Source organism: Pongo abelii, chromosome 13 (assembly GCF_028885655.2).
Source record: "Pongo abelii isolate AG06213 chromosome 13, NHGRI_mPonAbe1-v2.0_pri, whole genome shotgun sequence".
Lineage (NCBI taxonomy): Eukaryota > Metazoa > Chordata > Mammalia > Primates > Hominidae > Pongo > Pongo abelii.
The window spans coordinates 36,203,459-36,347,637 of record NC_071998.2 but is presented as its reverse complement, the minus strand read 5'-3'; the positions used below and the strand labels follow the sequence as shown (position 1 = coordinate 36,347,637).

Here is a 144,179-nt window from a genome sequence, read left to right as displayed (position 1 = left end):
TTCAGAGTTTAGTTAGCCACCCCCACATGTAGGAAGAAATCCAAGGTTTATATATTTAACATTCTATAAAAGATCTATGTATAAATATTAAATTCCTTAGCATAATTTGAAAAAGTTCAGATTGAGAAAATTTGAATGCAAAGTAGTTTGAATTATACAGCAAAAAGAATATACCCTATGTGACATATATTTTCTAAGAGGTATGAACAATTTATATATTTTATGTAATAATAATTGAAACAAACAAAAAACCTAATGGATTTACATAGCTAGATTCTATCTTAAGAATTACCAAAAGAACATAGAATATTAATCTGTTCATGACATAGGAGAGTAGTCAATGTTTATATGTGGTGCTTTAAAAAATATGTAATATATGTTCTGTATCTATATAAATTATTGATAAGAGAAAGATACTGAAAAATGGTCCCATACCAACAATTCCTATCAGACCAATCTTACTTCATCATATAATGAATGTTACAGGGGATGGAAGGAAACAAAAATATTAAAAATGAATGTTTGAATTCTGTCCTGATCAGTATTAATATGCCAGGAATATATTTTAGAAACCCAACAGTACTAGGGGAAATGATAATGAATGTGAAGCCCTGATAATCAATATATTATGATGAAATACTATTTACAGTTTTGTTTCATTTTTTCTAAAAATATTCAAATCCAATCTACGCTGAGTAAAGAGTTTGGCATCTGTCTTATTTATAGATCTACCCTGGATGTGTATGTGTGACACAATACAAATTTCTCACCTTTTCTGCCCCTAAACTTGTTTATCCTCCTATGTTCCCTGTGTCCTTGATGGTTCGCCCTAGCTACTAGGCACCAAAACAAAATCTGGGAAGCATGCTAGACCTCACCCCTGTCATCTAGGCAATCTCTGGATTCAGCCAATTGTAATTCCTAAATATTGCTCAAGTCCAAATTTTGTCATATAGATCTACCTCCTAGCCCTTGATATCACTCAGCTGAATTATTGCAATATTCCCCTAACTGGACTCTCTGCATTGAATCCTCACTTTTCCTTTAAATTATCATTCACCCTTCCACCAGACAGATCAATCTAAAACACAGTTCAGACCAGGTCACACTCTGTCTAAACCCCTTGATCATCATTCCTGCTTCTTTCAGTATATAGTTTTTATTCTTTCTTTGTAAAATTATAACGGAATTTCAAATGTTATGATTGTGGAGACTTCCAGTATGACAATAACTGAATATCTTGTATCCAACAAACCCATCCTCAGAAAACAATTATAAATTGTGTACAAAGTATTTTAAAAACAAAAATTTAAAGGCACTAAAGAGTGATCAAAAGCAGACAGAAACTAGTGGTGAATTAATCCTTGAAATTAGAGAGTCACATGAGTTTTACAGTTTTTCCCCAGAGGCCCTCTCTGATCCCCGCAATATTTAGAATATAGAACTAAAACAAAATAAAACTTGCCTTCTTATTGAAGTCAAATTAGAAATTTCCTTTTCAGGAAATGGAATCACAGAAGGGGAAGATGGAGTCACAGAAGGGGAAGCCTCAAAAGTTGCATAATAATATCTCCTAAAATCCTTGGCTGACTGCTTGTGCATGGGGGCAACTCCAAGGAAGCCGGGAGGAAAACCACAGCTAAAACATTGAAAGGATGAAAAATCGATCATATATTTCAGCTGCTACCTACTGCAGAGAAACAGTTTAGAGTTCAAGTTCAACCAAATTAGAGGGGCTTAGAAAACACTGTGAGTTTTCCACTGAAATTCCAAAAAGGTTACACATATAAAGTAAAGACCACATTCCAGGACTAAGGGATTATTTGCTCTTCAACTTGAGACAAAACTAAAACAGGCTTAACTTAGCAAATTATAAAACCAAACCCCACGAGTTCAAAATTATCTGCCTATAATTTAGCTATCTGCTAGAATAAAACTACCTCTATTTAGTGTGAGAGTTAGCAAACTAAAACCTATGTCCTATTTCTGTATGACCCTCAAGATAAGGAAGATTTTTACATTCTGAAAGGGTGGAGGAGGAGGAAGTAAGGAGAGGAGGAAAGAGAAGAGGAAGAAGAAAAGAAAGAGGAAGGGCTGGGGAAGAAGAAAAGGAAGAGGAAGGGAAAGGGAAGAAATACCAATAACCAAAGGTTGCCTACAAGGCCTAAAATATTTACCATATATCCCTTTATAGAAAAAGTTTTCCAATACACCCTTTAAAGAAATATAGTATAATCCAGAATCTCTACAATGTATTATCTGTGACATCCCAAATGCCATTAAAAACTATTGGTAATGTAAAGAAACAAGTAAATGTGTCCAAAAAATGATAAAATTGGTTAACAGAAATAGGTCTACAATGCTGGTCCATAAAAGAACCTTAAAATAATCACGACAATTATTTCAAATATGGTTTCAGCTGATGAAAAGGGGAGAAATTCTGGGAGAGATTTGTAAACTGAAAAGAACAACAAAAACAAATGAAAATTCTAGAACTAAAACAATTTAACATCTGAAATTTAAAAATCATTTAATAAGATTATCAGTGGATTCGATACAATAGAAATAATGGATTAATGAGTGTGAAGACTACTTAATAAAAAACATCCAAACTTAAACAAAGAGAGAGAAAAAAGTTTGAAAAAATCTAACAAAGCTTCAAGGATCTGTGGGACAGTACCAGTCTAATGTGTATAATTAATGTTTCAGCAAAGAAGAAAGACAATGCGTTTCAATATGTGTATATCTGTATCTGTACACACATATTAGCTGAAAAATGTTCAAATTTGACTAAAAACTATGGATCAAATTTTTTAATTTGATCCAAAGGCTCAGGAAGCTCAGTGCATTTCAAACAGGATGAATACTAATGTGATATTGTGAGATGGCTTTAGGGAGGTTCAGGAAACCTTTGGAGTTGGAGGCTTACTTCACAGAGCCTGCTATAGCTCTACAAAGAGCACTTTCTTTTCCACGAGGACAAAGGTCTTCATTCCTGGTTAAGTAGTTGGAAAGTAAAAAAGAAACTTTACCCTCAGATGCTAAATTGGTATACATTTATCATTTATTGAGTTTCCACTATGTGCTAGGCCGTTCTGGGTGCTTTAGCATGTTATGTCATTTAATCCTTACAATCTTGTGTATAATTTTATAGATAAAGAACCTAAGGCTCACAGAGGTATGCAACTTGTGCCAGGTCACAAGTCATAATTTTTAGAAGAAATTTAAATACAATTAATCTATAAATGAAACCTGTACTCTTTCCACCACTTTTCCCTTAGACCCCACAGCATATACAAATATATGCACAATGGTTATAACTATTTGCTAAACTAATAACTGTCTTTGTTTTGTGCTACCATAAGAGCAGACCAGAGACTGGGTAATATATTAAATAAAAAGAAACATTTCTCACAGTTCTGAAGGCTGGGAAGTCTAATGGCAAGGGGTTGGCATCTTGAAAGGGCCTTCTTGCTGTGTCACCCCATGGCAGAAGGTGAGAGGACAAGAGAGGATGAGAGACAGAGCAAGGGAAGGGGAATAAACTCCCCCTTTTATAATGAACCCTCTCCCAAAATAACAGCATAAATCTGTTCATGAGGGCAGAGGCCTCATGGCCTAATCACTTGTCATTAGGACCCACTTCCCAACACTGTTGCATTGGAAATTAACTTTACAGCACATGCTTTTTGGGGGATACATTCAAACCACAGCATTTAGCCCCTGGCCCTTAAAATTCATGTTCTTCTCACATGCAAAATATGTTTATTCCATCCCAATAACCTCAAAGTCTTAATGCGCTCTAGCATCAACTCAGAAAAAGTCCAGAGCCTAAATCAGGTATAGGTGAGACTCAAGGCACAATTCATCCTGAGGCAAATTCCTCTACTGCTGGGAGCCTGTGAAATAAAAATAAACTATATAATTGCAAAACATAATGGTGAGATAGGCATAGGATAGCCATTTCATTACAAAAGGAAGAAGTAGGCAAGAAGAAATGAGAAACTGATCCCAGGTAAGTAAAAAAATCCAACAAGGTAAGCAATGTTAAATCTTAAAGCAGTAGAATCATCTTTTTTGACTCAATGTCCTTTCTTTGTGCACACTGGGATAGGAGTTGGGCTTCCAAGGCCTTGGGAAGTCCCACCCCTATGACTATGCTGGGGACAGCCCACACAGCAGCTTTTGCATGTTGGATTCTCCTGTCTGCAGCCCTCCCAGGCTGGTGTTCCATGATGGTGGCTCTACAGTTGTGGAGTCTCAACAGCAACCTGACTTCTGTGGCTCCAGGAGGTATTGTCCTAGTGGAACTTTCTGTAGTGGCTCTGCCTCATGACAAGTCTCTGTCTGAGCACCAAGGCTGTCTGAGAAATCTTTTTAAATCTAGGTGAAAGAAGCCATGACTCCGCAGCTCTTGTATTTCATGAGCCTTCAGAATTAGCCCCATCTAGATGCTGTCAAAGTTTATGACTTACCCCTTCCAGAGTAGTGACCCAAGCTGGATTGAGGCTGGCTTGAATTATAGCTGGGGTGGTCAAGGAATGCTGCACCAGAATGGGGAGAGCAGAAATTTGAAGTGGCACAGGGCAGCAGATGCTGAGTTCCTGCAGGCAACTCTCTCTGGAAGCCTTGGTCAAGATACAGGGTGATCCCACCAGGATGCTTTCTTAGCCCAGCATCTGGCTTATTTGCTCTATGGTTCAGTATTGAACCTGTACTTTAGTTTCCTATTGTGTATTCTGTTTACCCAGTTGGGTCTGGGGTTGCCTTTGGCTGGATCCCAGCCATCAAGATACGTTTTACTGTGAGTGGAGTCTACCTTCTTTATCTACTGGGAGAGGCCCTGATGTAAAGCAAGCAGGCCACTTGGAAGTACATTAATCACTTGGGAAATTTCTCTGTCTCCTGTGGCTATCAAACACCAACTTAGATTGAGTACCATTTTATTTCTTGATCCTTTTGGGCACTGAAAAATGTACAACTATTTGTTTCTAGATGACTGTCCTATCAATGAAGGCCACATTTTGCAAATCATAGCATTTCCCAATTACCTGATCCCATCCTTTATGCACTAGGCATATATTGAGATTTGCAAATGCCTAGCAGCAGAGTCTTAGTAAGATTTTGGAGTTTTCAAAATCCAATATCCTTGAATATTTATCTAAGTGTGAAGGGTGGTAGTATTTGTGATTGGTGAGCATTCAATCTGCTGTAACACACCCGAAACTCTGGCTTTACAAAGCAACAATAATATTAACTAACACTTACTGAACACTTGCTGTAGCCAGTTTTATATATGCATTATCTCATTTTTAATTTTTATAACAACCACACAAGGAGAGTGTAGTAGTCAGAATAATGGCCGCCAAAAGATGCCCAAATCCTAAACCCCAAACCTGTGAATATGTTACGTTACATGGCAAAGGAGAATTAGGGATCAGGGTAACAGGGTAACAGATGGAGGTAAGAATGCTAATCAGTTGATCTTAAAATGGCGAGATTATCCTGGATTATGTGGATGGACCCAATATAATCACAAGAGTTCTTAAATGTGGAAGAGAGAGGCAGAATAGTCAGTGTCATAGTAATACAATGTGAGAAGGACTCGGCTGGCTATTGCTAACTTTGAAGATAGAAGGAAGCCACAAGCTGAAGAATTAGGCAGCCTCCAGAAGCTGGAAAAGGCAAGGAAACAGATTTTCCTCTGGACTCTCCAGAAGGAAGAGAGTCCAGCCAATACCTTGATTTTAGTCCACTTAGACCCACATCAGGTTTCTGACATGCAAAATTGAAAGATAAATGTGTGTTGTTTCAAGCCACTCAGTTTATGATCCTCTGTTACGGCAGTAGTAGGTAACTAATACAAGCAAGTACTATGATAGTCCTGAATATTAGATATAAAATTTTGAGCCCTAGATGGAGTTAATTACCTCAATAAACAAATACTTTGTTTTAAGGCAGTCTCATAGTTTGGACTAGGAAGAAGGCAATCTGACAAAGTTCCTGTTTTTCTTTTTAAGATGAAATTATTATTTCTTCTACCCCCATCTTTCCAAATGGATGTATAGCACTGGTTGACTGCATATATTGCCATATAGCATATGACCTTAAAATCTAAAAACTTGACCTGCTTATAATAAAGGAATTTTTCTGCAAAATATTCCTTATTTCACAACCATGGGATAAATATCACATATGATGTGGTTTGGATCTGTGTCCTTACCCATATCTCATGTCGAATTGTAATCCCCAATGTTGGAGGAGGGGCCTGGTGAGAGGTGATTTGATCGTGGGGTTGATCCTTCATGAATAGTTTAGCACCTTGGGTGCTGTTCTTGTGAGTGAGTACTTGTGAGATCTGGTTGTTTAAAAGTGTGTTGGCAGGCCGAGCGTGGTGGCTCACGCCTGTAATCCCAGCACTTTGGGAGGCTGAGGCAGGTGGGTCACTCGAGGTCAGGAGTTCAAGAATGTTGAAACTCCATCTCTACTACAAACACAAAAATTAGCCAGGCACAGTGACACACGCTTGAACCCAGGAGGCAGAGGTTGCCGTGTGCCGAGATTGTGCCACTGCACTCCAGCCTAGGCAACAGAGCAAGATTCCATTTCAAAAAAGAAAAATTTAAAAAATTAAAAAAAATAAAAGTGTGTTGGCTGGGCAAGGTGGCTCACGCCTGAAATCCCAGCACTTTGGGAGGCCATGGTTGGGGGATCAATTGAGAGTAGGAGTTCGAGATTATCCCAGCCAACATGGTGAAACCCCGTCTCTACTAAAAATACAAAAATTAGCCAGGCACGGTGGTGCTCACCTGTAATTCCAGCTACTCAGGAGGCTGAGACAGGAGAATCGCTTGAACCCAGGAGGTGGAGGCTGCAGTGAGCCGAGATTGCACCACTGCACTCCAGCCTGGGCAACAGAGTGAGACTCCATCCTCCCACCCCCAAAAAAGTGTGTAGTACTTACCCCCTCTCTCTCTTCCTCCTGCTCCGGCCATGTAAGACGTGCCTGCTTCCCCTTCACCTTATATCATGATTATTTCCAGAGACCCCCCCAGAAGCCAAGCAGAAGCCACTGTGTTTCCTGTGCAACCTGCAGAACCATGAGCTAATTAAACTGCTTTTCTTTATAAGTTGCCCAGTCTCAGGTATTTCTTTATAGCAGTGCAAGAATGGATTAATACCATGTAGCTCAAGTGGCCAAAAAAAAAATCCCCAAAATTCTAGTACAATTTTCCATGTAAGAAGTCCAAAAACTAAAGGAGTCCACAAAAGAGAGTTAGCCAAGTGACGAAGTCCATCAGAAAATGGTTTATGTCTATCAGAAAATAACTTGAAACCGGAAATAAAATATGGATGTTTTTGAGCTAAAGTGCTGTTTTCTGATGTGTACTGTATAAATTAGGTACTTATATCTCTTCAAGTAAACTACTTCGTATTAGTGTCTTTGGCATCATATAGCAGAGCTTTAGTGCTGATGCCAGATTCCTTAGGGGTGACAGACACATCACACTAGCATATTTCATGATAAGCCCCATGTGTGTTTTTATTAAATATTACAGTAAAACCTCACCTGCATATTTTTAAATAAGTTATTTCTGTGATAAATCCTTCACCAGGCAATGATCTAGACTGAGACTAAAATTGCCTCAAGCACTTTCATTTTTAGTGCTTTGTTCCAGTGACTTTAATCTCTAGCTTACTTCATAAGCAAAGTATATACTGATAAATCCAATGAAGCCTAAGCCCTATTTGGCTGAATACACTATTCTATAGGGAAATGAAATGAAGTCAACTACTTACACAAAAACTATGTTTAGCAATTTACTAATCTTATTTGTAAGGCAGCAGAGCCGAGAGCCAAGGCAACCATTGCCTTAATCCTTTCTTCCTTAACTTATTTCTACTGACAGGCAGCTTTTGGTTGTCTCCTAGGGCTAAGCTTAAGAGTCTGGCTGGGAAAGAGCTCTCACACTGGCAGGGCTCCCCTCCACTCCTTACTCTGAAGCTGCCCCAGTCCAGCAAATAAGCATTCAGAAACAGTCCTCTCATATGTGCTCAGGCCATCTATTCAAATCTCTTAGTCACAGCCCTTCATTGCATTCCTGTCTTGGATGACTCAGAAATAATAAAAGTATTTTTCTTCTTATATGTCTCCAGTAATTTTATGTGGACATCATGGCTATATAAGTTGCCTAGAACCACAATATTGCTGCATAACAAATGATCCCCCAAACTCAGCATCTTACAACAACATTTATTCTTACACTTGTGGATCTGTAACTGATATGGTTTGGCTAATTGAGGCTCTCTTTCAAGCTGTGGGTTGACTGGCCTTGGCTCTTGACTGCAGGTTCACTTCAGGTCTGTTCCAAGTTTTTTGTTCTGGGGCTAGACTGATGGGGAACCTGCTATCCAGGGCAAGTGCTTCTCATGGTGGAATGCTTCAGCCCAGGAGGGCAAGCAGAACCATTCAAGCACATTTCTAGTCTCTGTTTCACTAACATCCTAGTAGTCAAAGCAAGTTATATGTTTAAGCCCAAAGTCAAAGAGTAGGAAAAATACACTTCACTCACATGAGAGCAAGGCGAGAGAGGGAATAAGAAAAACCTGTCATGGGACAATGAAGAATTCAGACCAAACAGTCAATCTACAGTGGCCCCTATCATAGAATAGATTAAGCTTCTTAGTGAACCAATTCCTGGAAGAAGTGAGGTAAAGGAGAATGAAGAAAGAAACTACAGTTGGAAGAGCTATGAGTTCCCAGCAATAAATCAGATTAGGCAGTTCCAAATTTAGATCGCATTAGATGGTTTTATTTGCTAGCACTTTTAATTCTTGCATTTTTAGCATAATTATAATACATCTGCACCTCCTCCAATAGTTATTCTCCTCATTTCCCACCTTTGTATATATTCTGCTACTAGTGCTGAAGAATATATAAATTATGCTAGGTATAGAGTTTGAAAGACCTAAATTTTAATCACAGATCTATAATGTACTTGCTAAGTAACCCTGAGCAAGTCCTTCAAGGTTTCGTGGCCTGTTTCCTCACCTTTAAATTGTGACAATGTCTGCGCTGCAGAATTCTTGCAAATATTAGATATTACACATGTAATACTGCTGGCACATAATAGGAGTCTGAAAACAATGGAAACTGATTTTCTTCTAAGCCCTTAGTCTTTCCCCTTCTCCCTGTCCTTTCACCCAGCATCCCACCCTAGAAATGTTTCTGTTTGCCTATTTAGAACAGTCAGTAGGCATCAATGGCATTTTGGGGCCATGACATTGGGGACTTTCTCATTGGTTGGCAAGTCCCTGACTTTGTCCTCATTCTTCTTCTTCAACTCAGTATTCTGTGCTATAGCATAAAGGAAATTGAAGTAAGAAATTTTGAGCATGTCAGTGTCTAATTGTACAATCAGTTTCCAACTAGGCTACAAAGAAAGAGATTTCACCCCCTGCCAGAGTGCTTTAGGTCAATAGGGTTGAGAAGCTTTAAATATTCCTCTCTAAGGAAAGATCCCTTGAGTCTCTACATCTCACCTCAGACTGGATGTTACCCCACTTCAATGTCTTCATATGGATTATAATTATAATTTTCTGATAAATTGTGTAATTATTGACTAGCATACAGTCTATTTCAAAAAGGTAGGAGTTATTTCTCTTTTTCACCACTGGAATCTTAGCAGTTGGCACAGCAGATGCTCTATAAATATCTGTCAAATAAATGAACAAAAGAATTATGGCTGAGCCTGGATTTTAGAGAAACTGAAAGCCTTCCTAATTAAATACAAACTGAGCCCATTACTTTTACTTCTCAACTCAAAATTTATGTTTATTATGCTCTTACACATCATCTTTAGGCTGTTCTTCCACATAATTGTCAGTCCTCAGCCTTAATATTTGAATTCTAATAAACTACTCTTAGAGACTTACTGTGTAACAGCTGACTTTTCTACTTTACATGCATGCAGTATTTAGAGGTTAAAGAGGAGGTCATTATAATCTAACCAGAATATGTTTGAATTTATAAAATGAATGATAATGTTACAATGAAGCTCTCATCACTCCACAGTTTGACTTTTAAACAATAGGACTTTAACTTTTTAATTCTCATAAATTGATATAATTGCACTTAGACTTATTTATCTTCATTGTAGTTTCTTTAGAACAAAAGCAAATGTTTGGCAATTATTTAAAGGAATCATCATAAAACACTCTTCAGAATTTGAACTGAAGTAGTAGCTCAAGTGTTGCCAAATAATTCACTAAACTATGAAATTATGTGTGTGTGTAGAAATAATATATACAATCCATTCTAATCTGTTACTTGATATAAATATATAATGCATAACCATATATAATAATATAATACTTTGTATATAGTTGTATATAAAATGCACATATAATGCAAGAATATAAATTAGTTTTAAACAATGCATAAAATTTTAGCATGCTCTTTTTATGGAAAGTTTCTAAATAACATAATTTTTATTCTAATTAAATTAATTTGAAATTATTTATAAAACTATATGGAAGAAGTAAAATCACCTACAATGGGATGTTCCTACAATCCTCATTGGTAGCATCCAGGAAAAAAGAAGCCCTTTTAACTTTTAGGTTTTTTTTTCTTTGTGAAACTATATATACAAAGAGAAAAAACTAATAAAACTAAAGTCATACTGCATAAACAATTGTGCTCTCTGATTTTTTCACTCAAAATACACACTATATAGTAAGCATATCTTTCAAAAGTCTTTAATTCATCATTTTACTGGCTATATAGCATCTCATTCTATGTATTTACCCAGTCCTCTTATATTGGACATTCAAGATAATTTAAGTTTTCTAATATTATAAATAAGACAGTAATGATAGTCATTTGCTAGGTATTCCATCATATCCAAAAGCAAGCTTCAGCCTAACTAGGTAATAATGCATGTTTTGGCCAGTTTCAAATCCGGTGGATAATCAAACCATAATAAATTGGTTGTTCTTTGGCCAGGTACCCATGCCTGATTGAACCAATCAGGGCCAACAAACCCTGGGTAGAATGTTCACAGGATAGAAAATAGTGTTAATCAAAGTGTTGTACCTGGAGTGGCATTCAAAATTAGGCAAGATGGTTTTAGGTGGCACATGAACACATGAATAGTTTCATGTTTGTTTTCAATGAATAATGAGGTAACATCAATAAGGTAATCTCTTTTCATGAATATTAACATCAGTTTTAGTGACAACATTTTATTAATTCATTGAACAAATGCTTACTGAGGATCTCTCAGGTAAGCATTGGGGATGCTACTATAAGCAAGACGTAAAATTTCTAACCTCAGGAGGCTTACATTCTAGCAAGAGAAACAAATAATGAAGTAAACAAATAAATATTTAAGTTCAAGTACCCATGAATAATATGGAGGAAATATCAGAAAGTAACAGAATATAAAATGTGCAGCCTTAGCTTCACTTTAGATAAGGGAGATCTCAGAATTGGAAGGTATCTCGTCTATGAAATAAGGGAATAAGCTGTATAAGGATCAAGTACAAAGACCCAAAAGATAGAGCAAGCTTGGTGCACTCCAGGAAGCAAATTCAGACAGCTTGGAGTAAGGGAGGGCTGGTAAAGATGACATCAGAAAGGTGGGTCAGGGGCCAGATCACAAACAGCCTTGTGAGCATTAGTAAGGACTTACCATGTTCTCAGTGTAACAGCAAACTATGGGATGGTTTAAGCCAGGTTAATTGACCAAATTTATATTTTGAAAACAATCTGCTGCTGTGTGAAGAATTGATTGAAAGCATGCAAGAACAGAAATAGGAAGACACGTTAGGAGATTAACACAACACTCAGATACAATAATAGTGTGGACCAAAACGGTAGAGGTGGAGACAGTGAGAATTCTCAAATTCAAGGCACTTTTTAAAGTAGAGGTGACAAGACTTGTTGATGATAGATATGCCAAGTGTGAGCCAGGCACCATGGCTCTTGCCTATGATCCCAGCACTTAATGAAGGCTGAGGCAGGAAGATCGCTTGAGCCCAGGAGTTCAAGATCAGCCCAGGCAACATAGCAAGACACCCCATATCTACAAAAAAAATAGAAAAAAAATAACCAGGTGTGGTGGTGCATACCTGTAGTTTCAACTACTTGGGAGTCTGAGGTGGGAGGATTGCTTGAGCCCGGGAAGATTAAGCTGTGGTGGGCCATTACCATGCCACTGCACTCCTGACTGGGTGATAGAGTAAGAGCCTTAAGAAAAAAAAGAAGGAAAGAAAGAAAGAAAGAGAGAGAGAGAGAGAGGAAGGAAGGAAAGAAGGAAGGAAGGAAGGAAGGAAGGAAGGAAGCAAGGAAGGAAGGAAGGAAAAGAGAAGGAAAAAAGAAAGAAAAAAGTCAAATCTGAGAAAATAAAAAGGATAGTGCCTAGATATTTGATTGTGCAATTTAGGGGATGGATATGCCAAGAGGAATCCATATAAACAGCAGATGTGAGAAGAAAAAAAAATTTGGTTTTAACATGTTATGCTTATTAGATACACAAATGAATGTACCTACTAGGCAATTGGATATTTAAACCTAGAGCTTAGGAGAAAGGATGGAGGGGGATTATCATCAGCATGAAGATGCTATGTGAGGCCATGTGCCTGGATGAAATGGTCTAGGGAGTCAGGCTGCAGGAGCTGTTTATCATCTGTGATCAAAGAGAAGATGGAGCACTTGGGTGTGGAGCAAGGAGGTTGGTAGATTTGGTAAAGGGAAAAGGAAGTAGTTCTCTTCTGCTTACTTCTATTTTCTTATGAAATAAAAATCTAGGTTATCAGCTGAGAGTGAAGACAAGGAGGGAATGTTGGAGGTTTAAAAAGGGGGAAAGATATCAAACAGATGTCTGGACAAAGAACTGACCAGAGAATTCTACTATAAAAAATTTCCTGAAGTGCTGAGGACCCACCAGAGATTTGTAGCCAAAATGTAAAGTAAATGTGTGTGTTGTTCTCTCATCCCATTTAGCTGCCTGAATGCAGATATAGATTAAGCAGAGTTAAATATAACCAGGGTTTGGGTTTTGCTAGGCAAATATAATGGGCAGAGAGAAGGACAAAAGAGTTGAGGATACATGCAGAAGAGTTGTAGTGACAAACCATGGAATCTAAGATGAGTAGGGAAAAGTAAAGACAAGCGAGGGAGATGATTAGGACAAAGACTGGGAGTGGGTCCGTGGATTACTGGAATGATGTTGTACTTAAGTGAGGAGTCAGAAAGAGATGCTGTGAATATCAGAAAGTGGAATGATGAAAAACTAGATATTGGAGGCTACTTATAATGACAAACTCTAGGGTATGACTAGGGTGAACATGATGGGGTTGGGGAAAGAAAGAGATGTTGGAGTCAGAAGGTCAAATAATTGAAAAGGCTTACTGAGAAACTGATCTAAGTAAGTAGTGCTGAACCCTGCTGCATATTCAGATCATAGGAGTCGTGGGGGTTTTTTGTTTGTTTGTTTTGTTTTTAAAGCAAAACAAAATCTAGTGTCTAAATCCTACCTTGACTAAATTAAATCAGTACCTCTTTGGCTTGGGGGAGGAACTGAACACAGGTAGGATTTTTAAAACATCATGAGGTAATAAAAATGTGCAGCCAAATTTGAAAAATAATGACATACGTAAATGTTGAAGTCATTAAATATGATGACAGGAGTCATGGTAGAAGCAAATGCAATGAGCCAGCAGCTGAAATCTTCCATCGTAAAGTGGAATGGCTTGGAAAATAGGAGATGAAGGGTTTTTGAAAGACGAAAAACAATGAGAAATAAGGAGCATTCCTATATCCACCTCCAGGACCTGGAAGCATAGGGTGTGGGAGCAAAAACCACCACCCCCTGCAAAGGCTGAAGTTAAACAGGATATGGGTTGGGTTGGGTGGTGAGCCAGGGCTTAGAGCAAGAAGGTGAAGGTGTTGTTTGAAGAAGAGTTGGAAAATAAAAGAGACTGTGCTTTCCAAGCCCTGAATTCTAGCAGCTGCATTGGAAGGGATCGCAGTTTTGGAAGGAATGGGAGATTGAGTCGGATCAAGGGATATACAGAAACATATGGAGGAGAGTTCCTGTGATGACCTGGAATGCTTGGACTTCTATGGTGGCTGAGGCCAAAGGGAGTATGAAACATAATGATTAGTTCCATAGCCTCTGAAGGAAAGGTGGAAAATTAATTCTAAGTATATCTTCCTTCTTGGGATAGTATCCTTGGGCGGTATGTGATGATGAAGCAGGTTGAGGAGCTAGGTGCTTGAGGTGGTGGGCAAGGAGCCTGGGAGGTTCTGAAGCACTTTTAAGTCAAGCTGGGGGCAGTGTCAAAAGGGAGATAGGATAATAGCCCCTCTACTGTTAACTGTGAACTGTGAGTCTCCTTTAAAATCTTTGACACAAGCAGTGAAATGGTCTGGTTCTTAAGATTTACTAAACTATGTTGCAATCAATTTTCTGTATCTGTCTGCACTAGGCTTTAAATTGCCCCAGCAGAAATCTTTTCTTATTTGTCTTTTCATTTTCAGCGTCTAGATAAAGAAACATTTGAGGTACTGAAGTTAACTGCTTAAAGAACCAAAGACAAGGTTTTGTTGTGCTAAAGTGAAGTAACCAAATAAGGCAACATTTTTTGTTAGCATTTCTGGATTGTAATTTTACCAGGCCGGAAGTGTTACTAAATGCACTCATATTTTTAACCACAAACAAGACTTTCCTTTTTTACTAGTTCAAAGGATTAAAATAGTTTCTGCCAGGAATTGATGCAATAATATATGTGTTTAAGTGTTACATTAAGAAATCAATATTTCTAGCTTGCACTAAGCACATTAAGCATCCCTTAACTTAAAAGTATGAACAGTGTGTTTGCTTGAGGTTAATTTCGTGAAAAGAAAAGATAAATTAGATCAGCTAACCTAAGGAGACAATGAGATGCCAGCATTGTCTTTAGTTCTAAACTCTGCTCTATTTGGGGCATAGATTTTTTTTTCCCTTTCTCAGAGCTTGTTGTTTGGATCAGGGAGATCTAATGCAATGTGGAAAGTAAAGAGACCCTCTCTTCAAAAAATCTGCCTTCTGCTCTCAGCTTCTATAGTGAGTAAATCCTGTTGTATTTCTTATAATTATTATCTCATAAAACCAAATACCAGATGTTCAATGTGATGGTTTGCAACAATGCTTTTTTTTCAATCATTCTCATGTGGCATATCACAATAAACTGCAAAGTTAAGAATTTATTTATAAGAAAAAATAGAAGAACAAGATACTTTTATCTGGATGAAACCAGATATAATAAAAAAGATTCAAAGAAAAATTTTCAAATATGTAAAAATTCGAAAAATCACAATTATGTAAATCAAAAAACTACAATGGAAGGGAAAATCATTTTCATCAGATGTAAAAAAAATGGTTCATATCTAAATTTAAGTGTATAAGAAAATAATTCTGCCCAAGCAAGGTGGCTCACACCTTAATCTCCACACTTTGGGAAGCCAACCTGGGAGGATTGCTTGGTCCCAGGAGTTCAAGACCAGCCTTGGCAATGTAGGGAGACCCCATCTCTACAGAAAATTAAAAAATTAGCTAGGTGTGGGTGCACATGCCTGCAATCTCAGCTTCTTGGAGGCTGAGGTGGGTGGATCGCCTGAACCCAGGAGATCAAGGCTGCAGTGATTCATGATTGCACCACTGCATTTCAGCCCGGATGACAGGGTGAGACTCTGTCTCAATAAAAAAGAAAAGAAAAGAATTTCAAGAGTTTAGTGGTCAAATGATATGAACAAGACTTCACACAAGAAGAGATATAAACATTTGTTTATATCTATCAAATAATAATACAAATTCTAGTGAGGACATGCTGTAAAATATTCACATAATACTTATGATATTGTAACTTAGGGCAACCATTTTAGAAAGTTTTATTGAAATGTCATTCTTCTAAAAGTTCACATTTTATCTTTGGCAATTATATTCCTTAAGCAAAAAACAATAGAATTAATATAAATTTTCCAACGTGTTCATTGTGACATTACTTTACAGTTATGAAATATAATTATATTTTGCCTCACTTAAAAACAAGGGTAAATCTGAGTGCTATCTTGCATATATAATAAAATAAAAATAGGAACAACCTGTACATATTACAACAAAAGTATCATTATAATACTATAAAAGGTATGTGGCATTCTTGCACTATTGCAGGAAATGATGCAACAACTTCATGGAGCTATTAAAAGTAACACATAAAGTCTATATAGCCACATCAAAAAGATATTTATGCAGAAAAAAGAAAAAATAAGTTTAAAATTGTATGCATACTGAGATTACCCCCATAAACACATATAGAATTTGGATTAAGATTAAAAGGAGCTACTTTCCTTGGCGATCATCAAAAAGTCAGGAAACAACAGGTGCTGGAGAGGATGTGGAGAAATAGGAACACTTTTACACTGTTGGTGGGACTGTAAACTAGTTCAACCATTGTGGAAGACAGTGTGGCGATTCCTCAAGGATCTAGAACTAGAAATATTATTTGACCCAGTCATCCCATTACTGGGTAAATACCTAAAGGATTATAAATCATGCTGCTATAAAGACACATGCACACTTATGTTTACTGTGGCACTATTCACAATAGCAAAGACTTGGAACCAACCCAAATGTCCATCAATGACAGACTGGATTAAGAAAATATGGCACATATACACCATGGAATACTATGCAGCCATAAAAAAAGGATGAGTTCATGTCCTTTGTTGGGACATGGATGAAGCTGGAAACCATCATTCTCAGCAAACCATCACAAGGAGAAAAAACCAAACACCGCATGTTCTCACTCATAGGTGGGAACTGAACAATGAGAACACTTGGACACAGGAAGGGGAACATCACACACCAGGGCCTGTCATGGGGTAGGGGGAGAGGGGAGGGATAGCATTAGGACATATACCTAATCCAAATGACGAGTTAATGGGTGCAGCACACCAACATGACACATGTATACATATGTAACAAACCTGCACGTTGTGCACATGTACCCTAGAACTATATTCATTTCAAAATTGATAATAGTAGTAGCTAATATTTACTAAGCACTTACCATGTGTCAAGCACTGTTCTAAGTACTTTGTATATTTAATCTAATATAATCCTGAAACAACCTCATTCGTTAGCTACTATTAATATCTCTATTTTATAGGTGAGGAAACTGAAGTGCAAAGAAGCTTAAGTTTTTTCAAGTTCACTCAGCTACAAAAGGGAATAGGTGGAATTCAAACCTATGCGATGTGACCTCATGAAAATAGAACTACAGATTATTTTTCTTTTTCATGCTGTCCTATATTATGATTGAAATATTGCTCAAATTATTTTTAAAAGAAGGAATTTTCTGTAATGTTTTCCACTCCAAGAAAGCTAAATGTGTAGAAAACATATCTCTGTAGTGCTTTACCAAATTCTGTGGTGATTTCTTTAACTCTTTGAGGATTACTTAGTTTAAAAAGAACCTGGGAAAACAAGAATCAGCACTCCACATCCTAGTATCATTCCTAATAAACCAGTTTCAGCTATAACTTGATTAAAGAGAGTTAATGCCACCAGCTTCCAGGAACTATCAGCTCTACCGTGCCTGTTGGAACAAAGATTATTATCATATGTTCTCACTTACCTGGTGAACACACAGTACTCTACTGTAGGTGAACACTCCTACACTAAAGAAACAACTACAATCAAATTATAGAAAATCATACTTTTCTTAATTGCAGAGGCATAGGTTAGAAAAAAATGTGTAACAACCTTTTTTTTTTTTACCTTTTCACAAATAAAATCCTGCAGAGAATTCTCTAACTTGAACATTGTTAACAGATGACATACCAATCTCTTTTGCTTTCACTCAAGAACAAAGGTAAATCTGAGTGTCATCGTGTGTATACACACTCAGTTTAGATTCCTTTTAGAGAAATAATATACTGGTTTGTCTTGCATAGCTTGGGGCCACTGGATTGTGGTGACATTTTCAGTAAACCCCGAATACTGATTAATCTCTCCAAACTAGTCCTCTTATCTAGCTCGTTCCTAAGAATCAATATTCTTTAAAAAAATTTTCCAATATATAAATATTTAAATATTTTAGGGGCTTTTCCTATAAGTCTTCAGCAATAATGAAAGAGACCTGAGACAGAAGAAAACAACAAATACACAAAAAATAATTTCCACCTATGACAACTCCATTGATTTATCTTTGGAATAGAAACTGCTTTCACTCTCTTTGGAATGTGCTGATTTTTTTTTTCCTAGATTGTATCTCAGTGACCTGGGTTGTGTACAAGATATTCAGCAAGTTGTTCAGTAGGCAGAAGGAAGTCACTAATTTATCCCCTCTACCTACTGCCAAGCAAATTCACTTAGGGGTGAGGCTTCAGAAATGCTTTCTTCATGACTGACCAGCAGTTAGATGACATGTCTTCTGGGACAGAATGACGGTGTTAGCAGTCAGAGTCAGGGCTAAACTTTGTTAGTGCTTCTCACCTTTGCATAAGTCATTTCACCCAACAGTCTTGCTTTCACTTACTGTCCAGGTGAAGAGAAGGGCAATGATTAAAACCTACTCCATGGCATATTTGTAAAACATTTTGAATTTCTCCTAATGGGATTTTTTTTTTCTACAAAGTGCAAAACACTAGATTACATTGACCATCTTTAATGCTATGCTGAGACAAATTATGCAGATATAATTTAATAAAGGAATAATTTTAATATATTAAAAGGCATTTCTATGTTGAAGGAGAAAATTTATGTATTTTATATGTGACATATTTTATTTGATAATATATATAATATACATCTGCTAGTTGAGATTTCTCTTTTAAAAAAACAGTGTTACAAATTTATTTTTAAGAAAGTGGGTCTACATGGAAATGGCATAAAGAAAGATTTCATTGGGACACAGGCTGTTTTTGTAAATAAAGTATGATTCAGCATCAGATTTATAACAATTTAAACAAAAATTTAGGAAAGATTTCACAGGCCTCCAGCTGAAAGTTCTTTTTTTTAATTTCCAGTCAGCGTTTTTGGTTTTCCTTAAAGTGATCATGATTTGAAATGACTAGGAAGTACCTGCTGCCTTGCGTAGGAATATAAATTTACTTCCTTAAACCTATAGAGGGTTTGCTAGGATTTAATTTCTATGTAAGGCAGAGGTTAGAATATATTCACCTCTAATCGGTCTGTCTGGCTGTAAGATCCCTTTTCAGGAATTGTTTCTAGGACACACACACAAAAAATAGGTGGGGAAAACTACATTCTCATTTATTTCTTCCCTAACACTGGTTGTTTAAACCCACCCACAAATCAGAATTAAGTGCTTCTTCTCTGGGCCATAAACCTACCACTTTGCTCCTTAAATACACTCTCATGTCACTCTGCTTTGAATTAAAATTATTTGTTTTCAGGTTGATTTCCTCCAGTAGAGTATAAGCTCCTTAGCGGCCAAAATCTGTGTCTTATTCATTCAAGTGGACCCTACAGCTAGGGTGTCGTATAGTTTACTGTCCAATCTTGGACAACAGCTACAAGTGTACCTCTGGTCTCACACAGACTTGGTCCAGACTTGATTCTGATCTCATCTGTACAATGGGCATAATATGAGCAGACATCTCATATTACTTTGAGAAATAAATAAAATAATTCATAAAATATACTTAGCTCTGTATCATGCCATTATATGTAGCAAGAATTTGGGGAGGAAAAGCTTGTTGAATCCTTCAGTTGAATCAAACCTCTTGCTTTTCTTCCAATTTTTAAGCTTTTCTTTCAACTCTTATTTCCCCTCTTATCCGAGCTTCAGGTAACTTCTTTTTCTTTCTGTTTTTCTCTGGAATTGCTCTTAGGGCCTTGTGAGTTTTGTCTTTCTGTTTTCTTTTTTTTCTTTTCTTTTGGCAGGAGGAGAGGGATATCTTTCAATTCATTCATTCAATGAGCATCTGTAGAGGACTTCTTGTATGCTCAAGGTGGTAATGGAAATGTGCCAAAAAGCCTTTTTTTTTTTTTTTACTTTATTTCTTACTGTACCTCCATCTTTACCAATCTCTAATTTTTCCAATTCCTTCTCTAAGTATCTTGTTTTGAAGTCTGTATTTCCCATGTATGATAGCCTGGAATTTATACAACTCTGACTCCCTTGAGTTGAATTCTTATGTTCTTGTTTGGAAATGGCCCCCAGATTGGCACAGCACCAGTAAGAGTGGGATGCCAGCTTAATCAGCTATGCATTTATCTGTGTGATCTGCACCCACAGTCATGAACAGCTGAGCCAACCAAATGTATATAATGTCATCCCTTCATAATTATTCTCTAATCATGACCTGGTCCTCTCCAGTCTTATCACCTTGGTGTGTCTGAGGATAAGTGAAGATCTACTTGGGGTTAGAACTTGGTTTGGCTCACTTGCCCAAAACTCTAACAAAGTTACAGAGATACCAGTATCAGCTTTCCCATTGTTATCTACCACTAGTGATAGTATGTGCAGGTACTATTAACTAGCAACTGATGGTCAAGTTAAAATAATAATGTCCACTTCAATCAAATCATCGGCTGAAGCAATGAATTCACCTTCGAAGGACTAAGATAATGTATGTGATCCCCTTACCATCCCTTTTCCCATCTTACACAGACTAGAAAACCTGTTGTGCTTGTTTTTAATAAGGCATCAAAAACCATAAACTTTTCTTTTCCTTTTCACTGGACATCTGTGGACCTAATATAGGTATTCTGTAGAACACACACATGCCAGAGAATGCAGTGAGAGAAAAGCAATATGATGTTAGCCCAACCCACAAATTGGTGTGGGAGCCTTTGGAAAAAGTATAGCCTGTCACTTTCAGTTATCGAACTAAGAGACCATAACAAACATCTGAGCAGCTTTGAGTTTTCTGTTTTTGAACAAGACATTTCAGAGAGGTTGTGCAAAGTATATACTAAAATGCATGTATTTTAACTTGTCTAACATAATCTTGTGACTATTTTGGTGTAAAACACTCTTAGACTACTTGGGATTTTCTAAGAGTTGAACTTCGGAATTTTTAGAACATGGCTTAAAATTCAAAACTCAAAACTATAAATGGAGATTGTGACATAAGGGATTAAAAAGGGTGAGAATCATTCTGAAATGTTTATAGTCATACCATCATGATTCTAGATTTCAGGAACAGCACCTCATTTTTACCAAATAATAGATAAATATGAAGCCTCACCTGCACCACAGACCTGCCCCGTATAGTCAGCTGGCCAGTTGACTATGGGGTACACCTGATTAAAGGTTCCAATTTTCTGCCTCCAGTCTACCTTCAGACTTAAGACTGCAACATCATGCCTGGTGTCATTTCCCTCACTCTGCCTCTCATATCATAGTTTCTCACACCCCTTTTTATTTAGCGATGTGATAGAGAAGGAAGACAAAGAACAATTGTTGGTGACTTGTAATATATCAGAAATTGTTACATGTTTTATTCTGTTAAATCCTGGGGCAATGATGCTGCTGCTGCTGATGATGATGATGATGGTTTTATAGATAAATATAAGGCTTAGACAGTTTGCAGACCTTGATAAAATGGAATCACCAATGAGTTTTGAAGGGTGAAAACTTGCACAAAGTCACACAGCCAAAACCGGTACTCTTGTCTCTACAACTCAGTGCCTTTCCACCATACTAAGTTGCTTCCCAGGGTGTCTGTCTGCATCTGTACTCTTCCTTCAATTTACAACAGCAAAAGACCCACGAAAAGCAGAGAATAATTGACAAAGAACTTTGCACATAGCAGGTGTTCCACGTTTGTTCGATGAATGTCAGATATAACTTGCAAGATAAAATTTGGTTTCTCAGAGATGGGCATAGCTCAGTAGCACGGTCTTCCTCTCCTCTCCAGCCTATATCATGCAGACCAGTCTGGGCCCCAACGTGGTCATTAATTTTATGTGTCATCTTGGCTAGGCTATGGCACCCAGTACTCTGGTCAAACACCAGTCTAGACGTTGTTGCAAAGGTTCTTTTTAGATGTGATTAACATTTACATCAGTAGATTGAATAAAGCAGATTACCATCTATTACATAAGTGGGCCTCATCCAATCAAATGAACGCTTAAGAAAAAAGACTGAGGTCTCCTAAGAAAGCAGGAATTCTGCCACCAGACTGTCTTCAGACTCAAGACTGCAGCATCAACTCTTCCCGGAATCTCCAGACTGTCAATCTGCCCCACAAATTTCAGACTTAGCCCCTACAAATATATAGATATAGATATATACATGCATATGTATATAAGTACATGTGTGTGACATACACTTACACACATACACGTGTGTGTATATGTGACATACACTTGACACATGCACACACACACATCCTACTGGTTCTGTTTTTCTGGAGAATCCTAATATAATTGGCATAACTTTCCCGCTAAAAGCCAACCAGTGTTTTTACAGAAGGCCAGAGAATGAGTATAGGATTAGTTCATCCCCCTTCTCATAATTAACTTCCCTGTCCCCTTACTCCATGGATGGAAAGGAAGTGGTGTGAAATGCTTCCTGAGGATGGGCATCATTCTGCATTCTGATGCAAGCATAGCTGCTTCTGCTGCCTTTGCTAACTTCACAGGGGCCTGACCCAAAAACCAAAAAGGCCATGGGTTTATTTTATCTATCACTTCAATTTAAGTTATGTGCCTTTCTTCCTGAAAGTCACGGAGTATCTGGAGATGAGAGGCTGTCTCTATTACAAAAAGCAGGTTTTAGATAGCAAAACCCACTCTTCCATAAATTCTTTGTTGCCTCTTAGTAACTATTGCTTTGTACCAGTTCCTCCCCTATTGAAATGTAGGTATGCATTCCCTTCAGCCCTTTTCCAGGTATGTTAAGATTGGATTATATTTCATTATCAGTTCCAAGAGGACTATCTGTTGATCCTTAAAGGAGCTGCCAAAGAAGGATGGGCTTTCCTCTTAAAATTTTAGAACTTCTGCTTACTCTTAAAAATAAAAATAATACAGGATTGACTAGAAGATAGATCACTCTTCCATAATAAGATTAAATATTCCAATTTTCAAAGAATAGATTATATTTTCTAATGAAATTTAATAGTAAAATCCAGTGATACTCAATTGCCCTCGTATGTGTCCAGTCATTGCTCATGATAGAACGTTTTTTTGATTTTTTTATTTGTTTATTTTTATTTTTATTTTTTATTTTATTATTATACTTTAAGTTTTAGAGTACATGTGCACAACGTGCAGGTTAGTTACTTATGTATACATGTACCATGCTGGTGTGCTGCACCCATTAAGTCGTCATTTAGCATTAGGTATATCTCCTAAAGCTATCCCTCTACCCTCCCTCCACCCCACAACAGTCCCCAGAGTGTGATGTTCCTCTTCCTGTGTCCATGTGTTCTCATTGTTCAATTCCCACCTATGAGTGAGAGTATGCGGTGTTTGGTTTTTTGTTCTTGCGATAGTTTACTGAGAATGATGATTTCCAATTTCATCCATGTCCCTACAAAGGACATGAACTCATCATTTTACATGGCTGTATAGCATTCCATGGTGTATATCTGCCACATTTTCTTAATCCACTCCATCATTGATGGACATTTGGGTTGGTTCCAAGTCTTTGCTATTGTGAATAGTACCGCAATAAACATACGTGTGCATGTGTCTTTACAGCAGCATGATTTATAGTCCTTTGGGTATATACCTAGTAATGGGATGGCTGGGTCAAATGGTATTTCTAGTTCTAGATCCCTAAGGAATCGCCACACTGTCTTCCACAATGGTTGAACTAGTTTACAGTCCCACCAACAGTGTAAAAGTGTTCCTATTTCTCCACATCCTCTCTAGCACCTGTTGTTTCCTGGCTTTTTAATGATTGCCATTCTAACTGGTGTGAGATGGTATCTCATTGTGGTTTTGATTTGCATTTCTCTGATGGCCAGTGATGATGAGCATTTTTTCATGTGTTTTTTGGCTGCATAAATGTCTTCTTTTGAGAAGTGTCTGTTCATGTCCTTTGCCCACTTTTTGATGGGGTTGTTTTTTTTTTCTTGTAAATTTGTTTGAGTTCATTGTAGATTCTGGATATTAGCCCTTTGTCAGATGAGTAGGTTGCAAAAATTTTCTCCCATTCTGTAGGTTGCCTGTTCACTCTGATGGTAGTTTCTTTTGCTGTGCAGAAGCTCTTTAGTTTAATGAGATCCCATTTGTCAATTTTGGCTTTTGTTGCCATTGCTTTTGGTGTTTTAGACATGAAGTCCTTGCCCATGCCTATGTCCTGAATGGTAATGCCTAGGTTTTCTTCTAGGGTTTTTATGGTTTTAGGTCTAACGTTTAAGTCTTTAATCCATCTTGAATTAATTTTTATATAAGGTGTAAGGAAGGGTCCAGTTTCAGCTTTCTACATATGGCTAGCCAGTTTTCCCAGCACCATTTATTAAATAGGGAATCCTTTCCCCATTGCTTGTTTTTCTCAGGTTTGTCAAAGATCAGATAGTTGTAGATATGCAGCATTATTTCTGAGGGCTCTGTTCTGTTCCATTGATCTATATCTCTGCTTTGGTATCAGTACCATGCTGTTTTGGTTACTGTACCCTTGTAGTATAGTTTGAAGTCTGAACTTTAAAGTAGTTTTTTCCAATTCTGTGAAGAAAGTCATTGGTAGCTTGATGGGGATGGCATTGAATCTATAATTTACCTTGGGCAGTATGGCCATTTTCATGATATTGAATTCTTCCTACCCATGAGCATGGAATGCTCTTCCATTTGTTTGTATCCTCTTTTATTTCATTGAGCAGTGGTTTGTAGTTCTCCTTGAAGAGGTCCTTCACATCCCTTGTAAGTTGGATTCCTAGGTATTTTATTCTCTTTGAAGAAATTGTGAATGGGAGTTCACTCATGATTTGGCTCTCTGTCTGTTATTGGTGTATAAGAATGCTTGTGATTTTTGTACATTGATTTTATATCCTGAGACTTTGCTGAAGTTGCTTATCAGCTTAAGGAGATTTCGGGCTGAGACAATGGGGTTTTCTAGATATACAATCATGTCATCTACAAACAGGGACAATTTGACTTCCTCTTTTCCTCATTGAATACCCTTGATTTCCTTCTCCTGCCTGATTACCCTGGCCAGAACTTCCAACACTATGTTGAATAGGAGTGGTGAGAGAGGGCATCCCTGTCTTGTGCCAGTTTTCAAAAGGAATGCTTCCAGTTTTTGCCCATTCAGTATGATATTGGCTGTGGGTTTGTCATAGATAGCTCTTATTATTTTGAGATACGTCCCATCAATACCTAATTTATTGAGAGTTTTTAGCATGAAGCGTTGTTGAATTTTGTCAAAGGCTTTTTCTGCATCTATTGAGATAATCATGTGGTTTTTGTCTTTGGTTCTGTTTATATGCTGGATTACATTTATTGATTTGCATATATTGAACCAGCCTTGCATCCCAGGGATGAAGCCCACTTGATCATGGTGGATAAGCTTTTTGCTGTGCTGCTGGATTTGGTTTGCCAGTATTTTATTGAGGATTTTTGCATCAATGTTCATCAAGGATATTGGTCTAAAATTCTCTTTTTTGGTTGTGTCTCTGCCCGGGTTTGGTATCAGGATGATGCTGGCCTCATAAAATGAGTTAGGGAGGATTCCCTCTTTTTCTGTTGATTGGAATAGTTTCAGAAGGAATGGTACCAGTTCCTCCTTTTACCTCTGGTAGAATTCGGCTGTGAATCCATCTGGTCCTGAACTCTTTTTGGTTGGTAAGCTATTGATTATTGCCACAATTTCAGAGCCTGTTATTGGTCTACTCAGAGATTCAGCTTTTTCCTGGTTTAGTCTTGGGAGGGTGTATGTGTCGAGGAATTTATCCATTTCTTCTAGATTTTCTAGTTTATTTGCGTAGAGGTGTTTGTAGTATTCTGTGATGGTAGTTTGTACTTCTGTGGGATCAGTGGTGATATCCTCTTTATCATATTTTATTGCATCTATTTGATTCTTCCCTCTTTTCTTCTTTATTAGTCTTGCTAGCGGTCTATCAATTTTGTTGATCCTTTCAAAAAACCAGCTCCTGGATTTATTAATTTTTTGAAGGGTTTTTTGTGTCTCTATTTCCTTCAGTTCTGCTCTGATCTTAGTTATTTCTTGCCTTCTGCTAGCTTTTGAATGTGTTTGCTCTTTCTTTTCTAGTTCTTTTAATTGTGATGTTAGGGTGTCAATTTTGGATCTTTCCTGCTTTCTCTTGTGGGCATTTAGTGCTATAAATTTCCCTCTACACACTGCTTTGAATGTGTCCCAGAGATTCTGGTATGTTGTGTCTTTGTTCTCGCTGGTTTCAAAGAACATCTTTATTTCTGCCTTCATTTTGTTATGTACCCAGTAGTCATTCAGGAGCAGTTTGTTCAGTTTCCATGTAGTTGAGCGGTTTTGAGTAGGTTTCTTAATCCTGAGTTCTAGTCTGATTGCACTGTGGTCTGAGAGACAGTTTGTTATAATTTCTGTTCTTTTACATTTGCTGAGGAGAGCTTTACTTCCAACTATGTGGTCAATTTTGGAATAGGTGTGGTGTGGTGCTGAAAAGAATGTGTATTCTCTTGATTTGGGGTGGAGAGTTCTGTAGATGTCTATTAGGTCTGCTTGGTGCAGAGCTGAGTTCAATTCCTGGGTATCCTTGTTAACTTTCTGTCTCGTTGATCTGTCTAATGTTGACAGTGGGGTGTTAAAATCTCCCATTATTATTGTGTGGGAGTCTAAGTCTCTTTGTAGGTCACTCAGGACTTGCTTTATGAATCTGGGTGCTCCTGTATTGGGTGCATATATATTTAGGATAGTTAGCTCTTCTTGTGGAATTGATCCCTTTACCATTACGTAATGGCCTTCTTTGTCTCTTTTGATCTTTGTTGGTTTAAAGTCTGTTTTATCAGAGACTAGGATTGCAACCCCTGCCTTGTTTTGTTTTCCATTTGCTTGGTAGATCTTCCTCCATCCTTTTATTTTGAGCCTATGTGTGTCTCTGCACGTGAGATGGGTTTCCTGAATACAGCACACTGATGGGTCTTGACTCTTTATCCAATTTGCCCATCTGTGTCTTTTAATTGGAGCATTTAGTCCATGTACATTTAAAGTTAATATTGTTATGTGTGAATTTGATCCTGTCATTATGATGTTAGCTTGTTATTTTGCTCGTTAGTTGATGCAGTTTCTTCCTAGCCTTGATGGTCTTTACAATTTGGCATGATTTTGCAGTGGCTGGTACTGGTTGTGCCTTTCCATGTTTAGTGCTTCCTTCAGGAGCTCTTTTAGGGCAGGCGTGGTGGTGACAAAATCTCTCAGCATTTGCTTGTTTGTAAAGGATTTTATTTCTCCTTCACTTATGAAGCTTAGTTTGGCTGGATATGAAATTCTGGGTTGAAAATTCTTTTCTTTAAGAATGTTGAATATTGGCCCCCACTCTCTTCTGGCTTGTAGGGTTTCTGCTGAGAGATCCACTGTTAGTGTGATGGGCTTCCCTTTGTGGGTAACCTGACCTTTCTCTCTGGCTGCCCTTAACATTTTTTCCTTCATTTCAACTTTGATGAATCTGACAATTATGTGTCTTGGAGTTGCTCTTCTCGAAGAGTATCTTTGTGGTGTTCTCTGTATTTCCTGAATGTGAATGTTGGCCTGCCTTGCTAGATTGGGGAAGTTCTCCTGGATAATATCCTGCAGAGTGTTTTCCAACTTGGTTCCATTCTCCCGATCACTTTCAGGTACACCAATCAGACGCAGATTTGGTCTTTTCACATAGTCTCATATTTCTTGGAGTCTTTATTCATTTCTTTTTATTCTTTTTTCTCTAAACTTCCCTTCTAGCTTCATTTCATTCATTTCATCTTCCATCACTGATACCCTTTCTTCCAGTTGATCGCATCGGCTCCTGAGGCTTCTGCATTCTTCACGTGGTTCTCGAGCCTTGGGTTTCAGCTCCATCAGGTTCTTTAAGCACTTCTCTGTATTGGTTATTCTACTTATACATTCATTTAAATTTTTTCAAAGTTTTCAACTTCTTTGCCTTTGGTTTGAATTTCCTCCTGTAGCTCAGAGTAGTTTGATCGTCTGAAGGCTTCTTCTCTCAACTCGTCAAAGTCATTCTCCTTCCAACTTTGTTCTGTTGCTGGTGAGGAGCTGCATTCCTTTGGAGGAGGAGAGGCGCTCTGCTTCCTAGAGTTTTTCTGCTGTGTTTTATCCCCATCTTTGTGGTTTTATCTACTTTTGGTCTTTGATGATGGTGATGTACAGATGGGTTTTTGGTGTGGATGTCCTTTCTGTTTGTTAGTTTTCCTTCTAACAGACAGGACCCTTAGCTGCAGGTCTGTTGGAGTTTGCTAGAGGTCCACTCCAGACCGTTTGCCTGGGTACCAGCAGCGGTGGCTGCAGAACCGCGGATTTTCGTGAACTGCGAATGCTGCTATCTGATCGTTCCTCTGGAAGTTTTGTCTAAGAGGAGTACCCAGCCGTGTGAGGTGCCAGTCTGCCCCTACTGGGGGGTGCCTCCCAGTTAGGCTGCTCAGGGGTCAGGGGTCAGGGACCCACTTGAGGAAGCAGTCTGCCCGTTCTCAGATCTCCAGCTGCATGCTGGGAGAACCACTGCTCTCTTCAAAGCTCAGATGGAAATGCAGAAATCACCCGTCTTCTGCGTCGCTTACTCTGGGAGCTGTAGACCAGAGCTGTTCCTATTTGGCCATCTTGGCTCGCCTCAGAACTTTGTTAAAAGATGAAAACAATTTACCATCTTGTCCTTCAATCCCTCCTCCAGTAGAACCTCCTGCTTAAAACATTTCAATGCTCTGCATGCCCTGTAGAATAATATCAGAAGTCTTTAGGGTGCTATGTAAAGGTCAGAAACACCAATGCTCATGGGATTAGAGGCAAGGCTGGGACTGAATGTGAGAGGAAGAGGCCAGGGACAAACTGGTCAGTGCACATGTCATCCACTGATACTGTGTTGGAATTAGAGAATGATATTGCAAGACACTCCAAATTTTCTAGAAAGCTTGGAAATCCCTATTTTTTCATGTAGAGGTTTCTAAGTTGTAAATGTTGACAGCTTATTTTTAAAAAATACTAGGCATGCATGGTGGCACATGTCTGTAATTCCAGCTACCTGGGAGGTTGACATAGGAAGATTCCTAGAGGCCAGGAGTTTGAGGCCCCCCTGGGTAATACAGTGAGACCTTGTCTCTAATAAATAAATAAATAATGAATGAATGAATGAGCGAAACAAACCTCATCTAATTTCCAAATTAACCCCTGGATTCCTGTTTCCAATGCTGGACTCTGACCTATGTCCACCCGAAAGGCTTCATCTCTCACTCTGCCCCCTTATACTCACACCCTGTGCTCTGACCACATTCCAAGAATGGCAGCTCTTTGAATGTACCACACTGGTTCCTACTTTGGTGCCCTTCAACACATATTGCCCAGGTCTGCCTTCACCACATGTCCAAAAGCCCTTCCTTGTTCCCTTTTCTTGCCTGCAAATACATATTGCACAGTTCATTCAGCTCAAGGGCCTTTCTTCAAGGCATCCCTCACCCCTACCCAGGCCAAACTCACCATACCCTCCCTTGTCACTCCCTATCCCAAAACTCTATATAACCTCCTTATTATAATATTTTGCTCTTATTTATTTTCTTGACTCCTAAAAGACTAAGTTCCCCAAAGGCAGAGACAGTATCTTTTCAATCTGTGTATTCTCAACACCTCATGCAGTAGCTAGTATACCATCATCATGAATGACTAAATGAATGAATGAATCATCATCATAATTAACACATTCGGTACTTACCATGTTCCAAGTGCTTTACAAGTATTAACTTGAACTCTCACACAAACCCTGGATAATCACCCTAATTTTACAGATGAAGAAACTGAAGCCGAGTGTCATAAGCTTCAACACCAAATAGTGTAGAGTCAGAGAGTATGGGTCTAGACCTTGCTTCTCTATCATGTTTTCTCCCATATGGCACAGTGGTTTTTTTGTTTTGTTTTGTTTTGTTTTTGTGTGTGTGTGTGTGTGGAAATAAAATTAAACCTAAGGGTCATTTCCTAGTAGTTGATCACTTCAGTATTTCCAATCTCTTACTTATGTATCTTTCAGTTGCTAATAAAACAGAAGGCTCAGAGATAGTTTTGCCAAGAAGAATTTTATTAAAATACTGGTGCTTAAAGACTCTAATCCCACCCAGCCCTCCTGTATTCATCTGGTCTTGATTCAGCCTTGGTGAAAACAGAGTGCAGTCTGACCTAGCGATAACCCCATTAGGCAGTTTCTTTTGATGCAAACAGCAATTTAAGCAAATATGCCCTTTTGTTTTCTCTAGAGCTCTTTGTTATCCTAGTAATATCCAAGCTGAGCTTCATGTGGGAAATCAAAGAGCCAAAGACGGGGACTTTTCATTATACACAGAAATCCGACGGAATGCTTTTTATTCCCATTCAAGCAGTTACTACTTATCTGCATGACTAAGGCATGGAAGATCCAAAAAGAAAACTAAGTGCTAGTCTGGCCTCTGCTCCTTCACCCAGATGGAAGTTTCACAAGCATGTTTAAGGTTTCGGGTCAAGTGCTGTCACTCTCAAAAACCAGTGGGTCTGCATTTTCGTTTGCACTACAAGTACTCTAACTACAGACATTGTTCCGGTTTTTATCTGATTATAAGTATCCAACTAAAGTAGTTAAATGTTTAGAAAAGGTAAATAACTGATAGTACATAAGAGAACCTGAAGTACTCTGTTGACACTTAAATTATATAGCCAAGGACAATGGAGGAAATCATTTAGTGCTATTAATCAGTAATCTAACAGTATTGTGTCTGTGTGCAACTGTCTTTCTTTTGGCTAATATCTGTAAATTAATTGGTCATTGAAAAATCTGATAAAGGAATATTCTAAAAGTACACAGTGAAATCCATATTATTTCTCTCAATTACAGCTCACCTTTTCTCAGTCTTAAATTTGACATTTAAAAACATTTTAGTTATTTGTTTCAAAATGAAAAATATACCTCTGGTTAAAATTCTACCTTTTAAAAATTAAGGTATTTGAGACCTACAGGGCTTAATCCTCTACTTAATATTTATTTTACTTTAGTAGTTTTTCTACAGAAAGTTTGTGAAAGATTTCATCCCCTATATATAAGTTTGTTTATCCTCCAAAATCTGGTCCTACACTGTACTCCTTGACCCGTGAGGTCAAGTGGTGCCATCTGCTGGTCAAAAGAAGTGGTGTCATCTGCTGGTCATTGGTATATAACTATATAAGAAAAACCACATGCACTGTTACAGAAGCAACTTAACTGCAGTAGAGTACACTTACCACTTTAGAATTAACCTTTAAGTTATAACTTCTCTCTTCCTCTTCCCCCTTTCTCTCTAGCACTTTCTCTTATGAAGCCAATATGACTCAGGTTTTAGACTATTTTAAACGGCAGTTTTGAGAAAAAAAAAAAAAAGCAAACTTTTGATGCCCCCTGGTGTTCACGTTCCTTAGCATTTCTGAACTTTCTCTTTTGCTAAAACTAAAACCATAATAATGTGTTTTTCATTCATTCATTCATTTAGTCATTCACTTATTCATTCATCTAATGAATATAACTATATCATGAACCTATGAATTATGCTCTATTTGAGATAACTGGATACCAAATTGTGACCAACGTGACAAGGAAAGAAAAGTGAAGAATCTCAAGACCAAATTCAATTGAAATCTGTTTTGAAGTGTCCTTCGAGTTTCTCAGTTCAGTTGTAGCAAATTTGTGATGGTTGGCCTTATAAGTAACCTGAGGAAGAGAGGAAAAGAGGGTAGAAGTTGAAGGGAAGAGAGGGGAGGAAGGAGAGGATGGGCTGGATCAGTGAACATGATATAATCCATTCATGACACACAGAACAGACAACTTGTTGCTTCCTCTTTAAGTGCATTATAAACATAACACTTTTTTTTTTTTTTTCTGAGACGGAGTTTCGCTCTTGTTGCCCAGGCTGGAATGCAATGGCCCAATCTCGGCTCACTGCAACCTCCGCCTCCCGTGTTCAAGCGATTCTCCTGCCTCAGCCTCCCAGGTAGCTGGGATTACGGGCATGCGCCACCATGCCCAGCTAATTTTTGTATTTTTTAGTAGAGACGGGGTTTCTCCATGTTGGTCAGGCTGGTCTCGAACTCCCAACCTCAGGTGATGCGCCCGCCTCGGCCTCCCAAAGTGCTGGGATTACAGGCGGAAGCCACCGTGCCCAGCCAACACTTTTAAATAAAGAGATAAATGAGGTTGATGGGAATATATTACTTTATGAGCAAGATTTGTGTCTAATGCTTTAACTTAATTGTGGCAATTATTGTGAGATGGTCTAGGATAAAACTGTGTATCTGGTACGTGACTTTTGGGGAGCTCTAGGAAGCCCTCAGCAACATCATATATCCCTTTACACACCTCTACTCCAGAGATATTTTCACAGTTGGATAAGAAGCTTCTTAGATGATCACCAATACTCCATGCCTACTCATCAATCTAGCCACTTGAAACAATCACCAGTACAACAGGACTGCCATATCTCCATGATATGAAGAGCTCCTCCACGTGCCAGGAAGGTGGTGCACCCCAGCTGTATGGGAACAGAAGCTCCTGTGCTCAGGACCCTTCTAAACTTCACTTTATGTATCTCTTCATCTGGATGTTTATTCGTATCCTTTCAAATACCCTTCGTAATAAATCAGTAAACGTGCTTCCCTGAGTTCTGTGAGCCACTCTAGCAAATTAATCGAACCCAAAGGCAGGGGCGGTGGTTCATGGAAACCCCAACTTGAAGCCAGTCAGTCCGAAGTTCCAGAAGCCTGGACTTGCAACCGGGGGGAAGGAGGGGATGGTCTTGTGGGAGTAAGCTCCTAACCTGTGGGATCTGATGCTATATCTGGGTAGATAGTTGGAATTAAATTAGAGGACACCCAGCTGGGTCCTCCTGCAGAATTGACTGCTTGCTTGCTGGAGGGGGAAAATAAACACATATTTTTGGATCACAGAAGTCTCCTGTGTTGATTGTTATGGTGTGAGAGCACAGGAAAAATGGTTTGAGAGTTTTTCCCAAACAACATGATATACATGTACCAAAATATCACTGTATCCCACAATACATACAATTATTTTGTGCCAACTAACAATAAAAGGAAAAACAACAATTTGAAAATCCTAGCATGGTACTGGCATAAAAACAGACATATAGAACAGTGGAACCCAACAGAAATTTCAGAAATAAACTCCTATTTGTGGTCAATTTAGTTTTGACAAAGATGTCAAGAACACACAGTGAGTATAATGACAGTCTCTTCAATAAGCGGTGTTGGAAAAACTGGATATCCACCCACAGAAGAATGAAATTAGACCCTCATCTCACTCCATATACAAAAATCAACTCAAAATAGATTACAGATTTAAATGTAAAGCCCAAAACTGTAAAATTTCTAAAAGAAAACATAGAAGAAAAGCCCTTTGACACTGGTCTGGACAGTGGTTTCTTGGATACAACCTGAAAAGCATAGGCAATAAAAGAAAAAATAGACAAATGGGACTGTATCAAACAGAAAAAGCTTCTGGACAGCAAAGGAAATAATACAGTAAAGAAACAACCCATGAATTCAGATAAAATATTTGCAAATCTTACTTCTGATAAGGGTCTAATATCCAAAATATATAAGGAACTAAAACAATTCAGTAGCAAGAAAACAAATAACCTGATTTAAAAAATGGGCAAAGGACCAAAGTAGACATTTCTCAAAAGAAGACAAATGGCCAACAGATACATGAAGAACTATTCAACATCATCAATCATCAGGGAAATGCAAATTAAAATCACAATGAGATATCAAGTCATTTCTATTAGAATGGCTATTATCAAAAAGATGAAAGAGAACAAGTGTTGGAGGGGGATGCGGAGAAAAGTGAACCCTTGTACACAGTTGGTAGGAAGGTAAATTAGTACAATCACTTCAGAAAACAGTACAAAGTCTCCTTAAACAAATAAAAATACAATTACCATGATCCAGCAAATCCACTTCTGGACATATATCCAAAGAAAATGAAATGAGTATGTCAAGGAGATACGTGCACTTTCATGTTTATTGAAGCATTGTTCACAATAGCCAAGACATGAAAGCAACCTAAGTGTCCATTATGAATGAATGGATAAAGATGAAACACAATTGAATATTATTCAACCTTTAGAAAAAGAAGGAAATTCTGCCCTTTGTGACAATGAGGATGAACCGGGAGAAAATTATGCTAAGTAGAATAGGCCAGGCAGAGGAACACAAATACTGTACTGCATGATCTTACTTATATATGGAATCTAAAAAAGTCAAACTCATAGAGGTAGAGAGTAGAATGGTGCCTACCAGAGGCTGGAGATTTGGAGGTGGGGATTATTTGAATGCGGAAAGGGAAGATGTTGATCAAAAGGCACAAAGTTTCAGTTAGACAGAAGGAATAAGTCTGTGATCTATTGCACAGCATGGTGACTATAATTAAGAATAATGTTTTATATATTTCAAAATTACTAAAAGAGTAGATTTGAAATGTTCTTACATAAAGAAATGCTAAGTATCTGAGGTAGAAAATATGTCAGTTTGATTTAATTATTCTATAAAGTGCATATATGTTCATATATAACATCTCCTGAATATATACAATTCAGGATATATATACATGTATCTCCTGAATATATACAATTATTGTCAATTAACAATAAAATTAAGAAAAATATAGCAAGCAAAAAAGACTCCTCTTCCACTTTCCCTCAGTACTTTACATTTCCCACTGCATTCTTACGAAGTGCTAGTTTAGTAATTAGTAAGCCTCTTTACCACTGCACCCTCATTTTAAGTCACCGTTTCCATCTATTTTCCTTTACTGAAATCTGCCTATCCTTTTACTCTACAGCTTTCTCTTAAGGAGGTTGATATTCTTCCATTCCCTACATACTAGGGGACTGTGATGAAGGGTAGCAATCTCCTGGTTTCTCATTGCCAACTCCCGGTTGGTTTGCTTCCATGGCCTCTAGAAAAACTAATACTCTTAGAAGGTGGTCTCTTCCATCCAGCTCTACCATCCTCTGATCATCCCTGTGGCTTTGATTTACCAGCCACTCCAACAGCTGGACCTTGTATCATGGTCTTCGTGTTACCCCAAGTCCTATCTGCCACAGTTCTAGGAGACGCAATATGAATGTAGACAATACACACACAGAGATTTAAAAAAACAAACAAACCACCTTCCCCCTTTCCCCCATCTGACTAATTCAGTTGCTCACTTCTTGGATCTTGCCATAACCTTTAGAACTTACTACTCTTCTAAAACCTTGAGCTCTGATATCTCCCTCCAGGACCTCCTCTCCTTCCCTCTTTCACATTCCCTCACCCTACCCTCATGGCTATTAGATTCCTTTAAGCCCTCCAGTCCCTTGATCCTCCACCCCCTTGATCCTCCACCTTCCCCCATCATCCAGGTCCTTCATGGCTTCATTGTTCCCCACAGGGCTGGCTTTCTTTGATTGATAAGATAAACTCATACTCCCCAACATCCTCAATTCCTTGAGGTCCTATCTGATCAGACAAGGGTGAGGGGCTGTCAGAAAAAGTTACACGCCCTTGCATATTGATACCATTTCTGATTCATGGTCTCTAATCTGACATGGTCAAATCTTTGTCATCTTTTCTCAAACTCATTATGCAACCCTTATCTCTTACTTTATTAAGAAAATTATACCATCAAGAGTCGTCTTTCTTAGGTTCACAGCACCTACTCTTAAATTATCTAGAGGCCCCATTCTTACCTCCTTTCTTCCAGCCCCATGTCTCCATTCTAATAGAGGACTATGATTTCTGTCAGAGCTTCTGATCCCATTCCTCTGGGATCTTGGGCCATTAGCCATACCTCTCTTAGTGTCTTCCACTTTTTCTTCTTTGTCAACTTCTTTTCACCTGCTTACAAACATGCTCAAAACTCTCTCATTAGTAAAAGAAAAAAAAAAATACCCCATTGACTACCTATCCTCTGCTGTTCTTCTCCCAGTATGTCCTCCCTTTTCATCCAGACTTTATGAAGTACAGGTTTGTTGTTTCTTTTCCTCATCCACAGGCTGTTCACACTCTCTCCAATTTGCCAGAGTTTTGTTCTTGAGGCAATAGTCCATGTGAGTTTTGTATTGGGTATTTGAAAAAAAAAATTCCAGGGTAAAATAAGGATGAGAGCTCTGTGTGTGAAGAAGTATTTAAAAGCTATTTGGGTTTTAAATTGTATTAAAAGTCAGAAAATTTAAAAACAAGTCTTCCTTAAGCATTTCTGTTCAACTTACGAATCTTGTTATACTGTTTACAAGTTGAGTATAATGAGAAATATCACCTTTACTTTTTTATTGGTTACTGTATTAGCTATTTTTGGATTAACATTTCTAAATTGAACAGAATAATTTTCCTCAGTACTTTAATTATATTCGATTAAATATTTTAAACAGTTTTTCAAAAATTTGACATTAATTTTTAAGCATTTCAAATATCTGACAGGACGAATTTACAATACCTATAAACAAAATGTTTCCAAGAACTCAGATAATGCTTGAAATAAAATTATTTATACTCAGGAAATATAACAAATCAAAGTACCTTATATAATCTGATAATATACAGAAACTTAGTCAAATTATTTTTGCCTTTTAGCTTAAAATCAAACTTAAAATCAATTGCACATTCAATTGGAATTATGAGGATAACCTCTGAAATTCTATGTATTTTATATACTGTATAAAGTTTTAAATAAGAAACAGAGTTTTTCTTTAAATTTAGCACAAATGCTATGTTTGCTTTATTTCAACATTTCTATATTTAATTCAAAACCATCCCATGGTGGAAAGGCACTTACCTAGAGTGAGCAAAAAATATATCTTCTAAACTGGGACACATTTGAGAGGGAAAAGGGGAACACTAAAAATAATGAAAACTTGTTAATTGATCTACAGTAGGTATAAACCAGGACTATCCCAGCCAAACCAGGCTGATGGTCACTCTTTCCTGGTCCAAGTGTAGGGAATCATTTACAATTTGGATGAGCAGAGCTTTGTGGGTCAAGCGTTTATGCTCACAATACGGCTACATAGGTCAGAGATGTGAGTGAGACCAGAAATAGGTCCTGAGAGTGATCTGCTTCCTCAGTGATTCCATCTGTCTTGCAGGGGGACCTCTGAGGTTTTTTACAACTGTTTCATCAACCAGGGACTTCAAGTTTACACCATCAAAGTGATTTTGTGATTAATTCTTTCTCACTTTCTTTATTGCCTGATTTGGGTAGATAGAAGTCACCACCACCATCATCATGGGTTGCTTTTAATGTTTCCAAGAGGTCACAACTCTAAAGTCACAGGGATGATCAGAGGATGGTAGAGCCAGATGGAAGAGACCACCTTCTACTAGCAAAGTCATTTTAATGGCATCTCATTGTCTTTGGCATTTCCTTCATACTATTTTTCTGGCTCTGAAACAAATTTTTGTTTTTGCTCAGGATAAAGGCCATTAACAACTTCTTAATCAAATCTAATCAAATTTATTTTTTCTTAGTATTAATGGACCACATGATTCATTATCTAAATGACTATCTCCTGCACTTCAATTTCCTTAATACCCAAGTTCCCCACTAACAACACATACACACACCTCACCTCTCTAATTTCTTAGCTCATCCCTTAAGACTCACTTTCTCCAGGAACACTCTAAAAGGTGCCCAGCTCTGTGTTTTCACAGTATCCAACCTTACCCTTATCACATTGTTTTATAATATTTGACTTCTCTTTCTGACTCTTCTCACCAGATCAGGAGTTTCTTAAGGGCTCAGAGAGTATACAGATCATACATCTTTCTCTCTTAGCACTAAGTTTAAGGACTAGCACATGATGGTGTAGAGAAACTTTCCTGTTGGAGACAAGGCATACAAATTTATTTCACGTGAACACATAGGAGCCTTCAGAATGAAGACCAAAGATCCAGGGAAAATTTTCTATTTTTATGATTAGCTTTGTTAACTCAAAATATCTGAAACAGGTCTCAGTCAATTTCAAAAGATAATTTTGCCCAAGGTTAAGGATGCACCGGTGACACAGCCTCAGGTCCATGATCGGCCTTCCACTGCATACACAATTTAGTCTGGTTCAGTGAATCTGCATTTTTACATAAACAATAGGGCAGAGAAAGCAATCAGATATGCATTTGTCTCAGGTGAGCCTCAGAGGGATGACTTTGAGTTCTGTCTGTCTTTTGTCCACAAGGAATTTCCTTGGGCAAATTGTGAGGGAGGTATGTAGCTTCTTATATTTGTAGCGATCTTATCCAGGAATAAAATGGGAAGCAGGTTTGCCTAACATAGTTCCTGGCTTGACTTTTCCCTTGGCTTAGTCATTTTTCCCTTGGCTTAATGATTTATATTCCACAGGTTCAAAAAAGTATGGACAGCCATGTAGAAATATGATTGGACAAAAAGGGCATGACATACTGCTAACAGACTGAGTGGGGAAACCCAGCAAACTGTCTAGATTCTTCTTGGCCTCTCTGTGTAGGATTCCTTCCTTATGGGTATGAGTCAGGTTTCTCTCTGGAATGGGGGTCTTATAACCCACAGTCAAACAAGATAGGTCAGATAATTTCTTCATGGCCATATTTGCATATCTTTTGGTTCTTACCTTCTACACAGAAAGGCAGAGGGAAAGTTAGAGAAATATGTTTAGGTTTTATGGCTGGCTTTAGGGAAAAGGTCTTCTGGTTTCTATTATCCACCTTAGGGAAGAAGGATTCTAGTTTCTATAGTAGCATCGGGGGATAATGGGCATGAAAGACAGGCAGGAGAAGGTCAGACAAAAACTTTTGCTTTGGAGGCTGCTTCTGAGGCCTTCATTTTTGGGGTGTTGTTTTCTGAATCTCAACCGTGGAAAAAATAATAATTAATCAAGAGTTTAGACTTTACAATTAGGACAGATTCAGGACTGAATCTCAAATACTTTCATTATATAAATTTGAGAAGACTTCTTAAATGCTCTGAGCCTCATGTTCCTCATGCAATGATAGTGATAATAACACCGACACTTGTCCTTTCTCAAACATCACATCCTACCTAGAATTTAATTATCTCAATTTAAGGCTTAATACCTGTAAAATTCATAAACCCCTGGGTGAGGTAACATTTTAAGCTGATTTTGGCAACTTAACAGGTTTGATAGGTTTGATTGACATTTTGATGGGCTAGAGAGAGGGAAGTCCTGAAGATTCCAAACAGACAAGGAAGCTTTGGGGAGAGGCAAATAAGCAGAAAAGATGAAGTTATAGCAATTCAACTTCTCTGTCTCTCCTCCTCTGTAAAATGGAAACTATAATAGCAACCACATTAATGGCTGTGAGGATTAAATGAAGAATATGTGGCTCTTAATAAATATTAGCTGTTTTGTTGCTGCTCTTGAAGATGCTCAGAAGACAAATATGACGACTGTGTTCCCAATTTGTTTTTAGGATTGTATGTACAGACAGCACATGGATTTGGCAGAGAAGAAAAGCAATGCTTTTAGACTTATTTCCTGCCTTAAGTTTTTAAAGTGGAATAAAGAGCAGTGGGTCACATAAGAGCTCATTATATGGGTCTTTCATCATAGCCTAGATCCTGACATGCTAAGGAGAGATTATGTTGCATCTGTGATATTAAAATACATCTGAGTATCTATTACTTTTTGGCCCTTTTCTATACAAAGCACAGAAGCTGAGAATCATGTCTCTTTAGAGCAAGATTGAACATACTTTCTCTTTCACTGAGGAAGGTATAGGGCTCAGGGCTTAATCTTACACTTTGCTTATCCTATAACAGAAATAATAATACCTATTATTATTTATAACAGATATGTGAAGATCCTGGGATTCCAGGGTAGATGGCTATTCTGTTAACCTGAATATGCTTTTAATGTGCAGCATTAATCTAAGAAAAGTGAAAAACGGGGAGATTTTACTTCAAAAAATCCAAATTATATGCAACTTGAGTCATCTTCAGTACAGTTTCAGAAATGATAGGGGAGATACAATTTGAAGTGAACTTTGAAGACAAGACAAGGTGACTTGCAATGAAGTCTATTTCTAGGGTAAAGGGGACTTCGAATAGAAGTAACGAATAAAGAAAACTGAAGGAGAACTTGATTCTATTGCAACAAGAAACATATGGCTAATTCCAACTATCTGGAGCATACCAACTTTAAAGCAGACTGTCAAAACTGACCCTACTTATCTCATTTTAAAGCATGGGGTTCTTTCCTCAACCAAAACACAGATGCCAGGTTACACTTTATAACTGGACTCTCCACTTTCATTAAAGGTCATTATAAGGAATTGCCACCTAAAATGTGATGTAAATATTTTTTGAGAAACCTAGTATATCACTTGCAATTCCCTCTATAAAGTACCTGCAATAAATTCATTTTTAATATTAGATTTCAGTAATATTTTCTTCACTTGTGACATACTACTTATTTTGTTTTATCACTATGATAATGGGAGAATGGAACACTTCTCTTTGTTTTTTGTTCTTATTTCCTTAAAGTTTTAGAGTAATAGTCACATACTAACCTATAAGAAATTTAGAAAGGTTCAATTAGTTAGGCTTTCTATGACAAAAATATCTAAGTCTCTAGTTACTAAAATGTTAATGTTTATGTGGTATCATGGTCTATACTGCAGAGTCAGGGTAAAGACACATAGCTGTATTTTTTAGATCAATAATTTGTTCAGTTATTTACAATCAAGAGTGTTAAGAGAACTTGGATTGCAGACAAATCTCTTATACACTTACCCAATTATATTCAATGTTTTTTCAGACGTTTACCTAAGGACTGGCCTGGTACATACTTGCATATATTTTGCTTCTTAATAAACACTAGCCACTATTTTCTTTTCAGTACATTTTTTTTCCTTCTTGGGCAGGGTAAAGAGAAGTTGATTATTCTGATAATTGCCTGTGGAGAAGTTTCTTTGGACACAATTTTATTAAAGGCATTGAGTCTCTCTGAGGTTAACTTTTTTCTTCCCAATGACCACACTGTGCACAATGATGATGTTGTGGATTTTGAACCTGAATTTATACCAGTTCAGACATCTTTGGCTTCTTCATGCTGGCATAGGCTTGCCCGGCTGAGAATCTGAAGATGCAATAATTTTTAAAATGTATTACTGTCATTATTACAATTAGTTTACTTATTGTTCCCCCAGATACTTTTTCAACAATGTTCTGCTAAATCTAGAGTGGCTGCTTGCTAATAGAACTTTAGGTTTTTCACAAAGCTTCCAATGTGGGACTCTAATCCATTGTCAAAAGTAGTGGCCAAAATGTCCCTACTCATTGTGGCTGTGATACAGGTGTATTGTAAAAAGATCTGATTCACACACAATTGGGGATCTCTAAGTACACCTCCATGTTATTTAGAATTTTTGTTTTGGCCCAAATATCTACAAGGTAGTGGGGAGTTATGTGAGTTTCTTAGGCCATGACAACTTGCCAGCTTTAATACCTTCAGATGAGGATGGGTTACCAGCCAGCTTGGGCCCATTTTGTAGTACCCATCCAGGACAGACATACTGGTCAGGGGCGGAAATATAACAATTCAGTGGGAAAGCTGATATGGTTGGCTGAGGTGATACATTTCATGCATTTGTGTGAATACTTCCTCCTGAATATTTGATGATTCTGGAATGGTTTGGAGACGACTTCAAAAATAACATGTTTAGTAAAAGGGAACTGGAGGACACTGAAGAACCACTGCTCAAGACCCAACATAGTCAGCTACTGGTGATAACCATTTCAGTACTTTGTTGGCTAGGACCTAGAAGTTGGGAAGACATTTATGAGAGATTATCAAAAACGGGAGAAGTTGTTGAAACCTTTATACTGTTTCATAATCAGAATTGTTGTAAGGTGACCTAGTTCTTGATAATTATCTTTAGAAAAGCAAGGGTACAGGTTAACAGAGGGGGATTTATAGGATAAGAACAGAACGGCAGGGCAAAATCTATGTTCATAGACTGACTCTCCTTGTCTTGTTGACACTGTAATCAAAAAGGGAGACCACTGAAAATTTCTGCGTATTGAAAATTATTGAAAATTTTGTCTTCCTTTTATTTTAGGGCTTGCTAAGAAAAAACATGACCCAAAACTTGGAAATAAGGCAAAAATATTACTGCCTACCTTTTCAAAGATACTGCACTAAAGAAAGCACTGTCCCACAAGCTTACCCAAGGGTTATCCAAGTCTGGGTAGCAAGGGGTCATTTGATTCAGGCACTACCCTGAGCGGAAAACAATGGCCCAAGACCTTGGCCAAACCCAGCTCTCCACCTGTTTTTGTACAGCTTTGAACTGAGAATGTTTTTTTATAATCTTAAGTGGTTGAGAAAATATCAAAAGTAGAATAGTATTTTGTCACATGTAAGTTTATATGAAATTCAAACTTTAGAAGAATTTCCTCTTCACAGACATCACATCTTCAAGAGCAAATGCTTGAGCCCTTACATGCAAGTTATAGTAGAAAAGTCCAGAAGTCCAGCCTGGTCCTCCCCAAGTTTCCAACTCCTGTGCCTAGGGGTATTTTATGCTTACAGGATCTAACTTGGTTACAGCGTCTAACTTTTAGCAGAGAGGCAGTGCTGAGTAGAAACTGGACTTGTTAATCATATCAAGTCACTTAAGTTGGCTAGGATCCCCTACTTAGGTAGCGGCCATAAAGCCTAGGGCATCCCTGTGCCATCAATGGTTCACTTCTGAGTGGTGGGCTTCCTGCTCCTCAATAGAGCAATCGGCAGAAAGGCCCCTAGAAAGCTACATTGTCTTCATCCACGAAGGACTCTCTGTCTCCTGTACCTCAAAGGAGCACTCAGATTCTACTTTCATTCCTCTTTGCCATTGCATTTTATAACTTAAAAGAAATAGATGATTGTAACAGAAGAAAGAAAACTTTACATTGTGAGAAAATTTAGACCTAAAGCATATAGTAATGAGAGGACGAAAGTCTATACTGTTTAAGTAAATAGGTTCTATGAGCAGCATCCAGGCTAACATCATACAGTGGTATTTTGAATTAAATTGTACTTGTGTTTTGTTTCCGTATTTTGCCGCTGTAAGGAAAGAGGAAAGCATCCCCTTTCTCGGCCCTCCTCCCACCTCCAGGCTAATTTGCAGCATTTCTACATCTCAGAGTCCACCCTTAAGATCCTTGCCACCCATTATTTTGTTTCAGAACGCTTAATCCATCAAGGAAGGTTAAATTGGATTATCCCAGTAGGGAAGGGATGGGGGCTTTGAGCATGAGGGATTATCCCTGTAAAGGGCTAGTGGTGGGTGGGTGTGTGTGTGTGTGTGTGTGTGTGTGTGTGTGTGTGTGTGTGTGTGTGTGCGCGTCCTGCTAGTGTTGAATGATGGAGACCTGAGTCTGGATTCTGAATCCAGGTGTATTCGATGCCGCTCCGGCGTAGAATGGGTTAAAGATGCCCCCAGCCAGGTAGAGCCAGACTGGGAGTTGCGCAAGGTCTCCATCCCTTAAAAGCGGCCCCTCAAATTGAAGATGAGTAAATCATAGTTCGTAAATCAGAAAGATTATCCAGTAGTACGTTACTGTTTATTTCCCTTTCGTCATCCCTGAAGTCTTGGGTCAAGTCCATCCCAGCTCTGTCCTCCAGGAATCAAGGGAAATACGCAAACCCGCGGTGGGTTCGCAGCCGCAGGAAGGACAAACCATGCCCCCCCACGCGGCGGCCGCCCGGCGTTAGCTGCCTAAGAGAATCTCAGTGGCCGGCCAGTTCCCGCCTTGGTGAGGATTCTCCCTCCCGCGAGAACTTCTGGAATGCCGCCGGGCCAGATTTTGCAGCTGAGGCCTCCGACGCCACTAATATTGGGCCAAGCGGGAAGTGCTGCTCTTCCTTATAGGGTTTTAGCGAAAGTTAAGTAAGCCAATTAAAGTGCAAAACACACAGTCTGGAACAATACAGCGCTCTATAAATGGTCTCCATTATTATCATTATCCGTTAGTTATAACTGGAGATGAAAAAAAAAACGACAAAAACCTGGAGAACCGGAAAGGTCTGCAAAAGGGGCGGAACGCGGGAACTTCGATTTGGGGAAGGGGTGGCGGGGGAGATCCCACACAAGTAGCCAATCCAGCTGTCCCGGGGAGGAAGAGGAGGAGTCAAGGCCCGCCCCGGGTCTCCGCACTGCTCACTCCCGCGCAGTGAGGTTGGCACAGCCTGTGGCTGGCTTGGTTCCCTTAGTCCCGAGCGCTCGCCCACTGCAGCTTCCTTTACCGTGCAGACATGGCCTCTGGCACCACCACCACCGCCGTGAAGGTGAGATGAGCCCTCCCAGCCGCAGCGGTTCGCCCTGCCGGATGCCTTCTCGCCCCCGCCCCGGGGGACCGAGCCTCCGGGGCCATGCGCCCGGCCCGTGCGCCCCTGCAGCCGCGGGGAGGGACTGGGGCGCGGCACTCGGGACTCACTTCCCGCGCGAGGAGAGGGTACGCTTGCAAATGATCCCCCTGCCGCACGCCAACACACACACAACACCTTTTGGCGTATCTGCACCCGCACCCCGTAGGGCGTAGGCACCCCTTTAGAGAGAGGGATCATGGATGGGAGAGGCTGCGCCCATGCCGCCACCATTCCTGAGAACCACTCTTCTCCCAAGAAAGACACCCGGCTGGAGTCAGCAGGTGTCCGGGCGCCTGCAGCTTCTGTGACCGTCTCCTGGTGCCTTGCGGGACTCCAGCTTCCGCTCTCTGACTCTGCTTGCTGCCTGCGGCCCACGTGGGAGAACTGGTTACTTGCTCTTTTGTATGCTTCCGGCTTCTTTTTCCTCCAAACTTAGGCCTTCTCACTGCTGAAGTTTTCCCCAGCAGCGTAATACTGTAAGGATTCTGAGACTTTCTTCGAAAACGAGTACAGGCGTCCGTTTTTAGGGCTGCACTGTTTGGAGGCCTCTGGCTTGAAACTGCTTTGTTTTGCAGCCTTGCAATTTCCTTGTGCCCTAGGCCCTGAGAGGCGTTGATACAATGGATCACTGTGCCGTGGGAAGCTTTGTGCTGAGGAGGGCACGAGTTCTGAGAGTAGCAGCTGACTTCCCTGGGGTTTTAAACACTTATCTCCTGGTTAGTATTCCGAGAGAGAATTACAGCACATAAAGAAAAATTGATGATAAAACTTAAGACCTCTTCTAGGCAGTTTATTACTGGCTAAGAACGCAGTTAACTTGTTTGATTTTTAGAAATTTTTGGCCTATGGAATAGGAAGGTCTGCGATCTTCTCCAAAGTATCTCGATTCCCTACACTCGACTGCAGTTTTCCCGGGAGAAGGCGAATCTCTGCGGTCAGTGTACAATCAGCCAGATTAGTTTATTAAGCCCTTCCAGGTTTAAATGAGCCACTTAGAATGAGAGGAATGGTGAAGGGTGTTGCATCCAGACTTACATATGAAACTTATTTTGTCGTTTTGAAAAGAATCTTGCATCCAGCAAATATTTATAGAAGGCCTCTCTCCCCTGCCTTCATTGTTTGGTGGAAACAAGGCAGAAATGGTTTTCATGAAACTCCTGTGAAGTATGACTTCTCTTAGGTGCTCATCTATAAACTGAGAATTTTACTGCAGAATTTGCTAGGAGGGCTAGAATTATATTGTCTATGTTGCACATGGTAGAAGCTTATTAAGTGGTAGTGCTTATAAGTGGGGGAACTGAGATTAATTTTGAATGATTTTTTCCCCAACAATTATGAAGTTATTGTGTTAGGTATCATTAGGCCACAACTTTTCATCTTATCCTTGCAGGAATACACTTCAAGTGCCATTAAAAACGGAGAAAGGGTGTTTAAAACAGTCTTACTTTAATCTGGTTAGCATTCTCCCTGCCACACCGTTTCTCTTCAAATTAATGCAGTGCATTTAAGTGCAGAATGGGCAATGTGATTCTCAGAGACCTGATGTAAATATTGAATAATGTGTATTTTTGGTCTTGGCAAGCTTCTGGATATAAAATTAAGAGGTACATGTGGTGCTAGGAGTGCCTGCTGATTTCTCTTTTAGTTTAGAACAGATGACAGCTTTGCTGTAGAGATTCCATGATGCCAGCACCGTATTCCCCAGACTTCTAAGGCAACACTCTGTATAGAAAATGTGAGGTGCCAGTGTCCACAGCAAAATAGGTTAATAAAAACCACGTCCTATTCCCAAATTATAGAATGATGGGGCTGGAGTGTTCCTTCAAGACCATCCGTATAGCCACACAAATCCCTTTTGCGGGTGTAAAGTTGAGGCCCAGAAAGGTCAGCTAAGGTGTCCAGAATTACACAGCTGGACCTAGATAATGACAGAATTGGGCCTAGAGCCTGGCATTCCACCAACTAGATGTGAGGCATTTCTGAAATCTGAAGTGTGGTCTCTCTGCCCTGTTTTCTTGTGACTTGATAGAATGTCCATTTTGAAGAGGGAGGCAGAGTGCATGCAGAAAGCAGGCTGCCTCCAGTGCCCGCTGGACACCACCCAGGTATAGGTATAGGAGGCACATGTGTGTCTGAACTCCACTGATGTCACTGGCAGGTCCTTTGAGAGGTTGCTGGATTTAAATACAGTAACATGTAACACACTCAGCCCAGTTCTAGGTACTCGTTTAATGTCAGCCCAAGTACCTCTCTTCTTAAAATAGAGATATGAACAGGGGGTGGATCTTAAATTCATTCTCAATTTTAGAGGTGCAGTTAACTCATGCAAGTGAAAGATTCCACTGAGTTTTGGATTGGCAGTATAATATTTGGCATATCTTTCAAATCTAGCCATCTACTGGTGAAATCCTGTTCAAAAATATTTATTGAGTACCTGCTAGACACTGGGGATGCAGCTTTGAGTAAGCGAGGCCTTTATTTATTTTCTTCAAGTTTATATTCTAGTCAGGGTGGGAAACCAACTGACATGAAAGTGAAACAGCAATAAGATTCCATTGGGTGAGGGGTGTCAGAAAAGACTCCTAGGGAGGTGGATTTTAAGCTGTGCAGTAGTCTGCCTCCAAAATCTGTATGTTGAAACCTAATCGCCAATGTGATGGTATTAGAAGATGGGGCCTTTGGGCGTGATTGGGTCATAAAGGTGGAGCCCTCATGAATGGAAGCAGTGCCCTTACAAAAGAGGCCCCAGAGAGCTGCCTTATTCCCTCTAAGTGAGAGGACACCATCTATGAGCCAAAATGTGGGCCTTCCTCAGACATTGAATCTGCTGTGAACTTGAACTTGCCAAGTCTCCAGACTATGAGAAATTTCTGCTGTTTATAAGCCACCCAGTCCTAAGATACTTTGTTATAGCAGCCTGAATGGACTTAAGCTGATAGTGAAAATAAGGATAAAGATCCAAGTGAAGACCTGAGGAGAGAGATGGGGGTAGCAGAGCGAAAACCAAGATGTCGCAGAAGTGAGCTCAGTGTAGTAGGAATGGAAATCACGGATGCACAGTGAGAATTGGGTGGACGCAGCTCATAAGGCCATCCTTGTAGACCGTGATCAAGAATTTTGATTTTAAATGTTTTGGAAACTGTTGAGGGGTTAAGAGTGGGAGGTAGCATTTGATTTACATTTCAAAATGATTACCCTGGCTGTTGTGTACAGGATAGCCTGTGGGCAGGGGAAGAGCTAAGAGATCAGGCCAGAAGTCTTGGTGCTGGGGCTGAAGTCTAGGGTGGGAGCCATGGAGGTGGTGAGGAATAATCAGATTGGGGATAGAATTTGCAGGTAGAACAGAGAGATGGGTAAGATGTGGGGAGTGCAGGAAGAAGAACAGGATGATTTCTGCTTTTGACCTGGAAAACCAAAAAGATGATGATACTGGTGGATCATTTCAAAGTGGGCGATAAGGGTCCACGAGTGACTCCTTGGAGCCAAGGAGGGTGAATGTAGGATTCCTTCCACCCAGATACTGCTGGTTAGGGGGCCAGAGGCTGGGATGCTGAGGGGCCTCTTTGCTGTAGGAGCAGAGTGGGTGGCAGGTTGAGGGAGGGAGGAAGCCACCTGGAGTGAGAGTAATTCAAACAGTCTTTTTTGTAGTTCACTGCAGTGAGAGATGGTCCAGGCAGGGAGTGAGGATATTACCTGGGGGGTAGCCATGGAGAGAGGCAGCAGGAGCCAGAGGCTATGGGATTAACACTGCCATTGTCTGAGAGGACCTCGGGGTGACATTGTCCTCCAGCATCAGCCAAGGGCAGGTGGTATTCCTGACAGAGGGCCAGACCAGTCTTTGGCACCCAGATAGAGGACATTCTGGAGGCCTCCTGCAGAGTACCATGGCTCCCCTGGGCAGCCTCCCAGCTTTCATTCTGGGAGATTAAAAATAAGACTTGGCCAGGCGCAGTGGCTCATGCCTGTAATCCCAACACTTTGGGAGGCCCAGCTGGGCAGATTACCTGAGCTCAGAAGTTCAAGACCAGCCTGGGCAACATGGTGAAACCCCATCTCTACAAAAAATACAAAAATTAGCCAGGCACAGTGCTGCACGCATGTAATCCCAGCTACTCAGGAGGCCAAGGTAGGCGAATCCCTTGAGCCCAGGAGGCAGAGGTTGCAGTGAGCAGAGACTGCGCCATTGCACTCCAGCCTGGGCGACAGAGTAAGATCCTGTCTCAAAATAATAATAATAGTAATAATAACAACAACTTGTTAATCATGGTTGCTGTGACAAGGAGGGGATATGGTCCCATTGTAGGTTGGTAGTGAGTTACAAACATAATGATATTAAGGGAGATGGACAAGTCATGGTTTGTAGACTGTGAAATATGGGCCTTTACACTCTGCTTTGCTTTCTCGAGTGTGGCCCTCAAGGGCCTTCAGCCTGAAAGTCCTTGTGTGGCTATCTGAAACTGAGGACAACCCGCAAGCCCCAGTTGAAAATCAAATGACCAACAAGCCTTCATTTTTTTTGCCTAGGGAAACGAGTGCATTTTAGGCAGGACAATTATTTCTTTTGTAGGACTGTCCCAAGCATTGCAGGACATGGAGTACAACCCTTAACCCCCTCCGCAGAAATGCCAGTAGCACTCCCCCTAGTCATGACAGCCAGAAATAGCCCTGTTTCCAGACACTCCCAGGAGAGCTGTTTGACATTTAGTTGAGGACCCCAAGGCTAAATCCCAAAAAAGACTACCTGCTGAAGAGAGGTAGGAGCAGCCAGGTTTTGTACTGCTCAGCAGAGTAAAAGGAGGAAATAAGGGCTTTTTTTGTTGCTTTGAGGAAGTTTATTTTGATTTTTTATTTTTGCCGGGAGTGGTAGGGTATACAGAAACAGTGACTGATAGTAATACATTATTTCACTTTATTCTCTTGATAATTGTATGGATTAGTAAAAATCTTACCCTTATAGGTACAGTTGAGGAAGCAGTTAAGGAAAATGTTTGTATGCAGTGGATTCTGGATCCTTACCTGTGGTTGTAGTCACGGCATTCCAGCCTGTGCCTCAAAAGCATCTAAAGCAGTGGTCCTCAAAGCATGTCATGCATTCATGTCACCTGGTCATTTGCTAGAAATGCAAGTTCATAGGCCCCACCCCAGTCCCAGTGAATCAGAAACTCTGGGGCTGGGGCCCAGCAATCTAGGTGTTGACGAGCCTTAGAATATTCAGATGTCCACTGAAGTTTGACAGCCACTGACCTAGAGAGCTTTGGAAAGGGTGGCCATCTACATTTTTAACAAGTTCTTCCCTTAGTGTAATAGTTTCCTGTTGCTGCTATAACAATTTTCACAGATGGAGTGGCTTAAGACAACACACATGAGGCCGAGCATGGTGGCTCATGCCTGTAATCATAGCACTTTGGGAGGCTGAGGTGGGTAGATTGCTTGAGCTCAGGCGTTCAAGACCAGCCTGGGCAGCATGGTGAAACCCATCTCTGCAAAAAATGCAAAAAAATTAGCCAGGTGTGGTGGTGCACACTTGTAGTTCAGCTCCTTGGGGGCTGAGGCAGGAGGGTCACTTGAACCCAGGAGGTTGAGGCTGCAGTGAGCTGAGATTTCACCACTGCACTCCAGCAGCCTGGGTGACAAAGTGAGACTCTGTTTCCAAAAAAAAAAAAAAAACACACACACACACAAACGTAATCTCTTACAGTTCTGGAGTCCACAAATCCAAAATGAGTCTTACAGGGCTAAAATTAACATGTGTATCAGGCTGGTTCGTCTTAGAAAAACCATTTCCTTGCCTTTTTCAGTCTTCTGAACCTGTAGAACCATGAGCTAAATAAGCCTCTTTTCTTTATGAATTACCCTGTCTCAGGTATTCTGTTATAGCAGCAGAAAACAGACTAAGAAAACTGTTGTGCTTATAAGAGATTGGGACACAGACACATACAGAGGGAGGACCATGTGAAGACACATGGAGAACGTTGCCATCTACAAGCCAAGGAGACTGACCTTAGAAGAAATCAATCCCAATCTCACCTTAATGTTGGACTTCTAGCCTCCAGAACTGTGAGGAGATAAGTTTCTGTTGCTTATGGGGAAAACCCATTTCCTTGCCTTTTTCAGCTTCTGGAGGCACCAGCACTTCTTGGCTCATGGCCCCACATCATGTCCCCTTTTCTCTCCCTCTGCTTGTATCATTATATCACTTTCTTCCTCATTTGACCTTGCCTTCTTGTGATTTCATTTAGGTCCCACCCAGATAATCTAGGATAATCTCCCCATCTGAAGATCCTGGATTTAATCATATTTGAGGTAACATTCCCAGGTTCTGGGAATTAGGATGTAGCTAGGATCTCTTTGGGACAGGGGCATTGTTCAGCTTGCCACATTCAGCCCATGTTTTAAAAATTTATGGTCTAGGGGCCGGGCGCGGTGGCTCATGCCTGTAATCCCAGCACTTTGGGAGGCCGAGGCAGGCGGATCACAAGATCAGAAGATCGAGACCATCCTGGCTAACACGGTGAAACCCCGTCTCTACTAAAAATACAAAAAATTAGCCGGGCATGGTGGCAGGCTCCTGTAGTCCCAGCTACTTGGGAGACTAAGGCAGGAGAATGGTGTGAACCTGGGAGGCGGAGCTTGCAGTGAGCCGAGATCGCACCACTGCACTCCAGTCTGGGCGACAGAGTGAGACTGTCTCAAAAAAAAAAAGAAATTTATGGTCTAGGCCCTAGAGCAGGTTGCTTAGTTCTGAGGGCACTTTAGAACCACCTGCGGAGCTTTAAAAACAAACTACGCCTTGCCCAACTAATCAGAATCCCTGGGGCCTGGGCTCTGGTATTGAAAGCTGGAGAGGGGGAATGTCCTAGTATCCAGCAGCTGGCTCGGGAGGGTGGGTGGGTCCCACTGTTGCTCCACAAGCATAGGAGAGCTCTAACAAAGTATGCATTAGGGAAAACCCTCCTCTAAAAATATCTGGCCATTTCAGCAGGTGAAGTGTGTCTTTAAGAGGGTGTCTGCCCTTTAGACTGGTATCCGTACTTTGCAAGGGGCGTTTGGTCAAATAAAAACCATGGATGTTTTGAGCGCTTGCATCATCCAAGCTTCTCTGACTAAAATATAGAGTCACTGTATGAGTTCGCTAGGACTGCTATAACAAAGCACTACAGACTGGGTAGCTTATGCAACAGAAGCATTGTCTCCTTACAGCGCTGGAGGTTAGAAGTCGAGGATCAAGGCGAGATCAAGGTGGATTTCTTGTAAGGTCAGTCTTGGCTTGTAGATGGCAATGTTCTGCATTTGTCTTCACAGGGTCTTCCCTCTGTATGTGGTTACATCCCAGTCTCTTATAAGGACAACAGTTTTCTTAGTCTGTTTTCTGTTGCTGTAACACAATACCTGAGACAGGGTAATTTATAAAGAGAAGAGGTTTATTTAAAAGAAATGAAAGGGAGACGAGGGAGATAGGAAAAGGAAACAAAAAAGAGAGAGACAAACTTTGCTTCATAACAACCCACTCTCACTGGAACTAGTCCAACCCAATGAGAGCAAGAACACCCTCCCCTGGGACTGCATTAATCCCTTAATGGGGGTGGAGTATTACCATGACTCATGACTCAAACTCCTCTTAAAGGTACTACCTCCCAGCATCACTATATTTGGGGACCAAGCCTCAACATGAGTTTTGAAGATGACCACATTCAAACCATAACATGAGGTATACTGCATTAGGGCCCATCCCGGTGACCTCATTTGATCTGAATTACCTCTTTAAAAACGGCAAATACAGTCACATTCTGAGGTACTGAGAGTTGGAACTTCAACATATGAACTTAGGGGAGACACAATTCCATCCATAACCATTACCTACAAGGGTGGCCTACAGAGGGGGTGTCTTGTCAGAGATGGAGCCCCCAGCTATCCCTGTGGACCCTATTGCAGGTTTTTAACAGTCTTCACAGCCTGAGACAGTTGGTTGCTCCCTCCCATACAGCTAGGCTTCCAGGATTTTGCAAGGCCCTGACAGGCTTCAAAGCCATGTCAGCCTAATAATGAAGGCTTCCATCTGCTGTGCTTGCCAAAATTGTTATGGCAACCAGAGCTAAAAGACTGCAATGCTCAGATCGGGCTGTGCCAGCTCCACCTCTGGCTCGCTTACCTTATGAGCTTGAGGCACTCAGAGGCAGCCCATCTCCCTGGCATGAGCTAGTCTCAACCGCTTGGGGTCATGGTATTTTGAGAATGCCATTATAGAGTGCTGGGTTCCTTACGGCAGTACACCCAGGCCTCAAAGTGATGGTGAATGGTTTCTGGGACAAAGAAGGGTTGGTAAAATCTCTTGTAGCTAGGTACTAGTGGAAATAGACAGAGTAGGGGCTAGTATGCACCCTTTCCACATTGCTAGAAGTAACTGTTCTGACCAAGTGAGCTGGTATTTGGATAAATGCTTTCACAGTCTCAGAGAAGTCAGACCCTTGGATTCCTTTGCTCTTGAACAAAAAAAAATTTTTTTTTCACTATGAAAATGCTTTCTTTGGGGTGTCTTTAGAACATGTGATGTCAAGACACAACAGCAAGTGCACATACAGTAAGACATGGCTGTCATAGAACAGATTGTGTGTGAATAAATGGTTCACACCACTTCCACCCTTTACACAGTAACAGAAGGCTCTAGGCCACCTACCTCCTCCTTGGCTCACTCAAACTCTTCTTCCTCCTCAGCTGTGGCCTCCTGCTACTGCTGGTACTCAGACACCAGGTCGTTCATGTTGCTCTCAGCCTCGGTGAATTCCATCTCGTCCATGCCCTCACCCGTGTACCAGTACAGGAAAGCTTTGCACCGAAATACACCTGTGAACTGCTCTGAGATGCACTTGATCAGATCCTAGATAGCAGTGTTGTTGCCAGTGAAGGTGACCGGACATCTTTAGCCCCCAGGGTGGGAAGTCACACACAGCTGTTTCTATATCTTGGGGGATCCAACCAACAAAGTAGCTGCTGTTCATGTTTTGGGCATTAAGCATTTGCCTGTCCACCTCCTTCATGGACATGTGGCCCCTGAACATGGCAGCTACCTTTAGGTAGCAGCCATGGCAGAGGTTGCAGGCAGCCATCATATTCTTGGCATCAAACAACTGCCAAGTGGGCTCACGCATCATGAGGGCCCAGTACTGCTGGTTGTCCCGGCTGGTCAGCAGGGGGAAGCCATACATGAAGTGCAGGTGGGGGAATAGGACCATGTTCACGGCCAGCTTCTGCAAGTCAGCATTGAGTTGGCCAGGGAAGTGCAGACAGATGGTGACCCCACTCATGGTTGCAGACACCAGGTGGTTCAAGTAACTGTAGATAGGTGTGGGCAGCTTTAGGATTCTGAAGCAGATGTCACAGAGAGCTGTATTTATTATCAGTGCAGAAGGTCTAGTTTTGAGAAGTTTGGTTTGATGGTCAGTCAGTGGAAAAGTGTGGCATGAGCCACTAGCTTTTAAAATCTGTCAAGGACCTTGATTGACTCCCTATTTCAGAACTCTATCTTGTGTAATAAAGAAGTCCTGGCTGGGCAGAAATTCCATCTCAGGTCTTGAACACATTTCCTACACAGTCTAGAATTAACTGGACTGAGGACTGACGCTTCCCGTCCAGGAGGCCTGGCAAGGTCTGGTCATTGTTTCCTGAGGGTGGATGAGGTCATTGAGAAAGAGTTTTCCTCCCCTTTGAGATGATTCACTCAGATACCTGGAGTCACTGTTTCTGTGCTTGTTCTGTGACCTTCGTCATGAACTTGACCTCTCTGAGCATGTTGCCTCATAACATGGAGACAAAAAAACTTTTCTAATAAGGTGTAATGTTATGAAGGACTCCAGGGGATATTGGGAGAGGGCACATCATAGTGGTTAAGCCTGAAAGACCTAGATTTCTATCCCAGCTTTGCTCCTTATGATTTGCCCTTGGACGAGGTTTTTAATTTTTGTGCTTCTCTTTCTTCGTTTGCAAAACGGGTAACATTCTATAGGGCCCATCTTATGGTCCTGATGAAATAAGGTAAGGCCACTGAAGCACTTAGCACAGTGCCTTTAACATGTAAGTCCACAGACACAGTTGCTTTATTACTAAGGCAGTCCTGAGTTGACACAAACTTAGAGACTCAAAGGAATGTGGATAGAATTGGGCCATCAGTGCTTGGGTACTTCATCCCAGTTGTACTTTGCTGTGGAGCCAGCAGGTGGCGACATTGGCCACATCTTGGCCCTGCTGGCCTCCATCTTAGAAGTCCAGTTTCCTGGGATGGCGGGACTCAGTTGCTACACATGTCCCTGTATCCCTTGCACAATGTGGGTTTCCGTAAACAACTGGACCTAGTTAAGTGACTGGATGGGCTTGCCTGCAGATCATTCTAGAGCAGTAGCCACTCTTGCTTTCATGTCCAGGGCTACTACATGTTCCTTGCTGAGGGCTGAGTTGCCAGCTACCCAGTGCAGAGTCATTATGCAGCCAGGTGGTGCAGAGTGAAGCTTGGAGTTGCTGAGAGTGAGCTCAGGGGCTCTGAATTTCAGCGGGACACCTGGTTAGCACTTCTCAACAACTGCTACAATGCTGGGCAAGTTCACCTAAACTCAGAGGGTGGCTCCAAACAAAGCCCAACTCGATTTGTGTATTTGATCCCAAGCATCCAGTGTTGAATCCAGAATCTGAGATGCCATGGCTCAGGGAACACACAGAAACAGCCAGGTCAAAGTGGTGATAAGTTAAAAAGCTAGTAGCTGAATCCCCAGGTAGTTGGCTGAGAGTAATTTCAGAGTCAGCAGTTCATATCTGTGACCCAGGTGAGGACATGGGCTGGATGGTTTCTTAGCCTCCAGCTAAGACTGACTTGTGGTGCTTCAGAGGTCCACGGAATGAAGGATAAGATGGAGAAGCCAGGCTAAGGAAGGATTGGGATTTCCTAAAACAGTATGAATTTTTGTTATTTTCTATTGAAGTGCCGTTATTTAAATGTATTGACTTAAGTGAACACCTCTGTTGATTTGAAAGCTATAATACTGGTTACTCTTTAACAATAATGTTAAGTTCGTTGACATAAAGTATGTTAACCTGCGGTGGTTTTAATACTATACCTCCACAAGATGGCGCCAACATCAAAGCCTGGCTTCGCCACTTAAGGAAATTGTGGTGGACAGTCACAAATTATGTAACCATGTCATGGGAAACAGGCGGAGTTCTTCAGTAAAAACCTCACTTTCCTTATGTATGCAAATTCATATTTATATATTGTAAATATACACATAGCATACTCATATAAGAAATTGTCCTTATTTTCTTGTTAATTGTCCTTATTTTCTTATTTGTTTTTTGTTGTTGTTGCTTTTGTTTTTTTGTGTTTTATTTTTTTCAGGAAACTGAGCCAGAAAGGTAACCATTTTTTTACGTGTTGATAGGACTCAGCTTGTGTAACCTGACCTGAAAATTATTTAATTCAGTGTTCACTGAATTCTTAACTCTGGAATTTTTTTCTTGAGGCCTACTTTATTTTATTTAGTTACCCTTGTGACAATAGATTTAAAGCTTTTCATTGAAAAACAACAATGCTCAGGTCACTTCGCATTAATTAGGTTTCTAATAAAGTTAGCCTGGCACTGTTTACTCTCTCCTTTAGGAAGTACCAGCCCAAGGAAATTTCCCTAATGATGTGTTACTTATTTTTAGTTTTAACAGTTTAGTTAATATTTATTTATTTTTGTAATTGTTCTTGTTTGTCTTTCTTAATCATCAAATTAGATCAACTGTCAGAGGGTAGTGCTAGGTTTCTTTAACTCAGACAAGGACTTTCAAGATAATCTCTGAAAAATGCAATACAATGCATGAACTTAAAAAAAACTTATAACTACCTTTTGAATTACTTACTTATATTTGCATAAATGTATTTACTGAGTAATATACATGAGTATGCTATATGTATATTTGCAATATATAAATATGAATTTGCATACATATATGAATGATTGTTTTCATAAATGTATATGCGGGTAACTTTTCATGCAATTTCAGTCTCCTCTGTCTGCATTCTCTCCTAGCTCTGTGATTCTAATGGCGTGGGAAAGATAGTCTCTCATTTCTTTATCAAATTGAACAGTGAGGAGAAATCAATACCAAATGGAATACTTAATATTTTATATCCCAGCAGTCTTCTGAACATTCTTTACTCTGTAGTCCATTTGACAGAGAAACAAAATTGATCAGAAGGTACTTTCCACTACCATATTTGCCTACTTTTAGGTTTGATTTTCTAACTTGAGTTGGTTAAAGTGCCTCTCTATGCTGACTTGTAATTCAGACAGTCAGAAGTAAATGTGATGTAGTCCAAAAAGGTGCCTTATGTTTTGGTTATTTATAGAATATAGAAGGCCTTCAAGTGTTTGTTGATTTTTATGGAAGGCTTTGAAATATTTGTTGATTGATATTCAGTAATTTTCAGATTTCAAAAAAATAACTAGGGCTTGGCAGGAATGGAGAAGAGCATATGAATAAATGAATTTGCTTAGAATTTTATTTCTAATAAAAATTACCAAATACAATAATCTTCTCTGTCTTTTTCTCTCTTAGATTGGAATAATTGGTGGAACAGGCCTGGATGATCCAGAAATTTTAGAAGGAAGAACTGAAAAATATGTGGATACTCCATTTGGCAAGGTTAATATCCAACTTGTGGAGACATGTTAGTTTTTTCATTTCTCCTTGCTGGCTTGATTTTTGAATTAAAAAAAAAAAAAAAAGAATTGCTTTTGTTTTGGCAGCCCAGGGCTGTCTGCTCCCAGCAGAGAGGGCCAGAAGTTCTGCTTCTGGGTTCCATCAGCTGAGAAGGTGTCTGATGGGTGCCTCAGACTTTGATGTTTTGAGAAAATGGCTACTGAGTATGTGAGCCACTACTCATTCTGTTGCTGGAAATCAGATACTCATTTCAGACCACAGACTCATTTCAGACTGTACTTTTCAACTCTACATTCAAATCTTCTAATTTGTGGCCAATAGGTCACACCACACTAATTAGGGGACAGGCTGATGACTAATAGGATGAATTATTGTTACGAAGTGGCATTTGAGTGGAAAGAATTGTTTTGGGGAATGAGAACATACCTGATGTTAGTTGAATGTGTAACTGAGCTAGAAATAAAACGCTCCTCCTTTTATAGGAGAGGTTGCTTGTTCTCCAAGCCCATGTCACTCAGCCTAGGCCAGGGTGAGGGTGTCTGCATTCTCCTAATTCCATATTGCTACGTCCTCTGGTCCTTCTGTAAGATCTCTCTATCTGGCTGTCCCAACCAAACCCTCCTTTTCAGCTAAATTCTTAGGTTGACCTTGTGTGCTCCCAGTCCTGCAGTCATCCTGGTTCATTTTCTTAAACCCCTCGGTTCTAAGGATCTTTCCAGCCTTTGTTACCTCAAGTCATTTCCATGATCATCTTAGACCTGGTTAACACAAGCAGACATTTCCAGTGCTGAATTCTTAATGTCATGACAGTGGCTTCTTATCCTTTCTGCCTTTCACCTTCACACCTGTTCTCAAACCTGCCCAATAACCTTGACACATCTAAATTTGACCAGTCTACCATCAGAGTTCCCTGGGGTACTCGTTACAAATAGATCTGACTAAATGGTACCTACACAGGTGCCCATGGTAACCTTGAGTCCTGTGAATCTATGCCTGCAGAGGATGAATAAGTAATTGATTAAATGATTATATTGATAATCAGATCTTGCCTCTTCTCTAAGTTGTATCCTCAGACTCTTCAGATTCCATGAGTCCTGTTGTGGTTGAACAATTTTAATTTACATACCTGTTTTTAAATCACTGAGTTAAATGTCATTTTTTCATTGCATGCAGCCATCTGATGCCTTAATTTTGGGGAAGATAAAAAATGTTGATTGCGTCCTTCTTGCAAGGTATGGTATTTTAAGCTTTTTGGATGTTACTACTAAAGGATAATTTAAATTTAACTTAAATTCTGGAAAGAGTAAAGATACAGGTATGAGCTTTTATATGTTGGCAGAATCAGAACATCTTAGTAACCTTTATTTACAATGTTTCATTTTTGGTTAAGTTATATTGACTTAGGAGATCAAAGATCTCATGCTCTTGCCCCTTAGATTGGGAAAGTAGATCAGATGACTAAAATCAAAGCTCTGGTTTTAGTTCTAACTGCAAGAAGAAATGTTTTGTTCAATTTTTTCCCCCTTCTTATAAAGATAAAGAAAAACAATGCATCATTAATGACCTCTTGCAAGTAGTAGTTATATGTCTGTGGGAAGTGGGCTTAGGGCTTCTGAAGTGGGTTACTTGTGTCTGTGCTGTTGTTTCCTTAAGGAGGCTGGTGCTGCTCCATATTACAGAGGAGGCCAAGTCATTTTTATCCCATTGTTAGAAGTTAGACAAGATACATGTATGAGTTCTCTACTGTTGTGTAACAAATTACCACAAATTTAGCAGCTTAAAAGAGCACACATCATCTCCCAGTTCCTGTTGGTCAGAAGTCTGGCACAGCTTAGCCAGTCGTCTGCTTGGGGTTGCACAAGGCCTTACAAGGCATATTCAGGGACTGAGTCCCCATCTGGAGCTTGAGGTCCTTGTTCAAGCTCGTGTGGTTGTAGGAGAATTCACTCCCTAGAAGTTACAGGGCGGAGGCCTTTGGCTCCTAGAGGTGGTTCATATTCCCTGCCGTGTGGCCTGCTCCACAGGCTGTTGTTCACTTGACTGCAGCTTGCTTCTTGCTATTAGGATATGGCAAAGGTGCTAGAAGTCACCTCCATGGTTAAGCTGTACCTTGCAAGCATGCAGGAGGCCGGCAGGAGAATCTCTCGTGCATGCTTGCAAGGTAGAGCCTAATCGTGGGAGTGACTTATAGCACGTTTACCATTTTTCTATTGGCTGGATGCAAGTCCCAGGTTCACTGACACTTTATACAGAGCATGACAGTGGGGTCCACACTAGGGTCTGTCTGCCACTCTACATTTTTGAAACAGAAGTGGCTTCTCCGAATCCAGTGAACCTAAATTTTAGTTGCTCACTGGAGTGGGTTCTAGGAGACCCCCTGTGTTAGTCTGTGGTCATTGCTAGAGAATCACTTAATTTTTTCTAGACTCTAGGAGAAAACAATTGGTGGTGTACTCGTCACGAGTTAACAGTTTCTTCTCTCCTTCTATAGGCATGGAAGGCAGCACACCATCATGCCTTCAAAGGTCAACTACCAGGCGAACATCTGGGCTTTGAAGGAAGAGGGCTGTACACATGTCATAGTGACCACAGCTTGTGGCTCCTTGAGGGAGGAGATTCAGCCTGGCGATATTGTCATTGTTGATCAGTTCATTGACAGGTAAGCAGTCATACAAAATGCTTTAGGCTAATGTAGCCGGTCATTTTCAGCTCAAATGGACGATGCGTGGGAACCGGCAGGGAAACTGGGAGGGCAGGGCCACAGACTTGCTTGCCTTTTTTTTTTTTTTTCTTTTCTTTTTTTTTTTTTGAGACGGAACCTCACTCTGTCTCCTGGGCTGGAGTGCAGTGACATGAACTCAGCTCACTGAAACCTCCGCCTCCCAGGTTCAAGCAATTCTTTTGTCTTAGCCTCCCGGGTAGCCGGGACTGCAGGCACATGCCACAATGCTCAGCTAATTTTTGTATTTTTAGTAGAGATGGAGTTTCATCATATTGGGCAGGCTGGTCTTGAATCAGGAGATCAGCCGACTTGGCCTCCCAAAGTGCAAAGTGCTGGGATTACAGGCGTGAGCCACCGCACCCAGCCTGTGTTAAGCTTTTCATTGTGAGTTTTTGTTTTTTAATTTTAATTGACAAATGATAAATGTATATATGAGGTATAACATTATATTTTGATATATGTATGCATTGTACAATGATTAGCAAAGCTAATTAACATATTACCCCACATATCATCTTTAGTGGTGGGAACATTTGATTTTTACTTTAACAATTTTGAAATACATAATACATTGTCATTAGCGATAATCACCATGCAGTATAATCTCAAAAACTTATTCCTCCTGTCTAACTGAAATTTTGTGCTTTGATCAATGTCTCCCCAAACCCCAGCCCCTGGTAACCTTTCTACTCTTTACTTCTATGAGTTTGACTTAGTTAGATTCCACATATAGGTGAGATCATGCAGTATTTGTCTTTCTGTGGCTGGTTTATTTCACTTAACATAATGTCCTCCAGGTTCACCCATGTTGTGGCAATTGACAGAGTTGCATTCTCTTTTAAGGCTAAATGGTATTCCGTTGTGTATATGTACCACATTTTCTTTTTTTTTTTTTTTTTTTATTATTATACTTTTAAGTTCTAGGGTACATGTGCACAACGTGCAGCTTTGTTACATATGTGTACATGTGCCATGTTGGTGTGCTGCACCCATTAACTCGTCATTTACATTGGGTATATCTCTTGATGCTTTCCCTCCCCACTCCCCCAACCCCACAAGAGGCCCTGGTGTGTGATGTTCCCCTTCCTGTGTCCAAGTGTTCTCATTGTTCAGTTCCCACCTATGAGTGAGAACGTGCGGTGTTTGGTTTTTTGTCCTTGCGATAGTTTGCTGAGAATGATGGTTTCCAGCTTCATCCATGTGCCTACAAAGGACATGAACTCATCCTTTTTTATGGCTGCATAGTATTCCATGGTGCATATGTGCAACATTTTCTTAATCCACTCTGTCGTTGATGGACATTTCGGTTGGTTCCAAGTCTTTTCTATTGTGAATAGTGCCGCAATAAACATACGTGTGTATGTGCCTTTATAGCAGCATGATTTATAATCCTTTGGATATATACCCAGTAATGGGATGGCGGGGTCAAATGGTATTTCTAATTCTAGATCCTTGAGAAATCGCCACACTGTCTTCCACAATGGTTGAACTAGTTCACAGTCCCACCAACAGTGTAAAAGTGTTCCTGTTTCTCCACATCCTCTCCAGCACCTGTTGTTTCCTGACTTTTTAATGATCACCATTCTAACTGGTGGGAGATGATATCTCATTGTGGTTTTGATTTGCATTTCTCTGATGGCCAGTGATGATGAGCATTTTTTCACGTGTCTTTTGGCTGCATAAATGTCTTCTTTTGAGAAGTGTCTGTTCATATCCTTTGCCCACTTTTTGGTGGGGTTGTTTGATTTTTTTCTTGTAAATTTGTTTGAGTTCATTGTAGATTCTGGATATTAGCCCTTTGTCAGATGAGTAGATTGCAAAAATTTTCTCCCATTTTGTAGGTTGCCTGTTCACTCTGATGGTAGTTTCTTTTGCTGTGCAGAAGCTCTTGAGTTTCATTAGATCCCATTTGTCAATTTTGGCTTTTGTTGCCATTGCTTTTGATGTTTTAGACATGAAGTCCTTGCCCGTGCCTATGTTCTGAATGGTATTGCCTAGGTTTTCTTCTAGGGTTTTTATGGTTTTAGGTCTACCATTTAAGTCTTTAATCCATCTTGAATTAATTTTTGTATAAGGTGTAAGGAAAGGATCCAGTTTCAGCTTTCTACACATGGCTAGCCAGTTTTCCCAGCACCATTTATTAAATAGGGAATCCTTTCCCCATTGCTTGTTTTTGTCAGGTTTGTCAAAGATCAGATGCTTGTAGATGTGTGGTAGTATTTCTGAGGGCTCTGTTCTGTTTCATTGGTCTATATCTGTTTTGGTACCAGTACCATGCTGTTTTGGTTACTGTAGCCTTGTAGTATAGTTTGAAGTCAGGTAGCGTGATGCCTCCAGCTGTGTTCTTTTGGCTTAGGATTGATTTGGCAATGTGGGCTCTTTTTTGGTTCCATATGGACTTTAAAGTAGTTTTTTCCAATTCTGTGAAGAAAGTCATTGGTAGCTTGATGGGGATGGCATTGAATCTATAAATTACCTTGGGCAATATGGCCATTTTCACGATATTGATTCTTCCTATCCATGAGCATGGAATGTTCTTCCATTTGTTTGTATCCTCTTTTATTTCGTTGAGCAGTGGTTTGTAGTTCTCCTTGAAGAGATCCTTCACATCCCTTGTAAGTTGCATTCCTAGGTATTTTATTCTCTTTGAAGCAATTGTGAATGGGAGTTCACTCATGATTTGGCTCTCTGTTTGTCTGTTATTGGTGTATAAGAATGCTTGTGATTTTTGCATGTTGATTTTGTATCCTGAGACTTTGCTGAAGTTGCTTTTCATCTTAAGGAGATTTTGGGCTGAGACGATGGGGTTTTCTAAATATACAATCATGTCATCTGCAAACAGGGACAATTTGACTTCCTCTTTTCCTCATTGAATACCCTTTATATCTTTCTCCTGCCTGATTGCCCTGGCCAGAACTTCCAACACTATGTTAAATAGGAGTGGTGAGAGAGGGCATCCCTGTCTTGTGCCAGTTTTCAAAGGGAATGCTTCCAGTTTTTGCCCATTCAGTATGATATTGGCTGTGGTTTTGTCATAAATAGCTCTTATTATTTTGAGATACATCCCATCAGTACCTAATTTATTGAGAGTTTTTAGCATGAAGCATTGTTGAATTTTGTCAAAGGCCTATTCTGCATCTGTTGAGATAATCATGTGGTTTTTGTCTTTGGTTCTGTTTGTATGTTGGATTACGTTTATTGATTTGTGTATGTTGAACCAGCTTTGCATCCCAGGGACGAAGCCCACTTCATCATGATGGATAAGCTTTTTGATGTGCTGCTGGATTCGGTTTGCCAGTATTTTATTGAGGATTTTTGCATCGATGTTCATCAGGGATATTGGTCTAAAATTCTCTTTTTTTTGTTGTGTCTCTGCCACGCTTTGGTATCAGGATGATGTTGGCATCATAAAATGTGTTAGGGAGGATTCCCTCTTTTTTTATTGATTGAAATAGTTTCAGAAGGAATGGTACCAGCTCCTCCTTGTACCTCTGGTAGAATTCGGCTGTGAATCCATCTGGTCCTGGGCTTTTTTTGGTTGGTAGCCTGTTAATTATTGCCTCAACTTCAGAAACTGTTATTGGTCTATTCAGGGATTCAACTTCTTCCTGGTTTAGTCTTGGGAGGGTGCATGTGTCCAGGAATTTATCCATTTCTTCTAGATTTTCTAGTTTATTTGCATAGAGGTGTTTATAGTGTTCTCTGATGGTAGTTTGTATTTCTGTGGGATCGGTGGTGATATCCCCTTTATCATTTTTTATTGCATCTATTTGATTCTTCCCTCTTTTCTTCTTTATTAGTCTTGCTAGTGGTCTATCAATTTTGTTGATCCTTTCAAAAAACCAACTCCTGGATTCATTGATTTTTTGATGGGTTTTTTGTGTCTCTATCTTCTTTAGTTCTTCTCTGATCTTAGTTATTTCTTGCCTTCTGCTAGCTTTTGAACGTTTGCTCTTGCTTCTCTAGTTCTTTTAATTGTGATGTTAGGGTGTCAATTTTAGATCTTTCCTGCTTTCTCTTGTGGGCATTTAGCGCTATAAATTTCCCTCTACACACTGCTTTAAATGTGTCACAGAGATTCTCGTATGTTGTGTCTTTGTTCTCGTTGATTTCAAAGAACATCTTTATTTCTGCCTTCATTTCGTTATGTACCCAGTAGTCATTCAGGAGCAGGGTGTTCAGTTTCCATGTAGTTGAGCAGTTTTGAGTGAGTTTCTTAATCCTGAGTTCTAGTTTGATTGCACTGTGGTCTGAGAGACAGTTTGTTATAATTTCTGTTCTTTTACATTTGCTGAGGAGAGCTTTACTTCCAACTATGTGGTCAATTTTGGAATAAGTGTGATGTGGTGCTGAGAAGAATGTATATTCTGTTGATTTGGGGTGGAGAGTTCTGTAGATGTCTATTAGGTCCACTTGGTGCAGAGCTGAGTTCAATTCCTGGATATCCTTGTTAACTTTCTGTGTCATTGATCTGTCTAATGTTGACAGTGGGGTGTTAAAGTCTCCCATTATTATTGTGTGGGAGTGTAAGTCTCTTTGTAGATCTCTAAGGACTTGCTTTATGAATCTGGGCTCCTGTGTTGGGTGCATATATATTTAAGATAGTTAGCTCTTCTTGTTGAATTGATCCCTTTACCATTATGTAATGGCCTTCTTTGTCTCTTTTGATCTTTGTTGGTTTAAAGTCTGTTTTATGAGAGACTAGGATTGCAACCCCTGCCTTTTTTTGTTTTCCATTTGCTTGGTAGATCTTCCTCAATCCCTTTATTTTGAGCTTATGTGTGTCTCTGCACGTGAGTTGGGTCTCCTGAATACAGCACACTGATGGGTCTTGACTCTTTATCCAATTTACCAGTCTGTGTCTTTTAATTGGAGCATTTAGCCCATTTACATTTAAGGTTAATATTGTTATGTGTGAATTTGATTCTGTCATTATGATGTTAGCTAGTTATTTTGGTCGTTAGTTGATGCAGTTTCTTCCTAGCATCGATGGTCTTTACATTTTGGCATGTTTTTGCAGAGGCTGGTACCAGTTGTTCTTTCCATGTTTAGTGCTTCCTTCAGGAGCTCGTTTAGTGCTTCCTTCAGGAGCTCGTTTAGTGCTTCCTTCAGGAGCTCTTTTAGGGCAGTCCTGGTGGTGACAGAATCTCTCAGCATTTGCTTGTCTGTAAAGGATTTTATTTCTCCTTCTCTTATGAAGCTTAGTTTGGCTGGATATGAAATTCTGGGTTGAAAATTCTTTTCTTTAAGAATGTTGACTATTGGCCCCCACTCTCTTCTGGCTTGTAGAGTTTCTGCCGAGAGATCTGGTGTTAGTGTGATGGGCTTCCCTTTGTGGGTAACCCGACCTTTCTCTCTGGCTGCCCTTAACATTTTTTCCTTCATTTCAACTTTGGTGAATCTGACAATTATGTGTATTGGAGTTGCTCTTCTTGAGGAGTATCTTTGTGGCATTCTCTGTATTTCCTGAATTTGAATGTTGGCCTGCCTTGCGAGGTTGGGGAAGTTCTCCTGGATAATATCCTGCAGAATGTTTTCCAACTTGGTTCCATTCTCCCCATCACTTTCCGGTACACCAATCAGATGTAGATTTGGTCTTTTCACATAGTCCCATATTTCTTGGAGGCTTTGTTCATTTCTTTTTACTCTTTTTTCTCTAAACTTCTCGCTTCATTTCATTCATTTGATCTTCAATCACTGATACCCTTTCTTCCAGTTGATGGAATCGGCTACTGAGGCTTGTGCATTCGTCACGTAGTTTTCGTGCCATGGTTTTCAGCTCCATCAGGTCATTTAAGGACTTCTCTACACTGGTTATTCTAGTTAGCCATTTGCCTAATCTTTTTTCAAGGTTTTTAGCTACTTTGCGTTGGGTTCAAACTTCCTCCTTTAGCTCAGAGAAGTTTGATTGTCTGAAGCCTTTTCTTGACTCGTCAAAGTCATTCTCCATTCAGCTTCGTTCCATTGCTGGCGAGGAGCTGTGTTCCGTTGGAGGGGGAGAGATGCTCTGATTTTTAGAATTTTCAGCTTTTCTGCTCTATTTTTTCCTCATCTTTGTGGTTTTATCTACCTTTGGTCTTTGATGATGGTGACATACAGATGGGGTTTTGGTGTGGATGTCCTTTCTGTTTGTTAGTTTTCCTTCTAACAGTCAGGACCCTCAGCTGCAGGTCTGTTGGAGTTTGCTGGAGGTCCACTCCAGACCTTGTTTGCCTGGGTATCAGCAGCGGAGGCTGCAAAACGGCGAATGTTGCTGAACAGCAAATGTTCCGGCCTGATCGTTCCTCTGGAAGCTTCATCTCAGAGAGGTACCCGGCCGTGTGAGGTGTCAGTCTGCCCGTACTGGGGAGTGCCTCACAGTTAGGCTACTCGGGGGTCAGGGACCTACCTGAGGAGGCAGTCTGTCCATTCTCAGATCTCAAACTCCGTGCTGGGAGAACCACTGCTCTCTTCAAAGCTGTCAGACAGGGACATTTAAGTCTGCAGAGGTTTCTGCTGCCTTTTGTTCGGCCATGCCCTACCCCCAGAGGTAGAGTCTACATAAGCAGGCAGGCCTCCTTGAGCTGTGGTGGGCTCCACCCAGTTCGAGCTTCCCGGCCACTTTGTTTACCTACTCAAGCCTCAGCAATGGCGGGCACCCATCCCCCAGCCTCGCTGCCACCTTGCAGTTCGATCTCAGGCTGCTGTGCTAGCAATAAGCGATGCTCTGTGGGCATGGGACCCTCCGAGCTACGCACGGGATATAATCTCCTGGTGTGCCGTTTGCTAAGACCACTGGAAAAGCGTAGTATTAGGGTGGGAGTGACCCGATTTTCCAGGTGCCGTCTGTCACCCCTTCCCTTTGCTAGGAAAGGGAATTCCCTGACCCCTTACGCTTCCCAGGTGAGGCGATGCCTCGCCCTGCTTCGGCTCACACTCGATGGGCTGCACCCACTGTCTGGCACCCACTGTCCGACAAGCCCCAGTGAGATGAACCCGGTACCTCAGTTGGAAATGCAGAAATACCTGTCTTCTGCATTGCTCATGCTGGGAGCTGTAGACTGGAGCTGTTCCTATTAGGCCATCTTGGAACCGCCTCTACCACATTTTCTTTATCTGTTCATCTGTTGATGGACGTTTATGTTGCTTCCATATCTTGGCTATTGTGAATAATGCTACAGGGACCATGGAAGTGCTGATGTCTTTTTTGACATAAAATTTCATTTCCTTATACACTCTGAGTTGGGATTCTTGGATCATGTGGTAGTTGATATTTTCAGTTTTGGGGGGAGTTTTAGTAATGGCTGTATTAATTTATATTCCTACCAGCAGTATACAAGGGTTCTGTTTTTGTCACATCCTCATCAACACTTACTTTGTTTTGTCATTTTGATAATGGCCATTGTGGCCTGGCACAGTGGTTCACGCCTGTAATCCTAGCACTTTGAGAGGTGGAAGCAAGAGGATTGCTTGAGCCCGGAAGTTTGAGACCAGCTTGGGCAACATAGTGGGACCTTGTCTCTATAAAAAATAAAACAAAAATTAGCCAGGTATGTTGGTATACACCCGTTGTCCCAGATGCTTAGGAGACTGAGGTGGGAGAATCGCTTGAGCCTGGGAGGTCAAGGCTAGAATGATTCATGAATGCACCACTGCACTCCAGCCTGGGTGACAGGAAAAAAGCCATTCAGGTGTGAGGTGATATCTTATTGTGGTTTTTATTTGCATTTTCCTGATGATTAGTGATGTTGAGCATTTTTCATACAGCTGTTGTCCGTTTATGTGTCTTCTTTTGAGGAATGTCTATTCAAGTCCTTTGCCTATTTTTTTAATCAGGTTGTGTTTTTGGAACTTTCTTTCATTTAGTTTCCTTACGTATTTTGGGTATTAACCCCTTATCGGAGGTATGGTTTGTAAACATTTTTTTTCATATCTATAGGCTGTCTCTTTATATTATGGGAATTTTTAAACATATACACAAAAGAATAATAATCAGGGACTCTTTAAGTTCCTAATTCCTAGCTTCAAGAGAACATTTTCTTTTTTTTTTTTTTAAAAAGAGCATAAATTAGTATTTCCTTAGTATTAGATATCTAGAAAGTTCTCTGTATTGTCTCATGAACTTTTTTTTAATAGTTGATTTATTCAAATAAGGGTCCACTCATTACACACATAAGCTTAATAAGCCTTCTAGTCTGGAAGATTCCACCTTCTTTTTTCCTTTTCCTTTTACTGCCCATCCACATTCTGGATGTTACTAATTGTATCAAGTGTCATTTAGTGTCTTCTCCTGGCCCCTGTGTTTGCTATAAACTGGATTTAGTTCTGGTGGCCTGATCAGAACCAGGTTTGAATTCTTGGCAAGGATCCTTCCTTCTGCATCCTGTCAGAAGGCATGTGATGTCCAGTTGTCTCTTCATAATGCGATCAATCAGGTGCCAGAGGTGCTAGGGTTTTGTTTATTATTATTATTATTATTATTATTATTATTATTTAACTGCACAAGTAATATATATTGTTCCTTTACCCCCCAAAAAAACAACAATAATAGACTGCGAAGTTTTTGGACCTTTTCTGCATTTAGAAGTAGTTGAAATCACAAGGGAAAGTGGTGGTCTCTAGGTCAGGGATCCCCCACCCCTGTGGCTTGTTAGGAACCGGGCTGCACAGAAGAAGGTGAGCCGTGGGGCGAGAGTGAGCATTACCGCCTGAGCTCCCCATCCTGTCAGATCAGCAGCAGCATTAGAGTCTCATAGGAGCAGGAACCCAATTGTGAACTACACATGCAAGGGATCTATGTTGTGCACTCCTTATGAAAATCTAACTAATGCCTGATGATATGAGGTGGAAGAGTTTCATCCTGAAACCATCCCCCCGACCCTCTCTGTGGAAAAATTGTCCTCCATGAAATCAGTCCCTGGTGACAAAAAGATTAGGGGCCGCTGTACTAGGGCCACCCCCTCCCCTATTCCTGGTAGAAATAATTGCCTCTTAGAATGCTCTGGGTGAAGACTGGAGCCTCCTGGGCTGGATGGAGAGTGGGGAGTAGCGCAGAGTTAAATCATTTGGGGATCCTTCCACAGTCCCCCGTCCAGTCACCCTGGCTACCACCTCAGTCCATGCTGCTCCTCCCATCACTTATCTCTGAGCTTACTGCACTCACAGCCCTCTCCTAGAGCTTCTGCTATGGGAGAGAGGGTTGTCCAGTCCAGGCCACTGTGGCTTCTGCCTTTCAGGGATTCATTATAATTTCCATTCCATCAGAAGCATTCTTGGTTGTTTCCTGATGGAATGAAACTGTTTTGAAATTGCCCATTCTATAGGTTAGAAATGGTTGAATATCAGCAGTTTCATGTTGTTCAACCTAATAAATAATGGGGTTAGACTAAAATGGTTACATGTTTCTCACCCTGAGTTATGTCCTTATCATGTATTTATACCTGACATTATATATTTGTGACCTGTTTCCCTCTAGAATATAAGCCATGTGAGATCAAAGGCACTGTCTGCCCTGTTTGTACCATATCACCAACACCCACAACAGTTCCTGGCCCATCTTTGCTCTGTCAGTATTTTTTGAGGGCTTGAACATAGTCATTTGAATAGAGAGATAGCCTGGAGTTTGTGTTTTGGAGACATCTTGATCAAATTCTCAATGGCTGTCAATGTCCATGTGTTTGGAGATAATAGTTTAAGAAAATGATTATAATATGATTGCTAAATAGAGCTGAATACAAAACTCCATATTCAGGATGATCCAGATTTATAAAGTATTACAGATGATACTGTAAAGTCTGAATTGGGCACTGAGCCTTGAGTTAATTTGTTACTTAAACGGTATAACTATATGCTGTTGCATTTCCCAGATCTTTTATTCACATGTCTTAAATGTAGATGTTTCACTTACTGGCTCTTTCAAGAAAGCAGTTGGGTCAGAAGATGGAGACTAGAAAGAGAACAGGTATTGCCATCAGATCTGGTTTCATTCTATCTTAGCCAGGTAACCTTAAGATCTTCTACTATTTTTCTGTTTATGAGACATATGGATAACCTGCCTTCTTAATGTTTCCTTAGAAGTTCAAAGTCTCTAACAAGTGCCTTTTGTGGGATCTTGCATGTGTTAACCTTCTCAATAACTGAATGCCATTATTGAGAGTACGGGCATACTGGCTGGAGGGTCCACTAGTTGACACTACTTTACAACAACAGGAGGAAAGAATCTATTAAAAGAAGGATCCCTGGCAGGGTGCAGTGGCTCACGCCTGTAATCCCAACATTTTGGGAGGCTGAGGCAGGCGGATCACCTGAGGTCAGAAGTTCGAGACCAGCCTGGTCAACATGGTGAAACCCCATCTTTACTAAAAATACAAAAAAAAAGTAGCCAGGTGTGGTGAGCACCTATAATCCCAGCTACTCGGAAAGCTGAGGCAGAAGAATTGCTTGAACCCAAGAGGCAGAGGTTACAGTGAGCCGAGATTGCTCCATTGCACTCCAGCCTAGGCAACAAGAGTGAAACTCCATCTCAAAAAAAAAGAAGGATCCCTAAGAGAATATAATTTAGTGTGAAATCTCAATTTTTACATTGATTACTTATTTGCGGTGATAACGTTTTGAATATATTAGGTTAGACAAGATTTTAAAGTTAATTTTACCTGTTTCTCTTTTACTTTTTCAGTGACCACTAGAAATTTTAAAATTACGTAGGTGGCTAACATCATATTGCTGTTGGATGCATCTTTTAAGTGCTGCTGCCTTTGATTGAGCTGAGTGGGTTCCAATTAACCAGGCTTGAGCACATGTATCATTCATTACGTGTTTGAACATCTCATAGCAGAAGATGCCTTGTGGTTTGAGCATGTATGTCATTCATTATGTGTTTGAACATCTCATAGCAGAAGATGCCTTGTGGTTTGAGCATGTATGTCATTCATTATGTGTTTGAACATCTCATAGCAGAAGATGCCTTGTGGTTAATGCCCTGTGTGTGTTTTACTGATAGCACATTTCTTAGTAAAGTGAATCTTGGTGTGTTGAGACAGGCACCTCCTACCTCCACTTGTTGATGGCATCAGATACAAATAGGCTGTGCCATTTTTAGCCTGGAGTTTCCCAGAGTCATACCCACAGCCTCAACTTGTTTAACAGAATTGTAACATCCTGTAAAGCCACCCCGTGGATTATAGAATTCCAGAGCAGCTGGGGCAGGAGCATTGAATCAGGAGGTTTCATCTTGACTCTGTTTGGCCCTGTGCAAATCACTTTACCCACTGCATGTTGGTTCTTTCTTCCAAATGGAGGGCTGAATTGCACCATCTCTCTCTCTCATTCTTTTGTTTTTGTTGTTGTTGTTGTTGTTGTTGTTTGAGATAGTCCCACTCTGTTGCCCAGGCTAGACTGCAGTAATGGAATCTCAGCTCACTGCAAGTGTGAGCCACTGTGCCTGGCCAGGCTCCTTTTCCCTACACTGCCCGTGTATTCTCTCCAGGGACTTATCTAGAACCACACACATTGGCCTATTGCCGTAACTTTGTCAGCACGTTGTCTCAGAAAAAAAAAAAAAAAAAAATCCTCATCCTAAAGTGTTCTTCAAAGGCTAGCGAGATTGTTTAATAATACGGCTATTCTTATTTTATAGATGGCCAAGCTAAAGCACATCACTTTCTTTTCCTTCAGTGCCAGCATGAGCAGGGCGGGGGACCAGCCTCAGATTTAAGAAAGACATGTGGCTGATTTTTAGGGTTGTTTTTAGAAACATTAGATTTCTGCTCTAATAATGAAATATACTGTAGAAGGACTCTGACAGTGTTGGAAGCTCTTTTAAGAAAAATGTCATCCTTTTCCGAAAATCTTTTTTTTTCTTCTCTCTCTCATGCTGCATTACAGCTGATGAAGTTAGAAAGCCTGGGCATAAGAAAAGGGGATCCCTGGGTGTGACTGCCCTGGAAAAAGAGGTAGAGAGTGCAGTGGGTTCAAGTATGTTTGGGTATGTGCAGTCAGTCTTTGTGTCTTTCTCATTCAAGTAAATTCCATAGCAATTAAAGTGAAAATAATCATCTTTCATTTGTGAGTACAGCATCCATGGAAAGCAACATATATCTCGGTCTAGAACTTAAATTCCAGAAGAATGTATTATATTTTTCATTTTCCAATTTTGGTTGCACATGGACGAGTTTCCTGATGCTTCCTTGCCATAGGCCCTGGGCTCTGTGTGCAGTGTTCTTCCCAAACCAAAAATTAAAAATAGGAAAATCAGAATCTGTATCGAGAACTTTGTCTAGGAGGCTTGTCTGCAGTAGGTTTCTTCAGTGCCTATGCCTTCTGCTGGATTGTGTTTGATTAATCCGTTTCTTTTAACTTGTACAAGGTCCCCATTGTTAGAGCCACAAGTCATTTGGCCACTGAGGGTAAAAGATGGTTAGGAGTGGGATTTGTTCCACTTCTTTGCAGCGATTAAACAGTCTGTTTGAACTGGGGAAAGTATTTGACCTTTGATCTATCCTAAAAGAAAGTCATCAGACTATTTATACATTAAAAGGCTCTCATAAGATATGTACTCCCAGATTCATAATTTTGGAACTTCTCTCCTGTGGTACACACCCTTGTATGTATGCACACCTGGCTCTCACTGAGTCACTTATGGGAAACTGAAGCAAGATGTTCTATTAATAGGGGAAAAAAGACCTCATAAAAGAGTCAAAGTAAATGAGACTCAGAGAAATGTAGAAGCATGACTATGCATCACTGGGCCTTTGCTTAGTTTTTATTCATCAGCCATGGAGAAGAAAGGCATGACTCTTTCCTGCCTCCCACACCCACCGGACTTCTAAAGCTCGACTTCGATGATGCATTATAAAGTGGTGTACAGGATTGGTTTTTAATGAGATTTTTGCCATTGGAGCAAAGCAAGACTGTTTCCCTGCCAGCTGCTTTATTCAAGTCATGAGGCATTTTGTTGTCTCCTCCTGTACTTGTGGTACATGGGCCCTCCATTTTCTAGCCCAGTTCTTGTTAGATACCTTTGCACATTCATTTGTATGTATGGGAGAACTGATGATATGGCCTTTCTTTCACCCCCAACTACTAACTGTCCATGCCGTTAAAGATACATGGACAGGGGATTCCAGCAGTTTCTACAGTTGCTCTTCTTTCTCTTTACCATTAATCCTGATGATTGTAGGAAATCAGTACACCATATTTATTATGCAAATCTAAGAAAAACAGCTAGATCTATAAACTATTTGAACAGATGTCCACATTGTATTTTTTTGTTGTTTTTTTAGATAGGATCTTTCTCTGTTGCCCGGGGTAGAGTGCAGTGGCCTGATCGCGGCTCACTGCAGCCTCTACCCCCTGGGCTTAAGCAATCCTCAGCCCCTCTAGTAGCTAGGATTACAGGAATTTGCCACTGTGCTTGGTAATTTTTTTTTTTTTAAAGGAGGTGGGGTCTCACTATGTTGCCCAGGCTGGTTTCAAACTCCTGGCCTCAAGCAGTCTTCCTGCTTTGGCCTCCCCAAAGTGCTGGGATTATAGGCATGAGCCACTGCACCCAGCTACATATTTTTTAAAAAAGGATCAGATGAGTGGGACTTGCTCAACTGCTATCACTGTCAGAAATATCTCAAGGTGAAACTTGCAAACATATCAGTAAGGAGAAGGATGAGATTTCTTGTTTAATAGTCTTCTTCATCAGGAATGTTTTGCAGATATTGATTTTTTTTTACAATGAAAAAAATATGACCAAAAACTGAATATTAAAGGAAGCAGAGTGTGATTCCCGGTGCTAAGCAGTTTCTGTAAAATGTGGCTAATAACATTGGCCTGTTGTGCCTAAGGCCTGTGTTTGGGTTCTGCCTTCTCAAAGAATGCAGTGAAAGAATCCCAGCTTAGAAGTGAGGACGTCCAGAATTCTTTCCTGGCTGTGCCATGAAATTCCTTTGTCACTTAGTGTCCTCATCTGCTAAATGAGGGTGTTGAACTGATTCCTAAAAGTTCTGGTATCCTCCCCTCTTCAGATTATTTCTTCAACTTATTTTCTTGGTAGAACTGGGAGAGGTTCGACTTTGCTTTTGTCACGCATTCTTACTCATCAGGAAAGTCCCGCTGTAAACACAGTGCTGAGGGATCAGTTATGTCAGTCTGTTTCCTTCTCCCAGAGACCAGCCCTGCCTTGGGCTTCCCCTAGAACTTTATGTCATAGGATAAAGGCCCACGTCTGGGCCCTGTGGTTGGGAGTATGCTCTGATGTCAAGTATTTGATCATTCTCTTTCTGCCTCTTGATGACTAGAAAGCGTTTTATGGTAAAGAGTTATGCAAGAAGCCTTTGTTTAGCTCTTTCTCCCATTCCTGTCAACAGCTATTTTTAACCCTTACTGTTCTTACCGCTTCTTACTCATTTCCCTCACTCTTTAGCTGAGAATGTCACCTCCACCTTTATAGAGAAGACAGAAACTTAAGCATAAACTCATCACTTTCCTTCACCTTCCCTTTCCCCAGTTATTTGCGTCCCCGTTCTTTGTCATCCTCTTGTCTGTAGCTGTCCTTGAAGTGGTGTCCACTATTCCCCTGGATGAGGATCATTCTTACGTTCTGTTCCATAACCTAGTTGTGTTATTAACTTCCCATCATACATCCTTTTATTAAAAATCCTACACTACCAATTTTTGAGTTCCTATTAGGTGTCACAATCAGTTAATCCCACTTATGGCATACAGCAGTCATTATTCCAGTTTATAGTTGAAGAAACTTAGGCCCTTACTATGTTTCTGACACTGCTTATTATCGCAGCTCTAGAAGACATCTTCTATCTACCTCATCCTTCCCTTTTACAAAAGGTGAGAAAACTGAGGCCCAAAGAGGTTGTTGTCACCACCTGTGTAGAGCGAGGATTTTTATTTTTGTGCTATTGTTTAGCATGATCTCATGAAATATAATAGAAAATAAGGGGAAACTATGGTACCTGTTTATTGAGCAGCCTTGCTTGACTGGGATATAAACATCCATTGGTTTTCCTCCTTTTTTATGTCACCATAAGCACTCAGGGGCACTCTTGATACCAGAACAGTGGGAGGATCTTAGTGATATTGGTCCAAATTCATAAGTTTTCACTTCTCTTTTTTTGAGACAAGATCTCACTCTGTGGCCCAAGCTGGAGTACAGTGGCGCCACAGCTCACTGCAGGCTTGACCTCCCAGGCTCGGGTGATCTTGCCACCTCAGCCCCCCAAGTAGCTGGGACTACAGGTGTGTGACACCACACCCAGCTAATTTTTTGTATGTTTTTGTAGAGACAGGGTTTCACTATGTTGCCTAGGCTGATCTTGAACATCTGAACTCAAGGGTTCCACCCACCTTGGCCTCCTAAAGTGCTGGGATTACATGTGTGAGCCTCACTTCCTTCTGGTTATTAAGACAGAATTGTTCCACTTCTTAGTCTGATGTTTCTGTCAGAATTTTTTCTCGTAACTGCCTATTCATGCTGCTGTTTGATTCTTGGGATATATTTTAAATGATGGGTAGATTCACTTCCCCTAAACCGTCCTCCTTATGAGCAGCCGTTATTCTGCTCTGCCAGTAAATTAATTGACTCACGATTCTGCATGTTGGGGCTTGTTGTGGATACAGACCATATTCTGAAATGTCCTCAGAGGTCGATGATTGTGTTTGCTTCTGCCAGGGGATGGGTGTTTGCCCTCAGCTTGTTTGTAACACCACATTTCCTCAAAGGAAACGTATTAACTAACAGCTATCTTTCAAGCCAATGTAAGAGTCTTGATTCAAGAAACAACCTACCAGTCAGTCTATTTCTAGGCTTTTCTCCCTCTCTTTGAAAGTGCCAGTGTTCTCTCTTTCACTCTCTTGAACTCATTTTTCTTGCCAGCACACATCATTTTGTCTCCTTTACTTTTCCACAGGCTGTTTTTTTTTTTCATTTGTCTACTAGCTTTTCTTATCACATATCCCTGCTTGACAACCTTAAGCAATTTGTTGGATACCCTTGATTTGAGGCCCATCAATATGTCATACTTTGGGATTGGCAGAAGAAATGTTTAGAAGCATATTTTCCATAAATGATAGTGACAAGTGCCAAGCACTTGCTTCATGTTGTCTCATTCAGTTTTCACGGGGACTTTATAAGGTAAGTGGGATTACTCCCATTTAAGGAAACTGATATAACTGAGGTGCAGAGAGACGAGAGTGACTTTCCCAGAGGCACACAGCTAGTGAGTGGTAAAGCCAGTAGATAAGTCAGTCCCTGAAATCCATGTTTTCCAGTAGGATCCCAAGCTAATGGGGAGATAAAAATTAGTACCCTTGCCTAGCTAGAGGGCTTTACTGGTTAAAGCAAGAGGAAGAAGCAGACCTTATCTTTTAGTTCTGTAAGTTAGGAGTGTATCGTGGGTCTCATTGAAACTAGAAAAATTGTCAGCACGGCTGCATTCCTTTCTGGAGGCTTAGGGTAGAATCCCTTTCCCTGCCTTTTGCCACTCACATTCCTTGGCTTATGGCCCTCATCCATCTTCAGAGCCAGCAATGGCAATGGAGTCCTCACCTCTTATCATGCTGACATTGACTCTTCTGCCTCTGTCTTCCACATGTGAGGACTCATGTGAAGACATGCCACACACCTAGTTAATCCAGAATAACCTTTCTATTTTAAAGTCAGCTTGTTAGCAACCTTAATTCCATTTGCTCTCTTAGTTCCCCTTTGCCATCTAAAGTAATATATTCATAGGTTCTAAGGGTTAGCATGTGGACATCTTTGGAGGGGCCATTATTTGAAATCTAAAATGGAGATGTTATTGCATCGTAGTCTATTGGGAGGTAGCCACTGGAGGTTTTTGCAGCCTTGTTTTTATATTTAAGCAAGGGTGTATATGTGTGTCTTAGTCTGTTCAGGTTGATATAACGGAATACCATAGACTGGGTAGCTTCTAAGCAACAGAAATTTCTCACAGTCCTGGAGGCTGGGAAGTCCAAAAAAAAGTTGCCAGCAGATTTGGTGTCTGGTGAGGACCTACTTTCTCACAGGTAGCACCTTCTCATTGTGTCCTTACATGGTGGTAGAAGGGCGACCTAGCTCTCTGGGGTCTCTTTTATAAGGGGTCTGATCCCAATCATGAGAGATCTGCCTAATCACCTCCAAAAAGCTCCATCTCCTAATACCATCACATCTTATGAGTTTGGATTTCAACACAGGAATTTTGGGAGGACACAAAACTTCAGACCATAGCAGTAGGGATGTTGCTAATACCTCATGAAGAAAGAACTTGAAGAAGCTGAGTAATTTGCCCAAGACCACACAAAAATTCATTCGAATCCAGGGACAAAACTATATTTCCTGTGTTTTCTCTATGTCACTCAGAAAATTCAGCATGAGGGAGAAATATGATTCTTAATATAGAAGAGCTGTTTTGGCTAGAACTTGGAAGTGAACAGGCAGGCTTAATTGGGCAACAGTCCCCACTTTGTGGGGTGTGATCGGCAGGCTTATTCCTTCTTGCTAAGTTATAAAACTTGTGATTTATCTGATAGAGACCTTCAGAAGGAGGACTGGTGCTATTAAAATTATATACATTTCATTCTAGAATTTCTTTTGAGGGCATCATCCACTCCCCTCAGCTGTGATTGTAAACCCCATTGCTCTTGGTCAGAATTTCATTCAGCATTAACAATGAACATCCTGTTATGCTGTGCAGGTGTGTTGCTGTTTATAGGAATTTAAGTTTAGATCATTAAACGTTTCAATACTGAATATATTGACAGTTAAGTTGATGACACAGAAAACTACAAATAGCCTGGCAAACTATAAGAGGTGTTTCTCATCTGCACCTTCCCTTCTAGTATCTTGATAGTGTAGCCCAAAAATGGTTTTAAGCCCTTGCTTCTTCCCCAGGGCTACCCTCTTTGCTTGCACCTTAAAAGGTTGAGTGTTGTGAGGCCCCATCTGGTGCTGACTCCAATTCTGTCTCTAGCCCAGACCCACACTTGTGAGCTGCTATGAGTTATCTGGACATCTTGGTTGACTTAATCTTCCTAACATCCTTGTAAATAGGTGGATGAATACTATGTTTTATGATTGCAAAATGAAGAATCGAAAAGATATGGCAATTTGGTTTAAGTCCACATAGCTAGTAGTTAGGGAGCTTTGTTGAGAAAGAAAAATGCACGAGAGGAAATTAAGACTGTAGTTAATAATTATCAGGTGCATATTAACGTTGCATGAAGCTTAACATAAATACATGTTATTCTTAAGGTTAAAAAGTTCAAAACAAAGGCGGGGGTTCCAAGGTAAATGGGTGGGGATAGACAGGAGATGGGCAGAGGTAGATGAGATGCGGGTGTTATGGTGTGGAAGTCAGTTGGAGTGTAGCCATTGGAGGCTTTTGTGGCCCTGTTTTCATATCATAGTTATAAGTGGGATGTTGCTAATGCTTGACTCATCAAAGGCTGAAACAAAGCCAGAGCTGAAGTTGAGTACGTGTCACCGTTTTATTGGTTAATCTTTCAAAAAGAGAAAAGCCTCTGTTTATACAGGCTGAAACAGTCATTTGACCTGTTCTTCAACTCCATCTGGAATTGCTTTGGGGTTAACTTAGCATTTCCCCTAAAGCACATATGACAGTGGGTTGGGAGGAGCTCGGATGGGGTTTTCATTCCTCCAGAGCGCTGAGGCCTTATTTCTGAGTGAGGTGGCCTTGGTGCCAGCTAATGCCACCGTTTAGTGTGCGATGGACTAGAAGTAACAGGTTAATTTTGGCCAGTAGACTTGCCAGCTGTGTAAACGGAACCAGTGAAACTATTTCTCAGTGCTGCCTCCCACCCCTGGAAGAGGACATCATGTTATCTACCTGCCCCTGTTGGCTTCTCTTGACCCATCTCTCCCATGCTGTCCCCTCCTCCCTGTGTTACTCATCAGTTCAAATTTAGAATAATTGAATGCACAGAGAAAGTGGCTTGTTCTGAAAACTTCTGACAAGAAATTTCCAGGTGACTTGGTGCTAGATTAATTTTAGCCTCTCTTATGGATTCAAAACTGTTTTGTCAGAAGACTTGAACTAAGACACTTTAGAATTAATTACAGCTGGGAAAAAGAACAATCTAAATGAGGCAGCAAAGATTCCTAAATATGGAGCAAGACAAGTGGCTCTTTATTTCAGTGGGTCACTGGCATGAAAAAATATAGTTGGGGTTACAGGCAGGAATTACTTAGAGACATGGGAATTAAATGCAAGGTAAGTACCTTGTTTGGACCCTGAAACTAACAAAGCAACTGTTTAAAAACAAATTTTTTTAAGACATTGGGGAAATTTGCATCTGCTCTGAGTCAAAGCCTGGGATTTGTGTCTGTGAAAAAGCTAATAGAGGAAGCAAGTTGGACAAAATTTAAGAAATTGTTGAATCTGGGTGATGTGTATATGGTGTTAAGTATATGATTTTCCACATCTGTGATGATGAAACATTTTTGTATTGACTTATTAAGTGTTTTACCTGGCCTTTCTGAGCCCACAGTTGAGTTGCACCTGCAATCCAAAGTGGTTACCCCGTCACAGCTGCCAGACCACAGACACTTTAATTCTTGTTGTGCGGTGTGTTGCTGCCAGCCCAGAGCCAAAAAAGCTGAATACCACCCTGAAGCTTTTATAAACAATTGTCTTTAGCTTATCCAGAGGAATTGAGCCTGGAGTAAAGACCAAAATATTGACCTAGATAAAGTTGACTCACCAGCCCTCGGAGGATGGAAAGATGGCCTTAAAATAAAACAAAAACCTTTTTTGCTTTATTTTGTAGGACCACTATGAGACCTCAGTCCTTCTATGATGGAAGTCATTCTTGTGCCAGAGGAGTGTGCCATATTCCAATGGCTGAGCCGTTTTGCCCCAAAACCAGAGAGGTGTGTAGTCTTTTTGGAAGGTGTACCAGAATAAATCATGTGGGCTTGGGGTGGCATCTGGCATTTGGTTAATTGGCAGAGCAAGTGGCCCCATACCCTCACTCAAGTTTGCTTTATATTATGCAAAGTTTTATGAAGAGTTATTTCCTCTTGCTAATAATTTCCTGTTCCTCTGTTACTCTCATTCATTTTAAGCTGAACCACTCAAAGTTGCAACCTATCTTTTTAATAAGCTTTGATTTTGCTATCTAGATAAAATGATTTAACATAGAATATCACATTACTCAAGAGTATGCAGTGTGGAGCCAGATTACTTAGGATCAAATCTCTGCTCTTCGACAAAGTATCTGTGTCCAAGAGGACAAATTATTTGACATCTGTGGGTTTCAGTTATCTTATTTCTAAAATGAAGATAATTATAGCATGTACCTTATAAGACTGTGTGAGGGATGAGAGAGTTAATACTTAATGAAGTCTCTGAACCATGCCTGTCAGTTATGGAACATCCAATGGCTGGTAAGTGCTTTTATGAATTAAATTACTATTATTGATCTTCTAAAAATGGTCAGATTGGCAGCTGTTGCCTTTGACCTGAGTTTGGCCATTACTGCCCAGCCTTCTGTCTACCATTATAGCCAAATCACAGAACTATGGGGACAGCCCCACAAGGGCCAGTGGTGGTATAAGGTGTGGAATCAGTTTTAGTTCCCAAGGAACAAAAATGGCTACCATGACTAAGAAGCCTATGGCTTGGTCCACATGTGCTACTTCTCTTATAATCCCAGGTTTGAAAGTCAGGTGCAACTCAAAAGATCAGAAGTATTGTTAGAGATTAACTGCTTCATAAAATCTCCCTTATGAGTTAACTTAGAGAATATGAATACCTAAACACATTAGTCATTCAGATAATATTAACACCTGCATATAGAGAGTAGATGATTTCTTTTAGCATTTATGTTTTATCCTACATAATCACAGAAAACCCATTTCCTTATAGTTAACAGCAAGGGCACCTAAACTGAGGACACAGGGATGGGAGAAATATTTCTAGTCTCAAACAAGAATTTGGAATCTAAAACCGAGTACCGAGGGAAGCCATTTCAGAGATAACCACTGTGCATTGATTTTCTCTGACTTCTAGGAAAGTACGTTTTTTACTTGTTTAAAAAAAAAAGTGGCAGGTGAAGTTTGTATATGTATATATAGCATGTTTCTGGATAGTTATCCACAGAATGTATCAGAATGCTGCTAGTCTTCCTCTGAAGCACAGATCTGTCCACATAATAAATTTGCTATCCTGGGGGAAATGAAGTATGGATAAAATTCTTGTCCACTTCAAAATGGGGGCAGCTTGGGAAGAAATAGTCTAAGGAGAGAATATGCATGCTCGTATGAATCTGAGGTCAGTTCTCAGGCAAAATACAGTGACTTGGGGAACTAGGAGTAGAGGTAGGTGGGGGAAGCACAACGGAGCTGTATAGAGCACATGTAAATGTGGGTTTGTGGTGATAATTTCCAGTAATCCAAGTTAGCCTCCCTTGAAGCCAGATTAATTCAGCTAAAGGACCCTACATAAAGACTGAGAGAATACTGGGAAAGGCAATTTAAGAAAATGGCAAAATAAGCATTCAGAAAGAAATTTTTAAATATTGTCCAAAAACATGAAGAGTAAATAGTGCTGCCACTTGGTAATTTTCACTTTTAACATCCACATGATCTTTCATGTACTGATGGAATAGGACTGTCATGATGAATTGTCAAGTGGCAAGCAAGATACTCAGTGGTTGTACCATATTCTACCATTTATGTTAAAGTATGTATATATACAAAGAAGTAAGTATGTAAATATTTATATGCAAATAAAATATTTTTGGAAAGTTAACAAAAAAAGCTGGTAACAGGAAACGGGGAAGATGGCAGATAAGAGACAGGGCTGGCCGCCACGGTGGCTCACACCTGTAATACCAGCACTTTGGGAGGCCAAGGCAGGCAGATCATGAGGTCAGGAGATCAAGAACATCCTGGCTAACATGGTGAAACCCTGTCTCTACTAAAAATACGAAAAATTAGCCAGGCATGGTGGCAGGCGCCTGTAGTCCCAGCTACTTGGGAGGCTGAGGCAGGAGAATCGCTTGAACCCGGGAGGCAGAGGTTGCAGTGAGCTAAGATCGTGCCACTGCACTCTAGCCTGGGTGACAGAGACTCCGTGTCCAAAAAAAAAAAAAAAAAAGTAAAGACAAGACAGGGCTGATGTGCAGCTTCCACAAGGACAGACAGAATAGCATATAGAGACACTATGATCTTTTGTTCCAAGAACCACTGTAGGAACTTACCGGGAAAACCAAGAGAATTCAAAGATCCTTTGAAAGAAGTGGCACACCACTGCAAATGCTGCAAAACAGGCAAAAAACTGAGTTCCCAAAGTGTGAGTCGGGGAGAACCTACCTCTGAATACACATCCCCACTGGGGAAATCTAAAAATCCAGATCATGGAGGAAGAATTTAACCTTACCTAGAGATGAAACGGATTTAGGGGGTTACGTGAAATATGAAAGTAGAAGTAGCAACAGGAAGTGCTTTGGATGTACTCCCGGTCTCCAGCCTGAGTCCAGTGAAGCTAGCCCTGACTATATCTCACAGTGGCCCTCAGGAAAGGCAGCCAGTGGAATTGGAGTGTGACGGCAGGGCGAAGGAAGCTCCCAAATGAAATCGGTAGTGGTTTCAGCTGGTCACAAATTTTCTCAGGCAGAGTCTAAGGGACTAGTGGGAGCCACAGCAGATAGAAGTGAGTCCAGGAGCTGCTGCTGATGGAGTGGGCAGATGGGAAGGGGTGAGGTCCAGAGGCCATGCTTGCTTTCCCAGTGGGGTAGCTCACAGCCTGGGGCAAGGTCTGAGCAGGGCACTGCAGGAGTGAGACTAGCCTCACCAACTGCATAGTAGCTGGATGAGGCCTCTTGCTGCTGGCTATCCCCCACTACCCTGGTGAAGTCTATGATACAACAAAGGCAGTCAAGATCTCCTCTGGAACATAAACCCAGTGGCCTGACAAACCACCAGCATCCCCCAATTTCCCACAGTGGCTGCAGCAAGCCCTGCCCAAGAAGAGTCTGAGCCCAGAACCACCTAACCCTGCCCCCACCTGATGGTATTTCCCTACCCACCCTGGTAGCCAAACACAAAATATTTATTGCCCTGCCTATTGCCTGAGAAACCAAAATAGTTACCTTGGGCATCTTAGGGCAAGCTTAGAGCCCCCTGCTACTTCTGCAGCTGGTGCTCTCTTGAAAGCTCCACCTCCTTGCTGGAGGCCAGTCAACTGAGGCCATTACAGCAACTCATAAAACAATAACCCTGATCCCAGGACGGAAAAGACAACACGTAATTTCACTGCCTGCAACATCCTGGCTAACCAGAGATCCTGAATATGTCCACATGACAACTTCACTGCTAGTATAAGCAGCATTCAAGAGAGCCAGCACACTAAACATATCTACAACCAATGACTCTTGCAGAGTTTACTTCACTTCCCTGCCACATCTACCAGAGCAGGTGCTAGTAGCCACAGCTTGGAGACCTGAAGATGGATCACATTGCAGTACTCATTGCAGACATCCCCCAGCACCAGCCCAGAGCCTTGTGGCCTCAATGGGTGGCTAGACCTAGAAGAGCAATAACAGTCACTGCTGTCCAGCTCTCAGGAAGCCCCATCCCTAGGGGAAAGGGGAGAGCACCACATCAAGGGATCACCCCATGAGACAAGAAAATCTGAACAGCAGGCCTTGAGTTTCAACCTCTGCACTAAAATAGTCTACCAAAATGACAAGGAACCAGAAAAGCAATTCTGGTAATATGACAAAATGGGGTTCTGTAACACCCCCAAAAGATCACACCAGCTCCCTAGCAATGGATCCAAACCAAGAAAAAATCTCTGAATTGCCAGATAAGGAATTCAGAAGATTGGTTATTAAGCAACTCAAGGAAGTAGCAGAGAAAGGTAAAAACCAGCATAAAGAAATTTTAAAAAACAATACAGGATATGGATGAAAACTTCTTCAGAGAAATATCATAAAGAAAAAATAAGTCACAGCTTCAGGTAATGAAAGACACACTTAGAGAAATACAAAATGTAGTGGAAAGCTTCAACAATAGACTAGAACAAGTAGAAGAAAGAACTTCAGAGCTTGAAGACAAGGCTCTTGAATTAACTGAATCAGACAAAGAAAAAGAATTTTAAAATGAAATTTTAAAGGAAATGTGGGTTTTTGTTAAATGGCCAAACCTAAGAATAATTGGTGTTCCTGCAGAAGAAGAGAAATCTGAAAGTTTGGAAAACTTATTTGAGGAAAACTTTGCTGGCCTTGCTAAAGATCTAGACATCCAAATACAAGAAGCTCAAAGAACACCTGGGAAATTTATTGCAAAAAGATGATCAGCTAGGCACATATTTATCAGGCTATCTAAAGTCAAGATGAAAGAATCTTAAGAGCTGTGAGACAAAAATATCAGATAACCTATAAAGGAAAACCTATCAGATTAATAGCAGACTTCTCAGCAGAAATCTTGCAAGCCAGAAGCCAGAAGGGATTGAAGTTCCATTTTTAACCTTTTGAAACAAAATTATTCTCAGCCAAGAATTTTGTATCCAGTGAAACTAAGCTTCATAATTGAAGGAGAGATAGTCTTTTTCAGACAAACAAATGCTGAGAGAATTTGCCACTATTGAGCCAGCACTATAAGAAATGCTTGAAGGAGTTCTAAATCTTGAAACAAAACCTCAAAATACACCAAAATAGAACCTCATTAAAGTGTAAATCTCATAAGACCTATAAAACAATAATACAATGGTGAAAGAACAATGTCTTTAGGCAAAAACTAGCATGATGAATAGAACAGTACCTCACATCCCAATACTGATGTTGAATGTAAATGACCTAAATGCTCCACTTAAGAGAAGATACGCAATGGCAGAATGGGTAAAAATCTACCAACTAAGTATCTGCAGTCTTCAGGAGAATCACCTAGCACACATGAACTCACATAAATGTAAGGTAAAAGGGTGGAAAAAGATATTCCATGCAAATGGAAACCAAAAGCAATTAGGAGGAGCTAGTTTTATATCAGAAAAGAACAGACTTTAAAGCAACAACAGTTAAAGCAAAGAGGGACATTATATAATGATAAAAGGAGTAGTCCAACAGGAAAGTATCACAGTTCTAAATATATATGCACTTAACACTTGAGCTCCCAAATATATCAAACAATTACTAATAGGCCTAAGAAATGACATAGATGGTAACACAATAATAGTGGAGGACTTAAGTACTCCACTGACAGCACTAGACAGGTCATCAAGACAGAAAGTCAACAAGGAAACAACGGACTTAAACTATAACCTAGAACAAATGGACTTAACATATATATATGGAACGGTCTACCCAACAACTGCAGAATATGTATTCTTTTCATCAGCACATGGAACATTCTCCAAAATAGAACATATGCCACAAAACAAGTCTCAACAAATTTGAAAATCAAAATTATATCAAGTACTCTCTCAGATCACAGTGGAATAAAATTGGAAATTAACTCCCAAGAGGAATCCTCAAAACTATACAAATACTTGGAAATTAAATAATCTGCTCCTGAATGATCTTTAGGTCAACAGTAAAGTCAAGATGGAAATTAAAATATTCTTTGAGCTGAATGATTATAGTGACACAACTTATCAAAGCCTCTGGGATACAGAAAAAGTGGTGCTAATGGGAAAGTTCATAGCATTAAATTCCTACATCAAAAAGTCTGAAGGAGGACAAATCAACAATCTAAGGTCACACTTCAAGGAACTAGAAAAACAAGAACAAAGCAAACCCAAACCTAGCAGAATAAAAGAAACAGCAGAGATCAGAGCAGAACTAAATGAAATTGAAACAAAAAAATACAAAAGATAAATGAAACAAAAATATTTGAAAATTTAAAATTGATAGACCATTAGTGAAATTAACCAAGAAGAGACAAGATCCAAATAAGCTCAATGAGAAATGAAACAGGAGATATTACAACCAATACCACAGAATACAAAAGACTATTCAGGGCTACTGTGAACACCTTTATGCACACAAACTAGAAAATCTAGAGGAGATGAGTAAATTCTTAGAAGTATACAACCCTCCCCAATTAAATCAGGAAGAAACGGAAACCCTAAACAGACCAATAACAAGTAGGAAGATTGAAACAGTAATTTTAAAAAATTGCCAAGAAAGAAAATATCCAAGACCAGAGGGATTCACAGCTGAATTCTATCAGACATTCAAAGAAGTGGTACCAATCTTACTGAAACTATTCCAAAAGACAGAGAAAGCAGGAATCCTTCCTAATTCATTCTGTGAAGCCAGTATCCCCCTAATTACAAAATCAGAAAAGAACATAATAAAAAAAGACAACTACAGACCAATATCCCTGATGTACATAGATGCAAAAATCCTCAAGAAATTACTAGGTAACCAAATCCAACAGCATATGAAAAAGATAATACACCATGATCAAGTGGGTTTCATACCAGCGATGAAGGGATGGTTTAACATAGGCAAGTCAATAAATGTGATACATCACATAAACAGAATTTAAAACAAAAATCATATGGTCATCTCAATAGATGCAGAAAAAGCATTTGACACAATCCTGCATCTAGTTATAATTAAAACCCTCAGCAAAATTGGCACAGAAGGGACATACCTCAAGGTAATAATAGCCATCTATGGGCCGGGCACGGTGGCTCACACCTGTAATCCCAGCACTTTGGGAGGCCAAGGCGGGCGGATCACAAGGTCAGGAGATCAAGACCATCCTGGCTAACACGGTGAAACCCCATCTCTACTAAAAATACAAAAAATTAGCCTGGCGTGGTAGCGGGTGCCTGTAGTCCCAGCTACTCGGGAGACCGAGGCAGGAGAATGGTGTGAACCCGGGAGGTGGAGCTTGCAGTGAGCCGAGATCACACCACTGCACTCCAGCCTGGGCAACAGAGCGAGACTCTGTCTCAAAAAAAAAAAAAAAAAAAAAAAAAAGCCATCTATGAGAAACCCACAGCCAGTGTTATATTGAACAGGGAAAAGTTGAAAGCATTCCCTCTGAGCACTGAAACGACAAGATTCCCACTTTCACCACTTCTGTTCAACATAGTACAGGAAGTCCTAGCCAGAGCAATCAGACAAGAGAAAGAAATAAAGGGTAAAAAATCAGTAAAGAGGAAGTCAAACTGTTGCTGTTCACCAATGATATGGTCATACACCTGGAAAACCCTAAAGACTCATCCAAAAAGCTCGTAGATAAATGAATTCAGCAAAGTTTCAAGATACAAATTCAATATACTCAAATCAATAGCACTTTTATACACCAACAGCAACCAAGCTGAGAATCAAATCAAGAACTCAACCTGCTTTACAACAGTTGCAGGAAAAAAAAAGTAAAATGCCTAACCAAGGACATGAAAGATCTCTACAAGGAGAACTACAGAACACTGCTGAAAGAAATTATAGATAATACAAAAAAATGGAAATATACCATGCTCATGGATGGGTAGAATTAATATTGTAAGAATTCTTACAAAAGCAATCTGCCAAAAAGCAATCCACAAATTCAATGCAGTTTCCTTCAGAGTACCACCATCATTCTTCACAGAAATATAAAAATATTATATTTCTGCCAAAAGCAATCCACAAATTCGATGCAGTTTCCTTCAGAGTACCACCATCATTCTTCACAGAAACATTAAAAAAAAAAAAAAAATCCTAAAATTTATATGAGACCAAAAAGCCCATATAGCCAAAGCAAGACTAAGCAAAAAGAACAGTCTGGAGGTATCACATTACCTGATATCAAACTATACTACAAGGCTACAGTTATCAAAACAGCATGGTACTGGTATAAAAATAGGCATGTAGACCAGTGGAACAGAGTAGAGTATCCAGAAATAAAGCCAAATATTTACAGCCAACTAATCTTTGTAAAAGCAAAACAAAAGCATACACTGGGGAAAGGACACCCTATTTAACAAATGATGCAGGATAATTGGCAAGCCAGATGTAGAAGAATGAAACTGGATCTTCATCTCTCTTATATAAAAATCAATGCAAGATGCATCAAAGACTTAAATCTAAGACCTGAAACCATAAAAATTCTAGAAGATAACATCGGAAAAACCTATCTAGGCCTTGGCTTAGGCAAAGAGTTCATGATCAACAACCTAAAAGCAAATGCAACAAAAACTAAGACAAATAGATGCAGCTTAATTCATCTAAAATGCTTCAGCACAACAACAAAAAATAATAATCAGTGGAATAAACTGACCATCCACAGAAAAGGAGAAAATATTCGCAAACTATGCATTCAATAGAGGACCAATATCCAGAATCTACAGGGAACTGAAACAAATCAGCAAGAAAAAAAAAAAATTAAAAAGTCGCTAAGTACATGAATAGACAGTTTTCAAAACACATGGCCAACAAACATGAAAAAATGCTCAAAATCACTAGTCCAGGAAATGCAAATTAAAACCACAATGCGATACCACCTTACTCCTGCAAGAATAGCCATAATTTAAAAATCAAAAAATAATAAATGTTGGTGTAGATGTGGTGTAAAGGGAACACTTTTACACTGCCAGTGTGAATGTAAACTAGTACAATGGAAAGCCATATAGAGATTCCTTAAAGAACTAAAAGTAGAACTACCATGTGTGATCCAGCAATCCCACTCCCGTGCATCTACCCAGAGGAAAATAAGTCATTATATGAAAAAGACACTTGCACATGCATGTTTGTAGCAGCACAACTTGCAATTGTAAAAACTATGGAACCAACCTAAATGCCCGTTGACCAATGAGTGAATAAAGAAAATGTGGCACATATACAGCATGGGTGTGATGGTTAATACTGAGTGTAAACTTGATTGGATTGAAGGATACAGAGTATTGATCCTGGGTGTGTCTGTGAGGGTGTTGCCAAAGGAGATTAACATTGAGTCAGTGGGCTGGGAAAGGCAGACCCACCCTTAATGTGGGTGGGCACAGTCTAATTAGCTGCCAGCATGGCTAGAATATAAGCAGGCAGAAAAATGTGAAAAGAGAGACTGGCCTAGCCTCCCAGCCTACATCTTTCTCCTGTGCTGGGTACTTCCTGCCCTCAAACATCAGTCTGCAAGTTCTTCATTTTTGGAACTCTGACTGGCTCTCCTTGCTCCTCAGCCTGCAGACAGCCTATTGTGGGACCTTGTGATCATGTGAGTTAATACTTAATAAACTCCCCTTTATCTGTCTGTCCCATTAGTTCTATCCCTCTAGAGAACCCTGACTAATACAGATTTTGGTACCAGGAGTGGTTCTAGAGGAACAGAATATTAAGGATAGAGTTCTTTTATTGGTATGAGGTTTCTGGAGTTGACTGCTTAATATGATTAGACCCAAAGATGCTAAGGACTCTACTTCTAATAATATGGAGAACACTAATAGTCCTTGGCATAAACTGTTTAGAGAGTTATGCAAAATAAATATATTTGAGACTCCTGATTCATTACTCGTGAGAGGCAAGGACTCTACATAATACCTTTGACCATATGTGGAATCACCCTTAGTGACTCTGTACATAATACCTTTGACCATATATGGAGAACCAGGGAACATAATGAAGCTGGTTGGTTGCTCCTAAGTTCAGTGGACAAAATGATGAAAGAAAATAATGAACTCAGGGATTCTATTTCCCACCTCCAGAAGCAGATACTGAGCCTCAAATCTGCTAAGATTGCTCTGAATGAGAGTCTTATCTCCTGTAGAGAAAGAGCTGAAATTGTGGAAAAACAGAAACAAGCTCTTATCATGTGAGTGGCTGACCTGCAATGAAAGGTACATGCACAGCCTCGCCAGATGTCTACTGTTAAAGTGAGAGCATTGATTGAAAATGAATGGGACCCTGCAACTTGGAACTGGGATGTGTGGGACGACCCTGGTGAAGCTGGGGACACTGAGTTTGAAAACTCTGATGAACCTTATTTACCAGAAGAAACAGCTTTCCCATCCCCAGAAGTGGCAGCATCCCCTCCCTGACCTATGCTGCCATCAGCCTTTTCACCTTTGTCTGAGGAGATAAACCCTGTGCGGCCTGAGGCAACAGTGATGGCCTCCCCTGAGGCAGTTGCCAGGCAAGATAATGTTGATTCTTCTCAGGAGCCACCCCTAAGACCCTCATTTGCTTCTAGACCTATAACTGGACTGAAGTCCCAGCTGGCCCCTAGAGGTGAGGTTGAGATTGTGACCCCTGAGGTGGTGTGCTACACTCAAAAAGAACCACTTGAGTTTTCTGATTTATATAAACAGAAATCTGGAGAACAGGCATGGGAATGGATACTAAGGGTGTGGGATAATGGTGGAAGGAAAATGGAGTTGGATCAGTCTGAATTTATTGATTTGGGCCCACTAAGTAGGGATTCTGCATTTAATGTTGCAGCTCTGGGAGTTAAAAAAGGTTCTAATTATTTACTTGCTTGGTTAGCTGAAATATGGATTAAAAGGTGGCCCACTGTGAACAAACTGGAAATGCCTGATCTCCCTTGGTTTAATTTAGAGGAGGGGATCCAAAGGCTTATGGAAATTTGGATGGTGGAGTGGATTAGTCACTTTAGACCTATTCATCCCTGCTGGTCCAAAAAATATGCCCTTGACCAATGCCTTACAAAACAGATTTGTGAGGGCAGCACTGGGATCTTTGAAGAGCCCCTGTACTTGCTCTTCTCTGTATGTCAGATCTAACTGTGGGAACCGCAGTCACTCAACTACAAAACTTAAATACAGTAGGAATAATTGGATTCCAAGGCAGCAGGGGCCATGGTGGCACTCAACTGTCAAAGGCAAGGTGGGCATAGCTACCATAATGGGCAGCAGAGGCAAAGCGGCAATCAGAATAGTCTGACTCATGTAAAGCTCTGGCATTGGCTAATTAATTACAGCATTCTTAGAAGTAAAATTCATAGGAAGCCTTTTGCATTCCTACTTAATTTATATAAGCAGAAACTTCTAGGTCCAGTGGACAAAAAACTAATTTGAATTATAAAAACAGAGAATCACAGCCCCTCAACCAATTTTCAGACTTGAGCTAGTTTACAGACCCAGAACCCCTTGAATGAAGGGGAGGCCAGGTCCCCTTGAGGAAGGACCCCACTATATTACCAACAATTTAAGCTGTGAATCTTTCTCCCGTCCTTCCCCAAGGAGACCTCCGACCTTTTACCAGGGTAACTGTGCACTGGGGAAAGGGAAATAATCAGACATTTCAGGGACTACTGGACACTGGCTCTGAGCTGACGTTGATTCCAGGGAAGCCAAAATGTCATGTGGTCCTCCAGTTAAAGTAGGGGCTTATGGAAGTCAGGTAATTAATGGAGTTTTAGCTCAGGTCTGACTTGCAGTGGGTCTTATGGGTGCCTGGACTCATCCTGTGGTCATTTCCCCAGTGCCAGAATGCATAACTGGCATAGACATACTTAGCAGCTGGCAGAACCCCCACACTGGCTCCCTGACTGGTAAAGTGACAGCTATTACGGTGGGAAAGGCCAGATGGAAGCCATTCGAGCTGCCTCTACCTAGAAAAATAGTAAAGCAAAAACAATACCACATCCCTGGAGGGATTGCAGAGATTAGTACCACCATTAAAGACTTGAAAGACGCAGGGATGGTGATTCCTACCACATCCCCATTTATCTCTCCCATTTGGCCCATACAGAAGACAGATAGGTCTTGGGGAGAATGACAGTGGATTACAATAAGCTTAACCAAGTGGTGACTCCAATTGCAGCTGTTGTACCAGATATGGTTTCATTGCTTGAGCAAATTAACCCATCTCCTGGTACCTGGTATGCAGCCATTGACTTGGAAAATGCCTTTTTCTCCATTCCTGTCCATAAGGCCCACCAGAAGCAATTTGCCTTCAGCTGGCAAGGCCAGCAGTATACCTTGACTGTCCTACCTCAGGGGTTTATCAACTCTCCAGTTTTGTGTCACTGTTATTCAGAGAGACCTTGATCGCTTTTTGCTCCCACAAGATATCACAATGGTACATTACACTGATGACAGTATGCTGTTTGGATCCAGTGAGCAAGAAGTGGCAAACACACCGGACTTATTGGTGAGGCATTTGCATGCCAGAGGATGGGAAATAAATCTGACTAAAATTCAGGGACCTTCTACCTCAGTAAAATTTCTAGGGGGTCCAGTGGTGTGGGGCCTGTCGAGATACTCCTTCTAAGGTGAAGGATAAGTTGCTGCTTTTCTCCTCTCCTACAACCAAGAAAGAGGCACAATGCCTAGTGAGCCTATTTGGATTTTGGAGGCAACACATTCTTCATTTGAGTGTGTTACTCCGGCCCATCTATTGAGTGACCCAAAAGGGTGCCAATTTTGAGTGGGTCCAGAACAGGAGAAGGCTCTGCAACAGTTCCAGGCTGCTGTGCAAACTGCTGTGCCATTTGGGCCATATGACCCAGCAAATCCAATGGTCCTTGAGGTGTCAGTGGCAGATAAGGATGCTGTTTGGAGCCTTTGGCAGGCCCCCATAGGTGAATTACAGTGGAGCCCTCTAGGATTTTGGAGCAAGGTCCTGCCATCTTCTGCAGACAACTACTCTCCTTTTGAGAGACTGCCCTTGGCCTGTTATTGGACTTTGGTGGAAAGTGAGCTTTTGACTATGGGTCATCAAGTCACCATGCGACCTGAACTGCCTATCATGAACTGGGGGCTTTCTGACTCATCTAGCCATAAAGTGGGTTGTGCACAGCAGCATTCAGTTGTCAAATAGAAATGGTATATATATGACTGGGCTTAAGCAGGTCCTGAAGGCACTTTGCTATGACCGTGCATGTCCTCCATCCTTGCCACCTGGACAGTTTGGGCTCCTCCTACCTTTAAGTCAACAGGCTAATAAGGGAGTTACAGTGCTGGCTGGGGTGATTGACCCAGACTATCAAGGTGAAATCAGTATACTGCTCCACAATGGAGCTAAAGAAGAGTACACATGGAATACAGGAGATCCATTAGGGTGTCTCTTAGTATTACCATGCCCTATAATTAAGGCCATTGGGAAACTACAACAGCCCAATCCAGGCAGGACTGCAAATGACCCAGACTCTTCAGGAATGAAGATTTCAGTCACTCCACAAGGAAAAAAACCACAACCTACTGAGGTGCTGGCTAAAGGCAAAGGGAATACAGAATGGGTAGTAGAAGAAGGTAGTCATCGATACCAGCTACAACCATATGACCAGCTACAGAAATGAGGACTGTAATTGTCATGAGTATTTCCTCTTCCTTTTGTTAAAAACATGTTTGTGCATATATACAGTTGTACTAAGAAAATATCTTCATTTTATTTTCTTTCTCCTTTATCATATGACATGAGATTTATTGACTTCACATCAACATTTAAGTATTGCTAACTTTATGTAGTAGTATTTGGGTTGGTGTTTGGTGCATTTCCAGTTGCACAAAGGATAGCTGTATTAGGTGTAATTATGACCTTATTATTGTCTTTATTTGAAGATTATGTATGATCTCAGGAGATGTGTATGGATTCATGTGGACTTGTGATGGTTAATACTGAGTGTCAGCTTGATTGGATTGAAGGATACAAAGTATTGATCCTGGGTGTGTCTGTGAGGGTGTTGCCAAAGGAGATTAACATTTGAGTCAGTGGGCTGGGAAAGGCTGACCTAGCCTTAATCTGGGTGGGCACAATCTAATCAGCTGCTAGCATGGCTAGGATATAAGCAGGCAGAAAATTGTTAAAAGAGAGACTAGCCTAGTCCCCCAGCCTACATCTTTCTCCCATGCTGGATGCTTCCTGCCCTCTAACGTCAAACTCCAAGTTCTTCAGTTTTGGAACTTGGACTGTCTCTCCTTGCTCCTCAGCCTGCAGATGGCCCATTGTGGGACCTTGTGATCGTGTGAGTTAATACTTAATAAACTCCCCTTTATTAGTTATGTCCCTCTAGAGAACTCTGACTAATACAATGGAATACTACTTAGCCATAAAAAAGAACAAAATGATGGCATTTGCAGCAACCTGGATGGAGTTAGAGACCATTATTCTCAGTGAAGTAACTCGGGAATGGAAAACTAAATATCGTTATGTCCTCATTTGTAAGTGGGAGCTAAGCTATGGGGATGCAAAGCTAAGCTATGGGGATGCATAAGAATGATATAATGGGGCCGGGCGCGGTGGCTCATGCCTGTAATCCCAGCACTTTGGGAGGCCGAGGTGGGTGGATCATGAGGTCAGGAGTTCAAGACCAGCCTGGCCAAGATGGTGAAAGGGGTCTCTACTAAAATACAAAGAAAAAAATTAGCTGGCCGTGGTGGCGGGTGCCTGTAATCCCAGCTAATCGGGAGGCTGAGGCAGAGAACTGCGTGAACCCCTGAGGCGGAGGTTGCAGTGATCCAAGATCGCGCTAATGCACTCCAGTGTGGGCGACAGAGTGAGACTCCATCTCAAAAAAAAAAAAAAAATGATATAATGGACTTTGGGGCCTCGGGGGGAAGTGGGAGAGGAGGATCAGGGATAAAAGACTATACATTGGGTACAGTATACATTTCTTGGGTGACGGGTGCATCAAAATCCCAGAAATCACTACTAAAGAACTTATATACATCATAATAAACTACCTGCTCCCCAAAAACTATTGAAATGAAAAAAAAAGCCTGGTAATAATGGTTTCCCTTGGGAAGGGACAGTGGTTTTCCTTGTACTATTTAAATTTTGTACCATGTACAAATATGTGTTCCAAAAGCAGTGTTACTTCTATTCATTTTAGGAGTTAATATGTAAGTCCTGATATTAAATTTGTTTAGGCTGGTGATCTAATATTGCTAGTTCCTTGGTGAGGGTTGTGGTAGTTTCACTACCACATCGGTCTGTTCAGTAGTTCAGTGATTACACGAGGTAAGAAAATGAAATCATCTTAACCTCAGACCTGGACCTTGACCCTGTATTTGATATTTTTTGCTGCCTTAAGATAGTATTAGCTGTTCTTGAAGGAGTGCAAAATGCTGGTTCAGGTGGCTGACATATATTCATAGCCTCCATTTCTTCCTCCTCTTTATAAGCATGGTACCTATCTCCCAAAGTGCCAGAGTGACAGTGAGGACTTGTCAAGAGCCATTCATCTCTAGAAGCACTGTGAACTTTAGCCAAGCATACAGTTCAGTTATTCAAGATCTTTAAAGACATTATTGAACCAGCAGGAGTGGGCTTGTTATGTCTTAACTTTGGGGGGGGAAAGGAGGTGGGGTAGAGATTTAGGATTTTGCATTTATAACATATACTTTTTAGGGAAAAGTGTTAATTAAGCATAATTTTATTTTCAGCATTTATAAGATAAACAAGATGTACCATCAACTGTTCATTGTCCATAGCTTGCTAAATTTTGAGTTGCCAAGACTCTTGTGAAAATTCGTTTCCCATTGCAGTGGCATAGTGTAAGTTATTTTTTAAGGAAATAGGTTAATTTGTTTATGTGATGAACACATGTGCAGGTGAGACTTTGCCCAGATTGGAGACTTTGACTTTGAGTCACTCCACTTTATTTATATAGTATCCCAGGAAGGTTAGCCAAATATGTGTAGAAGCTGCCAGTATTAATGATTGTTAGAAGACCAGCTTAGTGCATACAGTGTTTACAGCGCACCTGGCATGCTTCTATGCTTGTATATACCTTAGTTCATTTAATCTTCCTCATACATTTGAGTTATGCGATATCATTATTCTCAGTTTACACTTGAGAAAACTAAGGCATGCAGAGATGATTTTTCAACAGTGCTTCAGTAGGTTAACAGTTAAGTTGAAAAGACTATTTTTTTAATTAAAAGGGAATATTGAGTAAGCTAAGAAAAAATGAAGGTAATTAATAACTTGAAGATTAGATGTGCAGTATTAAATAAAACACTGGAGAAAACGATCGAACTTTTCAATGATGTTTCTAAAAATCCATGCCTAGCCTTGCCACTAAAGGAATTCCAAGATGTTTATCCCTGTGAACAGAAAAACAATCAGTACAAGTCTGTGGAAAAGCAATAGGCAAAAGAGAAATCACTTTCTAACCAGAAAAAGCTTTCACAGAAGTCTTCAGATTCTGTATTTTTAAAAGTAATGAGAATTAACTTTTCAGAAGCCTGGAAATAGAACTCAACACACCTGTTTGAGAAGATGAGCGACGAGAGGCACCTTAGCTTAGCCTGCGAGGTTAAAAGTTAAGACTCCAGTCTGTATTCTCAAACCAGCTTAGTCTCTTAAAGTTGTTAAGAAGCAAATGAGATTAAAGCATATAAACAAATGCCTGGTGAGTAGAAAGAGCTCAGTGCTTGCTTCTGTAGCTATTACTTTCTACATGCAAAGGGCTGGGGAAATAGGATTATATGAATGAGAAAGGGTCCAGGAAACACCCTTCTGTGGTCCTCTAGGTTTTTTCTGAGAGCCTGGCAGATAGTAGGCATTTATTATAGTGACAAATCATCTTTAAGAAATCAACTTGTTAAACACTGGGGGGAAATGCAGCCTTAAGTTGTGCATGTGCTTGTATGTTTTGAAATTTCTGGTTTTTCTTTTCTAGGTTCTTATAGAGACTGCTAAGAAGCTAGGACTCCGGTGCCACTCTAAGGGGACAATGGTCACAATCGAGGGACCTCGTTTTAGCTCCCGGGCAGAAAGCTTCATGTTCCGCACCTGGGGGGCGGATGTTATCAACATGACCACAGTTCCAGAGGTGGTTCTTGCTAAGGAGGCTGGAATTTGTTACGCAAGTATCGCCATGGCGACAGATTATGACTGCTGGAAGGAGCACGAGGAAGCAGTAGGTGGAATTCTTTTCTGAGCACATATAGCATGGGTTTCTGGATGCCAATAAGAGGGTATCTTAACTGTTTGTTTCTATTACATTAGTTTCAGAAAGTACCTTTCTACAAGGTTTTGAAGTTGTCAGTATTTTCTATAGTTCCCATTGGAAGGTAAGAACAAAGATCATAGGAAAGAAAGAGACACTTTTACCCGAGGATCAATAGTGAAAATAGTACATTGTAGGCATGTAGATGTGTTGAGAATCATACTAAGACTGGGGCCTTATTTTCAGGATAAAGGTGTATTTTGATTGCGAATTTCTGCTGCTATGCTACTGTTTTTTGTTTTCAAGAAGGAAAAAAATCCATTAACCCTTTCCTCATGAGAGGGCTGTATGTTCACATCCATCTATTTAACCTACCGTGGCTGGATACTATGTTCAGCATAGAAGTGTGACAGCAAACAGACAAGTCCTTAAGGAGCCGACATTCTGTCGGATGGAGATAGAAGTTAAGCAAACCAATATAAGAAAGCTAACGGTTATAAAGAAATAGAATGGTGAGGTACAAGGGTACAGTAGGTCAACTGAATAGAGTTGACCAGACCAAATATTTGAAGTATGAGAAGCCTTCCTGTTTTAAGTGTGATGGGCAGGAAGGGCATGATTGAGTAGAGTGGAAAGGAGGGAGACTGGGGGGAAGGGAGAGAGACGAGGGATGCAATACAGCAGGGCCAGGCCATATAGACTATGGTAAGGGTTTCAGATGGAAGGTCAGTGAGGGGTTCAGGCAGGGAAGGCAGCAGGATCCAGCTGGAATATGAGGGCACTGGAACAATGAGGTCAGCTTCCAAAACAAAACAAAACAAAACTTTAAACATCTGTGTAAGTACAGGGTGGAATATAATGAATTCCAAGTACCCATCACTTAGGTTCCACAATTAGCCATGGCCAATCCTGTGTCATAGGTATGTCCCTACCTGTTTCTCTCTCCCCTGCCCTCATTGTGAAGTAAATATTTTCCTAAAAGGTCTTTTTAAAATTAAGTTATAACCATGCCATCATTGTACAGAAATAATGACATTAATTTCTTAATATAATCAAATATTCAGACTATTCCTTTTTCCTTCAGTCTCATAATTTTTAACAATTTGATCAAATCAGAATCCCTTACAATCCATATGTTGTATTTTAATGATTACCTCTTGTCTCTTTTAATCTAATTTTCACCTCTTTCTCTTTTTATTCCTTGTGTTACTTGAATAAACTAGATCGTTCGTCCTGTCATTTATCTCATTTTAAGATAAAGGGACGACAAAACTGCAGTCACTTTTGAAGTAAGGAAAAAATTTAGGGGTGACTTTCTGAGCACATTTAGGGTAAGTGACATCTCCAGAGAGGCCTAATATTGTACCACCGTTTTAGAGAGTTTGTTTTACTATCTAATGTGTACAGTGTTTTGGGTCGTAGATGAACACAGGTTCTTTGTTTTTCATGAATTCCTTATGATGACTCCTCAGTGTAATAAACTGTTTGCTTAGTACTAGGATGCCTTTTATGTAAGAGATTTGCAAATTATTACATTAAGTCACAACATAATATCTTATTTGGCAGCTTTGGTAACCTAAGGAACAACTCAGCCTTGTAATGTCAAGAAGCTGCTTCCAATTAATAGGAAACTCCAGCCCCTGCCACACCCTGAGAGCGGTTTGCTTCCTGCCTGTGGCGTTCTGCTCAGTCTAATAACATATGTCTCCTCCTCTGTAGAACCAGCAGTGATTTCCTTTAGTAGCCAAATGAGGTTGGGGAAATAGTCAGCTGGAGCTACTTTATTGAAAAGCAGAGAAATTAAGCTCTGTAAGTGGAAAGGCTTGAAGACAGTGTTAAATGCTACAAGGAAGGCCCACATTAAGATGGCATTATTTCAGCCTATCGTGTGTTGCAGCCTGGTGTGGCAAGAAGGATTTGGAGTTCTCTAAACCCATCTTCAGATTCGAGTTGCTCCATTTGCTTGTCACATTGGGCGAGTTATTTCACTTGTTTACTCTTCTGTAGAATGAAGCCAGGGCTCTGGGTGAGGAGTGGAGGTTGTTTAGTCATTGTTCAGTCAGTTAGACCTTGAAAGATTACTGGAAGAATTAAACCAAATGAGATATGTAAAACAGCTAGTATAATGCTGGCTTGTAAGAGCGTGGTCATCAGATGGTGGCTCTGATGGAGTGGGGGGCCTGAGAGGTGGGTAGTATCAGGGAAAAGCATTTAAACTGCACCTTGAAGAGAGGGTTTATTGTGGGAAGGTCAGTAGGAAGGACATTTTGGGTGAAGCCCAACAGCTGGAACAAAGAGAAGGGAGGTCAGTGTCTATACAGAAATAACCAGTCACAGGAAAAATATATAACGAAATAAGTAAATACAAGGCAAATTTCTTGGATGCTTCATGTCTCTGCATTCAAAGACTCAGCTTAAAACATATCATTTACATGTGCCTGGCAGATACCCAGCCTGTCACTGCTTTGTGTTCCCATAGTAGTGCAGAGTTCCCCTCTGCTACAGTGTTCATCATTTTTTCCTCTACACATCTTGGTGTTTGTGGGTGGGATCTGGACTATACTTAAGGAAATAGAAAGGTGTAATCCTTGTGTCCCTGAATGCTGGATTTCTTCGAAGCATAGGAAGGCATGTCAAGTACCCTATCTCTGATGGTAATTTTGTATTCACTTTCTTCAACTTTTTCTTATGAAGCTATTTTAGTCATATACAGAAGTAGCCAATAGCGCGAGCTTCCATGAATTCAGCATCTAGCTTCAACCATTTTATATTAACTTACAACCAATATGATTATTGCTCCCATCAATAATTTTATCCATAAACACTTCAGGAGGTATCTAACATGAGCACATTATCGTTTTCATTCTCCAATAATAATTCTTTAATATACCCAGCCAAAATTTAAATTTCTGGTTAAATGCCTTAAATTATTCTTTTAGTTGCAAGCTTTTTATGAAGGAACCAGATCATTTGTCCTGTTGAGTTTCCCACAGTCTGAATTGCTGAAATCATCTCCTTGGAGTAGTTTAATAGGCGTCTCTGTCCTCTGTATTGTCTATAAATTGGTAGCTAGATTTAGAGATTTAATCAGATTCAGGTATCTTAAGGTAGCATTTTATTTTTTCATCAGGAAGCACATAATGAGTGGTTTATTTGGGATTTTGTTTGTTTGGTTCGGTTTGTGATGTTAGCAGCCAATCCATTAATTCACTGGGAGCCATAAAAATGGCGGTATTTTAACTCCATAATATTTTTCTTCGTTAGCTGGAATAATTTTCTAAGGAGAAACGTACTTCTGTTTGGTTTTCCAGTGTAGCAACAGTTTTAACATTGTAATCCCTTCGGCTGTGGGCATGAAGAGAACAGCCACATCTTTCTGGACCATATTAACCCATTATACATCTGAGATATTTTCTCAGATACCATATTGAAATCTGTATTAGTCTGTTATCACATTGCTATGGAGAAATACCTAAAACTGGGTAATTTATAAAGAAAAGAGGTTTAATTGGCTTATGGTTCTACAGGCTGTACGGGACATGTGATGCTGGCATCTGCTCAGCTTCTGGGGAGGCCTCAGGAAACTTCCAATCATGTTGGAAGGCAAAAGGAGAGAGGCATCTCACATGGTGGGAGCAGGAGCAAGAGAGAATGAGAGGAGAGGTGCTGTACACTTTTAAACAATCAGATCTCACAAGAACTCACTATCAGTAAAACAGCACCTGAGGATGCTGCTAAACCATTCATGAGAAATCCAACCCCATGATCCAACCGCCTCCTACCAGGCCCCACCTCCAACAGTTCGACATGAGATTTGGTGAGGACACAAATCCAAACCACAGCAAAATTCATCAGTTCTTTTCAGAGATGTCACTGAGTTTCTCTAGGACCTCCCTGCTAGGACTAAGACCATCTTGATAAATGCAGAGCTTGAACTCAGGGGTTTAAACATAGAATAAACAGAATTCACAAGTCAGGTTTTTCTTAGTCTGTCTGGACTGTTGTAACAAAATACCATAGCATGGGTGGCTTCTGAATAACAGAAGTTTATTTTTCACATTTCTGTAAGTTGAGAAGTCCAAGATCAAGGGACTGGCACATTTGGTGTCTAGTGAGAGCCCACTTTCTCGTAGACAGCCATCTTCTCACTGGAACCTCACACAGTGGAAGGGGCCCTCGAAGAATAGCACTGGGGCCTCTTTTGTAAGGTCACTAATCCTATCCACGAGAACTCTGCCTTCACGACCTAATTGCCTCCCAAATGCCCAACCTCCAAATACCCTACATTGAGGATTAGGTTTCAGCAGATAAATTTGAGGGGACACAAACATTTAGACTGTAGCAAGGCTGGAACTCAGAAAAATGTTTTATGACAAGCTGTGGAATTTTAAGTTCTAGTAATCTCCAGTGCTATTGTTTCTCTAGGTTTCGGTGGACCGGGTCTTAAAGACCCTGAAAGAAAATGCTAATAAAGCCAAAAGCTTACTGCTCACTACCATACCTCAGATAGGGTCCACAGAATGGTCAGAAACCCTCCATAACCTGAAGGTAAGTGTCAGCCATGTACAATCAGGCATGTCCGTAGACTCTCTATTGTCTTCTTTTCTTACTTGCATTTCACCTTTGGTCCTCATGTATTTTATGCCAGCCTAGATGTTTTCAGCAAGTTTTTGTGACATCTACTACTACTATACCAACCACTTGTGAAATTGAGTAGTCTTATTTTCTGGCTGGTAATGCAAGACCATTGAAAGCTAGGGTTGAGAGAGTTTTATTATCTCGTGTGCCAGGTTCTTCACATTGCCCTGCTCTGTAGTATCCCTAAGTCTTACTTCAAAAGATTGATAGTGCTTTCTCTGCATATCGCTTACATTGTTGACAAAGCTATTTTCTCTTTGGCAGATCCATTCAAATTTGTGGCAATCCTTTAAAGCCAAAACTCTGACAATAGTACCAAAATGGTGCCAGAAAATATCTGCTTAAGGTTAATCATGCATCAAGCTGAACAGTAATTAATGATAAACCAACTCTAGTATTCTCAGAATATAATTTAAACTAACTGATAAACTCAGAGTTGCATGATTTTTCTTTGGGCACTTTGTGACTCTTCTTAACCACATAGGGAAAGACTTGCCTCAAACTGATCAGATATTGCATTCCCCTACTATCCAAGGAGGACCATACCTCGAAGTCTCCTAAAATACACCTGTACTTTTGGGTCTTCTGGTGGTGGTGGAGAGAGGATTTGAAAGGTTGATCTAAGCCCTCGTTACCTGAATTACCACCTAGGAGCTCTGTAATGAGAGAGCCACAGTTGTAGTATAATGAGGACGTTGTATGGTAGTAAGTGACTGCCAATCACTGGGCATGGCAGAGCCTTGATTTGTAATGTTTGCTGATTTACGTGGTACAAGTGCTCCAGTACGGCCAGTTTCACACTACTAATGTGAAGCCACTGATGAATTGAGAAGTGATACACACAGTCAGCTCTTGCAAGCTGGTACGAACAGGATCCAGCACACCACTGTAACTAAGGTGTCTCTCAGCAGTTAGGACTGACAGTCAAGAATGTTGGAATTTGTAGTTTATCTTCCCTATTAAGAAATAAATCTATTGGTTTCAACACTGTATACCTAGGAGCTAAATGTTATTTAATGAATAAATGATACTCTTTTCCCCCATGAAGTGTTTTATCATAATAGAGATGCAAGAAACCCTTATTATTAGAATTAAAAGGGAAAAAATACACTTGAGTGCAGTCAAATGGCACAACTGGAGCTTGCATAAAAAAACACGTTGGTTTGCCAGAAATGTGACTCATACTTGTACTATTATTAGCAAAATGTCATAGAAGTTTGTTTGTTTATTTGTTTTTTATTTGAGACGGAGTCTCATTCTGTCACCTAGGCTGGAGTGCAGCGGCACGATCTCAGCTCACTGCAACCTCTGCCTCCCGGGTTCAAGCGAGTCTCCTGCCTCAGTCTCCTGAGTAGCTGGGATTACAGGCGTGCACCACCATGCCCAGCTAATTTTTATATTTTTAGTAGAGACGGGGTTTCATCATGTTGGTCCGGCTGGTCTTGGACTCCTGACCTCGTGATCCACCCGCTTTGGCCTCCCAAAGTGCTGAGATTATAGGTGTGAGCCATTGTGCCCAGCCAAGTTTATTTTTTTTAAGTCTCCCAACTAACCCCACTTTGACCATAGTCTTTCAAAAGCTTGAAGTTAATTTCTCAAGTAATATATTTACTGGTTTAGCTTTATTTTTAAGTAAAAATGCTTGAAGAGTAAAAATCATTGTTCTCCTTTCCTGGAGCTTCTGAAATTGTAAAATTGTGTGATTTTATTTGTATGCATTTTTAAAGAGGCTTAGTTTACATAGCTTTCATTGGATTTTCAAAGGAGGATTTCATATATATGTATATATATACACACATACATACATACCCACACACACACATATAAAACCTAAAGAGAGAAAATGAGGAATTCCTGCTCTAGACAAAACAAGAATCTTGGTCTTCATTCTACAGCATTAAGGAACACCATACTAATAATCCCTTTTTCTGGGGTAGTATTTTTAGTCCTCTAAGCACTGAAATGTGTATCATTCATTCACTAAGTCATTTCAGAAACACTTAGCACCTGCTATATGTCAAGGTGTGGTTTGCAAAGATAAAGAGTTGTGATGATGATCCTGTGGTGTTTGGAGATATAGACACATAAAAATTTCAATGATTTCTTACAGTGGGATAAGGATAAGGGATAGGGGTTGCATAAACAATATTCCAGGCTGGGGGCTGGTATGGCAATAAGTGATTATCAGAACAATGCTCTGAGATAAGCATTATTAACCTCACTTTACAGGAAAGGGAGGTGAGGAACTTTACAGGAAAGGGAGGTGAGGAACCAAGAGTTTAGAGTACCTAAAGTTCTACATCTGGTTAGTGAACTTGAAAATTATCTGTAGAATTTATTTAAAGTGTATGTTTCCTGCGTCCTCACTTTGATCTAGAAAATCAAAATTTGGTTTTTTTAACAAACATCTCAGTAATTACACCAACATGTAAATATCACTGCCTCCTTTCTTCCTTTCAGAATATGGCCCAGTTTTCTGTTTTATTACCAAGACATTAAAGTAGCATGGCTGCCCAGGAGAAAAGAAGACATTCTAATTCCAGTCATTTTGGGAATTCCTGCTTAACTTGAAAAAAATATGGGAAAGACATGCAGCTTTCATGCCCTTTCCTGTCAAAGAGTATGTTGTAAGAAAGACAAGACATTGTGTGTATTAGAGACTCCTGAATGATTTGGACAACTTCAAAATACAGAAGAAAAGCAAATGACCAGTAAACGTGGGAAAAAATATTACATTTAAGTGGAAAAATAAAAAAAACACCATTCTCTTCTCCCCCTATTAAATTTGCAACAATAAAGGGTGGAGGGTAATCTCTACTTTCCTATAGTGCCAAAGAATGTGAGGAAGAAATGGGATTCTTTGGTTATTTATTGATGCGACTGTAAATTGGTACAGTATTTCTGGAGGGCAGTTTGGTAAAATGCATCAAAAGACTTAAAAATATGGACATACTTTGTGCTGGGAACTCTACATCTAGGAATTTCTCTTTAAAACCGTATCAGAGATGCATACAAACAATTATATATAAAGAAGGGTGTTTAATAATGATAGTTATAATAATAAATAATTGAAACAATCTGAATACCAAGCAATTGGAGGTAAATTATGTCTTAGTTATAATTAGATTGTGAATCAGCCAACTGAAAATCCTTTTTGCATATTTTAATGTCCTAAAAAGACATGGTTGCTCTATATATGAAATGAAAAAAGGATATGGTAGCATTTTATAGTACTAGTTTTGCTTTAAAATGCTATGTAAATATACAAAAAAACTAGAAAGAAATATATATAACCTTGTTATTGTATTTGGGGGAGGGATACTGGGATAATTTTTATTTTCTTTGAATCTTTCTGTGTCTTCACATTTTTCTACAGTGAATATAATCAAATAGTAAAGTTGTTGTAAAAATTAAAGTGGATTTAGAAAGATCCAGTTCTTGAAAACACTGTTGCTGGTAATGAAGCAGAATTTAAGTTGGTAATATTAAGGTGAATGTCATTTAAGGGAGTTACATCTTTATTCTGCTAAAGAAGAGGATCATTGATTTCTGTACAGTCAGAACAGTACTTGGGTTTGCAACAGCTTTCTGAAAAAAGCTAGGTGTTTAATAGTTTAACTAAAAGTTTAACTATTTAAAAGACTAAATGCACATTTTATGGTGTCTGATATTTTAAAAAGTAATGTTTGATTCTCCTTTTTATGAGTTAAGTTATTTTATACGAGTTCGTAATTTTTGCTTTTTAATAAAGTGGAAGCTTGCTTTTTTAACTCTTTTTTTATTGTTATTTTAATAGAAATGCTTTTTGTTGACCGGGCACAGTGGCTCACCCGTGTAATCCCAGCACTTTGGGAGGCTGAGACGGGTGGATCACGAGGTCAGGAGATCGAGACCATCCTGGCTAACGCGTTGAAACTCTGTCTCTACTAAAAATACAAAAAATTAGCCGGGCATGGTGGCGGGCGCCTGTAGTCACAGCTACTCAGGAGGCTGAGGCAGGAGAATGGTGTGAACCTGGGAGGTGGAGCTTGCAGTGAGCAGAGCTTGCAGTGAGACGAGCTTATGCCATTGCACTCCAGCCTGGGCAACAGAGTAAGACTCAGTCTCAAAAAAAAAAAAAAAAAAAAAAGAGTGAAATGCTTTTTGTTTTCTTCAGTTTTTTATCATGGGGAGATCTTTTTCCTCAGAATTATTTTCTTTTCACTGTAGGCTATTACAGGATACTTCAGGATCAAGATATAGAAGCTTTTATTTAAAGAGTTTGTAAAGTCAGTGTGTTTGTTTGTGTCTCTGAGATTGACTTCAAGATAATAAGCTGCTAATTGTAAACAAAACAGTTACCCTCCAGTATTAATATGACTCATTAGTGTGAGCCATTTGGGTCAAGTGTGATTATGGCCCTTGGATTCCCTGATGTAGTATTAAATTTCAACTCTGGTTATCCATTAGCAATCCGTAGAGAACTTAATGAACCTGAACCCAGGCTTCTCTAGCTCTGTAACCTGTGATTGTTTTCACTACAATATGATACATAGATGGTACCTTACTTTTCTTCATTCTTAGTAGGTGTCTAAGAATGTCAGGGCAAAAATATGAGCATTTTTCTTGCTATGTTCAGAAAGTACAGTTCTCTCCAACTTGCAGAGGTACTTTTCTTGATTAAATAGCCTTCTCTAGCAACATCATTTTCAGACTAACCAAATGAATGCAGTATACTCTTTTCTTTGTTCTCAATCATTCACTCCTTATGCAAAGCCAATATAATTTTCCTCATACCTTATGCTTGAGGATATTGTTGAAGAACACTTCCTGGAACACTTCTCACTTGTGATGCTGTACTAATTTTTTTTTTTTTTTTAATTTAAGCTAGTATATTAAGTGAACACCATGGTCAGTTGTGAGCATTTTGGTTTCCGCAAAGGATGGATGGTGAGCATCATGGGAAAGCTGTAGTTTAGTGACTTAGCCCTTAGTGATTAATAGATTTGCATGTACGTAGAAGTCTTTGTTGGCCTTATAATCTGCTGTTATGTTTGGCATTGATTTTCATGGTTTTGAGAATGACATCCTGGCCCTGTGGTCCCCGAGGGTCGTGGTCCCCGAAGGTCATGGTCCTTGTGACCTGGCCCCTGTTCACTGCCCCATTCGTTAGCACGAGTTGCTGTGCAGAGCTGGAGGTAGCTAACATGGCTTGTTTCAAGGAAGGAAACTCCGGTACAGTGGCACCCTCAGGAGCAGAGGACAGTGAACTTCCCTGAAGAGGGAGTGACTAAGGTGACCTCCAACCTGCCCTGAGCCAGCTGCCCTGCAGGTGCCACGTGAGCCTGCTCTGGTATCCACAGGACACTCCTGGAGGCTCTTCTCTGGCTGCTACCTCAGGGGCATGGTTGTGGCCCCACCAACACCTATTTTCCAAATAATTATTTATTCTTGTGACAGTGGCCTGAACATGTTTTTAATTTTCTCAACAAGCATTTAGCCAGCACTTATCCAGTGAAACAATTTGATAAGGTTTCAAGGAGTATCTGCTGGGTTAGGAAGTCACAAAATGAGGAGTTCTTGCCACATTTGCAGAGTCCCTCCTTGATAAGGTTTGGCGGTGTCCCCACCCAAATCTCATCTTGAATTGTAGTTCCCATAATCCCCACATGTTGTGGGAGGGACCCAGTGGGAGGTAATTGAATCATGGGGGTGGTTACCCCCACACTGCTGTTCTCATGATAATGAGTTCTCACAAGACCTGTTTGTTTTATAAGGGGCTTTTCCCCCTTTTGCTCAACACTTCTTCCTGCCATCATGTGAAGAAGGACATGTTTGTTTCCCCTTCTGCCATGATTGTAAGTTTCCTGAGGCCTTCCCAGCTATGTGGAACTGTGAGTTAATTAAACCTCTTTCCTTTATAAATTACCCAGTCTTGGGCAATCCTTTACAGCAGCATGAGAATGGACTAATACACTCCTGAAATGTTTTGAAGATTGTTGCACCTTGGAACTACCAGTGTGCACAGAATCTGGCTCAATGTATGTATTGGCCCAGCAAGGCAAAGAACTGAAGTTCCAGGATGGAAGAACCTGTGTTCTCATAATAGTATAGAATAATTCAAGATAGGCAAGAAGGACAACAGTAAATGAAGACCATGGAAGAAAAGAAGGAATGCCAAAGATCGAGGAAATCTATCAAGACTAATAGGGTAATCCAGAGGAAGCTGTTTCAGGGCCTGTCGCCAGCTATGCCTTTGAGAACCTCAGGATCCCAAAGAACGAGGGGAATTTCTTGAGAAAGACAATCTCGGCATGCATTATTTCTTTGTTTTGAAGATTCACTCATGTTGCATGCATCTGTAGCTTGTGCCCTTTTTATTGCCTAGTAGTATTCTGTCATATGCCTATCTTACAATTTGATTATCTATTCACCTGTCGATGAATGTTTGAATTTTTTCCATTTGAGGAATTTTATGAATAAAGCTGCTATAAGCATGAAATTACAAGTCTTTTTGTGAACATATTTTCACTTGTGCAAATGCCTATACTCCCACCAGTAATTTATAAGAATTCTTGACAAAGGTTGGTATTGTCAGTGTTTTTAATTTTAGCCATTCTGTTGGGTATATTTTGATATCTCATTGTGGTTTTGATTTGCATTTTTCTGATTAAAGATGTTGAACTTCTTTTCATGTGCTTATTGGCCATTCACATATTTTGTGAACTATCTATACAAATATTTTTGTTTATTAAAAAATTAGATTGTTTTGTTTTATCATTGAATAGTAAGAATTGTTTATATATTCTGGATACGCTCTTTTTCAGATGTGTGTATTGTGACTATTCTTAGTCTGTAGCTTGCCTTTTCATTTTCTTAATTATATCTTTCAAAGAACAAGTTTTTCATTTTGATGAAGCCTAGTTTATCAATTTTTTTTTATGGTTGGTGCTTTTTGTGTGTTCCAAGAAATCTTTGCCTACTCATTTAATTACCTGTGTGCCCTTGTTAAAATCATTTAATTTTGACTACTCATTTAATTACCTTGCCTACTCATTTAATTACCTGTGTGCCCTTGTCAAAATTTACCGTTTATCTGTGGATCTGGATGATCTATTTATGTCATTTATCTATGTGTCTCTTCTTATGCCAGTACCCCACTGTCTTGATTATTGTGGCTTTATGGTGTCTTGAAATTAAGTATTGTTAAGCTTTGCAATCTTTTCCAAGATTGTTTTGGCTATAGGTCCTTTCTTTGTAAAGTTTATATTAAGCTTGTCCATTTTTCTTTAAGAAAAAATCTGCTGGAATTGCACTGAATTTTTAGGTCGATTTGGGAAGAATTGACAATATTGAACCTTTCAATCGATGGATATGGTATGTTTCTGCATTTATTTGGGTCTTTTAAAATTTATCTCAGCAATATTTTGTAGTTTTAGTGAAGAAGTCTTGTATATCTTTTGTTAAATGTATTCCTAAATATTTTGTGGAAATGTTATTGTAAATAGTACTTTAATTTTCATTTTTAAGTTTATTGCTGGTATACAGAAATATGTTTTATTTTTGTATATTGACTTTATATTCTGTAATCTTATTAAATTCACTTAGTTTCAGTAGTAGTTCTTATTTTTATTTTATTGCAAGTGCCTTAGGGATACCTTGTGTACACAATCATGTCATATATGAATAACAACAGTTTACCTTTTGTTTCTTCTTGCTTTGTTGTAATGGCTAGGACCTTCAACCTAATGTTGAATAGAAGTGGTATGAGTTGTTATTCTTGTCTTATTCTCAACAGCAGAGGATAGCATCTAGTTTTTCACTGTTAAAATATGTTAGCTATAGGTTTTTTCCGTTTCATGTCTTTATCAGATTGAAGATCCCTTTTATTCCTGTTTTGCCAAGAGTGTCATGAATGCATGTTGAATTTCGCCAAGTACTTTTTCCTGCATCTATTAAGAGAATCTTGACTTTTCTCTTTTATTTTGTTAATGTAGATTCTTTAACGTTAAACTGATCTTGCATTCTGATATAAACCGTACTTAGTCATGATATGTTATCCCCTTTATATAATGCTGGATTCGGTTTGCAAATATTTTGTTTGATTTTTACATCTATGCTCATGAGACAGATTGGTCTGTGATTTTCCTTTCTTGTAAGTCTTGTCAGGTGTCAGGGCTTGGTTAATTTTGACACATTTACAAACATATATTTTTAACATAAAAATAAACTTAAAAAAAAAAAGACAACGACAGTCTGAGTTGTTTATATACAGAATTTGTTAACCAAAAAGATTGAAAAAGCCTGGAACAGCAGGTTACATTTGATACCTAAAAATATTTTGCAGCTATAAATGCATCTTGGAACTGTTATAGGCAAAAGCTTGAGAATGGCTAAAATTCTCAGTGTCATAGGATGTTTTAAATAAACTAAGGTACATCAATTCAAATAAGTAATGTGCAGTTGTCAAAAAGAATAGATATCTGTTTATGCACCAGTATGGAACAATGTTCATGACAAAAGGGGAAATCAAAAATACATAGAGTAAAATAAGTATAAGTTTGTGGTGATGTATAGATAGGATGTTTATACTTTATATTTCCAGAAAGTTTCTGGAAAGAAACTTACTGATAGCTTCTGAGGGATGAATCAAGAGACTTAAACTGTCTACTTCATACCTTTCTATAGTGGTTGAACTTTTCACCACAGGCAACTGTTCCTTTAATTGATATATTTTAAGGAGTGGATACTAGAGGAGACCTAGCTTCATAGCAGTTTATGTAACATGAGATAAAATATATGATTCTTGGCATTAACTTCTGATAGGTTGTGCTTGGGGCACTGTGTCCAGTTCTGGGCACAATGCTTTCAGGATAACTATCGAAAAAGCACCAAGAGAAGAGTGAAGGGACTGAAAAAACCGTGCCACATATGTAATACTTAAATGGGTTAAGTATATCTAACTACTTAGGAGAAAGCCTTGAATGAGAACTTTGTTTAGGGGCTGTCATTCTCTTACAGACATGTGCCTCCCTCACTGTTCTGTAAGCTTTTGTAAAGGCAGGAGTTGTTTTTTTAACTCATCAGTTTAGGAGCCTCTTTTCCTTGTATTTAGCACAAACTCAACAAATATTTGTGTAAATTAAAATCTGATTACATTTCTTTCCTACTTAAAACCCTTCATCAGCTCTCCCAAACACCTCCCCATGTTCACTTTCAGCAGGTGACTTTAGTTCCCTCTTCACAGACAGAACTGAAGCATAAGCAGAACACTTTCAAGACCCCCCCTCTGTTGCTCTCTCCCAAACTGTTTTCCCTCCTGTTACCATCTGTGACAGTGCTTCTCAAACGGGAGCATGCATTGTCGTCACCTGGAGGGCTTATTAAAACAGGTTGCATGGCACCACCCCAGAGTTTCCGATTCAGGATATCTGGAGCATGGCCTGATAATTTGCATTTCCAACAAGTTCCCAGATGATGCTGGTCCCACTTTGAGAACTCCTGTCATAGATGTTTCTCCCTGATCATTCTCTTACACACCAGACCCCATACCTCACACCTAGTAAGGACGTCAGTCTAGTAACTATCCGTTTCATAATCGTTTTTCTCCTTATTATTGAATCACTTTTTCGGCACACAAATATACTTTATTTCTCCCATTAAAATTCTTGACCCCAATTCTATGTGCTGTCTCATTTTTAAGCTTTTCATTGGCATAAAATCCCTTGAGTTATTGATTCTCCTGCCTCCAGTTCCTCTTCTCCAGTCTTTCCTTAGTCCTCTTCATTTCCGATTTTGCCAGTGCACCATCTTCAGCACCAACAAGATTCTCAAGGTCACCGATTTACTGCATGTCAATTTTCACACTTAACCCTTAGTTTCCTATCAGCCACATTTGATACACTTGACCCCTTCCTCCTCTTTGAGAAGTTTTCTTTACTTGGCTTCCAAGGACACCACACTCTTGATTTTCTTCCTTCATTGATGGTTGCTGCTTCTTAGTCTCCCTTGCTGATTTCTTGCCTTCTCCCTGATCTTTTAATGTTGCCTGCCCTAGGGCTCAATCCTTGGACTTCCCCATCTTCACTTGTTCCTTGGTGGTCACTCCTCAACTTCCCCTACACCTGCTTTCCCATCCCAGTCTAGCAGTTCCATCCTTCTAGTTCCTCAGACTAAAAACTTGAAGTCCTTGACTCCTCTCTTCAAAACCCACATTAAAACCAGGAAAAATTTATTTACCATCCAAATATGTCAAGATACTGACTATTCCTCACTACAGCTACTGCTTCCAACCTAGTCTGAGCCACTCTCATCTCACCTGGATACTGTAATAAACCCTAACAGGTCCTGTGTCTACTTTTGCTCCCTAGAGCAAGCAACCCAGGAGGCAGAATGATCTGCACAAAATGCTATTTCACTTGTATTAAAATCCCACATCTTTATGATAGCCTATGAATCCCCATGTGATTTGCACTTGCCCTCCTATCTCTCTGACTTCCTGTCACTACTGTCCTCTTGCTCACTCTGCTCCAGCCCCTTTCCAGGAACACTCCAGGCTGCCTCCTGCCTTTAACATTAGAGTATTTGGTTTGTGTTCCTTCTACCTGGAAAACTCTCCCAGCAGATAACCACCTGGCCTCACTACAGCAGCTCCTTCAAATCTTTGCTCCAAAATCACCTTAGTGGGTCAACTCCAAACATCGTATTTCAACAGATGATAATGCCCCTCACTCCATGCCCAAAGTACTCCTAAGGACTCTTAAAAGCACAACATTTTTGTTTTTCCCATAGCTCTTAACTTCTCCCTGTATACTCTAGTATTTGTATGTATTTGTTTATTGTTTTGTAACTCCCAACACACACACTTCCTCCAAAATGTAGAACTTCTGTGACAGCAGGAAACTTGTCATTTACTGATATCCTAAATGACCAGACTAGTGCTTGGGATTTAGTAGGCTTCCAGCCAATACTATCTTGAACGTACAGCTTCCCAATACATATGGCTTGCAAAGCCGTGCATGTTCTGACTTACTCCAGCCTCTTTCTCACCTCCCACACCTCATGGCACTTTAAATCAGCGCTGTCTGATAGAAATATGTGAGCCAATATGTAATTTTAAATTTTCTAGGAGCCACATTTACATAGTAAAAAACAGTTGTAATTATTTATAATATATTTTAATATAATATATCCAAAATGTTATGGAGATGTAATATTTAAAAATTATGAATTTTTATTCTTCAAATACTAAACCTTTGGAATCAGATCTTTTATACTAACAGTACATCTCAATGCAGAGGTTAAATTTTTTTTTTTTTCTTTTTGTGAGATGGATTCTCTGTCTCCCAGGCTGGAGTGCAGTGGCATGATCTCAGCTCACTGCAACCTACACGTCCCGGGTTCAAGCAATTCTGCCTCAGCCTCCCAAGTAGCTGGGATTACAGGTGCCTGCCACCACGCCCAGCTAATTTTTTTATTTTTAGTAGAGACAGGGTTTCACCATGTTGGCCAGGCTGGTCACAAACTCCTGACCTGAAGTGATCCACCAGCCTTGGCCTTACAAAGTGCTAGGATTACAGCCATCAGCCACCATGCCTGGCTGTGAGGCTAAATTTTTATAAAAAATGTTCTATCTGTATTTAAATTTTGTAAAATTTACTTTGAAAAAATAGACTCACATACCTAAGTTGTTCCAGTTATATTGAAGCAGCTATGAACTTTTAAATTTAACTTAATTAAAACTAAATAAAATTAATTTCATTTGCTCAGTCGCACTAGCTACATTTTAAGTGTTCAACAGCCACACTTGGCTAGTGATGTATTAGCACAACTCTTTGACTCCAGCTCCAAGCAGGCCAGGCTCCTCCTTGTCTCTGGCCTTTTCCTAATTCATACCCCCTTATTACCTTAACAGAGGTGGGAGTTAATCAGGATGTAATAAAGTTGAAAAAGTACCTAGGACGGAAGGGATTTGGAATTCTGAATATTGTGTTTTAAGTTGGGAAAAAAATTACATAAAATGTATTCTGTTGTCTTGGCAGTTATTTACTTTGTTTTTTATCTTATAGTTTGTCTTCTTGAGACTGTAGGCTTCTATAAATTGTGAACTAATTTAGATGCCACTCCTGAGGGCCTGGCACATGATTTGTACTTAATGAACAGCTGCTGTGGTCTGAGTTTCTGTGTCCTCCTAAAATCCATATATTGAAATCTAATCTCCAATGCAATAGTATCAAGAGGTAGAGCCTTTGGGGGTGATTAGGTCATGATAGTGTTTCCTTCATGAATGCGATTAGTTTCTCTATAAATAGGGCCCAAGGGAACTCTTTTGCCCCTTCTGCCATGTGAGAACACATCTAGAAGGTGGCATCTATGAAGTAGAGTGGGCCCTCATCAGACACTGAATCTGTTGGTGCCTTGATTTTGGACTTCCACCCCCCAGAACTGTGAGAAACAACTTTCTATTGTTTTTAAGTTACTCAGTCTGAGATACTTTGTTATAGCCACCCAAAAGGACTAAGACAGCAGCCACTAAAAAGTGTTCATTTTACCTCAATCAGCAATTTAAAAGGAACAGCTATAGAAGTTGAACAACAGTCATACTAAATGGATCCTAAGGAAGTTATTTTTGAAAAAGTATAAATATCAACATGAAAATGTTTCAGAATTCAGCATATAAGTGAAAAAAGGACATGTTCTTGGTTTAATAATCATTTTGTTGCAGAGCACTTTTTTCAGAATAAAAAATAAAAACATTTGATTATTTCATTTAGGGAAGATTAACAGGAAATAGTGTTATCAAACTGTGCCCTCAGTTTTATAGATGATTCAGTCTTAAAAACTCCACACATCGGAATGTGATGATGTGTTCATTAGCTGCTCCGTTTGACCTCACTTTAGTTTACAAATTCCCACCCTTTAGGAATCAAGATTACAAGGCTAAAGCAGTAAGTAATAGGAAAGTCAACTTCAAATATATACAGAAATACAAAGATCAATATAATGAACCCCTGTCTGCCACCTGGCTTCAAGAATTACTTCATAGACAATCTGTTTATTCTATAATTCCACCGACTATTCACCTCTGACGTTATTTTGAAGCATTTCTCATGTATGATTTCATCTATGAATATTTCAATGATACTTTTAAAGGATAAATACTTGTAAGATAACCACAATACCACTAGCACACATAAAAAAATGAATAAAAATTTCTTAGTGTCAGAAAATATTTAGTGAGTATTCAAAATTTCAAATGTATTATAAATGCCATTTTTTACATGTTTATTTAAATCAGGATCCAAGTAAAGTCTGTACATTGCAATTGGTTAATACATATTTTGTGTTTCTTTTATTTTAGGCCATCTCTTTTAGTAAATGTCCTTGAATGTTTCTTAAGTTGCTGTATGTTCATTGACCATTTCCAGAGACTTCGATTGGTTGTTTTAAAATAATTTTCACCCATTCTTTAGGTTGCCTGTTCATGCTGACGGTAGTTTCTTCCGCTGTGCAGAAAAGAACTCTGGATTCAGTTCCCAGAAAGACTAGTGAAAATTATTTTTTTAATCATTTTTCTTTTTTTTTTTAAATTATACTTTAAGTGCTGGGATACATGTGTAGAACATGCATGTTTGTTACGGAGGTATACATGTGCCGTGGTAGTTTGCTGTACCCATCAACCCGTCATCTACATTAGGTATTTTTCCTAATGCTGTCTCTCCCCTAGCCCACACCCCGACAGGCCCCAGTGTGTGATGTTCCCCTCCCTGTGTCCATGTGTTCTCATTGTTCAACTCCCACTTATGAGTGAGAACATGCGGTGTTTGGTTTTCTATTGGAATGATGGTTTCCAGCTTCATCCATGTCCCTACAAAGGACATAAACTCATCCTTTTTTATGGCTGCATAGTATTCCATGGTGTATATGTGCCACATTTTCTTTATCCAGTCTGTCATTGATGGGCATTTGGGCTGGTTCCAAGCCTTTGCTATTGTGAATAGTGCCACAATAAACATATGTGTGCATGTGTCTTTATAGTAGAATGATTTATAATCCTTTGGGTATATGCCCAGTAATGGGATTGCTGGGTCAAATGGTATTTCTAGTTCTAGATCCTTGAGGAATCACCGCACTGTATTGTTGCCTGACTTTTTAATGATCGCCATTCTAACTGGTGTGAGATGGTATCTCATTGTGGTTTTGATTTGCATTTCTCTAATGACCAGTGATGATGAGCTGTTTTTCGTGTTTGTTGACTGCATAAATGTCTTCTTTTGAGAAGTGTCTGTTCATATCTTTTGCCCACTTTTTGATGGGGTGGTTTGTTTCTTCTAAATTTGTTTAAGTTCCTTGTAGATTCTGGATATTAGCCCTTTGTCAGGTGGATAGATTGCAAAAATTGGTTATTTTCTCTGCTCCTCACCCTCCTCCCACCCTTTACCCTCAAGTAGGCCCCAGTGTCTGTGAGTCTTCTTTGTGTCTGTGAGTTCTTATCATCTAGCTCCCACTTATAAGTGAAAACATGTGGTATTTGGTTTTCTGTTTCTGTGTTACTTTACTAAGGATAATGGCATCCAGCTCCATCTGTGTTCCAACAAAAGATATGGTCTCCTTCTTTTCAATGGCTGCATAGTATTCCATGGTACATATGTACCACATTTTCTTTGTCCAATCTGTCATTGGTGGGCATTTAGGTTGATTCCATGTCTTTGCTGTTGTGAATAGTGCTGTATGTGTCTTTATGGTAGATTGATGTATGTTCCTCTGGGTATATACCTAGTAATGAGATTGCTGGGTCAAATGGTAGTTCCATTTTTAGCTCTTTGAGGAATCCCCACACTGCTTCCCACAACGATTAAACTAATTTCCACTCCCACCAGTATCAGTGTTCCCTTTTCTCCACAACCTCGTCAGCATCTGTTATTTTTTTTACTTTTTAATAATAGCCATTCTGACTGCTGTGAGATGGTGTCTCACTGTGGTTTTGATTTGCATTTCTCGAATGATCAGTGATATCACGCTTTTTTAAAGTATGATTGTTGGCCACATGTCTGTCTTCTTTAGAGAAGTGCCTGTTCATATCCTTTGCCCACTTTTAAATGGGGTTTTTTTTCTTGTAAATTTGTTTAAGTTCCTTATAGATGCTGTATATTAGATGTTTGTCAAATGCATAGTTTGCAAATATTTTCTCCCATTCTATAGGTTGTCTGTTTACTCTGTTGATAGTTTATTTTGCTGTGCAGAAGCTCTTAAGTTTAATTAGATCACACTTGTCAATTTTTGCTTTTGTTGTGATAGCTTTTGGTATCTTTGTCATGAAATATTTGCTCGTTTCTACGTCTAGGATGGTATTGCCTAGGTTGTCTTCCAGGGATTTTATAGTTTGGAGTTATACATTTAAGTCTTTAATCCATCTTGAGTTGATTTTTGTATATGGTATAAGAAAGGGGTCCAGCTTCAATCCTATGCATATGACTAACCAGTTATCCCAACACCATTTATTGAATAGGGAATCTTTTCCCCATTGCTTGTTTTTGTCACCTTTATCAAAGATCAGTTATAGATGTGCAGCCTTATTTCTGGGCTTTCTATTCTGTTCCATTGGTCTATGTATCATACCAGTACTATGCTGTTTTGGTTACTGTAGTTTGGATTATAGTTTGAAGTTGGGTAACGTGATGCCTCCAGCTTTGTTCTCTTTGGATAGGATTGCCTTGGCTATTTGGGCTCTTTTTGGTTCCATGTGAATTAAAAAATAATAATTTCTGTGAAGAATTGTCATTGGTAGTTTGATAGGAATAGCATTCGACCTATAAATTGCTTTGGGCAGTGCGGTCATTTTAATGATACTGATTCTTCCTGTTCATGAGCATGGAATACTTTTCCATTTGTTTCTGTCATCTCTGATTTCCTTGAGCATTGTTTTATAATTCTCCTTGTGGAAATCTTTCACTTTCCTGATTACCTGTATTCCTAGGTATTTTATTCTTCTCGTGGCAGTTGTGAATGGGATTGCATTCTGATTTGGCTCTCTGCTTGACTGTCATTGGTGTATAGGAATGCTAGTAATTTTTGTACATTGATTTTGTATCCTGAAATTTTGCTGAAGTTGTTTATTTGGTGAAGGAGCTTTTGGGCTGAGACTGGGGTTTTCTATATAGATAATCATGTCATGTGCAAACAAGGATAGTTTGACTTCCTTTCTTCCTATTTAGATGCTCTCTATTTCTTGCTCTTGCCTGATTGCTCCAGCCAGGACATCCAATACAATGTTGAATGGGAGTGGTAAGAGAGGGCATCCTTGTCTTGTGCCGGTTTTCAAGGGGAGTGCTTCCAGCTATTCCCCATCCAGTATGATATTGGCTGTGGGTTTGTCATAGATGGCTCTTATTATTTTGAGGTATGTTCCTTCAGTACCTACTTGACTGAGAGTTTTTAACATGAAGTGATGTTCAGTTTTATCAAAAGCCTTTTCTGCATCTATTGAAGTAATAGTGTGGGTTTTGTCTTTACTTCTGTTAATGTGCTGAATCACATTTATTGATTTACATATGTTGAACCAACCTTGCATCCCAATAATAAAACCAACTTGATTATGGTGGATAAGCTTTCTGAAGTGCTGCTGGATTTGATTTGCTAGTATTTTGTTGAGGATTTTTGTATCAATGTTCATCAAAGATATTTGCCTGAAGTTTTCTTATTTTGTTGTGTCTCTGCCAGACTTTGGTATTAGGATGATACTGGCCTCATAGAATGAGTTGGGGAGGAGTCCCTCCTCCTCAGTTTTTGGAATAGTTTTAGTAGGACTGGTACCAGCTTTTACTTACACATCAGGTATAATTTGGCTGTGAATCTATCTAGACCTGGGCTTTTTATGGTTGGAAGGCCTTTTAATACTGCTTCAATTTCAGAACTCATTATTGTTCTGTTCAGGAATTTAATTTATTCCTGGTTCAGTCTTGGGAGGTGTATGTTTCCAGGAAATTATCCATTTCTTCTGTTTCCTAGTTGTGTTCATAGGGGTGTTTGTAGAATCTTTGAGGTTTTCTTTTTGTATTTCTGTGGGGTCATTGGTAATGTCTCCTTTGTCATTTCTGATTGTGTTTATTTGGATATTCTCTGTTTTTCTTTACTGGTTTAGCTAGTGGTTTATCAATCTTAGTTATTCTTTTAAAGAACAAATTTCTGGGTATGTTGATGCTTTGTATGTTCTTTCATGTCTCAATTTTGTTCAATTTAGCTCTGATTTTGGTAATTTCTTGTTTTCTGTTAGCTTTGGGGTTGGTTTGCTTTTGTTTTTCTGGTTCCTCTAGTTGTAATTTTAGGTGGTTAATTTGAGATCTTTCTAACTTTTAAAATTTTTATTCTATTTATTTATTTAGAGACCAGGTTATGAGACTGGCTAATTTTTGTATTTTGGGTAGAGACAGGGATTCACCATGTTTCCCAGGCTTATCTCCAACTCCTGGGCTCAAGTGATCCACCTGCCATGGCCTCCCAAAGTGCTGGGATTACAGGCATGAGCCACTGCACCCAGCCAAGATCTTGTTAAATTTTTAATATGGGTGTTTAGTGCTATAAACTGTCCTGTTAACGCTGTTTTGTGTGTTCCAGAAATTTTAGCAAGTTGTATCTTTGTTCTCATTAGTTTCAAGGAACTTCTTGATTTCTGCCTTAATTTCATTATTTACCCAAAAGTCCTTCAGGAGCAGGTTGTTTAATTTCTATGTAATGGCATGGTTTTGAGCAATTTTTAAAATCTTGACTTATATTTTTATTGTGCTATAGTCCTAGAGTATGTTTCATATTATTTGGGTTCTTCTGCATTTGCTGAGGATTGTTTTATGTCCAATTATGTGGTCAATTTTAGAGTATTTGCCATGTGGCAGTGAGAAGAATGTATATTCTCTTCGGTTTGGGTGGAGAGTTCTGTAGAGGTCTATTAGATCCATTTGGTCCAATGTTGAGTTCAGGTCCTGAATATGTTTGTTAATTTTCTTCCTTGATGTTCTAATACTGTCAGTGGAGTGCTGAAGTCTCTCACTAGTATTGTGTGGGAGTCTAAGTTTATTTGTAGGTCTCTAAGAACTTGCTTTATGAATCTAGGTGCTCCTGTGTTGGGTGCATATATATTTAGTATATTTAGGCTTCTTGTTGAATTGAATCCTTTACCATTATATAATGCCCTTCTTTATCTTTTTCTATCTTTGTTGGTTTAAAGTCTGTTTTGTCTGAAATTAGGATTGCAACCCCTGCTTATTTCTGATTTCCATTTGCTTGGTATATTTTCCGCCATCCCTTTATTTTGAGCTTATGGGTGTCATTACATGTGAGATGGATCTCTTGAAGACAGCATGCCACTGAATCTTGTTTTTTTTTATCCAGCTTGCCACTCTCTGCCTTTTAAGTGGGGCATTTAGCTTGTTTACATTCAAGGTTAGTATCAATATGTGTGGATTTGATCCTGTCATTGTGTTGTTAACTGGTTACTATGCTGGCTTGCGTGACTGCTTTATAGTGTCATTGGTACTTAAATGTGTTTTTGTAATGGTCTTTCTTTTCTAAATATAGTGCTCCTTTCAAGATCTCTTATAAGGCAGGTCTGTTGGTAACAAACTCTTTCAACATTTGCTTATCTGTAAAGTATCTTATTTCTCCTTTGCTTAGGAAGCTTAGTTCGGCTGGATATGAAATTCTCAGTGGAAGATTTTTTTCTTTATGAATGTTGAATATAGGCCCCCAATCCCTTCTGGCTTGTAGGATTTCATCTGAGAGGTCCACTGTTAACCTGATGGGGCTCCTTTTGTAGGTGGCCTGCCCTTTCTCTCTGGCTTCCTTTAACATTCTTTCTTTTATTTCAGTCATGGAAAATCTAAGGATTATGTGTCTTCACGATGATCTTGCGTAAAATCTTGCAAGAGTTCTATGTATTTGGCTATTGGCCTCTCTAGCAAGGTTAGTGAAGTTTTCATGGATGATATCCTGAAATATGTTTTCCAAGTTGTTTGCTTTCTCCCCATCTCTTTCAGGGATGCCAGTGATTCATAGATTTGGCCTTTTCATACAATCCCGTATTTCTCAGAAGTTTTGTTCATTCCTTTTCATTAGTTTCTTTATTTTTGTCTGTCTTATTTCAGAGAGCCAGTCTTCAACTTCTGTGATTCTTTCCTCAGCTTGTTCTATTCTGCTGTTAATACTTCGAGTTGCATTGTGAAATTCTTGCAGTGTGTTTTTTCAACTCTGTCAGATCTGATAGGTTCTTTTTTATACTGGCTATTTTGCCTTTCATCTCCTGTATCATTTTATTGCAATTATTAGTTTCCTTGGATTGGATTTAACCATTTTCCTGAATCTTGATAATCTTTGTTCCTTTCCATATTCTCAATTCTATTTCTGTCATTTCAGCCAGCTCAGCCTGGTTAGGAACCATTGGTGCAATCACTTGGAGGACACAACACTCTGGCCATTTCAGTTACTGGAGTTCTTGGATTGGTTCTTTCTCATCTCTGCATGTGGGTGTTCCTTTAACTGCAATATAGATTGAATGCAGTTGATAGACTTTTCTGGATGGTTTCACAGGGCCAGTGCTTTGTGTGAGGTCACTGTTTGCAGTTCACTTCTTCTCTGGTTTCACAGGGGGATATATTAGTGAGGTACTTTTGGTGTTGAGGTTTTGAGGTCTGATCTGGTAGGTGGTGCATAGGTGTACTGGTCAGTTGGTAGGCTCTTGCTCATTTGTGTGGCTCCCCGATATTTCCTCACAGTTGTAGTCATGTTCCCTCTCAATGATCTGAAAGTGTGGGCTCCTCTCCCTCTTGAGTACTGGCTGTAGATAGTGGCTTGGCACTCCTGGGCTTCATAACACAGCTATGGGGTGATCTCAAGGTTTATGTTCCCTCCCCAACTTGAAGGCAGCAGAGGAAGGGACCTTAGTAGTGGCTGTGGCCAAGGGTCTTTTGCTTGTTTCCTGGTGAGGGCTCCACCCCAGAGGTGCAGATCAGTAATCACTCAGTGTAATCAGCCCAGGATGTATGGTCTGTGATGTGGGTCCAAGCTGGGGTATCCTGTCTGGTGATGAGCAGGGGGATAGGTGAGACCCACAGGAGACAGACTGGCCTTCTCTCCTTGTGTCAACAACGGTTTATTGGAGGTGTGGATAGGGCACTTAGGATCTTTGTTCCTTTGTTAGTCTGAGGGTAGCAAAGGCTGTTCCACTGTAGAGGCAGTGGCAGAGAGCCTTTTGGTTGCCCTGGAGGCTCCATGAAACACAGAGCCACTGTTACTGGAAGTGTTCAGGCAGTGGGGTGGGATGCCTGCACTGCTGGCATGAGCCTAGGGTTCCACTTGTTGGGGAGCAAGGGGTAAAAAGCTCACAGGAAGGATAGATTGGTTTCTTCTCTGTATGGTGGGTAAAGCGTGCTGTAAACTTGGGTGTAGCCCTTGGGCTCTTTGTATCTTCCCCAAACCAAGGGCAGCAGGGATAGAACTGTTACTGTGGCAGTGGCAGAGGGGCTATCATATGCCTCTGGGAGCCTTCCCCAGGGAGACTCTGGGTCACTACCAGCAGGTATGTTCACCTGTGTGTGGGGCAACTGTTCTGCATTCATGGTCTGGGGGCCCTGTGTGGTGACGAGTGGGGCTGGGGGTTCCCCAGGAAGAGGAGCTGGACTCCTCTTCATAGGGTGGCTATGGTGTGCTGGAGGTACCGATATAATGACTAGGCCCTTTGTTCCTTCCCCAGTTTGAGGGCTGTTAGGACTGTACCACTGCATCTGTAGTGGTTGAGAGGTTGTGTGTTGGCTCTAGGATTTCCTTCTTGGAGAAATACTGGGCTGTCACTTATTGAGGTGATCACACAAGGGCAGAGTGGTTGTGCTGGAGTTCCGGGCCAGGCAGCCTTTCCCAGTGAGGAGAAGTGAGGACCAGATCTCCATGGAGAATAGTCTGGCCAATTTTCTGGAAGGTGATTGCTCTGTTTTGGGGGACTAGACCAGCTGCTGGTCCCTGCAGACTCTCCCAAGCCTGGAGACAGCAAGGGTGCAAAGGCTGCAAGACAACAATATGGCAACCCACCCCTCCCACTGGGAGCTCTGTCCAGGGAGTTACAAAACTGCCACTGGCTTGATAGCCCCAGTGGGTGGTGGCTGGAGGGGTGGGCCTGGAGGACCCACCCAGTGAGGAGATACGGGAAGAAACAGGTGCCCACATAACAGTCTGGCCACTTTTTCATAGTGCTGCTGTGGTACGCTGGGGGTCCCCTCCAGTCACTAGTCACCTCAGATTTTCCAGTACCTGAAAGAATCAATGGTGAAGGCTGCAAAACAGCAAAAATGGCAGCCTCTCCCTCACTCTGGGAGCTCCATTTCAGAGAGGTACAGACCTGTTGCCAGCCCAAATGCACCTGTAGGAGGTGGCTGGAGACCCCAGTCAGCAGGTCCTGCCCATTGAGGAGGAACAGGATTGGGGCCTTGCTTTAAAAAGCAGTCCGGCCATGTCTTTATAGAGCAGCTGTGCCCTGCTGGGGATCCACTCCAGCCCCTGGCCACTTTAAGCCCTCCGAAGCCCAAAGACAAGAATGATTAAGTCAACAAAACAACAAAGATGATGGCCCATCAAAACTCCATCCCGGGGAGATTTGAAACTGCTGTCAGCCAGAAAACAACCAGGGTTAGGAAATTCTGCCCAGTGAAGAGAAACACGATTTGGTATCCATGTGAATAAGCATTCTGCCAACTTCTCCATAGAGCTGCTGGGCTATGCTGGGGACTACTCCCATCCCTAGTTGCTTCAGACTCCCTAGAGCCCTAAGGCGACAATGGCTGAGTTTGTGAAACAACAGAGATAGTAGCCCACCTTTCCCCCTGGGAACTCTGTCTCAGGGAGGTGTAACACTGCTACTGGTGGCTGGCTGGAGTTCCAAACCAGTGGGTCTTATCCTGCAAGGTGCTGTAGAAGCAGGGTCTGCAGCCTGTCACTTCTCAGCCCCCTGGATTCAGCCCCTTTCCTAGGGGTACATATAGGGGCCTAACCTTCTTTGATGGAGCTCCACCTGCTTTTGCCAGGAAGCCCGGGTATCTAAGGCTCACAGGGCTCCATGTGTGCTTGAATGGCTGCTCTGCCAAGATTCCATATAGCTCTGCGTGTCAGACTGAAGACCCTGGTGGAATGGATTCATGAGGGGATTTTCCATGAATTGTCATGAATTGCAAAGATCTGTAGGAGAAGCATGAGTTTCTAGGGTCACTCATCCACTCACCACCTCCCTAGACAGGGGAGGTTCCCCTGACTCCATGTTGCTCCTGGGTAGGTCGTTATCTTGCCTTGCTTTTCCTCATTCTCTGTGGTTCGAGTTGTTTCCTCAGTTAGTTCCAGTGCATGTACCTGGATGTTTCCATTGAAGGTACTGTATTTACTCTCCCCTTCTGTTCCTCTCTGTGAGAGAAGTGCACATTAGCTGCTTCTAGTCATCCATCTTGGCCACCTCCCAATAGTTGGTGATTTCAATAACTCACTTTCATTAGTGAGTAGGATAGAATAATTAACCCGAATATCAACAAGAAAATTGAATACTTGAACAAAATTATAAACCAACTAGACCTGAGATATATTTATACAACACTCCAAGGAATGAAAGCAGAGTATACATTTTTTAAGTATACATGAAATATTCTCTAGGATGAACCACAGACCATCAAACAAACTTCTATAAATTTAAAGTACAGAAGATAGAAATAATTAAAAGATTAAAATGATAGAAGTAATGTAAAATGTTTTCCAATCACATGGAAAAAAATACAAATTAATAACGAAGGAAAATTGAAAAAATCACAAGTACATGTAAATTAAACAACATACTCCTTAATAACAAATGGGTCAAAGAAGAAATCAAAAGGGAAATTAGAAAATACTTTGTGATGAGTGAAAATGAAGACACATACTAAAACCTATGTGATACAGCAAAAGAAGTGTTCAGAGAGAGATTTATAGCTGCAAAGGCCTATGTTAAGAAAGAAGAAAGACTTCACATCAATAACTGAACCTTCCACTTTAAGATACTGGGGCAAAAAGAGCAAAGTAAATGAAAACAAGTAGAAGAAAGTAAATCATAGATTAGAGAAGAAATTAATGAAATACAGAATATAAAAACAAAACAAATGAAAAAATCTGCTTTTTAAAAAGTACCAACAAAATTGACAAAACGTTAGCTAAATAAATCAAGACAAAAGAGATAGGACTCAAATTACTAGAATTAGAAATGAAAGGAGGACATCACTACTGATCTTACAGAAATAAAACGGATTGTAAAATAGTACTACAAACAATTGTATGCCAACAAATTAGACAGCCTAGATGAAATGCACAAATTTCTGGAAACACACAAACTACCAGAGCTGACTCAAGAAGGGAGAGACAATCTGGGTAGATCTATAACAAGTGACAAGATTAAATTAGTGATAAAAACACTGCCCATAATAAAAACCCAAGCCTAGATGGCCTCACCACTGAATTCTAAACATTTAAAGAATACTTAATACCAATTTTATACAAACTTTTCCCAAAAAAAAAGAAGAGGGAACACTTCCCACCTCATGTTAAAAGGCCAATGTTAGCCTGATAATAGAATCAGACAAGGACACCACAAAGAAAATAAATTACTAACCTAATATCTCATAAATATTGATGCAAAATGCCTAAAGAAAATACTTGCAAACTGAATCCAGCACATATAAAAATACTTATATACATGACCAAGGAGGTTTATCATGGGAAAGCAAGATTGGCTTAAGATCCAAAAGTGAATTCATGTAATAAATAAAGTCAATAGAATTAAAAAAACTGAAACCTCCCAGCACATTGGAAGACTGAGGCAGGCAGATCACGAGGTCAGGAGATTGACACCATCCTGGCCCACATGGTGAAACCCCGTCTCTACTAAAATACAAAAGATTAGCCGGGCATAGTGATGCATGCCGGTAGTCCCAGCTACTCGGGAGGCTGAGGCAGGGGAATTGCTTGAACCCGGGAGGCAGAGATTGCAGTTAGCCAGGATCACACCACTGCACTCCAACCTGCTGACAGAGCGAGAGTCCGTCTCAAAAAATAATAATAAAATAAAATAAAAACTGAAACCAAAACCCAATCTATGTGATCATATCAATAGCTATAGAAAAGGCTCTTGCCAAAATCCAACACTGTGATGAAAACACTCAAAAACTAGAAATAGAAGGGAAATTTCTTAATCTGATAAAGAATAACTGTTAAAAACCCATAGTTAGCATCATATTTTATAATCGAAGACTGGATATTTTCCCTGTAAGAGCAGAAAAAAAGGCAAATATGTTAACTATCATCACTTCTATTTACCATAACACTGAAGGTTCTATTAATAGCCAGGCAAGTAGGTATGGTTTGAATGTGTCCCCCAAATTCCATTTGTTGGAAACTTAATTTCTAAATGTATATATTGATGGCATTTGGAGGTAGAGCTTTTAGGAAGTAATTAGGATTAGATGAAGTCATCAAGGTGGATCCCCCATAAAGGAATAAGTGACTTCATAAGAAGAGGAAGAGAGCTAAGTTAGCACACTTGTTCTGTCTCACCATGTGATGCCTTTTGCCATATCATTTTACAACAAGAAGGCCCTCACCAGATGCCAGTGCCATGCTCTTGGACATCCCAGCCTCCAAACCCATAAACTAAACCTCTATTCATTATAGATAATCCAGTTTATGGTATTTAGTTACAGCAACAGAAAATGGACTAAGACAACAATTAGGCAGGAAAAAGAAATAAAAGCCATCTAGATTGGAAAGGAAGTAAAACTATTTCTATATTCCCAGACAACATAATCTTATACAGTATTTACAAAATCCTGTAGATTCCACTAAACAACAACTAGAACTAATAAACAAGCTCAGCAAGGTTGTAAGATACAACATTTATATACAAAACTCAATTTTATTCTCATACATGTCCAATGAACAATCCAAAATCAAATTATAAATATAATCCTATTATAAAAAGGAATACAATACTTAGGAATAAACTTAACAAAATAAGTGCAAGACATACTCTGCTTGTCCACTGCAAACTACAAAACATTGCTGAAAGAAATTAAATAAGACACAAATAAATGGAAAGACATTTTGTGTTCATACACTGGAAGACTTAATATTGTTAAAATGTCAGTATTACCCAAAGTGATCTAACAGACTCAACACAATCCCTATAAAAATCCCAATGGCATTTTTTTGCAGAAACATAAAAATTCATCCTAAAATTTCCATGAATTCTCAAAGGACCCCCCAGTAACCAAAACAATCTTGAAAAAGAAAGACATTGGAAGTCTGACAATGCCTGATTTCAAAATATATTACAAAACTATAGTAATCAAAACAGTGTGGTACTGGCATAAAGACAGACATATTGACAAATGGAAAGGAATAGAGAGCCCTGAAATAAATCCTTGTATATATAGTCAAATGATCTTCAATAAGGGTGCCAAAATCACTCAATGGGCAAAAGACAGTTTCTTTAACAAATGCTACTGTGAAAACTGGATATGCAAATGCAAAAGAATGAAGTTGGACTCTTACCACCATATACAAAAATTAACTCAGTATGGATTAATAACTTAAACACAAGACCAACAACTATGAAAGCACTAGAAGGAAGAAAACATACAGGGGAAAGATTTATGACATTAAATTTAGCATTATTTTTGTGGATATGACATCAAAAGCACAGGCAACAAAAGCCAAAATAGACAAATGGAACTAGATCAAACTTTAAAACTTCTGTGCATCAAAGGACACAATCAACATTGTAAAAGAGCAGCACTTGCAAACCATGTATCTGATGAGGGGTTAATATCCAGAATATGAAAAGAACTCTTGTAATGCCACAACACATAATCCAATGAAAAAGTGGGCAGAAGACTTGAATAGACATTTTTTCAACGATGATATGCAAATAACCAATAAACATGCATTGCTGCTTGACATCAGTAATTATTAGAGAAATAGAAATCAAAACCACATTGAGATATCACTTCACACCCATTACAATGGCTACTATCAAAAAAAACAGAAAATGTTGTCATAGATGTGGAAAAACTGGAACCCTTCTTCACTTTTATTGGGAATATAATATGATGCAGCCACTATGGAAAACAGTATGGGGTTTTCTCAAAAATTAAAAATAGAAATACCATACAATTCAGCAATCACACCTTTGCATATGTTCTAAAAGAATTGAAAGCAGGATCTCAAAAAATTTGCACACCCATATTCATAGCAGCATTATTAACAAGAGCCAAGAGATGGATGTTCATCAAGAGATGCACAGATAAAGAAAATACAATTTACATGCAAATGTATAAAACAAAATATTATTCAACCTTAAAAAGTATTTCCTTCGTTTAGCAACAGGGATAGCATGCAAATGTAGTACAAAATAAAATATTCAACCTTAAAAAGGATTTCCTTCCTTTTTACTGCAAATACAAATGCAAAAGAATGAAGTTGGACTCATCATCATATTAAAAAAATTAAAGTGGATTGAAAACTTAAACACAAGACGAACAACTGTAAAGAAAGGAAATCCTTTTTAAGGTTCGATAATATTTTATTTTATACTACGTTTGCATGCTACCCCTGTTGCTAAACTGTGTACTTAAAAATTGTTAGGATTAGGTGAGTTTTGCTACAACCTTTAAAAAGTTTTACTCTCAAAACTGTAAAACATTGTTAACATAAAGAATAAATAAATAGAAAAACATCCTGTGTTTATTGATCAGAAGAGTTAATATTAGATTGTTAGGATGGCAATATTCTTGTAACTGATCTATGTATTCAACACAGAATTAAATGGAGAAATTTACAAAAACTACAGTCAGCATGAGATTTCTATTTTTCTCTCTTAGAAATTGATGTGTCAGACAGAGCTTAAGTTTTGATATAGAAAATTTGAACAACATAATTATCAAACTTGATTAAGTAAATGTTTTATATGCAATAATCAGAAAATATCTATACATTCTTTCAAGAACACATGGTACGTTTACAAGAACTGATGATGTTTTAGAACAAATTGTCTCAATAAATTTTAAAGTAACTCTGGGTTTTTATCTAATCACAACACAAAATTAATGTTTAATAGTAAAAAATAATTTTAAAAATCTTATTTGGAAGTTATAAAGTACACTTTTAAATAATTCATATATCAAAGAATAAAGTGTCACTGGAAATTTTGGTTTTCTGTCAAACCATGAGATGCAGCCGAATATGTTCAGAGGGAAATTTATAGTTTTTAATGCTTATTTTCAAAAAGAAAAACAAAAAATTAAGTGAGGCCCCTAACTCAAGAAGTGATTTAAAAAGAAAAGCAGAACTTGATTAAATTAATGAAGTAGAAAACAAGGAGGATACATTTAAAAATAAGTTACAGAACAGGAGAAGATATATGCAATACTTATAACTGAAAAAAAAACAAAAACTGGTGTCCAGAATATCCAAAAACACCCTAACAAATCACTGACAAAAAGGCAGACAATCAATTAGAAAAGGGAGTAAAAGATTTAAATAGTCAGTTCAACAAAAGAGAAACTCTGCATGGTCAATCACTATATGAATAAATGCTCAACCTTCTTAGTGATAAGAGAAATGAAAATTTAAAACACCGCAGTGAGATACCTCTACACCCCATCAGTTGAACAAAAAATTAAGTCTGACAACTCCAAGTTTAGGCAAAGATGTGGAGCATCAAGAATTCTCATACAGTGCTAGTGAGAGCATAAATTGATACAACCACATGGAGAAAATAATGTGACATTATCCAACTAAATTGAAGATAAGCCTACTGTAGCAGTCTGGATCCAATCAGGAGATAGAAACCCCACAATAGGCTAAACATGGAAGTTTAATATCAGACTTAATACCTATGATTAAATAGCAATTATAAAATATGAGGAAAGAGTACCTAAGGAAAGACAAACTTGAAAGAGTTTCAGACCTCATTGGAGAACGTGTGTTTGGCCACTAGATAGCAAAAAAAATCTGCTGATGTAGCCAGACCACAGTTGGTCTGGAGTTTCCGAGCAAACAATAGGGAACCCTCTAGTGTACAGGTAGGGAAACAGGCAATCAGCAATACCTAGTGTGGCCTGCAATAGGAAGCTGGGGATGAAAGCAGAAGACCAAAGCATACCCATACACAGGAGCCCGCACAGGAAGTGCCAGCTCTGTGTTGTGAGCCTCTGTGCCACGGGGGGCTGTTGTGAAGGTCATGTGAGAGCTTTGGTTTTTATGTCCAGAGGGCTGTGAGGCTGCAATATTGCAGAGTAATCTCAGGCCTTAGTGGTTTCTAGTGGATGTCCTCACATCCACACCTCTGAAAAAATTGCAAGAAGCTTCTTTATCCTGCAATGTCCCTTCAACATCCTCACTGAAAAAAAGTTAACATAATGCTCACTTTAAAAGAGAAGTACTCGAGAGAATTCTATTATTAGTTGTAGACCATATATTGAAGGGGACATTTAGAGCTGAAAAGTGATCAATTGCTAATGGAAATACCCTGTAATTTGAAATGCATGAATTTGTGTTGGATATACCAACACGTATATAAAAACGGTCATAGACGTTTTGTTTTCATTGCCCCAAATGGACACAACACAATGCTCAGAATGGATAAATGATTGTGGTATACTTATATGATGGAATAATAACATGAATTAAAATCAACAAGGTGGAGCTTGTGCAACAATATGGCTGAACCTTTCAAACATAAGTGGAAAAAAGCAAGACACTGTATAATACAAATTACATATCTTAGTCAATTCAAGCTATTGTAAAAATACTGTAGACTGGATGGCTTAAACAACAAACATTTATTTCTCACAGTTCTAAAGGCTGGGAAGTCCAAGATAAAGTATTGGCAGATGTGGTATGTAGTGGAGCCCCACTTTGTGGCTTGTAGACTTCTTGCTGTAGCCTCACATGGCTGCTAGTGAACTCTAGTTTCTTTCTCTTCTTATAAGGACACTAATCCCATCATGGGGGCTCCACTTCCATGACCTCATCTAAACCTTGTCAGCTCTCAAAGTTCCTGCCTTTGAATACCATCTCATTGGGGGTTAGGGTTTCAACATATGAACTTAGGGGAGACAGAAACCATATAGTCCATAAAATTGCATAATTCCCTTTATATCAAGTCCCCAACTAGGCAAAACTAAACTATATTATTCAAGGTTGCATACACAATTAGTAAAACTGTAGAGAAGTAAGGAAACCACTACCATAAAATTCAGGATTTTACTAACCTTTAGAAGGGAGGGAAAAGGTTATGATAGAGAAAGAATATATGGTGGGAAGGGCTTTCAGGGTACCGGAACTATCTCAATCTGATGATAGTTAAGCTGATGTTTGCTTTATCAATGCTTATTTATGATTCATACTTTATATATAAATTTTATGTGCTTTTCTGTCTATATATGTCACATCTTTTAAAAAGAAAAACAGTTTATGCCAGGAAACAACAAAATCCAGCCAGGCCCACCCAGAGATTTTGTAGGCAAAGTATGTCATACATTTATGGAAGGAATAATCCTAATTTTATGCACTTATTTCCAAAGAATACTTTGGAGAAAGCTCTTTTTTGAATCACGTATACTCCAATATATTTGTTCTTAATAGGTTGGGCAGGATTAGTATAACCTAAAGGTTCTGGGCACCATCCCCCAAGATTCTGATTTAGTAGGTCTGGGGTGGGGCCCAATAATTTGCATTTATTTTTTTTATTTCAATAGTTTTTGGGGAACAGGTGTTGTTACCTGAGGATGGTCTTTAGTGTTGATTTCCAAAATTTTGGTACACCCATCACCCAAGCAGTGTACACTGTACCCAATATCTAGTCTTTTATCCCTCACCCACCTCCCACCCTTCCCCACTGAGTCCCCAAAGTTCATTATATCATTCTTGTGGCTTTGCATCCTTGTAGCGTAGCTCTAAGTGAGAACATACGATGTTTGATTTTCTGTTCCTTAGTTACTTCACTTATAATAATCATCCCCAAATCCATCCAGGTTGCTGCAAATGCCATTATTTCATTCCTTTTTATAGCTGAGTAGTATTTCATGGTGTGTGTGTGTGTGTGTGTGTGTGTGTATGTGTGTGTATACAGATCACGTTTTCTTCATCCACTCATTGAATGATGGGAATTTGAGCTGGTTCCATATTTTTGAAGTTGTGAATTGTCCTGCTATAAACATGCCTATGCAAGCGTCTTTTTCATATAATGACTTCTTTTCCTCTGGGTAGATGTAAATACCCAGTCGTGGGATTGCTGGATCAAATGGTAGATATACTTTTAGTTTTTTTAAGGAATCTCCACACTGTTTTCTACAGTGGTTGTACTAGTTTACATGCCCACCAGCAATGTAAAAGTGTTCTCTTTCACTACATCAATGCCAACATCTATTTTTTTTTATTTTTTAATTATGGCCATCCTTGCAGGAGTAAGGTCATATCACGTTGTGGTTTTGACTTGCATTTCCCTGGTAATTAATAATATTGAGCATTTTTTCATGTTTGTTGGCCATTTGCATATCTTATTTTCAGAATTGTCTGTTCATATCCTTAGCCTGCTTTTTGATGGGATTGTTTTATTCTTGCTGATTTGTTTCAGTGCCTTGTGGATTCTGGATATTAGTCTTTTGTCAGATGCATAGTTTGTGAAGATTTTCTTCCACTCTGTGGGTTGTCTCTTTACTCTGCTGATTATTTCTTTTGCTGTACAGAACCTTTTTTATTTTATTAAGTACCATCTATTTATCTTTGCTTTTGTTGCATTTGCTTTTGGGTCCTTCATCATGAACTTTTTGCCTAAGCCAATGTCTAGAAGGGTTTTTCTGATGTTATCTTCCAGAATTTTTATGGTTTCAGGTCTTTGGTCCATCTTGAGTTGACTTTTGTATAAAGTGAGAGGTGAGGATCCAGTTTCATTCTTCTATGTGGCTTGCTAATTATCGAGCACCATTTGTTGAATAGGGTGTCCTTTCCCCACTTTATGTTTCTGTTTGCTTTGTCAAAGATTAGTTGGATATAAGTATTGGACTTTATTTCTGGGTACTCTATTCTGTTCCATTGGTGTATATGTGCCTGTTTTTATACCAGTACCATGCTGTTTTGGTCACCATAGCCTTAGAGAATAGTTTGAAGTTGGATAATATGATACCTTCACATTTGTTCTTTTCACTTAGTCTTGCTTTGGCTATGTGGGCTATTTTATAGTTCCATATGAATTTTAGGATTGTTTTTTCTAGTTCTGTGAAGAATGATGGTGGTATATTGATAGGAATTGTAATGAATTTGTACATTGCTTTTGGCAGTATGGTCATTTTCACAATATTGGTTTTCCCTATCCATGAACATGGGATGTGTTTTCATTTGTTTGTGTCATCTATGATTTCTTTTTTTTATTATTATTATACTTTAAGTTTTAGGGTACATGTGCACAACGTGGAGGTTTGTTACATATGTATACATGTGCCATGTTTGTGTGCTGCACCCATTAACTCATCATTTAACATTAGGTATATCTCCTAATGCTATCCCTCCCCTCTCCCCCCACCCCATAATAGGCCCCGATGTGTGATGTTCCCCTTCCTGTGTCCGTGTGTTCTCATTGTTCAATTCCCACCTATGAGTGAGAACATGTGGTGTTTGGTTTTCTGCCCTTGCAATAGTTTGCTGAGAATGATGGTTTCCAGCTTCATCCATGTCCCTACAAAGGACATGAACTCATCATTTTTTATGGCTGCATAGTATTCCATGGTGTATATGTGCCACATTTTCTTAATCCAGTCTATCATTGTTGGACATTTGGGTTGGTTCCAAGTCTTTGCTATTGTGAATAGTGCCGCAACAAACATACGTGTGCCTGTGTCTTTATAGCAGCATGATTTATAATCCTTTGGGTATATACCCAGTAATGGGATGGCTGGGTCAAATGGTATTTCTAGTTCTAGATCCCAGAGGAATTGCCACCCTGACTTCTGCAATGGTTGAACTAGTTTACAGTCCCACCAACAGTGTAAAAGTGTTCCTATTTCTCCACATCCTTTCCAGCACCTGTTGTTTCCTGTGTGTCATCTATGATTTCTTTCAGCAGTGTTTTGTAGTTTCCCTTGTAGAGAACTTTCACATCCTTGGTTAGATATATCCTAAGTTTTAGGGGGGAGGTTTGCAGCTATTGTAAAAGTGAGTTCTTGATTTGATTCTCAGTTTGGTCACTGTTGGGATATAGCAGTACTACTGATTTGTGTACTTGATATTCTATCCTGAAACTTTACTGGATTAATTTGTCAGATCTAGGAGCTTTTTGGATCAATCTTTAGGGTTTTCTATGTATACGATCATATCATCAGTGAAAAGTAACAATTCGACTTCCTCCTTAGTGAGTTTTTACTCTTTATTTCTTTCTTTTGTCTGAATGGTCTGACCAGGACTTCCAGAACTATGTTTAATAGAAGTGGTGAAAGTGGGCATCATTGTCTTGTTTTGCCTTGTTCCAGTTCTCAAGGGGAATGCTTTTATCTTTTCCCTGTTCAGTATAATGTTGGCTGTAGGCTTGTCATAGATGGATTCTACTACCTTAAGGTATGCTAGTTTTGCTGAGGGTTTTAACCATAAAGGAATGCTGGATTTTTTCAAATGTTTTTTCTGCATCTATTGAGATGATCCAGTGATTTTTGTTTTTGATTCTGTTTATGTGTTGTATCACATTTATTGACTTGCATATGTTAAACCATCCCTGCATCCCTCGTATGAAATCCACTTGATCATGGGGTATTATGTTTTTGATATGCTGTTGGACTTGGTTAGCTAGAATTTTGTTGAAGATTTTTGCATCTATGTTCATGTGGGATATTGGTCTGTAATTTTCTTTTTTTTGTTATATCTTTTCCTAGTGTTGGTATTAGGGTGACACTGGCTTCATAGAATGATTTAGGGAGGATTCCCTCCTTATCTTTTGGATTAGTTTCAGTAGGATTGGTACAAATTCTTTGAATGTCTGAGAGAATTCAGCTGTGAATCCATCTGGTCCTGGGCTTTATTTTGCTCACAATTTTTAAAAATTACTATTTTGATCTCACTGCTTATTATTGGTCTGTTTAGAGTTTCTATTTCTCCCTGATTTAATCTAGGAGGGTTGTATATTTCCAGGAATTTAACCATCTCCTCTAGGTTTTCTTGTTTGTGCACATAAAGATGTTCATAGTGGCCCTAAATGATCTTTTGTCTTTATGTGATATCAGTTGAGCTAATATCATTTCATTTCTAATTGAGCTTATTTGGATCTTGTCTCTTCTTTTCTTGGTTAATCTCACTAACGGTCTATTAATTTTGTTTATTGTTTCAAAGAAACAGCTTTTTGTTTCATTTGTCTTTTGTAATTTTTTGTTTATTTCACTTTAGTTTAGTTCTGCTCTGTTCTTTGCTATTTCTTTTCTTCCTCTGGGTTTGGGTTTGGTTTGTTCCTGTTTCTCTACTTCTTTGAGGTGTGTCCTTCAATTGTCTATTTGTGCTCTTTCAGACTTTTTGATGTAGGCATTTAATGCTGTAAACTTTCCAATTAGCACTGCTTTTGCTGTATTCCACAGGTTTTGGTAGATTAGGTCACTATTATCGTTCAGCTCAAAGAATTTTTTAATTTCCACCCTGATTTCACTGTTGACCCAACAATCATTCAGGAGCAGGTTATTTAATTTCCATGTATTTTCATGCTTTTGAGGATTCCTTTTGGAGTTGATTTCCACTTTTATTCCACTGTGGTCTGAAAGAGTACTTGATATAATTTTGATTTTCTTAAATTTGTTGAGATTTGTTTTGGGGTGTATCATATGCTTTATGTTGGAGAATGTTCCATGTACTGATGAATAGAATGTGTATTCTACAGTTATTGGGTAGAATGCTCTGTAAATATATTAATTCCATTTGTTCTAGGGTATAGTTTAAGTCTATTGTTTCTTTGTTGACGTTTTGTCTTCATAATCGGTCTAGTGCTGTCAGTGAAGTATTGAAGCCCCACTATTATTGTGTTGTTGTCTATCTCATTTCTTAGGTCTAGTAGTAATTGTTTTATAAAATTGGAACCTCCAGTGTTAGGTGTATATATATTTGGGATTGTGATATTTTCCTCTTGGACTAGTCTTTTATCATTATATAATGTCCCTCTTGGTCTTTTTTTAACTGTTGTTGGTTTAAAGTCTGTTTTGCCTGATACAAAAATAGCTACTCCTGCTTGCTTTTGGCATCCATTTGCATGGAATATCTTTTTCCACCACTTTACCTTAACTTTCTGTCAGTCCCTGTGTTTTAGGTGAGTCTCCTGAAGACTTATTTCCCTGGCTTTGCTAGAGATCTAGACATTCAAATAGAAGAAGTTCAAAGAACACCCAAGAAATTCATCACAAAAAGATCATCACCTAGACACATAGTCACCAGGTTATCTAAAGTCAATATGATGGAAATAATTTTAAGAACTGTGAGGCAAAAGCATCATGTAATCTATAAAGGAAAACCTATCAGATTAACAGCAAATTTCTCAGCAGAAACCCTACACGCTAGAAGAGAGTGGGGTCCTATCTTTAGCCTCCTTAAGCAAAACAAGTTGTTTGAATGTCTACATCTCTAGCAAAGCCAGGGAAATTTTCTTCAATTATTTCCTCAAATAAATTTTCCAAACTTTTAGATTTCTCTTCCTTCTCAAGAACATCAGTTATTCTTAGGTTTGGTCATTTAACATAATCTCAAACTTTTTGAACTTTGTTCATTTTTTAAAATTCTTTTTTCTTTGTCTTTGTCAGATTGGGTTAATTCAAAAGCCTTGTCTTCAAGCTCTGGAGTTTTTTCTTCTACTTGTTTGATCCTATTGTTGAATTGTTTCATCCATATCCTGTTTTATTCTTTTAACTTCTTTAAGTTAGTTTTCACTTTTCTCTGATACCTTCTTCAGTAACTTAATAATCAACCTTCTGATTTGTTTTCTGGAAACTCAGAGATTTCGTCTTAGTTTGGATCCATTGCCGGTGATCTAGTGTGATCTTTTGGGGGTGTTATAGCACCTTGTTTTGTCATATTACCAGAATTATTTCTCTGTTCTCTTCTCATTTGGATAGATTATGTCAGAGGAAAGGTCTGGGACTAAAGGGCTGCTGTTCAGATTCTCTTGTCCCATGGGGTGTGGTCCCTTGATATGGTCCTGTCCCCCCACTTCCCCTAGGGATGGGGCTTCCTGAGAGCCAGACTACAGTGATTGTTATTGTTCTTCTGGGTCTAGCCTCCCAGCAGAGCTACCAGGCTCCAGGCTGGTACCGAGGAGTGTCTGCAAAGAGTCCTGTGATGTGATCTGTCTTTGGGTCTCTCAGCCACGGATACCAGCACCTGCTTCAGTGGAGGTAGCAGGAGAGTGAAATGGACTCTGTGAAGGTCCTTGGTTGTATGTTTGTTTAGTGCACTGGTTTTCTCTAATGCTGGTTGTGCTAGTGGTTGGTTGACCTTTAGCCAGAAGGTGGCTCTTTCAAGAGAGCATCAGCTGATACAAGCTTGCCCTAAAATTGCCCATGTAACTATTCAAGTTTCTCAGGTAATAGGAAAGACCATAGAGTTCCCAAGAGATTATGTCTTTTGTCTTGGCTACCAGGGCAGGTAGAGAAAGACCATCAAGTGGGGGCAGGATTAGGTGTGTCTGAGCTCAGACTCTCCCTGGGTGGGGCTTGCTGTGGCTGCTGTGGGGGATGGGGTGTGGTTCTTAAGCCAATGGAGTTATGTTCCCAGGTGGATTATGGCTGCCTCTCCTGCATCATATAGGTCACCTGGAAGTGGGGGAAAGCTGATAGTGACCAGCCTCACCCAGTTCCCATGCAGCCAGCAAGGCCAGTCTCACTCCCACCACCAGGACCAAGTTTATATTCAGGCAACCAGCAATCACGGCTGAGATCTTGCCCCAGGCTACATGCCTCCTTGCTGAGAATCCAAGCAGGGCTTTCAGGCCCAGTCCCTTCTCACCTGCCATGGCTTCTGTGCTCATATCTGCACTTCTCATTGATCTCTCACTTCTGGATTCTGCCCAGGAAAATTCATGATTGGTCAAAATTATTACTAAGTTCAACTGGACGTTTTCTTCTCTCTGTGGTTCTTTCCCAATTCCACTGGCAGCCCTCCCCAAGGACCCTTGTGAGAAAAAGTGAGGAATGGCTTCCCTGAGGATCAGGAGTGCCCACAGGGCTCTTACTGCTGCTGCTTCTACCTTTACATTTTGCTGGGCTCTCTTAATTCATTTCAACTCTAGGTAAGGTTAAAGCCCTCTTCTGTGATCTGAATTTTCACGTTCCCCACTGAAGATGTGTGTTTGGAGATGGACATTCCCCCTGACACTTTGGGCACTCCCAGTTTTTTGGCTGTCTCACAGAGCTTGCAGTGGCAAGCTGTTTCCTTCAAAAGGTCTGTGAATTATTTCAGTTTTCCTGGTATATTCTTGTGGTCATTCTTGGAGCAAAAGTTTATGATGTAAGCCTCCACATACTGTTCTGTTCGTCCAAGTGGGAGCTGCAAGTTAGTCCTGCTTTCTAGCCACCGTTTTCCCCAATATTTTGCATTTCTGATAGTTGCCGTGAGACTTTGATGTTGCTGGTCTAGGAACCGTAGTTTGAGAACAACTGTTCTAGCATAACTGAAAGAAGGTTATGTGGCCATAGTCAAACCATCAAGGGAACCAACGAATATAAAAGCAAAAATTCCCAACCAAAAGGCAGTATGTTTGAAGATTCAAGAAACATCAAGCCACACAGATAAAAAAGAACCAGATCAAAAACAATGGCAATTCAAAAAGCCAAAGTGTCTTCTTACCTCAAAATGACCACACTAGATCCCTTGCAATGTTTCTTAACCAGGCTGAAATGGCTAAAATGACAAACACTGAATTCAGAATCTGGATGGCAATGAATATCATTGAGATTCAGGAGAAAGGTGATACCTACTCCAAGGAATGTGAGGAATAGAGTAAAATGATACAAGAGCTAAAAGATCAAAATAGCCATTTTAAGAAAGAAACAGACTTATCTGATAGAGCTGAAAAACTCACTACAAAAATTCCATAATACCATCAGGATTAACAGCAGAATAAACCACACATGGAAATAATCTCAGAGCTTGAAAACCAGTTCTTCAAATCAACTCAGACAAAAATAAAAAAGAATGAAGAAAAACCTCCAAGAAATGTGGTGTTATATAAAGAAACCAAACCTATGAATGACTGACATCCCTGGCAGAAAGGGAGCAAGAGCAAGGAACTTGTAAAATATATCTAATGAGACTGTGCACAAAAGTTTCCCCAGCCTTGCTAGAGAGGCAAATATTCAAATGCAGGAAATTTAGAGAAACCCTGTGAGATACTATACAAAATGACCATCCCCAAGACACATAGTTATCAGATTCTCCAACGTCAACACAAAAGAAAAAAATACTAAAAGCAGCTAGACAGAATAGGAAGGTCACTGACAAAGGGACCCCCATCAGGCTAACAATGGACCTTTCAGCAGAAACACTATAAGCCAGAAGAGATTGTGGCCTATATTCAACATTCTTAAAGAAAAGAAATTTTAACCAAGAATTTTATCCAGCCAAACTAAGCTTCATAAGAAAACGAGAAATAAAATCTTTTTCAGAAAAGCAAATGCTAAGGGAATTTGTTACCATCAGACCTACCGTACAAGTCCTAAAGGAAGTGCTAAATGCAGAATCAAAAGACTGTTACCAGCCACCATAAAAACACACTTAAGTATGTAGACTATTTACATTATAAAGCAACTACACAATCAAGTTTGCATAGCAACCAGCTAACAATACAATGACAGGAACAAATCTGCACATAGCAATATTAACCTTGAATATAAATGGGTTAAATGCCCCACTTAAAAGGCACACAGTGGCAATTTGGATAAAGAAGCAAGACTCAACTCTGTGCTATCTTCAAGATACCCATCTCATATGCGATGACACCCATAGGCTCAAAATAAAGGGATGGAGAAAAATCTACCAAGCAAATAAAAAACAGAGAGAAGAGTAGGGGTTGCTATTCTTATTTCAGACAAAACAGACCTTAAACCAACAATTATCAAAAAAGACAAAGAAGGGCATTATATAATGATAAAGGGTTTAATTCCACAGGAAGACTTAATTATCCTAAATATATATGCAGCCAACACTGAAGCACTCAGATTTATAAGACAAGTTCTTAAAGACCTTGATTCCACAAAGAGACTTAGATTCCCACAAAATAATAGTGGGACACTAAAACACCCCACTGACAGTGTCTGACAGATCATTGAGGCAGAGAATTAACAAAGATATTCAGGACCTAAACTTGACACTTGAACAAATGGACCTGACAGACATCTGCAGAACACTCCACCCAACAACAACAGAATATACATTCTTCTCATCTGCACATGGCATATACTCTAAAATGAACCACATCTTGACCATAAAGCAGTTCACAACAAATTCAAAAATCAAATCATACCAACCTACATTCTCGGACCACAGTGCAATGAAAATAGAAATCAATAGCAAAAAGATATTTCAAAATTATACAATTACATGGAAATTAAACAACCTTCTCCTTAATGGCTTTTGGCTAAACAATGAAATTAAGGCAGAAATCAAGAAATTCTTTGAAAACAATGAAAACAAAAGTACAACATACCAGAAACTCTGGGACATGGTGAAAGCAGTGTTAAGAGGAAAATGTACAGTGCTAAATGCCGACATTAAAATTGCCAATCCAATTACCTCCACCTGGTCCTGCCCTTGACACCTGGGGATCATGGGGATTACAATTCAAGGTGAGGTTTGGGTGGGAACGCAGATCCAAACCGTATCAGCACTGGTACAAAAACAAAAACACAAATAATCTCAAATAAACAATCTAACTACCGAGAGGATCTAGAAAAACAAGAGCAAACCAACCCAAAAGATAGAAGGAGAAAAGAAATAACCAAAATCAGAACTTAACTGAACAAAGTTAATGTGCAAAATACATACAATTGTTTTCAAACATCAATGAAACCAAACGTTGGTTTTCTGAAAAAATAAATAAGATTGAAAGAGTGCTTGCTAGACTTATAAAAAAAGAGAGAAGATCTAAATAAACACAATTGGAAATGACCAAAGGGACATTACCATCAACCCCACAGAAATATAAAAAACCCTCAAAGACTAAATGAACACTCCTGTGCACATAAACTAGAAAACCTAGAAGGAATGGATAAATTCTGGGAAACGTACAACCTCTCAAGATTAAACCTGGAAAAAATTGAAACCCTGAACAGACCAATAATGAGTTCCAAAATTGAATCAGTAACAAAAACCTGTCAAACAGAAAAAGCCTTAGATTAGATGGATTCACAGCTGAATTCTACCATATGTAAAAAACAAAAGCTATTACCAATCCTACTGAAACTATTCAAAAAAAAATCAAAGGAGGAAGGACTCCTCTCCAACTCATTCTATAAGGCTAGCATCATTCTGATACACACACACACACACACACAAACACACACACACACACAGAAATTCTGGCCAACATTCCTGGTGAACATATATACAAAAATACTCAACAAAATGCTAGCAAATGAAATCCAGCATTGTATCAAAAAGCTAATCCACCATGATCAAGTAGCCTTTATTCTTTTTCTGCAAGGTTTGTTCAATATACACAAATCAATAAATATGATTTGTCACAAAAGCAAAGCAAAAAACAAATACCACATTATCATTTCAATAAATGCAGAAAAGACTTTTGATAAAATTCAACATCCTTTCATGTTAAAAAAAAAAAAAACCAACAAACTAGGTATTGAAGTAGCATACTTCAAAATAATAAGAGCCATCTTTGACAAGCCCACAGCTAACATCATACGCAACAGGCAAAAGCTGGAAGCATTCCCTGTGAGAACTGAAACAAGACCAGGATGCCCACTCTCACCACTCCTATTCAACATAGTACTGGACGTCCTAGCCAGAGCAATAAGGCAAGTGAAAGAAATGAAGGTTTCCAAATAGAAAAAAAAGAAGTCAACTATCTCTCTTCACAAACATGATTTTGTACCTAGAAAGCTCCATAGTGAACACTGCATGTTCTCACTCATAGGTGGGAATTGAACAATGAGAACACTTGGACACAGGAAGGGGAACATCACACATCGGGGCCTGTTGTGGGGTGGGGGGTGGGGGAGGGATAACATTAGGAGATATACCTAATGTAAATGATGAGTTAATGGGTGCAGCACACCAATATGGCACATGTATACATATGTAACAAACCTGCACGTTGTGCACATGTACCCTAGAACTCAAAGTATAATAAAAACTTACATATATATATAAAAAAAAGAAAACTCCATAGTGTCTGTCCAAAGCCTCCTGCATCTGATTAAAAAAAAAAACTTCAGCAACATTTTAGGGTACAAAATCAATGTATAAAACTCAGTAGCATTTCAATACATCAATAACATCCAAGCTGAGAGCCAAATTGTGAATGCAGTCCCATTCACAATAGCCACGAAAAGAATAAAATACCTAGTAATACAGCTAACCAAGGAAGTGAAAGTTCTCCACAAGGAGAATTACAAAACACTGCTCAAAGAAATAGAGATGATACAAACTAATGGAAAAATATTCCATGCTCATAGATAGGAAGCATCAACACCATTAAAGTAGCCATACTGTCCAAAGCAATTTACAGATTAAATGCCATTCCTATCAAACTGCCAATGAAAATTTTCACAGAATTAGAAAAAACCATTCTAAAGTTCATACAGAACATGAAAAAGCCAGAATAACCAAAGCAAGCCTAAGCAAAATGAACAAAGCTGGAGGCATCAGACATGACCTGACTTCAAAGTACACTACAAGGCAACAGTAACCAAAATAGCATGGTACTTGTATTAGTCTTTTCATACTGCTCTAAGAACTGCCCTGAGGTTCCAAGATGGCTGAATAGGAACAGCTCCAGTCTGCAGCTTCCAGCATGAGCGACGCAGAAGACCAATGATTTCTGCATTTCCAACTGAGGTACCGGGTTCATCTCACTGGGGCTTGTCAGACAGTGGGTGCAGCCCACAGAGCAGGGTGGCGCATCACCTCACCCGGGAAATGCCAGGGGTCGGGAATTCCCTTTCCTAGCAAAGGGAAGCCATGACAGATGGTACCTGGAAAAGTGGGAGACTCCCACCCTAATACTGCGCTTTTCCAATGACCTTGGCAAACGGCACACTAGGAGGTTATATCCCATACCTGGCTCACAGGGTCCCACGCCCACAGAGCCTTGCTCACTGCTAGCATGGCAGTCTGAGATCGAACTGCAAGGCGGCAGCGAGGCTGGGGGAGGGGTGTCCGCCATTGCTGAGGCTTGAGTAGGTAAACAAAGCTGCCGGGAAGCTCCAACTGGGTGGAGCCCACCAGAGCTCAAGGAGGCCTGCCTGCCTCTGTAGATTCCACCTCTGGGAATTGAACTCAGCTCTGCACCAAGCGGACCTAATAGACATCTACAGAACTCTCCACCCCAAATGAACAGAACATACATTCTTCTCAGCACCACACTGCACCTATTCCAAAATTGACCACATAGTTGGAAGTAAAGCACTCCTCAGCAAATGTAAAAGAACAGAAATTATAACAAACTGTCTCTTAGACCACAGTGCAATCAAACTAGAACTCAGGATTAAGAAACTCACCCAAAACTGCTCAACTACATGGAAACTGAAAAACCTGCTCCTGAATGACTATTGGGTCCATAACAAAATGAAGGCAGAAATAAAGATGTCCTATGAAACCAATGAGAACAAAGACGTAACATACCAGAATCTCTGGTACACATTTAAAGCAATAAATGCCCACAAGAGAAAGCAGGAAAGATCTAAAATTGACACCCTAACATCACAATTAAAAGAACTAGAGAAGCAAGACCAAACACATTCAAAAGCTAGCAGAAGGCAAGAAATAACTAAGATCAGAGCAACTAAAGGAGATAAAGACACAAAAAAAACCCTTCAAAAAATCAGTGAATCCAGGAGCTGGTTTTTTGAAAAGATCAACAAAATTGATAGACCACTAGCAAGACTAATGAAGAAGAAAAGAGAGAAGATTCAAATAGACGCAATAAAAAATGATAAAGGGGATATCACCATCGATCCCACAGAAATACAAACTACCATCAGAGAATACTATAAACACCTCTATGCAAATAAACTAGAAAATCTAGAAGAAATGGATAAATTCCTGGATACATACACCCTCCCAAGACTAAACCAGGAAGAAGTTGAATCCCTGAATAGACCAATAACAGGTTCTGAAATCGAGGCAATAATTAATACCCTACCAACCAAAAAACTCCAGGAACAGATGGATTCACAGCCGAATTCTACCAGAAGTACAAAGAGGAGCTGGTACCATTCCTTCTGAAACTAATCCAATCAATAGAAAAAGAGGGAATCCTCCCTAACTCATTTTATGAGGCCAGCATCATCCTGATACCAAAGCCTGGCAGAGACACAACAAAAAAAGAATTTTAGATCAATATCCCTGATGAACATCGATGCAAAAACCTTCAATAAAATACTGGCAAACCGAATCCAGCAGCACATCAAAAAGCTTATCCACCATGATCAAGTTGGCTTCATCCCTGGGATGCAAGGCTGGTTCAATATATGCAAATCAATAAACGTAATCCATTATATAAACAGAACCA

General features: G+C 39.6%; 1 protein-coding gene across 1 annotated transcript; it reads left to right on the top strand.

Moving 5' to 3' along the window:
* Positions 1-44,354: 44,354 nt before the first annotated feature.
* MTAP (methylthioadenosine phosphorylase) lies at positions 44,355-105,159 on the top strand (the record flags this gene model as incomplete). The annotated part of the gene is given in 8 exon segments (NM_001133600.1): positions 44,355-44,474; positions 57,144-57,255; positions 58,422-58,480; positions 59,740-59,907; positions 79,738-79,840; positions 96,485-96,724; positions 101,180-101,302; positions 103,853-105,159. Coding segments are annotated over 7 exon segments (780 nt in total). The 3' UTR covers positions 103,892-105,159.
* Between the last annotated feature and the right edge of the window lie 39,020 nt (positions 105,160-144,179).